This window comes from Salvia splendens, chromosome 4 (assembly GCF_004379255.2).
Source record: "Salvia splendens isolate huo1 chromosome 4, SspV2, whole genome shotgun sequence".
Lineage (NCBI taxonomy): Eukaryota > Viridiplantae > Streptophyta > Magnoliopsida > Lamiales > Lamiaceae > Salvia > Salvia splendens.
In genome coordinates this window covers 7,157,703-7,298,936 of record NC_056035.1, presented here as the reverse complement: position 1 = coordinate 7,298,936, position 141,234 = coordinate 7,157,703, and the positions used below count along the sequence as shown (strand labels likewise).

General features: G+C 37.4%; 17 protein-coding genes across 22 annotated transcripts; 7 read left to right on the top strand and 10 right to left on the bottom strand.

Annotated features, from left to right (window-relative positions):
• Positions 1-626: 626 nt before the first annotated feature.
• LOC121800151 (endoglucanase 8-like) lies at positions 627-2,718 on the bottom strand. The gene is made up of 7 exons (XM_042199739.1): positions 2,545-2,718; positions 2,015-2,425; positions 1,717-1,809; positions 1,490-1,657; positions 1,292-1,403; positions 1,041-1,204; positions 627-956 (listed from the first exon to the last, which is right to left on the bottom strand). The coding sequence occupies exons 2-7, from the start codon at positions 2,366-2,368 to the stop codon at positions 627-629; spliced, it is 1,221 nt and encodes a 406-aa protein (XP_042055673.1). The 5' UTR covers positions 2,369-2,425; positions 2,545-2,718.
• Positions 2,719-6,806: 4,088 nt separating this feature from the next.
• Positions 6,807-9,620, top strand: LOC121800580 (probable pectinesterase/pectinesterase inhibitor 59). The gene is made up of 2 exons (XM_042200127.1): positions 6,807-7,710; positions 8,926-9,620. The coding sequence occupies exons 1-2, from the start codon at positions 6,807-6,809 to the stop codon at positions 9,618-9,620; spliced, it is 1,599 nt and encodes a 532-aa protein (XP_042056061.1).
• Positions 9,621-11,680: 2,060 nt separating this feature from the next.
• On the top strand, positions 11,681-13,020 carry LOC121800578. Its single transcript, XM_042200126.1, has 3 exons — positions 11,681-11,693; positions 11,829-12,671; positions 12,779-13,020. The coding sequence occupies exons 1-3, from the start codon at positions 11,681-11,683 to the stop codon at positions 12,805-12,807; spliced, it is 885 nt and encodes a 294-aa protein (XP_042056060.1). The 3' UTR covers positions 12,808-13,020.
• Positions 13,021-23,809: 10,789 nt separating this feature from the next.
• LOC121797878 (NAC domain-containing protein 7-like) lies at positions 23,810-26,929 on the top strand. Of its 2 annotated transcripts, none has more exons than XM_042196637.1 (4): positions 23,810-24,058; positions 25,429-25,625; positions 25,702-25,973; positions 26,054-26,929. In XM_042196637.1, exons 2-4 carry the CDS (start codon positions 25,466-25,468, stop codon positions 26,582-26,584), a joined length of 963 nt encoding a protein of 320 aa, XP_042052571.1. In that variant the 5' UTR covers positions 23,810-24,058; positions 25,429-25,465; the 3' UTR covers positions 26,585-26,929. The 2 variants fall into 2 exon arrangements, with proteins under 2 accessions (XP_042052571.1, XP_042052569.1); XM_042196635.1 differs by having other exon boundaries at positions 23,933-24,058; positions 25,432-25,625.
• A 4,813-nt stretch (positions 26,930-31,742) lies between these two features.
• Positions 31,743-35,299, bottom strand: LOC121798260 (beta-fructofuranosidase, soluble isoenzyme I-like). The gene is made up of 6 exons (XM_042197172.1): positions 34,901-35,299; positions 34,750-34,758; positions 33,011-33,870; positions 32,407-32,801; positions 32,235-32,322; positions 31,743-32,142 (listed from the first exon to the last, which is right to left on the bottom strand). Exons 1-6 carry the CDS (start codon positions 35,262-35,264, stop codon positions 31,951-31,953), a joined length of 1,908 nt encoding a protein of 635 aa, XP_042053106.1. The 5' UTR covers positions 35,265-35,299; the 3' UTR covers positions 31,743-31,950.
• A 3,168-nt stretch (positions 35,300-38,467) lies between these two features.
• Positions 38,468-40,220, bottom strand: LOC121798261 (ABC transporter E family member 2-like). The gene is made up of 6 exons (XM_042197173.1): positions 40,021-40,220; positions 39,615-39,810; positions 39,350-39,526; positions 38,994-39,263; positions 38,669-38,914; positions 38,468-38,587 (listed from the first exon to the last, which is right to left on the bottom strand). The coding sequence occupies exons 1-6, from the start codon at positions 40,104-40,106 to the stop codon at positions 38,468-38,470; spliced, it is 1,095 nt and encodes a 364-aa protein (XP_042053107.1). The 5' UTR covers positions 40,107-40,220.
• An 8,402-nt stretch (positions 40,221-48,622) lies between these two features.
• On the bottom strand, positions 48,623-49,493 carry LOC121799185. The gene is made up of 2 exons (XM_042198528.1): positions 49,271-49,493; positions 48,623-49,097 (listed from the first exon to the last, which is right to left on the bottom strand). The coding sequence occupies exons 1-2, from the start codon at positions 49,431-49,433 to the stop codon at positions 48,634-48,636; spliced, it is 627 nt and encodes a 208-aa protein (XP_042054462.1). The 5' UTR covers positions 49,434-49,493; the 3' UTR covers positions 48,623-48,633.
• Positions 49,494-57,161: 7,668 nt separating this feature from the next.
• LOC121798819 lies at positions 57,162-58,241 on the bottom strand. The gene is made up of 2 exons (XM_042198022.1): positions 57,956-58,241; positions 57,162-57,781 (listed from the first exon to the last, which is right to left on the bottom strand). The coding sequence occupies exons 1-2, from the start codon at positions 58,116-58,118 to the stop codon at positions 57,318-57,320; spliced, it is 627 nt and encodes a 208-aa protein (XP_042053956.1). The 5' UTR covers positions 58,119-58,241; the 3' UTR covers positions 57,162-57,317.
• A 14,580-nt stretch (positions 58,242-72,821) lies between these two features.
• On the bottom strand, positions 72,822-79,823 carry LOC121798257. Of its 2 annotated transcripts, none has more exons than XM_042197165.1 (12): positions 79,368-79,823; positions 78,382-78,430; positions 77,485-77,865; positions 76,686-77,059; positions 76,421-76,609; positions 76,060-76,251; positions 75,493-75,567; positions 75,350-75,416; positions 74,128-75,187; positions 73,993-74,049; positions 73,549-73,623; positions 72,822-73,394 (listed from the first exon to the last, which is right to left on the bottom strand). In XM_042197165.1, the coding sequence occupies exons 1-12, from the start codon at positions 79,716-79,718 to the stop codon at positions 73,325-73,327; spliced, it is 2,940 nt and encodes a 979-aa protein (XP_042053099.1). In that variant the 5' UTR covers positions 79,719-79,823; the 3' UTR covers positions 72,822-73,324. The 2 variants fall into 2 exon arrangements, with proteins under 2 accessions (XP_042053099.1, XP_042053100.1); XM_042197166.1 differs by having other exon boundaries at positions 77,485-77,859.
• Positions 79,824-81,570: 1,747 nt separating this feature from the next.
• LOC121798255 (ABC transporter B family member 26, chloroplastic-like) lies at positions 81,571-88,154 on the bottom strand. Its single transcript, XM_042197163.1, has 18 exons — positions 87,357-88,154; positions 86,866-86,993; positions 86,612-86,654; positions 86,110-86,154; positions 85,891-86,013; positions 85,713-85,816; positions 85,335-85,389; positions 85,181-85,251; positions 84,737-84,839; positions 84,084-84,294; positions 83,367-83,440; positions 83,170-83,226; positions 82,856-82,930; positions 82,699-82,773; positions 82,343-82,624; positions 82,209-82,273; positions 82,080-82,140; positions 81,571-82,002 (listed from the first exon to the last, which is right to left on the bottom strand). Exons 1-18 carry the CDS (start codon positions 87,798-87,800, stop codon positions 81,922-81,924), a joined length of 2,097 nt encoding a protein of 698 aa, XP_042053097.1. The 5' UTR covers positions 87,801-88,154; the 3' UTR covers positions 81,571-81,921.
• A 124-nt stretch (positions 88,155-88,278) lies between these two features.
• On the top strand, positions 88,279-90,469 carry LOC121798256. The gene is made up of 4 exons (XM_042197164.1): positions 88,279-88,885; positions 89,597-89,749; positions 89,834-90,039; positions 90,135-90,469. The coding sequence occupies exons 1-4, from the start codon at positions 88,391-88,393 to the stop codon at positions 90,340-90,342; spliced, it is 1,062 nt and encodes a 353-aa protein (XP_042053098.1). The 5' UTR covers positions 88,279-88,390; the 3' UTR covers positions 90,343-90,469.
• Positions 90,470-90,818: 349 nt separating this feature from the next.
• LOC121801569 (60S ribosomal protein L27a-2-like) lies at positions 90,819-92,338 on the top strand. Of its 2 annotated transcripts, none has more exons than XM_042201087.1 (2): positions 90,819-91,329; positions 92,108-92,338. In XM_042201087.1, the coding sequence occupies exon 1, from the start codon at positions 90,888-90,890 to the stop codon at positions 91,326-91,328; it is 441 nt and encodes a 146-aa protein (XP_042057021.1). In that variant the 5' UTR covers positions 90,819-90,887; the 3' UTR covers position 91,329; positions 92,108-92,338. The 2 variants fall into 2 exon arrangements, with proteins under 2 accessions (XP_042057021.1, XP_042057023.1); XM_042201089.1 differs by lacking the exon at positions 92,108-92,338 and adding an exon at positions 91,980-92,092.
• An 11,778-nt stretch (positions 92,339-104,116) lies between these two features.
• LOC121801164 (ARM REPEAT PROTEIN INTERACTING WITH ABF2-like) lies at positions 104,117-106,432 on the top strand. The gene has a single exon (XM_042200610.1). It carries the CDS (start codon positions 104,278-104,280, stop codon positions 106,180-106,182), a length of 1,905 nt encoding a protein of 634 aa, XP_042056544.1. The 5' UTR covers positions 104,117-104,277; the 3' UTR covers positions 106,183-106,432.
• Positions 106,433-108,522: 2,090 nt separating this feature from the next.
• Positions 108,523-112,801, bottom strand: LOC121798254 (pre-mRNA-processing factor 17-like). Its single transcript, XM_042197162.1, has 2 exons — positions 110,858-112,801; positions 108,523-108,894 (listed from the first exon to the last, which is right to left on the bottom strand). Exons 1-2 carry the CDS (start codon positions 112,612-112,614, stop codon positions 108,888-108,890), a joined length of 1,764 nt encoding a protein of 587 aa, XP_042053096.1. The 5' UTR covers positions 112,615-112,801; the 3' UTR covers positions 108,523-108,887.
• Positions 112,802-122,454: 9,653 nt separating this feature from the next.
• LOC121797789 lies at positions 122,455-124,656 on the bottom strand. The gene is made up of 4 exons (XM_042196509.1): positions 123,771-124,656; positions 123,501-123,677; positions 123,340-123,431; positions 122,455-123,257 (listed from the first exon to the last, which is right to left on the bottom strand). Exons 1-4 carry the CDS (start codon positions 124,506-124,508, stop codon positions 122,597-122,599), a joined length of 1,668 nt encoding a protein of 555 aa, XP_042052443.1. The 5' UTR covers positions 124,509-124,656; the 3' UTR covers positions 122,455-122,596.
• Positions 124,657-128,866: 4,210 nt separating this feature from the next.
• LOC121798252 (cyclin-T1-3-like) lies at positions 128,867-135,238 on the top strand. 3 transcript variants are annotated; one of them, XM_042197160.1, is made up of 9 exons: positions 128,867-129,076; positions 129,547-129,730; positions 130,691-131,062; positions 131,674-131,755; positions 132,812-132,946; positions 133,164-133,339; positions 133,425-133,576; positions 133,829-134,802; positions 134,878-135,238. In XM_042197160.1, the coding sequence occupies exons 3-8, from the start codon at positions 130,851-130,853 to the stop codon at positions 134,767-134,769; spliced, it is 1,698 nt and encodes a 565-aa protein (XP_042053094.1). In that variant the 5' UTR covers positions 128,867-129,076; positions 129,547-129,730; positions 130,691-130,850; the 3' UTR covers positions 134,770-134,802; positions 134,878-135,238. The 3 variants fall into 3 exon arrangements, with proteins under 3 accessions (XP_042053094.1, XP_042053092.1, XP_042053091.1); XM_042197158.1 differs by having other exon boundaries at positions 128,868-129,076; positions 129,553-129,730; positions 133,829-135,238; XM_042197157.1 differs by having other exon boundaries at positions 128,868-129,076; positions 133,829-135,238.
• Positions 135,239-138,561: 3,323 nt separating this feature from the next.
• On the bottom strand, positions 138,562-140,882 carry LOC121798251 (polygalacturonase-1 non-catalytic subunit beta-like). The gene is made up of 2 exons (XM_042197156.1): positions 140,687-140,882; positions 138,562-140,576 (listed from the first exon to the last, which is right to left on the bottom strand). The coding sequence occupies exons 1-2, from the start codon at positions 140,822-140,824 to the stop codon at positions 138,768-138,770; spliced, it is 1,947 nt and encodes a 648-aa protein (XP_042053090.1). The 5' UTR covers positions 140,825-140,882; the 3' UTR covers positions 138,562-138,767.
• Positions 140,883-141,234: the final 352 nt, after the last annotated feature.

Here is a 141,234-nt window from a genome sequence, read left to right as displayed (position 1 = left end):
TATTTTTCCTTCACTTAATTCACTTAACAAAATTATTCTTAAATCTCGTGCCGAAAAGAAACGCTTCCACTACCGTGAAAAATGGATGGATTACTACTTACAAGTTTCTGCCAGTAAAACTATACTAGTTGCCATGTGGGCTGGACCGGTCCGTCCTAGCTCCGTCTTAGTCCATGTCTGAAGTGCGTCGAACTGGGTTGGTATTTTAATAAATCTGGGTCGAGCCCAACCCAAACTCACTTGGTAAGTAGACTGAAGACAACTATGTATGTGTTGGTTAATTGGGTTGGGTTGGGTTGGGTTGCGTTTTAAACTATTTTTGTATAAGTTAATTAACACAAAAATATTTTGAATCTTTTATATTTCCATGTTACTATGTCTTTTTGCAGCACCACCACTCTTGCATCTATAATGTGCGATATAAAGCAAACACTATAGAGTATTAGTACTTACTCTACTTCTATATCTACTTTCAAATTCTATATTACACTAGAAAAATATAACAAGTGAAACAACATGAATATGTCAAACATCCAATTTTGATGTGGCTCACCTAGCTATTCAAATCTTAGATAATCTGTTATCATGTATCAGTGTTCTTAAAAAAATGGGCATGACGCGATTGGTCAGGGTGAAGAACGCGACTTGAAATAAGCCAATAGTCCGAGAAGTGGTGCATTGATATAAGTGGCGGGCTCGGATTTGGTGGAGTCGAGGCGATCATCAGAAAAGGAGTCGTCCACGTTGGGGCCTCCGACCACTGCCCCTGTGAGCTCATTGGGATTGGCGTCGTCGCTCATGAAATAAGGCGTTCCATCCTTGCAGGCTATGTGGCCTGGATGCTGAGCCACCGAAGGCAGCGAGGACGCCCTGTGGTGTATTCTCCGTGGAAACTTACTGCCGTATCCCACCATGTACGACATGCTCAATGGATTGCTTCCCAGTATATAGTCCACCTATGTATACAAATACAATTCTCACATTCATCACCCATCAGATTTATAGTATTTGGAGGAATACACTTTGTAGTTTGTACGTACCTGCTTTTTTGTGAAACCAACGAGCATCTTTTGAGTGATGATTTTATCGTTGCATCGAATGACATGCTTCGATTTCTTCAGGTAACGAGCATATACTAGTACGAGAAATGAGACCCCGGTTGCATGTTGCAAGTTACAAACTCCTTGTCTTACTAGAAGCCCTCCTGCAACATATATATACATTAGTTTCTTTTTTATTCAAGTATATAGGAGTATATGATATCTCGGAGAGTATATAATACTCCATATACCTGGAGAGAATTGGACGATATTGGTGGGAGAGTCTGGCAGTAGTGAACAGATAAAGGTGTCCGAATAGGAGAGAAAAGGTGTAGAAGTTTCCATGGTGTTATTTAGCACCAACTGCATATATCGAACCGCAAGTTAATATTTCTAAGTCTCGTTGAAGTTACATTTAGTATATGATCTGGGGGAACACTAAAACTTACTTTTGAAATAAGAACACTGATTCCAGCATGTTTTGCATCCCATCCAAATTCTGAGATGCCTGCTTCAATCTGTGGTTTGAAGTTTATGATGTTTTGCATCACATAATTCAAGTAAACTGATTTTTTGCTAGCTTTGTATAGCCATGCTGCCCCCCACAACAATTCATCCTGCAAATATTAATCTTAACTTTTATTTTTCATTTTCTTTAGAGTGATTATATATATACCTGATAGCCACTGTAATCACAATAAAAAGGGCAGGCTCCTCCAGCAATACTGTCGTTGTAAGAGCCTCTATACTTGTCTGCAAACTCAAATACCTGTAGCCACACAAAATATTGGAGTATAAATGAAATATATAGCAAAAATATAACCTATATAACTTGCTCATATTTGTTTGGGTTAATAGCTATTTAAATCATAAAGTTTGGTCAAATTATAGTATTTCCTATGAAGTTTATAAAATCATGAAGTATGAATTTTTCTCCATTGTCCCATTTATACACAAAATGTTGTCGTCTCTACCTCGGAGGCCCTTTTGAGGAGCACTTTAGCGTACAGCTTATCTCCGAAAGCTTTGAAAACCGAAGACGAGGCGGCCAGCGCAGCGGCTATCTCAGCCGATACTTCGGATCCAGGTGCGTTCTGAGTGACCGCATACACCGTACGAGGAGTGTCCATGTCTTCTGGCCTCTCCCAACAGTTGTGATCGGCGTTGGGGTCTCCCAGCTGAGCATAAACCACGCCGGGAGTGGCGGTGGCTTTCAGGAAGTAGTCCGTCGACCACCGCACTGCCTCCACCGCATGCTCCAGCTCTGGGCCCATGGACTTGCCGTATTCGATTACTCCCCACGCCATCATCGTCGTTGAGAATGCCATCGGAAAATTGAACTTCACATTGTCGCCCGCGTCGTAGTACCCACCTGTTAAGTCTACCTGTTCAACTCACAATATTTAAGAAAATAGTGTTTGATAATTTTAATGAAAATTTTAAAAAAAGAATGCGAATTGAATTTGGAAAAATATGAATCGATACGACGTAAAATGACACTTACACCATTATCGAGACCGTCGCCAAGTGCCGAGTCTCTCCTCCATGTTAAACGCTGAGTAGCGGGAAGCTTGCCTGACCTTTGCCCCTCAAAAAACAATATGCTTTTTGCAAGGGCATCCCCATAATCATGCAATATTGCATTTCCGCTACTCAAACCTACTAATACTGTAACCACATATATTATTATTTTTCTCATCGTTGTCAGATTTCTATTCCTTCTCACCAGTATGACTAAACAAGAGACTTCTCTCTTTTGAATAAGAACCCTAGACCTCTCCTATTGTTAATATAATGGTGTTTAGTTTGGGTAAAAGATTGAGGTCAAATATTAATTTGTTTCTTTAAGTGAAATCAACATCAACTTTAACTCTTTAAGTGAAGCTCACACATGCAAAAGTCAATATTTTGCTCTAAACTCGGTATGGTGATCAATTGGTTTCATCTTTCTGATAATTTACCTCAGATCGCTCACATTCACTTGTCATATTAATTACTCCATTACTTTATACAAAATAAAGATTCGGTTGATAAAATATACATAGAATATTCATTGGTGAGCCTTTTCTTTATTAATTAATTAATTAAAGGATTCTCTTTGGCAATTATATAAAGTAGCATCATGGACTTGGAAAAAAGGGGCGATATCAAGTGAATAAAAAGTTAACTTCAAGTTGTGTAGCCACAGAGTTGACTAATAAACTGACATATTTGTTGATATGGGTGTTATAGTTGGGCTTTGAATAGAAATTATGATTACATCTTAATTTAAGAGCTCTTATCACAATTCATACTAATACATTGTATGTGGATGTTTTAGGTTCCTGCTGGGCCGTCGGCGCTGCTGTAGGTGGGCTGGATGGCTGGGCTTAGGCTGCAGTGATGTGGGCTGAGTAAACTATATGGGCTCTACTACTGAGCTAATTGGTAAGTGGACCACTAAACTGCATGGGCTCTACTGGTGGGCTAATGGGCTGTAAGAACTGATATCCCCAAACCCTTTCAAATTCAAATATGATGCGTTGCTACTAAAACAGAGAATTATAAAATTTCCATTAAAAAATATAGAAAATAGTATATCGAAATAGAGGAGCTGAGGATACCCACCATTTATGGTCATTAAAAGATAGAAAATGAAATACAGAGTCCCACAATGATCTTTTTTCTTTATTAGTCACTCCCCTTTTTCTTGGCAGATGAGTTTCATGATAATTATCGGTGTGTTGACAATAAAACAAAAGAAGAAGAAATAAAGTTGAGATTTCCTGAGACACTAATTAAAGTATGATTAGCGTAATTAAAACTCTTAAGCACATGGGGTAACCTGCAAATTTCAATGCTTAGGTGATCAGACATTTGGGTTATCTAATTTAAAGGTGGAATATAGGCTCCTTACTTAACGCTCAGATCTCCCTCATGTGTACTGCTTGACCATCGATTATCAGATGAGGTACGGAATCGCACTTAACTTCTTAATTGCTTTTGTTTAAACGTAATTAATCTTCACAATTATTTTGTCTATATAATTTCACACTTGGCCGCCGCGCGAATATCGTTAAGCAATTCAGCCTTGAAGCGATATAAAGTATATATATAAATTTCTCATGCACAAAAGTGGTACTACTAAATCATTCAAATCGCCAAAGATTTACGTCAGCAACATCATTTTCAACTTAGAAGATTGGGCATCAAGAATGGCTTAGTGTTATAATTAAATCTTATCATTGCAATCACAATTATGCACGAAAGATATTATTGCAGACAGAAGAGTTAGATCTATCTATAAAATATGGTTTTCAAATGACGTTTATGCATAATTTTATTTTACATGAGTTGTCGGTCAGTTCTATAATTCCGACTGGAATTCAGATTCCAATACTATAGTTCAAAATTACTCAGCATTAATTATTAGTACTATAATTTTCCACTAAATATGGCTACAAAAACCTTAACTTTCAAATTTTGAATTAATACTAGTGCAGCAGAGATTTTGGTTTGCCCCTGCAAATATGCAATAAAACTTTGATTTTATGCATCAGCTATGATCTCACAAGGTGTTTAAAATACTAGGTCGAGACAGGAGAATTAAGTTTGCAATAATAGTACACACAGAGACTTTAGAAATAGATTCCCAGCCATTTCCAACAAATTAATGCTCCCTCCAAAATTGTTCCAATCAATTAATGGCTCCTGACACGATGATGAGGCAAAACATTTCTCTCTCCACCTTACCTTGAGAGCATCTCCAATGCTGGCGGACGTCAAATAGCCGTCAAATAGCCTTCACACTGCCACATCATCAGCACTACAATTCTCCTGCCACATCAGCTTGCCACATCAACTGGACATCAAATAGCCATCAAATAGCCTTCACACTACCTATCCACATCACTAATAACAATTATATAATTTAATTTACAATTGTATCAACATACATAATTTAATTTACGAGACAAATACGGAAAATTCGAATAATAATATTAAAATTTAAAAAGTACATTACTTTTAAAAAAAATACAACAATTTAAAAAAATTACAAAAAGTAAAAAGTACATTAATTTAAAAAAGTAAAACAAAATCACTCATCGCCGCCGTCCTCGTCTCCGTCGTCGCCCAACGCTTCTTCACTGCCGTCGCCGCCGCCTCCGTCGCCACCTACGCCGCGGCTATTCCCGCCGGTGTCCCTCCTCATCGCCTCCAGTTCTTCACGCTGGCTCTGGAGCAATACGCGAAGAAAATCCTTCACCTCGGGGTCCACCGCCGCTTGGAAGTCGGCTAAGGTCTTCACCATTTGAGCGCGCGTTTGTTGGCGCGCGAAGAATTTGAGCTCCTCGGTAGACCTGCCGAGGGGGGATGCCGAATGGACATCCTGGGAACTCGGTGTGCCCCCCCTCGCAACCTGCTGCGCCCGCCTTTGCCCAACCGGGCGAGGTCGGCGACCGAACGACCGAGGAGTCGGGACCTCCTGGGCCGTCTCGGGGAGGTCTGACGAACCACCGCTGCTGCCGCTATAATCTCCGGTATAGTTCAGTCTCTGCCTCTTCGGCCAGCCAGCGTCGACGCCTGCCCGGAATTTCTCCGACTCGTTGAGCACAACGTAGCAGTTCCAGTAGGTGAACTCATAGTACTTCTTATCCGGATCGGGGTAGGCTCTTTCCGCAATCCTCCTGCAGTCTTCCTCTGTTTGGCCACTGGTCTGCATGCGGAGGGCGTTGGCGTACAAACCACTGGTCTCCCTGGCTTTGAATGAGAGTTTCAGAAACGTCGTTAATATCAAAACCCAAGTCCGCTAAGGAGAAGGTCTCCGAATACTGTGCATCCGTTGGGGTCGATGTGTGCGAAGAACCGGTGGAAAAATCAAAAGTCGGCCGATAGGCGTTGTCCCCCCCGTGCGTCGCCTGCGACTGTGGAATCATATGTTGCGCCGGTGGCATCATCTGCTGCGCCGGTGGCTGCATGCCGGGTGCCCACCCCGGCATCATCTGCATAGGGGGCTGCATGCCGGGTGCCCACCCCGGAATCATCTGCTGCCACGGGTACACGTTGTAGTACCCGCTCATTGGAGGCCAACCACCTCCCCCAGGAGCCGGGGAAGTATGGGACCCTGCCCCGGGAGTCGGGGGCGTCTGAGACCCTACACCGGGAGCCGGGGGAGTCTGAGACCATCCCCCGGGATTAACTGGAGTACCTTCGTAGTTGTTCTCCATTGCTCGTTATTGATCTTGTACAGAAAGTAAGGTAGAGAGAGAGTACTCGTTAAAACAAGTGGTGCGAATGAAAATGAGGTTCAACGCGCGTATATATTGTGTTTTGCGAAAAAAAAAAAAAAAAATATTTAAATCCGACGCCGGTTTGGCGCCGATCCGGGAGCCACAATGGCGCCCGTGAGGATCGGCGTGGGAACCGGCGTCAGCGCGGGAATCGGCATGGCGACGCCGATTTCGCCCACGCCGGTTCCAATGGTTCGGCGTCAAACCGGCGTGGGCGAAAAATCGGCGCTCCGGTGGTGACGCCGACCATTGGAGATGCTCTGAGTGTAATGGCCGTGATCCATGAAACAAGGATCTCTTCATTTTAAAGACAAATCATTGAAATTTCATTCAAATTCATTATTCAATTGAACTCTCCCATTCCCTCCTTTTCAAACAATTCCAACTGTCACAACATGATTTACTTGTATAAAGTCATCAACCCTCCAACAAACTCAAGATCTTTTTAAGACCTCCCTCAGTCTCCCTTTTCATGCTACCACCCTAATTAATCACCATGGCCTCAAATTCCATGTTATTATCTTCTTTTTTTTTCTTCTTCTTCTTCCCTTTAATAGTATATGCCAGTGATGTTACAAGTAACGGTAGTAGTAACAGCACTGGCATAGCATTGTGGTGCAGCACCACGCCGCACCCAGACCCATGCAACTACTTCATGGGCCGGGACCCGGCCAGGTTCAACCCCAATTCCCGGGAGGATTTCAGGACAATGACAATCATGGCCGCCCTAGAGAGGGCGGCCGACGCCCAGTCCCTGGCAAGCAAGATGCACTGCACGAGTAAGCGAAGGACAATAGTCTACCGCGACTGCAACAATCTAATCGAGAACACAGTCGACCAACTAAACACAACGTTACAGAGCATCCAGACCAACGCTAGCTTCACCGACTTCGACGCGCAGACGTGGCTGAGCACCGCCCTGACCAACATCGAGATCTGCCGCCGGAGCTCCAACGACCTCAACGTGACCAAGTTCAGCTCGCCAATCCTCTCCGGAAACGTCTCCGAGCTCATCAGCAACAGCCTCGCCACCAACAACGCGCTGCTCGACACCAACTCGAGCACGGCCAACCGCGGCGGGTTCCCGGCGTGGGTGACGAGGCGGGAGAGGAAGATGCTGCAGGATTTGCAGCTGGCGACGAGGGCGAACGTGGTCGTGGCTCAGGACGGAACGGGGCAGTTCAAGTCGATCCAGGCGGGGATAAACTACGCGACGTCGAGGCGCGTGGGGAATGGGAGAGTGGTGGTGTATGTGAAGAGGGGGGTTTACAGAGAGAATATTCTGATAAGCAGGACGATGAATAAGGTGATGCTGGTTGGAGATGGCCTCAGATACACCGTCATCACCGGCAGCCGGAGCGTCTCTGCCGGCTTCACTACTTACAGTTCTGCAACCGTCGGTGAGTTTCGTCCTTATTTTTAGCTTTTGTTAATACTACTATTAATCGACCTAATAATTACATTTAACTTTTAAAGTAATTTAAGTTACATGTGCGACTGTGACTATTTTTGTTAAGAGTAGTTCTAAATTAATGATATTATAGTGAATTAGGTTATTTAATTATCTTTAATTCGTGCCTTTCGTACTAAAACAAGTTAAATTGAACTCATGATCATAATTATTAATATTAATTATTATCAACAGTGCAAGTATAAAATATTTTTAGTACAATGAAAGTCTTAATATTCAAGTTCATACTCCAGTATATAAAATATTTGTGCTGCACTAGAGTCATGTGCGATGTTGTTATTTTTCTATCCATATATGTGCAGAGTCTTTGTCTAGATTAATAACAATTCATGTATAAACAGTTGACTTAACAGGGGATTTTATTTTATTCAATGGGATGACATGTAATGTAATGTAATGTGATATATAGCTTCTGCCCCGAAAAATTCTTTTCCCACTTTCTTAATTATCTCAACTGAAAGTATGCATGTTACATTAATTGTGCGCGCATTAGAGTATTAACTATTAAGCGTACAGTTCTCAGAATAAACCAATAGGAATTAATCATCTAAAAAAACTAAATTAATTGACATTTATGAGATTCTGCTTGATCTGAAAACAACTAGTACTATATGAATAAGTTCACTATGCTAATATAATACTCCATGTACACCGCACAAATTTCAATACCACAAAACCCTATACCTTTCTTCTTGTCCAAGGTCATAATACTAACTTCCCTTTGAATCATCATATCTTTGAAGCTACCTAACAAGATGCTCCAACTAAAACGTAGATAGTTTTATAGAAACTTATTTCTTTACGTTGAATTAATACAGTTCTTTACTTCACTTACTACTATCTCATCATTAAAGAAAATTATACTCCCCTGTCACCCATTAATTATATGTCCCACTTTAATCCAACACGAATTTTGAAAAATGTAGAGAAAGTACATTTAAAAAGTTAGTTAATATGAGTTCACTTTTATGCTACAAATTTTATAATTAAATATGAGTAAAGTGAATTAGTGGAATATGAAGTACAACACTGAAATAAGAAAATTAATACTAATAGACATTCCAAAATGGATAATTGGGTAAGGGAGTACTAGTTAACTTGGATAATTGGATTAGTACTGAAAATGTTTGTAAATTTATATTAGGAATCGATGGCATCGGATTCATAGCCCGGGGCATCACCTTCCGCAACACGGCGGGCCCACAGAGAGGGCAGGCGGTGGCGCTCCGGTCGGCCTCGGATCTGTCGGTGTTCTACGCGTGCGGGTTCGAGGGGTATCAGGACACTCTCTTCGTCCACGCGCAGCGCCAATTCTACAAATCGTGCTACATCTACGGCACCATCGATTTCATCTTCGGCAACGCGGCCGTAGTCTTCCAGAATTGCATCATCTACGTGCGAAAGCCGCTGTGGGGCCAGGCGAACGTGGTGACCGCGCAGGGCCGGGGCGACCCGTTCCAGAACACGGGCATATCCATCCACAACTCGCGGATCATGCCCGCGCCCGATCTCAAACCCGTGGTGGGCTCGTTCAAGACCTATCTGGGCCGGCCGTGGCAGCAGTATTCCCGCACCGTCATCATGAAGAGCTTCATCGACGGCTTCGTGGTGCCGGAGGGCTGGTCGAGGTGGGAGGATTCCGATTTCGCACTCTCGACTTTGTATTACGGGGAGTATAAGAATTTCGGGCCGGGCGGGTCCACGAGGAAGCGGGTCAAGTGGCCCGGTTACCATATCATTACGGGTACGAATGTGGCGTCGCGGTTCACGGTTGGGAGCCTCATAGCGGGTCGGGCGTGGTTGCCGTCTACGGGCGTACCGTTTACGGCCGGGTTGTGATTCATTATATATGCACGTGCCTTATCATTGTGGACATTATTTATTTAGTTATTTTTTTAGTGATTTAGTTTTTTACATGTCATACCGTTATGACATTATATTTATTAATCAAAGTTCATTCCATCGGAATTGTTTTCCCTCCATCTTTCTTTTGTTGTACATTATTGCTATTTATTGTATATCTAAATTATATAGATACACCACTGTTTCAATTCCCTATCAGTATTCCAGTAGAAGCAACTTCCATATTGATATTTCATATACTATATGTATAAATCATTTTTTTATTTAAGCTTTTTATTAAATGAAGTTAAGAAAAGACATAAAGCAATGATAAATAAATAAAGATGTACAGTGGAAGCTGTCCACAACAATTCAACTACTCCAATCTGGGCTGGGCTGGGCTGGGCTACACAATCTCGTACTAGGAGTCACTGGATTGTTAATTGGGCTCAGCCCAATTAATTAATAAGGTACGCACCAGAAGAAATTGATATGCAATCCTTTTAATTAGACGTTGACTAAATTACTATAATTAGGTTTCTTGTTCCAATTCCACTAATGATTTATAAACAATATGACTAGTTTAATATAGTTAGTCGTTTGAAACCAAAGACTGTTTCATGTCACTGAGTACACACGAGAATCATATTAATATACTCATAACAAAATACATATGTATATATGTTGGAACATTTTAATATGGTCCAACATAATCGTCTAAAGATTGTATAATATTTATGACTATTTATTGGATGACCCGATTACGTGATCTACTAAGTTAATATAACTTATAGGGTCAAACGATCATCTATAAAAGTATGAGGACTTTTGTGCAGATACTAATTTGGATAACTTTAATTTTGTTATGGGTGAAATTAGAGTTATAATAAAGTTAGGGACTTATTCTCTAATTTGCGGTTATGGTCCCCAACTATTAACGCTATAAATATGTCAATCTCATCCCATTCCGAGAGACAATTCAGAAACTCAAGATTTTCAGATTACAGAGAATCTGTGAAAAGCGTTAATACTTGGAAGGCCAATCACCAATCTCAAGAACAACATGAATTCGAATCCATGTAAGCTTCCGCTTTATGTTTATCGATCGTTTTCAACTTGTATGATTTATGTGTGAATCATTAATTTGATTCCAACAATTGGTATCAGAGCCAATACATGTTGGAACGAATTGATAATTCGTTGATTTATAATTTTTTGTTGGATTCGGTAATTATGTGATTAATTCGGATGAAAATTCGAAACTGTGTTCTATTCATGCGAAATTGTTTGAATCCGTTAAGACTTTTGATGAAATCAAAGTTTATTTATCTGCTGTTCAAAATTTAGTTTTCACTGACTGCCGTCCAATTATTCCGGTGAACGGCGACGTCGCCAAGTCTCCGGCAACGTTGCAACGGTTGACGGCGGTTAGGGTGGTTAAACGGTGCCTTATTTTCATGAAACGGCGCGACGGCCTATTATAAAAACTGATTTTAGTTTCTTAACTTTGGGGACTGCTGCAATTTTAATTTCCGTCAGCAGTAGCCAATTATTTCTTGTCTTGGTCCATAGTTTTATAAAATGTTTGGGCCACTTATAATTTTTTTTTTAAGGGCCGTGATTTAATTTTTATTGGGCCACAAAATTTGTTGCTATTTAATTTTAATTTATTAGTCGTTTGTTTGAACTTGTACAAACAAATTACTTAAAACAATTAATCGCATTTAATTGTTTTGATTATTAAGTAATTAATTAAATAATGACTTAAAGCTTTTGTTGTTTATCATTCTAAATAAATTAATTAAAGCATTAACTCGCCAAAGTGGGCTCTGATGTGTAGATTAATTTTATTTGGAATGTGTATTATTTGTATACTTGAAATACATGCGAATAGTTAATCGGCCCAAAGGAAGATTGTTATTTGGCCGTGTTTCTTGTGTACTTTGTGGTAATAATATGAGATTATCCTTAAGTCATTGTGGACACTAAGTCGGCCCAAAGGAAGTCTTATTGTTTGACAGGAAATGATTATCTATATTTGATTACTACGTATTAAGATGTCACTTGCAAGTTATTATTTTGTCCAAAGATGAAATTTTAATGTTGTGCCGACTTCTTGAAATGGGAATTGTCATTATTTAATTTATTTACTTATTATTTACGTGAGCTAATTATTGTCCTACTTGTTATTTTGTTCTTTGCTAGCTCAAGAATCTGCTATTGGTTTTCTAAATTCCATTCCTGTACTAAAAGGCAATACCTATGCATCGTGGAGAAGCAAGGTATTGATTGGTTTGGGGATTGCAAATTTAGACTATGCACTTCGGACGGAGCAACCCGCCCCTCTTACTGATGAAAGTTCCGATGAGGATAAACGGAATTTTGAGAGGTGGGAACACTCCAATCGCATGAGTCTTATGATTATGCAACATGCCATCCCTGAAAACTTTCGCGGTACTGTCCCGAAAGAAGCAACTGCTAAGGAATTCCTCGAGGCCATTGATATGAATTTCGCAAGCAATGAAAAGGCCGAAACGGCTTCATTGATGCATAAACTTGTGACTATGAGGTATAATGGCCGAGGGGAAATTCGGGAGCACATTATGGAAATGTCAAACACTGCTTCAAAGCTTACGGCACTTAATTTGACGATCAGTGATGATCAACTAGTGCATTTGGTTATGATATCTCTTCCTCATCAATTTGATCACTTCAAAGTTAGTTACAATACTGTGAAGGATAAATGGTCATTGAATGAGTTGATTTCTCATTGTGTTCAAGAGGAAGAGAGGTTGAAGCAAAGTAAGACGGAAAGTGCTCACTTAGCAACAAGCTATAGGGGGAAACGAGGAAAGGACAAGGGAAAGAGGATTCTTTCCGAGTTCGCTAAAGGGAAGAGGATTCTTCCCGATTCCTCCAGAAATGTTGCGGGTCCATCTGCAAAACAGTTTAAGAAGGAAAGATCAGGTTCAGTTTGCTTCTTTTGCAAGAAAGATGGACACAAGAAGAATGATTGTGAAGAATATCACGCTTGGCGCGTGAAGAAGGGTACATTTTTCACTTATGTTTGTTCAGAAGTTAATTTAGCTTCTGTACCTGGACATACTTGGTGGCTAGATTCTGGTGCTACTACTCACATAAGTGTGTCCATGCAGGGTTGCCTCCAGTGCCGAAAGCCGATTGATGCTGAAAGATTCATCTATGTGGGCGATGGCAAACAAGTTGAAGTGGAGGCAATAGGCACATTTAGATTATTACTAAAAACTGGTTGTTATTTGGATTTAGAACAGACTTTTGTTGTACCGTCATTTAGACGGAATTTAATTTCTATTTCTGTATTGGACAAATTCGGTTATACTTGTTCATTTAGAAATGGTAAATTTAGTCTTTATCTACATTCAACTTTGGTTGGCACCGGTTCTCTTTCTTATGGTGATAATCTTTATTTGCTTAATACTATTACTTCATTTAATGAAGCCCTGCATGTGAACTCACAAGGTACAAAGCGTAAATTAATGAGTGAGAATTCTGCCACAATTTGGCACAAACGTTTGGGTCATATCTCCAAACGGAGAATAGAAAGACTTGTGTCAGATGGAATTCTTACCATTCCCAATATGGCAGACTTTCAAGTCTGTGTTGAGTGCATTAAGGGGAAACAAACAAACATTAGGAGATTTGAAGCCAATCGGACTACAGACGTCTTAGAACTTATCCATACAGATATCTGTGGACCGTTCCCTACTGCTTCTTGGAATGGTCAACGATATTTTATTACGTTCATAGACGATTATTCCAGATATGGTTATTTATATCTAATAAGTGAAAAATCTCAAGCACTGGATACGTTCAAGAGTTACAAGGCCGAGGTTGAAAACCAACTTGGCAAAAGAATTAAGAACGTCAGATCTGACCGTGGTGGAGAATACTATGGTAGATATGACGGCTCAGGTGAACAACGTCCAGGACCTTTTGCCAGATTCCTAGAGGAATATGGAATCGTTCCCCAGTACACAATGCCTGGTAGTCCTACCATGAATGGTGTTGCTGAAAGACGAAATAGAACCCTCAAGGATATGGTTAGAAGCATGATTAGTCATTCTACTTTGCCAGAATCCCTTTGGGGAGAGGCACTTAAGACCGCAACATACATCCTAAACCGTGTACCTACTAAAGCAACTGCCGTAACCCCTTATGAATTGTGGACGGGCAAAAGGCCCAGCTTAGGTCATTTACATGTTTGGGGTTGTCCAGCAGAAGCTCGGCCTTATAGGCCAAACGAGCATAAATTGGACTCTAAAACGGTAAGTTGTTACTTTGTAGGTTATCCTGAGCGGTCAAGGGGTTTCAAGTTCTATGATCCCACAACTAGATCATTTTTCGAGACGAATAATGCAAGATTCTTTGAGGAAGTTGAGTTTGGGGGGGAAGATGGTATGAAGAATGTTGTCTTTGAAGAGGAAGTAATTTCACTTCCCTTCATTCCAGAACAAGACGACACTCTCGTAATTCCCGTTCCGCCTCCCGAACAACAACATGAAGAACAACCTCAACCTCCTCAAGAACATCATGAAGTAGTGCCACTTAGGAGATCCACTAGAGTAAGGAGACCTGCAATATCTACGGATGAATATATTGTATATCTCCAAGAGCATGAGGTAGACATTGGAGTGATGGAAGATGACCCAGTCACCTTCCGTCAAGCCATTGAAAGCTCTAATGCTCAAAAGTGGATCGATGCTATGATTGAAGAGATTAAGTCTATGCAAAGCAATGACGTTTGGGATCTTGTCCCATTGCCTGAAGGTGCAAAACCCATTGGTTGCAAGTGGATTTTTAAGACCAAACGGGATTCGCAAGGCAATGTGGAAAGATATAAGGCTCGTCTTGTAGCAAAAGGCTTTACTCAAAAAGAAGGCATCGATTTTACCGAGACTTTCTCTCCAGTTTCAACGAAAGACTCATTCAGAATAATCATGGCACTAGTGGCTCATTTTAATTTGGAGCTACAACAGATGGATGTAAAGACAGCGTTTCTTAATGGCGACATTACAGAAACGATTTATATGGTGCAACCTGAAAACTTTGTGTCTGGTGACCCAAAGAAGATGGTATGCAAACTTAAGAAATCCATCTATGGTCTTAAACAAGCGTCTCGTCAATGGTATGTTAAATTTCATCAAGTTGTCGTCTCATTTGGTTTTGAGACGAATCCTGTTGATGAATGCATATACTATAAGTTCAGTGGGAGCAAATTCATTTTCCTGGTTCTATATGTCGACGATATTCTACTTGCTTGCAATGATGTAGATATATTACATGACACCAAGAAATTTCTTTCAAGAAAATTCGAAATGAAAGACCTTGGTGATGCTTCTTTTGTATTAGGAATCCAAATACATCGGGATCGTTCCCTAGGTGTACTTGGATTATCACAAAAGAGCTACATCGATAAAGTGTTGGCAAGATTTGGCATGAAAGATTGTAAACCAGGAGATACCCCTGTGGCTAAAGGTGATAAATTCAGTTTAAATCAATGCCCCGAAAATGAGCTTGCAAGAAAGGAAATGGAATTACTTCCCTATGCATCGGCTGTGGGAAGTCTTATGTATGCACAAGTATGCACGCGTCCGGATATTGCGTTCATAGTAGGCATGCTAGGTAGATATTTGAGTAATCCCGGTATGGATCATTGGAAAGCAGTCAAACGTGTTTTGCGGTATCTGCAAAGAACAAAGGATTATATGCTCACTTATAGGAAATCGGATCAGCTTGAGATCATTGGGTATTCTGATTCGGATTTCGCGGGATGCCAAGACAGTCGTAGATCCACGTCAGGTTATGTGTTCATGCTAGCCGGAGGGGCTATATCATGGAAAAGTGTTAAACAAACATTGATAGCCACCTCTACAATGGAAGCAGAATTCATAGCTTGCTTTGAGGCATCACAACATGGAGTATGGTTGCGGAACTTTATTCAAGGACTGCAAATTGTGGATAGTATTGAAAGACCACTCAAGTTATATTGTGACAATAAGTCCGCAGTCATGTACTCCAACAACAACAGGAGCTCGTCGAAGTCCAAACACATTGACATCAAGTTCCTTGCTGTTAAGGATAGAATTCAGAGTAGACAATTGCAAATTGAACACTTAGGTTCAACTTCCATGCTTGCGGATCCTTTCACTAAAGGTTTACCGCCTTCGGTCTTTCATGAGCATGTATTTCACATGGGTGTTCGACCTTGTGATGCTTTGGTTTAGTGGGAGTTTATGTTCATATATGTAATGATATTGAATTTCAATTATTAAGTGCACACTTTAGTTACTTTGGTTTTAGTTACTTTGAATTATGCTTTGGTATTTTCTGATCTCACTACAGTTTCAGAGGACCAGTTGAAAATAGACATGCAAAGATCACATAGCATGTAATTTTCATGCTGTACACTCATATTTTGATTTGTGTTGCTTGATGTGTTGATATTTGTGATCACTGATGAGTTTAGTCATGTATACGTGTTGTGACTTAAACTTCTTTGGTTCTATATTAACATGTTTAGTAGACCGGATCGGTAAAGATGATTAATATAAATAGTAAGCGCGCAACTTCAGTAATGAACAATCAATTGGTGACTTTTATGTTGGCCCAAGTGGGAGATTGTTGGAACATTTTAATATGGTCCAACATAATCGTCTAAAGATTGTATAATATTTATGACTATTTATTGGATGACCTGATTACGTGATCTACTAAGTTAATATAACTTATAGGGTCAAACGATCATCTATAAAAGTATGAGGACTTTTGTGCAGATACTAATTTGGATAACTTTAATTTTGTTATGGGTGAAATTAGAGTTATAATAAAGTTAGGGACTTATTCTCTAATTTGCGGTTATGGTCCCCAACTATTAACGCTATAAATATGTCAATCTCATCCCATTCCGAGAGACAATTCAGAAACTCAAGATTTCCAGATTACAGAGAATCTGTGAAAAGCGTTAATACTTGGAAGGCCAATCACCAATCTCAAGAACAACATGAATTCGAATCCATGTAAGCTTCCGCTTTATGTTTATCGATCGTTTTCAACTTGTATGATTTATGTGTGAATCATTAATTTGATTCCAACAATATAAACAAACGTTTGAATGGGACGAAAATTGAAAAATCATATTAATACTCTTTTGTTGCGTTAAAACTCTAATTTGAATTGTCATTTTTCGATCTATATACTACTACTATAATTTATTTAAGACCAATTATTATTGTTTGGAGTGTTACAAAGTATATTGGCGCTTCTTATATTTCGTTAGGGAAATGTCCTTTCTTCCATACTACTTTCATTTGTCAAATATTTTGAATTTTTAAAAGTAAAAAAGTAATACGTGATTTACTATGTATTTGAATGGATGTGTTGTGATGAGTATAGATTTGATGATGGTGGCTGACACTTGCAAATGGCGTTGGCTTGAAATTCACGATGTTTAGGTATGCCATAGTTTTCCCCCACTCTTGTTTAGCCATTTTAGACCCTCATCATTCCACATCTTTTCCTAGTAATTATAGTGTTGGTTTGTCAACCTGCTTAAGTGGCATTAATATCCTTTTTTTTAAAACTTCATTTGCAGGCAGTTAATAGTTTTAGAAGGCGAATTACATACTCATGTCATCAACATACAACACGTACTATTCAGGCTCTTTCTCTAGAGAAAAGGAAAAATGACATGAATAAGTTAATTGAATACGTCATTGTTTAGTGTTCTAGAATGCCATTATAACATTTTAACTGTTTCATCAGTATAATCTGAAATAAGCCTTTAAAAGTAGTCTTATCAATTGCTACTTTTGAAAAACTAGAGCAACGACTCGGATTTATGCAGATTATTTTTGTTGAAGAATCATATTGCTTCCAAAACAATGATTAAAGATATTCTTTATTTGATTAAGGATGTTAATTGGTTCTTCTAAAACTTCACTTGTGCTTCGAAAAAACATCCTCATTTTTGGTATCTTAAGGTAAATGATGCAAATAAAATCATCCCAGACAAGCAAAGTAATTAAGATATTCAGTGCAAGTATTTGTGTCTCTGATTTTGTGCCCTTATAAAATGAGTTTTTTAGTAAATGTCATGTTAAACTCACTGCTACATCGATCTAATATTCAGAAAGTACAGTAAACAAAATCACATCTATATATATCCACTACTTATTAATGGTTGTCCGCTTTGGGCAAAGCCCTCACGGTTTTGCTCTTGGGGTACTCCTCAAAGGCCCCTATACTAATGGAGTTGGAGTAGCCTATTTATATGCTAGCAACTTTTGTCCATTCTCCGATGTGGGATATGGTTTGCTTCACCACAATTCACCACATGATATCGGAATATTAAAATTTGGGATTTTCATCTTAGAATTCATTGTAGTATACCTATTTGAAGCGAAGAGGTGGAGTCACAATAGGGAATGTGATGTTGGTGGAGAGTTTATTAAGACTTGTTTTTATAGTCAAATAGATATATACATAATCTTATATAAAATCATACCAATTATATAATTAGTACATTTTCAATACTAGTACACGTTAATAACACTAAAAACAGTACCCCATATTTATGAAAGCCATTTTTACTTTCTATTCACCATCTTGATATTTTCTTCTTTTCTCAAACAAAATTTTTAAAACAATTATTCTTCATTTATTCTCTAATTTTAGCGTCTCTAACCTTTGAAATTGGATAATTTTGATAAAATTTAAGTAGAGAAAATAAAATTCCTACTCCATAGGATAGGGGCTTAAGCCCCTGACCCTTATAGGATGTGAGTGCCATTGCCTCTTTTGCATGGAAGTCCATTTAGTTCCCTATGGAGTGTAGTAGAAGTAGTAGTGTATGTTTTAAGATAAGCGGAGATTGAGGCACAGTTGGTTCGCGTTTGGGCTCATCCTTCTGGTATTCGGATTTTGAATCCCTTGTCCATTTTATCACTTCATTGTTTTAGATATTCTATAGCATTTTCGATTCTTTTCTACTTTCAACCCCGTTATTGTTTATTTTTCGTGGGGAATGGTGTAATAATCTCAATTGTTTGTAAAAGAAACTTCTTATTGTCGTCAACAAAAATTTGATCTATGCTCCCTGACCCTGATACGTTGAACGCCTCAATTAAACAATCTCAATTAGGAATTACGTGCATATAGATTCACACAAAGCATGCACTAATTTGGAGCTGCGTACACATAATGACTTTTTCCAACCATCCTGGTGACGGTGTTGTCCACGCTCAAGGCCTTCATTTCCCATCTCGATGATAAGGACCAAAAATTCATTTAATTTATTCTTTTATTGAGTTTGTTTATTTTCACACTAAAAACAGTAACTTTACATTTTTAGTACTTTTAGCATTAAAGTATAATTTTGGGTTAAGTATATATAACGTTGTGATATACTTCATCCGTCCCAACTAAGTTGAGTCAAAATTTTTGGACACATAGATTAAAAATTGTGTTGAAAAGTAGATGGGATTAATAAAGTAGGAAAGATAGGGAGAGTAAAATATGTGATGAAATAGAGTAAAAATGATTGGATTTTATTTATTTATTAAAAAAAAGAAAATGTCTTAATTTAGTTTAGATATCAGAAAAGGAATACGAGTCAATTTAATTAGAATCGAGAGAATACGAGTGGTATAGCCTATAGGAGAATATTGGTCTTTAGTTGTTGACTTAGGAAACACCCAAAGCGATAGCGGGTGGGCCAATAGGCAGCCAAAATAAAGGAGGGCCTCCTTGTATGCAGGTCGCAGGAGAACTGGGTTTGGAGTAGGTACACCGTTTTAGCTTACGAGGTAGGTGGTGGGTCCATTCAAATAGGACGGATCCCGCAATCCTATTGGTTGGCGTAAAATCCATCCAATCAGATATTGTCACCTCATCTACTTCTGCCTTGCTCTTTCCCTTCGTCAATGGAAAGCTACCATACTCCTTACTCTTTTATTTTTCTTTTCTAGATTATTTTTATATTTCGATTTACTACATCAGTTGCTCTTATTGTTTTGCGGACGGAGAAGCAATTTCTCTGTATATAAATATTAATGCAAATTAGCACCAAAAAATTCAATTATATTAATGTTATTAACAAACAGGCCCAATATATCTATCTGCTCTAGTACTTTGTTATGCGCTACTATCATATATAGATGAAGATTATATTACCTAATTAACTTTAGATATATTATATTACTTGCAACATTAACAAGTTACTAATATACATACAATAGAGCCAAAAAACAACATATACTAGTATAGTGCTCCTAGAAGTTAGATTATCTTTACACACATCTCACACCTGCAGCAGCTTGTCTTATTATATGGTCCATCCAGTCAATTGGAATAAATGCATGTGAAATTATAATCTTCATGTGAACTAATTTCAGAAAAATAACTAAATTCACTACATTATTATTATTATTATTATTATTATTATTATTCACATTTTTTTGTGTAATTGGTACATCACATTTTTGGAGTTTCAAATAATTTTAATGTTTTATGAATTTGTAAATAGAGACCGACGCCACATGAGTAGCCTGACTTCGAACTCCTCATGACATTTTAGACTTAAGAGCCCCAAAAATCATTTATGCCGTTAGTGGGTAAGCAATCATATGTTGATGGTATTAATTCGCTAAGTTTATTTTACTAAACAAATTTCGAAGTTGTTACATTTAAATTTTAATAAACAAATTGGTAGAGCTTTGAATCGTTTAATGTTGTTCAAAACATAAATTTTTTGACGAGGGCTTGGTAACCGCCTTGACAATAATGCGACAAAAAATATATGTATAAGGAGCTCTCAGTTAAAAATATAATATGAAAACCTGAAAATGGTACGTAAAGTGGGACATAAAAAGTGAATCATTGGATCTTATAAGTCAATTAGCTACAATTTAATTATTAACTTAATATTTATTTTTAAAAAATTAACTTTCTAAAATTATATATATACCCTACAATATAGCTTTGATAATAGTTACAATATACAATCAAAATGTACAAAACTTAAAAACAAATCATAAGTTGTTCAAAATAAAGTGGTATATGGAATGGGAGTCTGAGACACAAAAATTAATTAGACAGTAAATTCCATCCGCAACAAGATTTCCATATCTAATTGCAGTTTATGCATTTGTGTGTTTTTCAATTGAGCTATAAATAAGGTTCATTATTCACAATTTCATTTTTTTTTAAGTATAAATTAAAGAGACGTTAAAAATTGTATTGAAGAAAAAACCTTTTTATAAGCAAATTTGATAAATATATATTGTGAAAATTCAATTTATTTCCAGCTTCATACTTTTATCATGCTCCAATCTTCAATTCTTTTATAAACTTTTATGTCATAAATATATGTTATCCACGGGATCTGTTTTCATAGAGGGATATGTAAATGATAATTAGATAACAGTGGACAGAGCGCACTGATCTGTTAAAGTAAATACAAAACGGTGTTCCTCTTAATTCCATGTGAAAGTTATCAATTACTATATTGCATCTATGATAATATAATGATTTAAATTAGTGAGGATATGATTTTTAATTCGAGTAATTAATTACAAATAAGACAACACATGGAACGCAACGCCATTGGGAACTTAATTGAAGCCGAACAAGCTTAAAATATGTCACGCTGGACCACTAAATTGGTATTACTGATTACTCAACTTACATTTCATTAATTGTTATTTCCACCACAACCACCATATGTCGCTATTTCCTAATTACTACTCCACTTTTCATCGCAGCTCGGCGCGCTTCGCTAATTAAATAATTAAACCGGCTTCTCTAGCGGCTAAATTACGCTCTCTCAATTCTATTTGTGGAGGAAAAAAAAAAGTGTACAAGTTGTGGAAATTAATAGTAGCATTTAGATATAATTTTATCGAATGAAATTTCAATTGCTATAATTTTGTGCGAGTATGTATCGTGAATATTAGTAAATTCTTAAGTGCTTTATTAATTAATTGAGATTTAATTATTATGTAAATTAATGCATGATAAAACGGGGATAATCCAACAGGCTGAAGCTCCGTTATAGTCAGCTTAAGTGAATAATATTGGAACTTGTTTTTAAAATACATAGTGATGAAAAGTACTTGATGATGACAAATAATAATATATGAAAAATATACTTGTATATTTAGACATAACGGGGTACAATGATGACAGTCGGTGGTGGAGCGGGAGGCGTATAGCTCACGAGGAAGAAGCATCTGGTAACTTCAATGATGTCATGCAAATATATGTTCATTATGATGAAAGAGGGAATATCTATACCAAATTTTTATTGCCTTTGGACCATCTATACATTATACTTTCATCTTTCACTTGATGCCTCTGTTTTTTTTATCTTACCTATTTCAGTACCAAATTTGTGTAAAATTATAGTAGTAAGATTTTTCTTGTTTTTTCCTTTTTTTCTTCTTCTAATTGTGGCAATTTATGTGATAATGTGATTAAGATCAAGGACAAAGAAGGTTGCTAGCCGCTTCAGTTGTTATATCTAGCATCCTATGATCAAGAATTGTGCTACAAACACGGTTGGATAGAAATACAATCTTGGTAAAACTTTTGTGACATTGAATTGTGTAAGAAATTAAAAGTGTTGAAAAAGATAAATAATGGATTTTAACCTGAGGGGACGAGATGGGTGGGACAATGATGGTGGTAATAATTGAGAAAGTTAACAAGCTAACAACCCTCAAAATAAATGAAAGATAGGACAAGAATTAATTACAATGATTCACATAACAAACACCAAAGTAATTTGTCACCACACAAAGCATTTATGGGCATAATTATCAAAATTAAAAAATCCCAAAACAAATCAAGTATGCACCGTGCGCATTTGGGTCCCATGTTGCTGGCTCATTAGTGATGAACAAGAATTTGGTAGGGACAAATTTTAACATAGATATCTAGGGTTGATAGGGGTCCATTTTTCCCCATTTCGACACATGGGGTTTTTAATTGCTTTGAGAGTTAATATATTCCATTTTGTAGTCATTAAAAACCCACAAAAAGAAAGACTAGAAAATTAATTACAAGGGACTAATGAATATTTTATTGTCCCTTTTTGGTGTCTTATTGAAGTCTTGGAGTAGACTATTTCCTATTGGTTGGTAGGTTTTAATTTACTGTTGATCCCTTTTTCCACTGAAACGAATTGTCTCATATACTCGAATTCAAAAAAATACGGCTAACAGAAATATTAGTATTAATAATACAAAAGCAACAATTTACTGAGATTAATGAAACCTAACATTAAAAGCTTCTTCCTATCTTCCTGAAGGAACTTCAGAGGGCTTCTAGTTCAAATTTTGAATTACCTTTTTTAAGTTATGTAGTCATAAAAGAAGAAGAGAAAGCACCAAGAAACTTTAATAATTTGAGATTTTATTTATAATGGGTAAAGGATCTTTATTGGTGACGAATTGGAGAATGCCAATACCAGCCAATACTATTGACATCAAGTAGTGTGATTAATTTACCCTGACGTGGTGGGTTTAAGTACTACTCTGCTATATAATAATCATAAAAGTTACTAATTCAAAAAAAACTGGCTATGTTTAAATGAGTACAATTGACAAGTTTCAGTTATAAGGATGACGAGGAGGCCAACACATACACATATTTCATACCAATAAAAAGACAGATAATTAATGCTTTTTTTTTCTTTTTTGCTTTTTGTGGATTGATATAGGAATTCTAATTTAATCATTTAAGAAATGAATGGTTAGTTATAGCGTTAAATGAAATGTGTACTTTCAAGCAGGGAATAAAATAACTGTTCAAAAATTAAAAACAACAAAAGGGAATAAATGTATCACATATAACAAAGTATAGGAGTACATTCAAATAATAAAATCTGTAAAAAAAATGGAAAAGAAATAGAGTTGGAAAAGGAAGGTGTTTAGTAGTAGAAGAAATAGAGAGAGAGAGAGAGGTCCCAATCAGTTGCGGGTGGCCACCTTTTTCTCGTGCCCAAAAATACTTTCCCAGCAATTCAGCTGAGGGACAATCAACATAAATGTTAGCCTTTCATCATTTAGGGCTCCATTCTCGATCGACATACTATATATATAAGTCCCGTTTAGGCTTTCCATTCTTTCCTTGCTCAGCCTGTAGGGTTTTGAAAACATAAACTCTCTTCCTCGGGATCAGACCCGACACCTGAGAGACATTGCGTGCGGTTTAGACCGTGTGACGGAGTCTTGGTCCCGAGAAGAACCACTGCCTTCTTCCTCTTCTTATATTTGTCCGCTGCTCTCTTACAACTTCATTTCCGGCTCCCTTTTTTTTGCACTTCGCCACGCCCCGATTCAACTGCTCTATCCCAGATCCATCCATCACTTGTATTATTTTCCATACTTCTCATCAAGGTTTGGATTTATTCACTTCATCTCTCTCTCTCTCTCATCAAGGTTTGGATTTTGTGGGTGATCAGCCATTAGAGGGTACTTAAAAAATGTGATTTTAGGGTATATTGATGACTATTACTTTAAGCTGATTAAAGGTTAATTTGACAACTTGCTGATTTAGATTTGGCTGATGATTATTATTTCATGTTATTAAGAATGAGGCCGTTGATACGTCGACTGATTCGTGCTTGCAAAAGAATTTGAGGTTTTCGATCTTTTCGATTTTTGAGAAAGTAATATTTCTTGTGGCTTGATCCAAATCATGTTTCACGTTTGTTTCTTGTTTGTCACCTAGTTTCATTTCACTTTTTGTGATGGTTATTTTTGTTACTATGAATAAGGGTGTGCAATGGAAATAGTACTTGATACTGCATATTGATTCTACATGATCTCTTTTAAAATGTACATAATTATAACGGGAGTGATGAGAACTTTGCATGCATCTCACAGGCCTATTTTTATTTTTCTCTATCATAGTGATCCCAGCACTACATAATAGGAGAGTAATATTGATTTAACCATTCTTCTTGGCATTGAGAATTTTTTTTGGTAATGAAAGATGAGATTATTATAGCCTTACAATTTCTAGTTGGAATCCCTCATCATTGACAGCACGCTTAAGAGTCAATATGCACGCTAATTTATTTTGTGATTTTTTTTTCTTTTTTTAGCCTTGAATGTGTATGAAAAAACTTTAGAATTTCATTCCATATGAATTTCAAATGGTGTCACATTTGGATATTCCAAGTTTACAAGACTCTGATTGTGTTGGTCCAAATGGATAAGTACTTAGTACCATTATTAGCATTCTTTGAAGATCATTTATTTTTCGTGAAGATACCTTTTGTTTTTGCCACTACTAATTAAATAAAAGTGGACAGGCATGTAATTGTGTGATGATGTTAAATTTTCCTTTCATTTTTCCATTGATGACTAATTTTGATAGTAAATTCAAAACGGAAGCACTGTGATCTTAGATATGCATGTTTGCTTCTAGCTAGACATGATCAACTATGTAATTCACTTATATATGTTCTTGTTTCTTTACTACCTACACATAAACAACCCAAAATAGATAAAGTAGTGCAACAAAATCTTAGCACATAAAAAATTAGGAAATTATGACACGCGCAAATTATAATATGAACATTAAGCAGACTAGCCACGGTAGGTTTTATTGAGTTCTTCGATGATTAGGCAGGTATTTGATGAACATGATGCGCCGAATTCTTTCCTTTATACAATCAATGAAAAAAGAGACACATACCCCTTTACTTTATAATAATTTGTTGTTAAAAGAAAAGTAGTAGTAATTAATTTCGCTGAAACAGCAGGTGTGAGACGAAGAAACCAATTGACTCAGAGAACATGAATACGTTTTCACACGTTCCTCCGGGCTTCCGTTTCCATCCTACCGACGAAGAACTCGTCGATTATTATCTCCGGAGGAAGATCACTAACAGGAGTATCGACTTGGACGTCATCAAAGATGTTGATCTCTACAAAATTGAGCCCTGGGATCTCCAAGGTAGTACAATATCATCATTCCATTAATTGATACAGTATATACTGAAATCTGACTTAATTATGGTTGATTTTGGTAGAGTTATGCAGAATAGGGACAGAAGAGCAAAACGAATGGTACTTTTTCAGCCACAAAGACAAGAAATATCCAACGGGAACACGCACGAATCGAGCCACAGCAGCCGGGTTCTGGAAAGCAACCGGCCGCGATAAGGCCATTTACTCCAAGCATGACTTGATCGGAATGAGAAAAACCCTAGTTTTCTACAAAGGCCGAGCTCCAAATGGCCAGAAATCAGACTGGATCATGCACGAATATCGCCTCGAAACAGACGAAAACGGGACCCCTCAGGTATGTAGTAGACATTAATTAATTCCTCCATTTTTGCAGTTTTTGTGATGTGTTGAGTAATAAAATTAAAAAAAATGTAGGAAGAAGGATGGGTGGTGTGCAGGGTTTTCAAGAAGAGAATCGCGACGACGCAGAAAATGAGCGAGCACGATTCTCCGGTGTGGTACGAGGATCATGTATCGTTCATGCCGGATATGGAATCTCCGAAACAGCAGCAGTACAATCCGAATCTCGCATACAGCAGCTATCCGTACAAGAAGGAGATGTCATTGCAGTACGGAATCCCGGCCGACCACTTCCTCCAGCTGCCCCTTCTAGAAAGCCCTAAGGTTCTTCAGCCTCCCTCCTCCGGCTTCGGTACCCACCACCAACACCTCGACCAAGGCTACCCCTCAGCATTCAGGAACACCAACGACCAATCTGGGGATCAAGTCACGGATTGGAGGGTTCTCGACAAGTTCGTGGCGTCGCAGCTCAGCCAGGAGGAGGTTTCTAAGGACAATGAGACTTTTACGGCTGCTGAGGAGGCCGGTATGATTGGCGGAGATTTGAGTAAGGCGGAGAATGCAACCACCTCGTCTTCCAGTTGTCAGATTGATCTGTGGAAGTGATCGAGTGGATCAAGTGTGGCGATCGATTATACTGTTTCTTGTAAATAATAAAACTGATAATATGACCTAGCTATTGATCTTGCAATACTACTACTACTAGAGAAGCTAAATTAAAAAAAAGTGGGCCGAAAAAACTTAGTACATATGTTATTCTTGTAAGATAATTTGAAGTGGTCCGAGGAAGCTAGCCTTGGCTGCTGCATGAGTTGAAACGGCAGCGTTTGCCTATTTGTTGTGATCTCATATAACCACACAGATGTTTATGTTGTAATTGTGGTTGCAGAAGATCATTTGTGTAATGCCTCTGTATTCATCGGTAAACATATATATTTCCCTTTTCTATTATTGTAAACACGCCTTATTTTTATTTTTATGTCATTATCCATGAAATTTTAGTGGAACAAACGTGGGAAGAACATTTTTTATGAATATAGATCATTTTAAAAATTAATAGTAGCACCTTTATTTCGTATGTAGGCGATGTTGATCATAAACTAAATTTTTTTGCTGTATTTATGAATATACAAGCACTACTAAACTTCATCAATAAGGAGGAGTCGAAAATCATGAATGTTTAATAGTAAAAGCACGTTAATTTTAATGGGTAATGATACAAAATAATTATGCAGTGCTCAAATGAATGTGAGTGATCTCAACAGAATAATTTCCTTTTGTTTTCTTTGCTTTTGGTGTCCGAAAAGAACGTCACTTAGAAGGGCAGGCTTGTGCAATATTTGGCTTTGTGATCTTGATAGTTGGTATAGGATGGTCCGATACTTTTACAAAAGTTTTCTTATCCTTTACACATAAGTAAACTCTTCTACTTGTAAAAGCTATCGAGTTTAATTGATAGATCGATGATGATGAAGATACAAATGGTCCAATGCCTGTCTACCAACTTTCTGTATATTTATATATATACACACACATTATTAGTGGAATATATGTGAAGTGAATATAATGAGTTGAACGATCAAATATAAGTGACCACAAATGAATCAGATTATAAGGGAAATATCTGTGGTATGAAATGAGTCGAACGATCAAATATAATCGACTACGCATGAGTATAGAAACCTTTTTAAATTTTTATAATATACTATTATTAATTAAACAATGGTATAGTAGTAACATTTAACATCTGCAAGTTGAATCTTCTGCAGCACTTCATTTGCATTTGTGTATATTGCCACGTGTCGGACGCAGAAATTGCAAAAAATAGAGGCATAGTGGTATATTTTAAGAAAAGAAATGTAAATTTCCGGCGCTTTACCTTGTGGAAGCTTCAGAAGGGTAGGGGAGATTAGGCAAAAATGTGTTCAAGGATGTATTTGAAGAGGCATTGCATGTGCATGCTTTAAAACTTGTGAAGTTGTAGAACTAATTGTATATACACACTATGGCAAACTATAGATATTAAGGCTTGGCCAGAAATATATATATGTCCATGCATGTAGAATATATATGTATGCAATGAATGTGTGTGTGCTCGTATACCATTACCAAGATGTGGGAGTCTCCTTTAGCAATTTCCAGTTTGTTGCATTGCGGCATGCAATCAATCCCCTAAGTATGGAGATGGTAGGAAAAATATTGGTGTTTATATGGAGATATGGTGGAGCAGTTGGAGTGTCTTATCAAGAAATGTGGCAGGATTTCTAATTTGAGAAAAGATGGTTTGAAATCCCACTACTCATTTGACTTGAATCTAAGGAATCCTCTAGTCAATGCATTTTCTTACGGTCAAACCAATATACTCTATGTGAGTTATCTAGAGAGAGAGAGAGAGATTTATATATTTATATATGTGTGTGTGTGCAGGTGGAGGAGCAGCATGATGATAGGGTGATTAAGATATTGTGTGCCGCGGAAGTAAACATGATTAAACAGACTTAACTGATCATGTGAAAAGATATAATGTTCCACCACCACTCTCCGCAGCCTGCATTCTAACAATTATTACCCCATTTTACTGTCTACTCTCTTACACTTAGAAGTACTAGGTCGTATCTCCGCTCACTCTAAGAAATATGTTCATCACTAAAAGTGATGTCTCTTTATCTACATATTGCGTTTCCATCTATATACAATTTCTCACTCTATATATACCCTACTCTATAAATGATTTGAGTTATTAATATATACTAAGTCGAAATAATATTCCAAGTGAGAACATTGGAATAAAAAATTTGAATTTCCCAAATCAATAAAGCTATGTACAACCAAAAACTAATTTATTAGAAAAAAAATTAGTTTATTTATGCATTTAATTAAAATATATTGGCGCATATATCATACATGGAACGTGCATAATATTGTGGTCAATATATTAAAGATTTGTGTATAAATATTTTACTCTTTTAGAACCATAAAATATAATTAATGCATATTTAAATTTAAATTTAAAAAACAATAGAGGGATAATTCAAATATAAAAATAAAAAATTAAAAATAAAGTTGAAGGCTAGTCAAAGTCTTTTTAACTTATCCACTACCTATATTTATTATTTTAATATATAATTACTTTATCAATTTACTAATATAACTTTTTTAATTGAATAAAATTTGGTTGTTTATCGTTAAACTTCCCAAATACCGACGCCTGCCGAAAAGGGAGTGTATAATAAAATAGTGCATATATATTTCTTCATGTTTAGTAGTCAGTCTGCCACTAGGGAGACAGCACATTCTTCTGTCCATCATGCTTCCTCGCCTATGTTCTATATTACAGTCAACTCTAAAACAAAAACATAATGATTTCCACAACTATTTTCCTGAATGGATAATTATGTCTGGTATTATTTCTTTTCTCATAATAATACATGGCACCTCCTACTGCATTTTTAATAACTAAAAGTTAAATTTAATGCTTCAAATCGATATACCTTGGATTTTGATATAGTTGTTTTCTTCCTAACTTCAAATAAGTATGGTAATATTCATATACAGCCTAAATCCATCAACGTGTATGATTCATCTATTTTCTTTATTTTAATTCCACGGATTGATCTTGGAAATTTTGATTTTATGGACGATCTTGATTATAGTCCGTGTTTGTATTTTACCAAATTTAATAGTACTATTAAAAACTTAAATATGTATTTAATCTAGTTTAGTCATTTTATAGCTGCCATTTTGAAGTGCTAGTAGTGCTACAACACTATATACCAGATAATCATGCATGTTTAAACTATAATTAATTGCATGCATATTTATATGATGGATTAAAGTAGGCATGTTCATTGATTATCAAAATTGACTTGCAAAAATTAAAATATCTCTACAACATACATATAATTTAAAATTTACTAAAAGAATTAGATTTAGTAGAGAAGAATTATGTTAACACAGTTTGATGTACTTTGAAAAAAATTAAATAAATAAGAACATATTCAAATAGGTTAAAAACACTTTTAAATATCATATCAGGTGTCTGGGTTGTACTAGTATTATGTACCAAACTAGTTTAAAACGTTAAACGTCAGACACGTCATTATAAAATAACACGGAGTTGATTACAACTCTATTTGTATTTTATTATAGGAAATTCAGAGATTTAAAAACAATGACGTCATCGGACGTAATTTAAAAACTCAGAGATCATTATAACTTTGTTATTAGTTCATTATAATGAACTCCAAATTATCTTATAATAGTATTGTTCGGCGTTTAGCGTTTAAGACTGATTAGGTATTGATCAGAGTCCTTATAACTCACAAGTCAGATTCTCAATCTATTACATAAAATCTAAAATATTTTTAAGATTTACAAGCATTTTGATCCTAAAAGGTTAAAAGGTGAAAATTGATTTCATGTGTTGTTACTACATAACACGGTTGCCTTCTTCATGGAGTATTATTCATGCTTTGATACTTTTTTGGTTATTAGATAAAGGTATCTACCGACAAGCTCAGTGACTATTCTTTCGTACTGATATTTTGATTAATTTAATGAGTTGTGAATATTAATGATAATTTATGCAATTACAAAAGTATATATTTGTACTAATAACCTTAATTAAATGCTTTCAGTATGTTGATTAATAGTATTACTAGGAGAACACATGGTCCACTAGGACAAATACAAAATTCCGCCCTTGCTTCCTTAAATTGCGCCATAATATTGTCACAGTTACACCGCAAATCCATGTTTTAATAACAAATGAATATGACTTATGAGTTATGAATTACTATGATGCTTTAGTGAAGGTCTAATAATTTCGTACCTGTCTTTTTTAGACAGCATAACAAATTTTCTTGTTTTATAGTATGTACATGGTTTTGTAAGCATGTTTATAAAATTGTGATTATCACATTAGGTTGAATCAATTGATTATGTATTTTGACTTGAATTGAAAGCGGATGAAGGGTGGAAGAAAATTTTGTGGGAATGCATGCGGTCTACGAGTATTTTTATCTATTACACTCTGAAAGGAATCAGAAACAAAAAAATACAGTACAATATAAAAACAAAAAACAAAGAACCCTCTACCTCCAAGATGAATTACGCTTCCGTTGATGCTCTTGGATTTGCATATCATTTCCAAAATTAAAATGATTTTTCATCTATTTTCAAGAACCGAGCTTAAAAATATTAGTACTAAAATTGCTAAGTGATGAAATGTCAGTGAGCTTTAAAAGACTTTTTTTTTGTTATTAGACCAATGATATCCACTGGGGAACCTAGTGTTCATTGCGGTGCTGCTTTGTTGGCACCTCGAATAGTGTTGACCATTTAGTTAAAGATGGATGAGTCTATTGTCACTCGACCACGTCCCTTGGGTTACCTTCAAAAGACTTTGGTTCGTGATAATATTTGCATTTTACCCCTCAAAAGCTCAGCATTATATATTGCACCCAATTAACAGAATCTGTTCAAGTTCAACTTATTTGGGTGTTTCATTAAGCCTTTTGGAAAAAGAGATCCAAATGGAAAGCTACTCCAGAAATAGCCCAAGCCCAAAGTGAGGTAATTCACTGGAAATCATTATATTAAATATATCAATAAATATTTTCGAAAATTACATGAAAATATTTTTGGCTGATAAATATAAAATCATTACAATTATATAAATAAAATAGGACAACATATAAAATAAACAATAAACCAGCATTTTTTCCATTTTCTGGACAACAAATAAAATATCTACGTTATGCAGTAAAATCGCAAAACTCAAATAGCAATTTTATTTCCAGCGTTGCACAATCAACATAGATCTCTATTACAGCCTTACATAATCTACGTGATACAAAACATCAAAATAAAGAGGGGAAAAACCAATGATTCTGAAAAAATGAAAGCAATCATCTCTGAAAGACGTGAGGCTTTTTGCTGCAGAAGAATTGCATGTGGTATATGCAAATGAATCAGAGGGGAAACTGGCGAATATCGGCAGACCCCATTGTCCACATCTTAAGGGATACAGTGACGCTCGCTCCAGTAGCGTTGTTGAACAAGAAAACTCGCGCTGCGCCATTGATGGCCTTTGTCGGATACACTCTTGAAGTGATCACTCTTCTCCCTCCTTGAGCAAAGCTCTCAACGATCGAGTGGTCCACCTGCACCCACACCATCATCATTTATCACACTAAAACTACAACTAGAATTAGAATAAATAAACAAGTTAGAGTTTCATTCATTTCTCACATACCAATGATCTAATAGTGAACTTTTCTCCATCTACGACTGGAACACTGCTTCCATAAACTGTTTTCACAACATCAGGAGCTTGGGAAGACCTTTATCAAAATCCATTACACTAATTGTCAGTAATTAGTAAGAACTAAGAAATCGAACTAGATGTGAATTGATCAGAAGCTAACCTTAATTCATCAGCACAAAAATGAGACTCTGTCTTGCCATTAGGCCCTTTAGCTACATAGAAGTAGATTGGTGTCGACTCGGTGAGATTGTCATCAGCAAGAACAAGGATTCCGAATGGTCCTAAGACTCCCCTATTGGCAGCACCACCGCTGGTAGTGCAGTCGTATCCCGCGCCAGCTTCAGGGGCTGCCTCAACGGCCCCTTGGTCAAGCTCAAACGACACCTCCACATCTAGCTGAGAGGCAGAATCAATTGCAACCGGCACAATGGAACCCGGTCCAAGCTTCACATCAGCCTCAACACTGTCACCTCGTAAGCTCTCAAGTTCTTCCACTGGCCACTGAAGTAAGTCCGTACCTGTCTTCTGGTCGTACACAACTGTTCTCGGAATAGACTGAACCAAAACAACAATTGATGTCATGTCAGCAAAATTAATGGTCTTGACATATTGCCAAATGCTGTGTCTAGTCAATCATAATAGCAGGATTATTCTCTTTCCCCTGTTTTCTCTGTTTCTGTTATCATGAAAGACTAGACACATTACATGACAATATATATCACTAAATTTTTACTCGAGAGCAAAAAATAGTTAATGATATGTACCTGAACACAAGCCCATCCCTTGATGAGATCAAGTCCTTCAGCATCAGATTCACTAATCCAACCCCACAGAATCCTCCTCTGCTTATCATGGTCGTAGAACGTCTTTGAAGCGTAGAATATGCCGTAATCATATCGGAGGCCAATGCCGACGTCCAGCTCCGGGTTGTCTGGTGTCCACTTGTTGCCGATCGGGTCATATGTCCCAATGGCATAATAGTCGTGCCTATCATCATCCATGCTGGCCTTCATCACATGCTTCACCCCGGCTCCGTTGACCGACGTGTCCAACCCATTAGAGTCGGTCAACGAGACAGGGTAGAAGTCAATGCACTCCCACATACCCGTGCCCACAACTTGGTGCAAGTAGCCATCCAACAGGTCGTATTTGATGAAGTCGGAGGTCTCGTAGACCATGGAGATGCCGGTTTTGTTAACCTTGGAACCGATGGTGATGCGCCACTTGTCGCCGCCGGGGCTGAGCCAGGCGGTGGTGGGGTCCCGGAAGTCCTTGGAGCCGATCCCGGGAGGGGGGAAGAGGACCGGGTTGCTGGGGCTCTTGACCCAGTCGATGAGGAGCGGGTCGGATAGGTTGGCCGGGTAGGCGAGGCACTGGACCTGAACGGCGTCGGTGGTGTCGCCGGTGTAGAGCATGATGATCTGGCCGTCGGGGAGGATGGTGGCGGAGCCGGTCCAGACGCCGTTGACGTCGTACCATTGATCGGGGACCATGGCGTAGGGGAGGTGGAACCAGTGGATTAGATCCTTGGAGACCGCATGGCCCCATGTGATGTTACCCCACACAGCTGATTCTTGATTGTATTGGTAGAACAGGTGATACCATCCCTTGTGGAATAATGGACCTGTCGTATTGCACCAAATCATTGTCGTTTTATATTTTACTTTTTTTTTTTCAATACAAAAAACAACATAACATGATTTGGCCATCTTTCACGTTCATATAAATGTGCAACCATGTGGCTATATATTAACTACTGATTACATGTATGATATATCCATCAACATCGTCGTTTATTGATTTTATTACTACTAAATATAGTAACAAACTAGTAACTCGTACATATTTTTTTATTAATAAACCTCCGTAAGGGAATCGCCAAGGCCAATTAAAGCAAATAAATCTTCTTTGTGGTGAGTAATGAGACTACTCCGAAATTCAAAGTACATGTCAAATTATCGATCTAGCATTTACTCAGGCATATAATAAAAACATAAGTAAATTGAAGAACTTATGTACCAATATAATTAATTAGTTTACATAATTAGTAGGTTAATTGATGAAGATAAATTAGGGGGAAATCAAAAAATTATCAAGGAGATAAAAAACGATGCATATTTTGGAAGTAATTTATACTTTTGGACCATTAGTTGATTTATCTATAATTCCTCTTAAAATGATGACATGATATACAATGAAAATGGGCACATCAAAAAATCATCTCAACAAGGAAGCAATAATGCAAATCATCTCAACAATTATTGCTATAAAACTTTCTAAATCTAAGCATAATTTAATTTTCACAGATGTGGTGGGTAACTTACCCGCCACTCATTTGTCCAAATTCCCACATAAAGTTGAAAATTTTCAAGATACGCCAAAATCACAATGTAAAAGAACCGCAGACTTAAGAAAAGATAATAAACCTAATCTAATTTGTAATGAGCAAATAAAAAAGGCAAAAAGGGGCAATAAAGTAAAAAGGATTTGGTGAAAAGCTCACCATTAGGATCTGCGCAGAAGCCACCAGAGATTCACCAGTAGAAAATAATTGCAATAACAAATCAATAGAAAGAGTCAGATCGATCATGTGGGAAAGCGACGTATAAATTATTAAACCCCAAAATCAACAAATTAAAAAACAGGAAACCGACCATTCATCCAATTCTGTTCCGGTTGAAAGTGGAAAGCCGTTCTCTGCCAGGATAGCATGATGTTGTTCCATGGGAAAGTCAAAGCATTGCTGCTGACTTGCCGGAAAACCTTCTCCGACACGCCTTTCGACACCCCTCGCGAGAGCGGAGGTGCGGTGTGATCTGCGGCGGCGGCGTCGTTGAGTTTGATTTGAGAGGGTGGGGTTTGGTTTGTGGAGAGGAGGAGAATTAATGATATGAGGAGGAAGGATGAGAGGAGAATGGTGGGGAGGAGCTTCTTAGAATGGCGGGGAGGATGAAAGGAGGAGGGGAGGGGGAGGTAGGAGGCGGCGCCTTCCACGTCATAAGGAGAGGCTGTGGCCATGACTTGCCGCCGTCGATGGAGGATTGGAAAATTGTACTGAGAAATGAAATCGGAATGGTTTAAAAGAGTATCAGATTTAAAGCACCACGTTTGGCTGGAATTAGGTGTGTGTGTGTGTGTGCTGAGTTGGAATTTTGTCGGATCGAGATTTTTTTTATTTTTATTTTGTATTTTTAAGCAAACGACATCAAATGTTCAAAAATCAAAACCAGTCATTGTTTTAAAATCTTACTTATATCTTTATAAATTCTAAGTAAAAACGTCCATCTAATAAATTTTCTACTTCTTTGGTGTAGCAACGGGCAAGATTTAAATATGCTCACATAGTCACATGTATATCTATAATTTGCTGTGACGCATAAAATGTGAACGAATTTGTTAGATCTGAAAATTTGTTTAATTTGATGATATCTGTTGTATGTATACAGTATACATAACCAAATTTTGCCACACCTTTTATCACTTTTTTTATTTTTATTTATCAAAAATATCTCTCTCACCTAGAGATATATCAGTGCAGCCAAAATTTATTCTTTTCAAATGGGTAGATCCGGGCCAATCTATGCTCTGCACATCAATGAAATAAAAACAGACTCCTAGGTGAAGTGAACTCCAATTGAGCTATTTTGTAAATCTAGGTTAGGCTCATTCATGTCCAAACCCGAGCCACCTTATATAATTAGAAATTTTGTAATATAATTAAGTAATGAACTAGTGTTAATTAGAAATCAATCAACTCTAACATAAATTAATCGAACTTTCAATAACAAGTCGAGGCGGTTCAAGTTAAAAAATCGACCATGTTCAAATTCAAGGTGATTTGATTTCAATATTAGATCAAACTCAAGAATAGAGTATAATATTTATAGTGTTTCAATTTACATATCCTCATTATCTTAACCTTGACACTAAAATAATACTCCCGCAATCCCACAATAGGAGTCACTCTTATTGTGAGCATGGGTTTTAAGAAATGTAAATAATAGTGAGTTGGAAAAATTAGTGGAATATGAAATCCATTTTTTTATTGGTTTTATAATAAAATATGAATGAAGTGAGTTAGTGGAATGTGGGATCTACTTAACATTTATGATAAAAATGAAGTGTGACTCTTATTGTGGAACGGACTAAAATGGTAAAGTGTGACTTTTATTGTGGAATGAAGAGAGTAATAAATGGTAGTAGTAGTAGTATTATAATGTCCGTTTTATATTTTGTTGTGTTTAGTTATTACTACTCATAATTTTGTATTGAACGAACACATAATATTTACATAAAAAAAAGAAACAACTCACTCAGTCGATTGTGTGCAATGACAGATTTACCATCCTTGAGTGAAGACAGACACCTTTTGAAACCTCCCCCACTTATGAACTTGTAATTGCAAACCATTAACAAGATCGGACACACACCCACAAGAAAAGAGATCCCATATGATCAGTGACAGACAATGGCAAATACATAATGTGTAACGATATTTTATTGGATTCTCTTATTTATGTGATCAAATTATCACATCTGTATACATTTTTGTACAGCTTTTAGGTGCATATATACACCATGCATAATAAATTAATAATTATCGACAATAACTATTGAACCTTATTTCAGATCACATCAGACATGTCACAAATGATTGATATTAAAGTAAAACTTTCTATGTTTGTTTCACCTGCAAAACTCCGAAGATCTCATTAAAAAATTGATGACGAACATGCTCCATGGTCTGTTCGGTTCCTCTCACTTGGCCACTCTAATTTAATGGAGCTGTACCAATTTGATTCCTAATTCTTTATTAAATACTACATAGTATTAAGCTTGAATTCTATTATAAATATAACGCTTTAAATCTTATTTACATCAATAAAAACATTTGTAAATTTGAAATCAGTATTTGGATTCTCTTTGTTGTTAGCATTACCATTCAAATTCAGTTAACTTTTTCCTAACCAACTACTTCGGCTCTTTTCGCCAACTTTCATCCTTTATAGTTTATACTTTGATTTCTTCTCTATTTCAAATTTTTACATGTTGTGATGGTAAGTTAAAACCAATTACATCAAATGGATATTTCAAGATCTTTGATGACTTCTACTATGAGTTTAGCGAATATTACCTAATTAGTACAGATATTCATCTAGGTAAATAGTAAACGCCAATGTTGATGTAGTACGTTACTAGTTACTGCTACACTACTTAATTAAGTAGCTAAAGTAACGATGCTTAAATTCACGCAATAATTTCTTATAAAACCTGCTATATGAATTTAGGAACACTAATGAAAATTGATATTTTTTCATAAGAATTATTGGGACATTGGAACGTGCCATAACCTCCATCCACATGACCCACGACCGAAATCGAGGGCGGCGACAACAATCAACATGCGAGTTATTCATAATTTAATGTATGTCCTTCAATAAAATAATGATGGACCTCAGATTTTGGCCAAATCTTGCATCGTGACATCCCAATAAAAGTTTCTTCACTTTTCCTTCTCTCTTTATATTACTCTATAATTAATTACTATTAGTATTATCATAATATATTCCTGACGGCTCACACCACCTTCAGATTTAATGGTATATATCTCACCAAGATGTAAAAATTATTTTTAAAATATTATATATCATCATATAATACTCCCTCCATCCCATAAAAATATAAACAATTGATATGACATGAGAATTAAAACAAAATTGCAAATAAAAAAAGGAAGAAAATGACAGTTAAAATAGTGTTAGTGGATAGTAGAATCCACATTATTAGTAGTGTTTAACGGTTGCGTAAGTTGTAAATATGTTGATGCATAGGTATAATAAATTGGAATATTTTTTCAAAAATAAAACGCACATATTTTTATAGGATGAAAGGAATATGAAAAGTGTATATATTTTTATGGGACAAATGGAGTATATATAAAGTACTGATTCTGTTTTGGCTTTGAAACTCCTTTGATATGATATTCACTTGATATAATAAATTGATATGACCTACTTGTTTGAACCTAATGCCACTTTAAACTCATGTTGATATGACCTACTTGTGGGTATCAGGGAACTAAAATCTTACTACTTCTTGTGACATCTACGGAATTTTATATATCATATCTTAAAATGATGTTGGATATTTTGTCTTAACATTGAGTTTGATAATAAACCAAAGCATTGGAATGTGGTAACCAGGAAGCATAATGGTGCAAGTTAGTCATCCATATAATAGTGAGGTCCAGAGGACTTATGCTCCCGATCCTCGATCGACTCCAGTTTGTTGATCCTAGGCAGCAAACTTGTTGGGTCCTTACTGAATGTGAAATCCAGGTGCTACATATTTAAAAAAGGGGTTACTGATTAACCATACCATTATGGAGGTTTCTTTTCCAAAATAGATGTGATGTGGCTTACAGATAAGAAGAGGTTCATTCCAGTCATTAGTGATTGAGGCGAATTGGTAACGCAACCAACAGATGGCTTTCCGTCGTACACAATCACCCTATCAGCAAGGTATGTTGCCATGATAAAATCATGCTCTGCAATAAATGCAGTCTTCTTCCGTTGACGTATGAATTTCTTTATGACTTTTGAAACAACGATGCGCTGCTCTGAGTCAAGAAATGCACTTGGTTCATCTATCGCATATATATCAGCTGGCTGTTGCAACCAACACCAAAGTGTAAATAACACCAAAAAGAACAAATAGATAACATAGAATATTCACTAGGGACATCACCTTTCCAAGACAAAGAGTGAGGCAACCCTCTGTAATTCTCCAAAAAGAAAGATTCACAAGCTCTTTATCCATCAACTTTTGAATCGACAGAGGCTCCATCACTTCAGATACAAACCGAGGATCCATGTACGAATCATGGCATATGAAATCCAACATAATTCTCACGGTAAACTCATTTTTAGAAGTCAATCTTTGTGGCTTGTAAGAGACATTCAAGTCAGAAATTTCCACATCAGATCCTTCTACTGAATCAGGCTTCAAAAAGCCAGCCTAACATTTGAAAGGATGGCAGTTTCAGCATAAACAAACAAAATCAACATGTTTTTTAAAGTAAACAAACTATACAACAAATGTACCCGCATCTGTAGGAAGGTTGACTTTCCTGTCCCATTTTCTCCAAGCAGCACAATAATTTGAGAATCAGTGTATTCACCCTCCACCACCTTGAGCATGAAGTTTCCAAGAGTCTTAGTCATGCTTGGATACTTGTGTCTTGCACATGTTTCACTTTCCTCTGGTGGAGTCTCTGCAACCTGCAAGGGCAAGTACATTTTAACATATTGGAATCTCAGTTGCCCAAATACTGACATGACATGTTAGCAGCAATAAAATAGGACTCACGTTCAATGTAAGAGCTTCATCTCTAAACCAGAAACTTTCAGTTGGCACAAATCCAGAGAGGAAAATATTAATCCCTTCTCTGACAGAGAACGGAAGAGTAACGTCCCCATATCTACCAGGTCTCCCATAAAGGCAGCATATGATGTCGGACATATAATCAAGCACACTAAGATCGTACTCTGCCACAATCACATAGCTGGAAACAAAGATTGCAAGTCATAAACCGTGTAAAATTTTCATAATTGGATAGTTAACAGAAAAAATCAACATCACTGACATATCAGGTTGAAGCAAGGATCTGATAAGTTGGGCAGATTTTAATCTTTGTTTAACATCAAGAAAACTTGATGGCTCATCAAACAAATAGATATCTGCATTCTTTAGAGCAGTATGAGCTATTGTAAACCTCTGAAGCTCTCCACCAGATAAATTTTCCAAATAACGGTCCATAATCTGAATCAACTCAAGGTCAGCAGCAAGTTCTTGTTTCATATCTCTTTCATCTACACTAGTAAGAATTTGCCCAACATTGCGTCGACGAGCTCCAGAGCAAGCTTTCCCTTTAGTTCTTTCATGGATTACATTGATGCACTGAGGCTTGACGACCGCCTGAGAATAAATGCATCACAAAGAGATTTGAAAGTTTAATAAACTAGAGAGAAATAAAGACATGTAAAAAACAAATGTTGACGAAAAAATAGAGTAGGACAGATGAATTAAGTTGCAGTAGTCGAGCTATTATTGTATTTGCATTCATTAGCATCAACTGATAAGGCAAAAAAATCCATCATCATTATTATGTCAATAAAAGAAGATTAATGATTTAATAAGTAAGATAATGTACGGATAATTAAAAACTTACAATACTATTTAAGGATAAGCTAAGGATGATTAAAAACTTACTAGTAATATTTAAGGATAAGCTAAGGAAACAGCAGTATAATTTCATATACAAGCTTATGATATGAAAACTCCCTTATATAGGTCGATATATAATTTCATATACAAGCTTATGATATGAAAACTCCCTGCTACCGTAGTTACGAGAGGAAAATAAAATCCCATATAAGGATAAAATGCTAGGTCAATATATAAATTCATACACAAGCTTGTGATCTCTAGACCAAATAGAGTACACCATCCCTCTTTCATAAAATCATAAAATCTTGCTACACTGTTCATGTTCTCCTAAAATAGAGTACACCATCCCTCTTTCGACGACCTCCGTCCCCTACATCCTTTACATCCATCTCCTCAAAGTAATCATCAAAGTCATCTTCATAATCTACTAACGTGTTAAAACAAAGACATGCTGAAAAAGAATAATGTTATATCACCAAATGAATAATGTATCTACATAACAACATGAAGACTTATGTCGTTTACATTATTGCCGTAGAGAGCACACATTACTACCTAATGAATCTATTGAAATGTATCCAACTGGGGTAAATAACATAAATTATAGCACAAATAATGAGCACAACAATTCACAATAATATAGTACAAACATAGCGACTAATGTATGTTGACTAAGCAATAATATATACAACAACCATGAATAATGTAACGACAACTGCTAATAGACAACTACAAACAATGAACATCAATAATGTACACAACCTTGCACAGTAATGAAATACGAACAAGAGAAATGAAGTATGCCTTACCGGTAACAAACGAATCTTTACCTCAAAAATCGATTATTTTCAAGAGAATTCTAGGAACCGACTCGGTAATATAAACATAAAATTGGACCATTCTAATCGGGCATTTGAGATCAAATTTAGCTTTACACTTAGATAATTAATTCTTTTTTAGCTTTATTGTGATCAACTTTAGCTTTACATTTAGATAATTAAGACTTAGTTAATTAATCTTAGCTCTTTTTAGCTTTATTGTGTTCAACTTTAATCCATTATTTCTCACTCAATGGGATCGGATTTGAGAAAATGCATATATTATGGCCATCTACTTCGTACTTAGATCGATGCTGTTATATTTAATTTTACAAAATTAAATGTCTCCTCAAATTTATTATCAGTCAAAGTCCATTGACCAAACATAATTCCAACAAATTTCATAACTATGTTGATGTCGTTTAGAATAATGAAAGACCAATATTTTAAAAACCGGATCGGTAAGGGAACCGGTAAGGTTATCGGTTCACAGTTCAACTGGTCCAACCAGTTGAACCGTGAACTCATAAAAGTTTTTCTTATCAGGAAATAATTTCATAAACATTAACTCTCTTACTAGTTGAACCGTGAACTTATAAAAGTTTTTCTTATTAGGAAATAATTTACTTCCTCCGTCCCAAGGAAAATGACCCCTTCCTTGGGCAGCACGAGATTTTATATAATTTTATTTTGTGATTTAGGTGGAGAGAGTAAAGTAAGAGAGGTAAAATAAAGTAGAGATAAATGGGTTTCTATTTTTAGTAATGAATGACAAACTAAAAAGGAAAGTGAGTCATCTTTAATGGGATAGATGGAGTAATAAACGTTAACTCTCTTTTTTTACTTCAAATTTAAATTTCTTAAAAAGAAAAGAAAACAAAACCGAATTGGAAATCCTAGAGCTCTAGAGTTAAAAATATATACTCAGAGTTAAAAATATATACTCATAGTCAATCTCGAATTGTATGGAGTAGACTCCTACACTAGAGATTGATCCACGTGTTAGATGCACCCGAGAGGGGGTCTAACCAATCTTCCCGACTTTCCTAGCCACGCATGAGACCCAATAGATGAGCATGATTCCTAGGTGACACCCATGATCCATACTGACGGATCCATATCCCTACCTTTCCCAATTTGTGTGAAAATCATCTTTTATTTGCTTTACTTAGTTAATTTTCCTTTATTGCTTATTTGTTCTTTGATTTTAGTTAAGAAAACCAAAAACCCCTTTTATTAGTCTAGATAGTGTTCAAAGTTGCATCATAGTACTCAAACCGGCTTTTAGTCTTCGTGGATCGATAATTTTAGCTTGTCACGTGCTACTTATCTCGTACACTTGTGGGTGACACTTTTGATTGCAAAATTGGCTTGAGTCAGATGGTAATCGAATTCGGGTCCTGGTAAGGGTGCGTCTCTACTCGGACTAGTGTACATGATGAGGACCGTGGGTCATCGAACAGGTTGACCGATTTTCGTGCTCGTAGAAAGTGGCCACCTTACACGACACCCTAAAGAACATATATGGTAATTTCTTAAATAACTCAAGAAAAAATGGTTGTATTTTTTAAATGATTTGGAAAATGACTTGATGATGAGTCGTGCAAAGTTTGTGCTTATGAAATATTTTTAGTGTCTCGGGCCTTTTCAAAGTTAAAACCCGAGGTCACTCAATGGTGGCATGACATAGCTGTTTTTATTAAAATGTTTTGGCAAGTATTCACTGAGTACATCAAGTACTCAGCCATGCATGTGTTTTCTCTATGTGCAGGTTGAGTTGTGACGAGTGCGGTGAGTGTTGAGCATGAAAGTGAAGAAGTAGCAAATAAATATTCTGAATATATTATGTCTTCATACATAATATTATCCTTCCTTCGAATGCTTCCGCTAAATGTTGTTTCTATTGAGTTCAAATATTGATGAGATACTATCCTTTTTGAATTGATTATTGTTGAGATGATACTCTGATTTTATTCGAGATATTCCCATTTATTTCGAGTTATGGTCGAGTTGTGTTGTTTTTTCCTTTCTTCTCCGCTTCTTTAATCCTCCTCTAGTTGCAATCAACCGTGTTTTCTATCCTTAGAAAATGTGAGCGTGACAAAAATACCACTCATATTAAATTAACTTTACACAAGATTATTAGAGCAATAGAAAAAACTCATTTAATCTTTCACACCTCAATCTGAAATCTCAATCAGAAATGTATGATTCCGTTTTAGGAAAAAATCAAATATTTTATTTTTCCATTCTAATTTTGTCTTGTTATATTGATGGTAAGGATCTTGGAGTATAGAATTTTCATATTTTTAAATTTAAAAGTTTGAAATAAAGAAATGATGTTCGCCTTTTTGTTCCCCAAGATATCAAAAGATGTCTGCATTAATCATATTATCCCTTATCAATTGAATGATAAGACAATTAGGATTAATCCAACTTCGCATTCAGTTCAATTGGGTGATGTGATATTCATATTTGTTTGGCAGCTTCCAATTATGAATATATCCATCACTCTTAATACCATGCTTTTGTTTATTTTTTTTTAATTTGATCAAAATCGACTTATTTAGTGGATACTAATATGCACAAATTACTTAACAAATTACTCAACTAAAAGTATCCACAAATAAGTGTGGAATAAAACTAATTTTGTACAGTTTCTCATATGCAACTATGTAGGCTATCATCGTGTTAAATAATTTATAGTATATTCAAAACATACATCCTAAATTGCAACCATTTATGCTTTCAACAAATACAGAAAAGTACTCTTATCAATTAACACCATCACTAAACTCATTAATATTCATCCTTCAAATTATCATTAGTATAACAACAAATAAGCATTTATTTAGAAGAACCTAATAAAACTGACAATAATATAAATTCACGAGGGACAATTTTATATTTTTCTCCTTCCTATTGGATTAACATGGGTGGGGTACAGGATAACCATAAGTCATTTTAGGGGTGAGATCCCTGCTGTGTTTAAAAACACTGCACCAAATGTTGTGCTATGAAACACACCAATTTAGGAATAAAATGGCAGCTTCTCTCCACTTTCTCAATCTTTCAATATTTTATTCTTATTTTTATATTTTTAAATTATGAAGACAATGCATGAGTTGAAAGTATATTACCATGCGTGAATACGGAGTATAATATAGCTAAAAATGTAAGTACTACTAGATTAATTTTTTTTCTTTCGTTCAATTACTGAAGTATTTGTTAAATCGGAAAATATTAAGAGCATCCGCAACGCGTGCCGTTGCGGTGCCTTATTTCGTTCCGGAGGAACGGAACCGCGGCGGCACGCGTTGCAGCCGCCCGTGTCGTCGCCATTCCGTGCCGGTGCCGTGCCGGGTGCCGTTCCCGCGAGACGCGGCACGACACGTTCCGCCACGCGCCGAGGCGACGTGGCGGCCTCCCCATTCGACGCGTGACGCCCACTCGCTGCCCCGCGAGTGGGCGTCGTCACGGTGACGCAATAATTCGATTTTTTTTTAAAAAAATCGAATTTAATAAAAAAAATATTTTTATTTATAAAAATTGTTTTTTATATTTAAAAACAATTTTTACAAATAAATGAATACTAGAAATTCGTATTAGCCCATATATATTTGATGGGCTTGCGAATTTATGAAACCCATTCTTGGTTGTCTCTCTTTTATAGAGACATCCTTGAATGTTTTTTGTTCCACTTTCGATGTGGGACAAACTCATCTTGGTTGTCTCTATTTTATAGAGACATCCTTGAATATTTTATGTTCCACTTTCGATGTGGGACAAACTCATTCTTGATTATCTCTATTTCATAGAGACATCCATGAATGTTTTATGTTCCACTTTCGATGTGGGAAAAACTCATTCTTGGTTGTCTCTCTTATATAGAGAGATCCTTGAATGTTTCATGTTCCACTTTCGATGTGGGACAAACTCATTCTTGGTTATCTCTATTTTATAGAGACATCCTTGAATGTTTTTTGTTTCACTTTCGATGTGGGACAAACTCATCTTGGTTGTCTCTATTTTATAGAGACATCCTTGAATATTTTATGTTCCACTTTCGATGTGGGACAAACACAATCTTGATTATCTCTATTTTATAGAGACATCCTTGAATGTTTTATGTTCCACTTTCGATGTGGGAAAAACTCTTTCTTGGTTGTCTCTCTTTTATAGAGACATCCTTGAATGTTTCATGTTCCACTTTCGATGTGGGACAAACTCATTCTTGGTTATCTCTATTTTATAGAGACAACCTTGAATGTTTTTGTTTCACTTTCGATGTGGGACAAACTCATCTTGGTTGTCTCTATTTTATAGAGACATCCTTGAATGTTTTATGTTCCACTTTCGATGTGGGACAAACTCAATCTTGATTATCTCTATTTTATAGAGACATCCTTGAATGTTTTATGTTCCACTTTCGATGTGGGAAAAACTCTTTCTTGGTTGTCTCTCTTTTATAGAGACATCCTTGAATGTTTCATGTTCCACTTTCGATGTGGGACAAACTCATTCTTGGTTATCTCTATTTTATAGAGACAACCTTGAATGTTTTTTGTTTCACTTTCGATGTGGGACAAACTCATCTTGGTTGTCTCTATTTTATAGAGACATCCTTGAATGTTTTATGTTCCACTTTCGATGTGGGACAAACTTATTCTTGGTTGTCTCTATAAAATTGTATTTTAAATTATGTCAATTTTTATTTTTTTAGGATTTTAATTATGTCTTTTTCTATTTTTTTGAATTTTAAGTTGTAATGTTATTTTAATTTTATTAAGTGTGTTTGTTTTGATTGAATTGAGTTGGAAATAAAAATAAAAAATGAAATTGAATGAATAGTAATTTAAGGAACGGTTAAGGAACGGTTAAGGAACGGAGGGTTGCAGGTTCCGTTCCTTAGTTAAAGAATGGAGTAAAAAAGTACAGTGGGGCCCGCAAATAGTAGTTTAAGGAACGGTTTAGGAACGGTATAGGAACAGCGTTGTGGATGGCCTAATGGTAGGTATCCTTTTTGAAATAAAATATTTAAAATTAATAACTATAATTAATAGTGTTTAAAACTGAATGCCCAAATTAAATGTTAATCAAATTATCAAATACTATAAAATAATTAATAACGAAAGGAAATATGAAGGATAGAAAATGATATGCTACGCACTTTATGTGAACAACTTATGTGAGTACCATCCTCGTTTAACACATTTTTAGCATTGTTTGTTTTATTTATAGTTTGATTATAATACATTTAAAAATGTTATAGGCCACCACCCTCGTTCGACGCATTTTTAGCGCTATTCAATTTATTTTATAAAATTCATAAAAGTTCGATTTGTAGTTTTATTTTTTTATTTGAGAAAACAAAATTTCTAACTTTGACTTTTATAAATTTTATAAGATTAAAAATGCCAATAAAATTTTAAAAAATGTATTAAATCAAACTATAAAGCAAAACGAACAACACTAAAAATGTGTTGAACGGGTGTGGTGCTCACATAAGTTGTCCACATAAGGTGTGTATCATGTCATTTTTTATCCTTCATATTTCCTTTCGTTGTTAATTATTTATAGTATTTGATAATTTGATTAATATTTAATTGAGGAATTCAATTTTAAACGGTATTCATTATAGTTACTATTATTTTTAAATATTTTATTTTAAAAAGGATACCTACAATTAATATTTTCAGATTTTACAAATCTTTCAATAATTGAATGAAATAAAAAAAAATAGATAATACACTTACATTTTTTAGCCAAATTTATTCACTACTCATGCTAATACTTTCAACTCATGCATTCTCTTCATAATTTAAAAATATAAAAATAAGAATAAAATATTAAAAGATTGAGAAAGTGGAGAGAAGCTACCGTTTTATTCCTAAATTTGTGCGTTTCATAGCACAGCATTTGGTGCTGTGTTTTGTTTTTAAACACAGTAGGAGATCTTACCCCGTCATATTTTAACACAATTTTCCTTATCCTCAATTTGCACTTTCTTTTTCATTGATTTTGTTTTCATTGTTCATTGGGGAGTAGAGTGGGAGGATAAAAAATTAAAGCTTTTTAAAATTTATTTTACGACCAATAAGTATAGCATATGTTTAAAGACTCCAAAATGTGATCTTGATGCATTGATATTTAATGATCATGGTCAGATGTTAAAAAAACAACTACGATTATATATTCACTATCATTTAGTCTTCTTCTTTCTTCTTTAATCTTATTATTAGTATTATTTTGTCAACTAGATTATTTATGTAGATTCTCTTATCTTTACATGGAAAGGAATATTATTTTATCATCGTATGTGTAGAATCCTTGTTACCTAGATATAGTAGTACTAGTAAAGTAATTAATCGGTGCGAATCAGCCGTCATGGTTGATGACACACACATCATCAAGCACTGAATTTCCTTCTCAATTTCAATGCCTTGAATTTATTGGTGCCTTAGGGTGGCCACGTCCATTATTAGTTCCAATTTCATTTCAATTGCAGCATGGCCTCTTTCAATAATCCAATCAAACTGTGGTTTCATATCTCTCAAATTTCAGCTGCAGCTACTAATTTCTTAATATTACAAACAACCAATCATAGCTAGCCATGATTCCCAATTTCAATATCATCAATAAATAATTTGTCGTTGCATTAAATTTGAGGACAAAGATTGAGAGAGGCACCCATGTTCCAGGGATTCAAATATCATGACAGTAAGATCCATTCAGTTAGGGAATTTTTTTATATATAATGATGGAAAAGAAAACATCAATAAATAAGATCCATTCAGTTAGGGAATTTTTTTATATATAATGATGGAAAAGAAAACATCAATAAATAATACTACTGCTTCTTCTTATATCCCAAGTGCATACACTCTTTTTTTTTTAATTTGTATCATAACTATAATGAGATAGAACTCATTCTCAACTAATAATATTTTAAATACTTTTTTCCTTTTAGCTCTTTTTTACTTTACCAATCATGTATTAAAACTCGTGCTCAATAGAAATTAATATGATTGTGGGTATTAAAGTAGGGTGGATTAATTGTTTATTTCGATACAAAACCGTATTAATGCAAAAAACACATTTTTACTACTATGAAATAAGAGTATATAGTGTGTGTGAATTAGTAGAATGGTAATGTATTTTGGGTTCAAGTCTAACGTTACAGAGTTGAACAACAAAACTGGACATAAAATTTTCATTAATAGGCAAGAAGATCGGGGATAAGTAAAAATAGGATCCCCTAGACTTGATCATATACTATCTATGTATCATACACCATCAAATTTACATTTTACCATAGCTTTCTAATTCAATATTTCCGGCTATTGCCAGTGGTTGCCGGTGTGAATGAGGCGACTGACGCGGCAACCATTTCCCTGCCCAATCTGATACTGATAAACGAATTGATGAGGAATTTTTCCGCTAACTCTCTGGCCCACGATAATCGGATACGCCGGCGGCTTTGACGAGATCCGTTTGAACTGCCTACCGCCGGAGATCGGGCACCTAGGAGGTAAACCTCCGCCCCCGGTGTACATACCGAAGGCAGATTTCGGCGTCGACGCATGGCTGCTGAAGGAGGTAGGCGGAGACACCTTTTTGGTGGATTTGGGGGCGGAGAGGAAGGCTCTGATCTTCAAGGACGACGACCGATCGTATTCCTCGATGAGATTGGTTAGATCCTCATCGGAGGTTACCGATATCAAAGCGTCCAGATCATCCGCGGGCAATTGGCACCTCAAACTCACCGATGATCCACACATCTCTCCCATCTTCACCAACAACTCTGTAATTTGATTCATATTAGAATTTTCCCCAATAAAACCTAAATCTGAAACACTCATGCTACATGTGCTACACAATCACAATTATAGTTATAGCTTCACCAATTATATTTAACAATTTACTGAAAATTCACCAATTATAAGCATATATACAAATCGTTGATGAATTGCTCACCGGAAAAAGAAATAGAGCTATCAACGGAGAGGACGCGAGTTTGGCCGCCGTGATAACGGAGTTTTCCGTCGGAGTGACGGGGGAGAATCCGTCCGCCATAGCTACATAGAAACTTGATGGATTTGGGAGTGAGATTGTGAGAAGGAAGTGAAGATCCAACCATAGTTGTGGTGTTGTGGGGGATTTCTATGGGTATTGTCTGCTTGTGGGTGGAGGTGATGAGAGACAGGAATGTGAACAAGAAGAAAGGAGGAGTGGCAAACCTATGGAAGCTACCAAATATTGAACACCTATATATAGAGTTTTCTCGCTCCTATTTTTATACGTATCTATTGAATCCGGAGTATTTAAATTTCTATATCTATAATATGAGTGAGAGTGTTATTATTTGTAAGTATGACACAGTTTTTATTTGTTGAATGACAGAATATTGATTAAAAGTTATTCAGAGATTATTGGAAAATAGAGAAATTTCACGATAGATATTCCTACTGTTATTAAGATTTTAAGATGAGTGTATTTTTGAGAACTTTTTGCATTTTCACTTTTTTTAGAATAACGCTGAATGCAAATTGTAAACGCTCTATATCAAACAGGACTTTATCCAAGAATTTCGATATGAAAAATGATTCCACATGGACCACAACAAAATGAATATTATAATGACTTAAAAGACATACTTCCCCACACCTTGTTACGCCTGCTAATTTTTTTATACTACTCCTATTTACTTTTAATAATATGCCTTTTATAAATTGTACACCACCAGCTCTTTCATACCAATTTATTTACATAAAATCAGCATAGCATAGCTATACACCTATCTAAATTTGAAATTTAGTACAATATCCTACAACAATATGTGGAGTATCTAACATTGAAATTTAATACCAATATCCAAAAGTAAATTACCTAAGAAAAGAAAGAAGAGTAAACATAATTTATACTGATGGAGTATATAATATGCATCCTCTATATTATATATACGAGTTATGACACACACCATTTCTGATTAAATTTCCATAGAAGGTCCCAGATGATGAAGACCGAATTGTTTGACAGGAAAATTTGATGGCCCCCATCAACAACTGTTCTTGATAAATTAGATGATTTCGTTTCTTCGCTTTTTTCTTTTTATTTTCCTTTAGAACAAATATGCAATTCACAAGAATAAAATTCGATTTCGAAATAACAAATTGTCAAATTGCATGCCATCTTTTTTATTAATTTATTATACTGTTTGATAACCAATGAGAAATATCCGACTGGCTTTTGGAAAATGACGTCGGATTTAGCACTGGGGTAGTGGGGTGAAATTACACAAAAACGACTATTTAATTAGAATGATTTTAGAAAGAAAATAAATAATTGAATATGGACGAGATTTTGTTTACAACGCTGGACATTTGTCAAATTGCATATGGATCCCAAAAATTGTTTCAGTCTTCTCAATACAGAATATAAGTCAGTAGTTAAATTTTCTTTGACTAAAATTGAAAAGTCTTATTTCATGAATTAATTGACTACAAGTATACAAATTATACTTGCAAATTGTGAATTTTAAGCAACTCTTTTTTTTATATAAAAATACATGAATTTTTTTATTAATAAAAAACTTCATTTACAATATCTTGTAATTTAGAATTAATACAAAATTTATAGGCTAATGACTTAGTTATCAACATCCAGATGTGAAATTCAAATAGTATATTATTAGAAGGTTCTCTACAGTACATGGACTGTGTATACATCTAAATTTCAATTTTAAATAGGAAATATTGAGTTTATGACAAACTGAATTTAAGTGAGAATCATTATGAGTAACATTGAAAAGCAACTATCAAAGCTGTTCCAATAATACATTTTGATTTTACATTAAACTCCGGAGAACGAGTGGTAAGCCAATGAAATTTGGACTATGCCAAATTTAAAAAATCGTACTCCCTTAGTCCTATAAAGATGATTATTTCCTTTAGCGATACTAGATTTTATACAATTTTATTTTACGTGTTAAGTGGAGATAATAAAATAAGAGAAAAAAAATAAATTATAAATAAAAGTGTTTCAATTTTTGTAATGAGTCACCTAAGTTGTGACTAACCAAAAAGAGAAATGGATTATATTCAATGGGACAGAGGAAGTACTAAATAAATTAAAATTTAAAAAAATCTTAATTTTAAAAATTGAATTATCAGTACAAAACTACAATCTTTGAATTTTTTTCAAAATGTAAATAAACAGAAGTTTTAAATGTCGATTGAACTTAACCTTAGACTGAGTAGTGATATAGGGCAAGTGCCCATTAAGCACATAACTAGAGAACAATTCACAGCCACAAATCAAGGGCTAGTATTAATACATGTGATTTTCAAATTTAAATGAGAAATTAGTTCCATCTATCACTAATTTACTTCACAATAACAAGGCGGGGGTATAATGGTCATTGCACAGAAAAAATTAGGTTACGTAAATTTTCTTCATCTATGGCGGAAAGAAGAGAGCAAGAGAAGCCGCTCGCCCCGGCCATCCCCGCCAACTCCAAGCTCAGCCCTTTTCCACCGGAGTTCATATCACACCACCGCCACCGGTGCCTCAAGTGTTTGTGGCTGCTCTGCCGCGCTTCTCCTAATCCTAGCCGTCACAACACTCATTCTCATGCTCACGATCTTCCACGTGAAGCATCCATCGCTCGAGATCATCTCGGTCAAAATCGACGGCCTCAATTCGTTATCCAACAACAACAACCCGAAGCTGGTGGCCGGCGTCTCGATCAAGAACCCCAATGGGCGGTGTCGTTCAGTTCCACGAGGTGGCCACGGAGGTGTACTACGACAGCGCGCTCGTGGGAGAGGGTAGGGCGACGCCAGGGGAGGCGGGGCACGGAGGGTGGATGGTTTGGTGGCTGAGAGATTGGTGGGAGTGTCGAGATTTGAGAGTGATTTTAGGAGAGGGATTTCTACTATTTTTTATTTTAATCTACAATATTTTCGTGTAATGTGACTTATACAACCGGAGGTTCCGGCTGTATACACCAAGTATTCTGTGGTTATAGTAATGTTTCTTTGATTTTTTTGTTATAGTGATGTATTTTGTTAACATTAATGAAGTAAAAACATGGTTATAATGATGTGTTCCACGGTTAGAGTGATGTTTCTGTGATATTTTGCTATAGTGATGTATTTTGTTAACATCAGTGAAGTAAAAACATGGTTATAGTGATGTGTTCCAGGGTTAGAGTGATGTTTCTTTGATTTTTTGCTATAGTGATGTATTTTGTTAACATCAGTGAAGTAAAAACATGGTTATAGTGATGTGTTCCAGGGTTAGAGTGATGTTTCTTTGATTTTTTGCTATAGTGATATATTTTGTTAACATCAGTGAAGTAAAAGCATGGTTATAGTGATGTGTTCCACGGTTAGAGCGATGTTTCTTTGATTTTTTGCTATAGTGATGTATTTTGTTAACATCACTGAAGTAAAAACCATGGTTATAGTGATGTGTTCCAGGGTTAGAGTGATGTTTCTTTAATTTTTTGCTATAGTGATATATTTTGTTAACATCAGTGAAGTAAAAACATGGTTATAGTGATGTGTTTCAAGGTTAGAGTGATGTTTCTGTGATATTTTGTTATAGTGATGTATTTTGTTACATGAGTGAAGTAAAAACATGGTTATAGTGATGTGTTTCAGAGTTATGAATTGGAAGGTATCGAAATCCATTTGCCTTTGCTGAATAATTAAGCTAGTTTTTGCCCGATTCCTCTGAATTTGTCCAATTTTTTTTAGTTTCATCTTCATAATCTTGCGAATCTGCAATTCACAAGTGCTTAACAACGGCTAACTCCAATTTGCCATTTTTTTCGTGCTGACCTCAAATATATGGTTTTTATGCCGATTTTTCTCGATTTTGCGGTATTGTAAAATACTGAAATGCGTATACTTCATTCGTAGATCTGGTTGAGGTGAGTAGAAAATAATCTGAAGCCATTTTATGTTCGAGGTGAGTATTTCTCTGTATTTGTCTGTGTTGTTCATCGCCTTCCCCGTCGCTGCACCCATCGACCTAGGCAGTGCCCGCCCCCATCGACGCCGCCGTTGGCCTGCCGACCAATCCTAAGTTCACTTACGCTCTCTTAAATCGAACCAATCTTCCCGATAATTGAATCGAGACTATGGACATTCTTAAGCAGGAATTGCTGAAGAAACGGCAGAGTCTGGAGCTGGACGTCGGCGGAAAGAAGTTTTTCAAGCGTTCCGAAATCGAGCAGAAGCGACTCCAGCGGCTGCGCGAGGAAGAGAAGCGGGAATCCGAAGCCAAAGCCCTCATCAAGAAGCAGCTGCAGCAAGATCACCAGAGTAAGGATACAAAATCTTCCTCATCAGACCCAAATTCGAACACCGACATCTCCAAATCAAGCCCGAATCCTCTTCGTCCAAATCCCTAGTCGAGGAGCAGAACATCGACAATCTCAATCTGGAAGGAAATGAATCGGGAAGGAAATGAATCGTGTATGAGCTTATGAATTTCATAATGCGATTTCCAAAAATACCCTTGGCCTATTTTACATTATTAAAATAAATAATATTTGTTGTATTTATTTGTGTGGCTAAGATTTATTCTCTAGTTATACACTTAAAATTAGTTATACCTTGATCACTTCTATATATATATCATTCATAATTATTGTATGGTAAATTGAATTATAAATATACCCCTAAGACAATTATTATTTTTTCTATATGTTCACATAAAATATTTCAAACAAAAAAATTGTGACCTAAAAAGTATATATGCGATTTCCTTTATATAATCACATTCACAATGATTGTAATTTGTAATTAACAATTATCCTCTTATAGTACGTAATAGCTTAAGCCGCTCAATTAATTCATCAAATTATAATGATTGATTTTGAAGATTTGAGCATTTAACAATCAATTGATTTTCTTATTTCTTTTTAATAAAATCAAATACTCGGGCAGAAGAAAATGGGGAGTGGGGAGCAGGTAAATTCAATTCATACAAGTAACTCCACAACAAATTAACAACAAGAATTGATCTTTTTTCTAGGTCCATCCATAACAACATTTATTCACATACCAATATAAATATCTATAATGCGACAAATTTTACGCGTATCACAATTGAAAAATCCATAACTTGATGAATTTGCATTTGTACTTCAATTTTGTCCCAATTTGTGTGACATCTGTACACATTTGGGACTATTTAATGAGCATTCCATAATGGCGACTACGGAGCTGGGCGTAGCCGATTCCCGCGGGCACTGGCCGGTCACGCTCGCCGAACAATTGCAGGCGGCGAGCGGCAAATTGCGGATTTGAGCGCATGCCGATTTTCAGGCGCTGGGGCCATTGCAAGCTCCCGATCGGCGAGCGATCGGCCAGCTCAATTTTTTTTTATTATTTTTCGAAACACTATGCATACGCGATCTGTATGTCTATATTTCGATCTCAACTTTGAACCAGAAATCGATCATAAAGAAGAGGCTGAAGACGAAGAGTCGCGTCTCTTCATTTTAAATATTGCAAATTAGTCCTTCAACTTTCGAAAATTACGTTCCTCGGACCCCAGCCAAGGGCACTGCCCCTTGGACCACCCGCTCTACTCGGGGGCGCTGCCCTGAACCCCGTCTAATCATAACGATTCAAATAAGTGTACACTCCGCACTTCCAACTTATTGATGTCTCATTATGATCATATTGATAAATCAAGTTAATCCAATTACACTAAAATATCCAACCAATTTGCACGTCATTTTCATTCGCACCACTTGTTTTATGTTATTGAAGAGTTGTGAGCGCAGAGAACTGCACGTCGTTAGATTTTTTTTGAATTAATGTAATTTTTTTGAATTAATGTACTTTTTAATTTTAATATTATTAGTGAATTTTCTCGTATCTGTGTCGTAAATTTAATTCCGTATTTTGTGTGATTGTTAATTATTTAATTTTATAATTTTGTTTATTGTGGCCAGCCTATGGCTAGGCTATAGCTTGTCCTGATGATATGGCGGAGGAGGAGTTTTAGTGTTGCTGATGTGGCAGGAGGAGTTTGTGGCTAGGCTATGGTTGGGCTATTTCTATTGGAGATGCTCTTAGTGAACATAGAAAGAAGATTTGCTCCCTTGGAACAGTTGTTAAAGCGGTTAGTCGAAAGAAGCCGTATTTAAATTCTCATCTTGGTATACATCGCTTTTAGTGGGTAACATTGGTGTTATAGTCGCTAGGAGCGAAAGAGCGAGTATTTAATTTAATTAAGCGGGAGGCAGACCAATTATAAACTCCATTATTCTTTAAGTGTTTATGCTTCTCCTTAAGAATTGATAATGAGCGTCTGCGATAGACGACGTTGTTGATGAGTGGAGGAGAATGCAGTCTATGGTCGGATGTGGTAATGTAGAGAGCAAGCCGACAGATATCAAATTTAAGTAAAATATCTTTAATAGTACTACAGTACTTATGTCTTTATGTAAGAATAGCAGAATTCTCAATATTATACTATAATGGGACTTTATAGTAATATGAGCAATTTTAGTTAATCGGGCTTAGTTCATAATATTCGGGATCAGTCGATATGGGAACATGCTTTTTCAATTCCGCGATTTAATTTTGGTCAATCAATTTGTATCTAAGTTTTTTGACTAATCCATCGATTTCCAAATAAATAAACAACATGGGTAAGTAGTTTAAGATTAGATGTTTTTTTCGGATTAGAGATAATGGGGAGTAGAGTGGGAGGATAAAAAATTAAAGCTTTTTAAAATTTATTTTACGACCAATAAGTATAGCATATGTTTAAAGACTCCAAAATGTGATCTTGATGCATTGATATTTAATGATCATGGTCAGATGTTAAAAAAACAACTACGATTATATATTCACTATCATTTAGTCTTCTTCTTTCTTCTTTAATCTTATTATTAGTATTATTTTGTCAACTAGATTATTTATGTAGATTCTCTTATCTTTACATGGAAAGGAATATTATTTTATCATCGTATGTGTAGAATCCTTGTTACCTAGATATAGTAGTACTAGTAAAGTAATTAATCGGTGCGAATCAGCCGTCATGGTTGATGACACACACATCATCAAGCACTGAATTTCCTTCTCAATTTCAATGCCTTGAATTTATTGGTGCCTTAGGGTGGCCACGTCCATTATTAGTTCCAATTTCATTTCAATTGCAGCATGGCCTCTTTCAAATAATCCAATCAAACTGTGGTTTCATATCTCTCAAATTTCAGCTGCAGCTACTAATTTCTTAATATTACAAACAACCAATCATAGCTAGCCATGATTCCCAATTTCAATATCATCAATAAATAATTTTGTCGTTGCATTAAATTTGAGGACAAAGATTGAGAGAGGCACCCATGTTCCAGGGATTCAAATATCATGACAGTAAGATCCATTCAGTTAGGGAATTTTTTTATATATAATGATGGAAAAGAAAACATCAATAAATAAGATCCATTCAGTTAGGGAATTTTTTTATATATAATGATGGAAAAGAAAACATCAATAAATAATACTACTGCTTCTTCTTATATCCCAAGTGCATACACTCTTTTTTTTTTAATTTGTATCATAACTATAATGAGATAGAACTCATTCTCAACTAATAATATTTTAAATACTTTTTTCCTTTTAGCTCTTTTTTACTTTACCAATCATGTATTAAAACTCGTGCTCAATAGAAATTAATATGATTGTGGGTATTAAAGTAGGGTGGATTAATTGTTTATTTCGATACAAAACCGTATTAATGCAAAAACACATTTTTACTACTATGAAATAAGAGTATATAGTGTGTGTGAATTAGTAGAATGGTAATGTATTTTGGGTTCAAGTCTAACGTTACAGAGTTGAACAACAAAACTGGACATAAAATTTTCATTAATAGGCAAGAAGATCGGGGATAAGTAAAAATAGGATCCCCTAGACTTGATCATATACTATCTATGTATCATACACCATCAAATTTACATTTTTACCATAGCTTTCTAATTCAATATTTCCGGCTATTGCCAGTGGTTGCCGTTGTGAATGAGGCGACTGACGCGGCAACCATTTCCCTGCCCAATCTGATACTGATAAACGAATTGATGAGGAATTTTTCCGCTAACTCTCTGGCCCACGATAATCGGATACGCCGGCGGCTTTGACGAGATCCGTTTGAACTGCCTACCGCCGGAGATCGGGCACCTAGGAGGTAAACCTCCGCCCCCGGTGTACATACCGAAGGCAGATTTCGGCGTCGACGCATGGCTGCTGAAGGAGGTAGGCGGAGACACCTTTTTGGTGGATTTGGGGGCGGAGAGGAAGGCTCTGATCTTCAAGGACGACGACCGATCGTATTCCTCGATGAGATTGGTTAGATCCTCATCGGAGGTTACCGATATCAAAGCGTCCAGATCATCCGCGGGCAATTGGCACCTCAAACTCACCGATGATCCACACATCTCTCCCATCTTCACCAACAACTCTGTAATTTGATTCATATTAGAATTTTCCCCAAATAAAACCTAAATCTGAAACACTCATGCTACATGTGCTACACAATCACAATTATAGTTATAGCTTCACCAATTATATTTAACAATTTACTGAAAATTCACCAATTATAAGCATATATACAAATCGTTGATGAATTGCTCACCGGAAAAAGAAATAGAGCTATCAACGGAGAGGACGCGAGTTTGGCCGCCGTGATAACGGAGTTTTCCGTCGGAGTGACGGGGGAGAATCCGTCCGCCATAGCTACATAGAAACTTGATGGATTTGGGAGTGAGATTGTGAGAAGGAAGTGAAGATCCAACCATAGTTGTGGTGTTGTGGGGGATTTCTATGGGTATTGTCTGCTTGTGGGTGGAGGTGATGAGAGACAGAATGTGAACAAGAAGAAAGGAGGAGTGGCAAACCTATGGAAGCTACCAAATATTGAACACCTATATATAGAGTTTTCTCGCTCCTATTTTTATACGTATCTTATTGAATCCGGAGTATTTTAATTTTCTAATATCTATAATATGAGTGAGAGTGTTATTATTTGTAGTATGACACAGTTTTTTATTTTGTTGAATGACAAATATTGATTAAAAGTTATTCAGAGATTATTGGAAAATAGAGAAATTTCACGATAGATATTCCTACTGTTATTAAGATTTAAGATGAGTGGTATTTTTGAGAACTTTTTGCATTTTCACTTTTTTTAGAATAACGCTGAATGCAAATTGTAACGCTCTATATCAAACAGGACTTTATCCAAGAATTTCGGATATGAAAAATGATTCCACATGGACCACAACAAAATGAATATTATAATGACTTAAAAGACATACTTCCCCACACCTTGTACGCCTGCTAATTTTTTTATACTACTCTATTTACTTTTAATAATATGCCTTTTATAAATTGTACACCACCAGCTCTTTCATACCAATTTATTTACATAAAATCAAGCATAGCATAGCTAATACACCTATCTAAATTTGAAATTTAGTACAATATCCTACAACAATATGTGGAGTATCTAACATTGAAATTTAATACCAATATCCAAAAGTAAATTACCTAAGAAAAGAAAGAAGAGTAAACATAATTTATACTGATGGAGTATATAAATGCATCCTCTATATTATATATACGAGTTATGACACACACCATTTCTGATAAATTTCCATAGAAGGTCCCAGATGATGAAGACCGAATTGTTTGACAGGAAAATTTGATGGCCCCCATCAACAACTGTCTTGATAAATTAGATGATTTCGTTTCTTCGCTTTTTTCTTTTTATTTTTCCTTTAGAAAAATATGCAATTCACAAGAATAAAATTCGATTTCGAAATAACAAATTGTCAAATTGCATGCCATCTTTTTTATTAATTTATTATACTGTTTGATAACCAATGAGAAATATCCGACTGGCTTTTGGAAAATGACGTCGGATTTAGCACTGGGGTAGTGGGGTGAAATTACACAAAAACGACTATTTAATTAGAATGATTTTAGAAAGAAAATAAATAATTGAATATGGACGAGATTTTGTTTACAACGCTGGACATTTGTCAAATTGCATATGGATCCCAAAAATTGTTTCAGTCTTCTCAATAACAGAATATAAGTCAGTAGTTAAATTTTCTTTGACTAAAATTGAAAAGTCTTATTTTCATGAATTAATTGACTACAAGTATACAAATTATACTTGCAAATTGTGAATTTTAAGCAACTCTTTTTTTTATATAAAAATACATGAATTTTTTTATTAATAAAAAACTTCATTTACAATATCTTGTAATTTAGAATTAATACAAAATTTATAGGCTAATGACTTAGTTATCAACATCCAGATGTGAAATTCAAATAGTATATTATTAGAAGGTTCTCTACAGTACATGGACTGTGTATACATCTAAATTTCAATTTTAAATAGGAAAATATTGAGTTTATGACAACTGAATTTAAGTGAGAATCATTATGAGTAACATTGAAAAGCAACTATCAAAAGCTGTCCAATAATACATTTTGATTTTACATTAAACTCCGGAGAACGAGTGGTAAGCCAATGAAATTTGGACTATGCCAAATTTAAAAAATCGTACTCCCTTAGTCCTATAAAGATGATTATTTCCTTTAGCGATACTAGATTTTATACAATTTTATTTTACGTGTTAAGTGGAGATAATAAAATAAGAGAAAAAAAATAAATTATAAATAAAAGTGTTTCAATTTTTTGTAATGAGTCACCTAAGTTGTGACTAACCAAAAAGAGAAATGGATTATATTCAATGGGACAGAGGAAGTACTAAATAAATTAAAATTTAAAAAAATCTTAATTTTAAAAATTGAATTATCAGTACAAAACTACAATCTTTGAATTTTTTTCAAAATGTAAATAAACAGAAGTTTTAAATGTCGATTGAACTTAACCTTAGACTGAGTAGTGATATAGGGCAAGTGCCCATTAAGCACATAACTAGAGAACAATTCACAGCCACAAAATCAAGGGCTAGTATTAATACATGTGATTTTCAAATTTAAATGAGAAATTAGTTCCATCTATCACTAATTTACTTCACAATAACAAGGCGGGGGTATAATGGTCATTGCACAGAAAAAATTAGGTTACGTAAATTTTCTTCATCTATGGCGGAAAGAAGAGAGCAAGAGAAGCCGCTCGCCCCGGCCATCCCCGCCAACTCCAAGCTCAGCCCTTTTCCACCGGAGTTCATATCACACCACCGCCACCGGTGCCTCAAGTGTTGTGGCTGCTCTGCCGCGCTTCTCCTAATCCTAGCCGTCACAACACTCATTCTCATGCTCACGATCTTCCACGTGAAGCATCCATCGCTCGAGATCATCTCGGTCAAAATCGACGGCCTCAATTCGTTATCCAACAACAACAACCCGAAGCTGGTGGCCGGCGTCTCGATCAAGAACCCCAATGCGGTGTCGTTCAAGTTCCACGAGGTGGCCACGGAGGTGTACTACGACAGCGCGCTCGTGGGAGAGGGTAGGGCGACGCCAGGGGAGGCGGGGCACGGAGGGTGGATGGTTTGGTGGCTGAGAGATTGGTGGGAGTGTCGAGATTTGAGAGTGATTTTAGGAGAGGGATTTCTACTATTTTTTATTTTAATCTACAATATTTTCGTGTAATGTGACTTATACAACCGGAGGTTCCGGCTGTATACACCAAGTATTCTGTGGTTATAGTAATGTTTCTTTGATTTTTTTGTTATAGTGATGTATTTTGTTAACATTAATGAAGTAAAAACATGGTTATAATGATGTGTTCCACGGTTAGAGTGATGTTTCTGTGATATTTTGCTATAGTGATGTATTTTGTTAACATCAGTGAAGTAAAAACATGGTTATAGTGATGTGTTCCAGGGTTAGAGTGATGTTTCTTTGATTTTTTGCTATAGTGATGTATTTTGTTAACATCAGTGAAGTAAAAACATGGTTATAGTGATGTGTTCCAGGGTTAGAGTGATGTTTCTTTGATTTTTTGCTATAGTGATATATTTTGTTAACATCAGTGAAGTAAAAGCATGGTTATAGTGATGTGTTCCACGGTTAGAGCGATGTTTCTTTGATTTTTTGCTATAGTGATGTATTTTGTTAACATCACTGAAGTAAAACCATGGTTATAGTGATGTGTTCCAGGGTTAGAGTGATGTTTCTTTAATTTTTTGCTATAGTGATATATTTTGTTAACATCAGTGAAGTAAAAACATGGTTATAGTGATGTGTTTCAAGGTTAGAGTGATGTTTCTGTGATATTTTGTTATAGTGATGTATTTTGTTACATGAGTGAAGTAAAAACATGGTTATAGTGATGTGTTTCAGAGTTATGAATTGGAAGGTATCGAAATCCATTTGCCTTTGCTGAATAATTAAGCTAGTTTTTGCCCGATTCCTCTGAATTTGTCCAATTTTTTTTTAGTTTCATCTTCATAATCTTGCGAATCTGCAATTCACAAGTGCTTAACAACGGCTAACTCCAATTTGCCATTTTTTTTCGTGCTGACCTCAAATATATGGTTTTTATGCCGATTTTTCTCGATTTTGCGGTATTGTAAAATACTGAAATGCGTATACTTCATTCGTAGATCTGGTTGAGGTGAGTAGAAAATAATCTGAAGCCATTTTATGTTCGAGGTGAGTATTTCTCTGTATTTGTCTGTGTTGTTCATCGCCTTCCCCGTCGCTGCACCCATCGACCTAGGCAGTGCCCGCCCCCATCGACGCCGCCGTTGGCCTGCCGACCAATCCTAAGTTCACTTACGCTCTCTTAAATCGAACCAATCTTCCCGATAATTGAATCGAGACTATGGACATTCTTAAGCAGGAATTGCTGAAGAAACGGCAGAGTCTGGAGCTGGACGTCGGCGGAAAGAAGTTTTTCAAGCGTTCCGAAATCGAGCAGAAGCGACTCCAGCGGCTGCGCGAGGAAGAGAAGCGGGAATCCGAAGCCAAAGCCCTCATCAAGAAGCAGCTGCAGCAAGATCACCAGAGTAAGGATACAAAATCTTCCTCATCAGACCCAAATTCGAACACCGACATCTCCAAATCAAGCCCGAATCCTCTTCGTCCAAATCCCTAGTCGAGGAGCAGAACATCGACAATCTCAATCTGGAAGGAAATGAATCGGGAAGGAAATGAATCGTGTATGAGCTTATGAATTTCATAATGCGATTTCCAAAAATACCCTTGGCCTATTTTACATTATTAAAATAAATAATATTTGTTGTATTTATTTGTGTGGCTAAGATTTATTCTCTAGTTATACACTTAAAATTAGTTATACCTTGATCACTTCTATATATATATCATTCATAATTATTGTATGGTAAATTGAATTATAAATATACCCCTAAGACAATTATTATTTTTTCTATATGTTCACATAAAATATTTCAAACAAAAAAATTGTGACCTAAAAAGTATATATGCGATTTCCTTTATATAATCACATTCACAATGATTGTAATTTGTAATTAACAATTATCCTCTTATAGTACGTAATAGCTTAAGCCGCTCAATTAATTCATCAAATTATAATGATTGATTTTGAAGATTTGAGCATTTAACAATCAATTGATTTTCTTATTTCTTTTTAATAAAATCAAATACTCGGGCAGAAGAAAATGGGGAGTGGGGAGCAGGTAAATTCAATTCATACAAGTAACTCCACAACAAATTAACAACAAGAATTGATCTTTTTTCTAGGTCCATCCATAACAACATTTATTCACATACCAATATAAATATCTATAATGCGACAAATTTTACGCGTATCACAATTGAAAAATCCATAACTTGATGAATTTGCATTTGTACTTCAATTTTGTCCCCATTTTGTGACATCTGTACACGTTAGAGCATCCATAATGGCGACTAGCGGGCCGGCTAGCCGATTCCCGGCACTGGCCGGTCCGCTCGCCGAACAATTGCAGGCGGCGAGCGGCAAATTGGCGAGCGCATGCCGATTTTCAGGCGCTGGCCGCCATTGCAAGCTCCCGATCGGCGAGCGATCGGCCAGCTCAAATTTTTTTTATTATTTTTCGAAACACTATGCATACGCGATCTGTATGTCTATATTTCGATCTCAACTTTGAACCAGAAATCGATCATAAGAAGAGGCTGAAGACGAAGAGTCGCGTCTCTTCATTTTTAAATTATTGCAAATTAGTCCTTCAACTTTCGAAAATTACGTTTCCTCGACCCCAGCCAAGGGCACTGCCCCTTGGACCCCGCTACTCGGGGGCGCTGCCCTGAACCCCGTCTAATCATAACGAATTCAAATAAGTGTACACTCCGCACTTCCAACTTATTTGATGTCTCATTATGATCATATTGATCAATCAAGTTAATCCAATTACACTAAAATATCCAACAATTTGCACGTCATTTTCATTCGCACCACTTGTTTTAATTGAAGAGTTGTGAGCGCAGAGAACTGCACGTCGTTAGATTTTTTTTGAATTAATGTAATTTTTTTGAATTAATGTACTTTTTAATTTTAATATTATTAGTGAATTTTCTCGTATCTGTGTCGTAAATTTAATTCCGTATTTTGTGTGATTGTTAATTATTTAATTTTATAATTTTGTTTATTGTGGCCAGCCTATGGCTAGGCTATAGCTTGTCCTGATGATATGGCAGGAGGAGTTTTTAGTGTTGCTGATGTGGCAGGAGGAGTTTGTGGCTAGGCTATGGTTGGGCTATTTCTATTGGAGATGCTCTTAGTGAACATAGAAAGAAGATTTGCTCCCTTGAAAAGTTGTTAAAGCGGTTAGTCAAAGAAGCCTATTTAAATCTCTCATCTTGGTATAAATCGTTTTCATGGTAACATTCGTGTTAATATCGCTATACGAAAACGATATTTAATTTATTAAGCTGGGAGTGCAGACCAATTATAAACTCCATTATTCTTTAATGTTTATGCTTACTCCTAGAATTTGATAATGAGCTCTTCGATCGACGACGTTGTTGATGAGTGGAGGAGAACAGAATATGGTCGATGTGTAATTTAGAGAGCAAGCGACAATCAAATTTAATAAAAATATCTTTAATATTACTACAACTTTTTCTTTATGTAAGAATACAATTCTAATATTATACTATAATGGAATTTATAGTCAAGTGATGAGCAAAGTTTTAGTTAATCGGGCTTATTCATAATATTCGACTCAGTCATATTGGGAACATGCTATTTTCAATTCTCGATATTTAATTTTGGTCAATCAATTTTATTATCTAAGTTTATTTGGACTAATCCATCGATTTCAAATAAAATTAACATACATGGTAATAGTTTAATAGATGTTCTTTAGAGTGTCAAAATTTATATTAACTATATGGAGACAATGATAAATATGATATGCGGCCTAAGAGTATCGTTAACGTCGCGGGCAGGACCGCACCCGGGTCCCAGCCCGCGCGTTAAACCTCCCCAATTTCCGGCCTGGGACGGTCCTGGTGATGCAGTCGCGTCCCGAGGTCCGGCCTAGCCGGCGTTGGAGGTGAGCTTTTTCCGGTCCCGGGCATCAATTTCTGGTTTCTTTTGCATTTGGAAGATGAAGGAGGGGGAGGGGGAGAGGGAGAGGAAGAGGAAGAGGAAGAAGAGGGCGACGGAGCCTCAATTTCTGATTTTTTTTGCATTTGGAAGAGGAAGAAGAGGGGCGACGGATCCCCAATTTTCTCATATTTTTTGCATTTTTTTTCCATTTTGAAGAAGGATGAAGAGGGGTGAGAGGAAGAGGAAGAGGAAGAAGAGTAATTTTTTTGATGTTCTAATTTAATATTTTAGTTTATAATTTATTATTTTTGAATTAAAAATAAATTTATCATGTTATAATTGTTCAACGTTTTTAATTTTTACAAATAAAATAGGTTGAAGTTGTGAATAGTGCAATTTAATAGTCGTGGTCTGGGATGAGGCTTGAAGGGTTAGAGGAATTGTGACCTGGGACTCAAATTTAGGGGAATGATGACGTGGAGAGGATTTGTGGCCTGAATCCGAGCCAGAGTTAATGATGCACGGAGTATGTGGTTATGATGTTTTTCTACGTTCTCTCTAGATATTTATTTTTTCAATTTACACGCTATGCCATGTATCCAAGAATGATGCGTTCCCTCTAGAAATTTATTACTCCGTACAAATTTTCAAATGTTTTGTTATATATCCAACAATGTTCCCATATTGAAATTTGAATTATACGGGTGTTACAGCACAATAAAGTATATGTACAACCAACTGCCATTATCTAAGTGTTATTTAACATTCTCATATATCTAACTTTAATTATCTTATTGCCCTTAAAACTTTCATATTTCATTTTAATTGAGATTTATTAAAGGTATTTTGATACAATTATAATTTAAACTTAAACACAAACTAATATAGCAACATAAAATTTAAATATTTATTTATCTAAATATATCAAATACCCACTCATATTAGCGGGACAGAGCTAATGTACTATTTTTATGTAAATTCACACTATTTGCCAAATTGCCCTTACACCCTAATAATACTATTTTTATAATTTATTTATTAGTATATTAATATTTTTGTCCCTCCAACTATAATTTCTTGGCTCCTATCCCTGCATATTACTAGTTTATTCACACAAAACTAAATAATTTATGTCAAGTAGGAGTATTAATTAGCATGGTAAAATCCCAATCAAACTTCCAAAACGAGACCTTAGTGATAAAGTTGCGACCAAATTTCCTGCATGGACATAGCTCTTACGTCAAGCAATACTTTTGAAACAAGAGCTGTAAAACAGCTCACATTTTTTAAGAATGGTTGAATTTAAACATTATTATTATTATTATCATTATTATTATTATTATTATTATTATTATTATTATTATTATTATTTTCAATAAAAAACTACCCAATAAAATTAGCAATTTTGAACAAAAAAGAGATATCGATGCCAAGTCCTTTTTCTTTCAAATTATTATTTAAAGTAGTCAATTCTAATTTTCTAATAGTAGGTTATTTGAATTGATAAAATCAACAAAAAGTTGTGTATAATTTGCAAATATTCATTATTAATTATGGTTATTTCTAGAGATTTTGATTTTTCGTTGGGTTAAAAAATATTTTTCTAATTAAAACAATGTTACTTGCTTGCTGACAATTGACTTACTTCCCTGCTAGTCCATTCATTGAAGAAAAACCTAAATTGAAAGTTCGTGTTAGACTTAAAATATACTAAGTATGTCTATTAGACTTAATAATTCAAAACTAGATAAAAAAATCATATTTGAAAATACTTCCTCCGTCCCATAATAAGAGTCATATTTTGTCATTTCCGTCTCATATTTCACTTTTACCATAAATGGTAAGTATGCCTCGTTCCATCAACTTATTTCACGTACATTTTATTATAAAATTAATATATATAAATAAGATCTGCGTTCCACTAACTTATTCGACTCACTTTTTTTTATATTTTTTAAAATTCGTGTCCAAATCAAATACGACACTTATATATTGTAGGACGGATGGAGTATATATTGTGGGACGGATCCGCAAAGGTCCTTTTCTGTCTGTCCATTATGTATTACCTAAATACACAACATTTAGATGAACTTACAATATGTTTACGAGGCTGGTGCTTTTTAGGACAATTCAATTAATATATTCTCTTTCATAAATTTTCTTTTTCAGCCCAATAATCCCAAAACAAAATAATCCAAAACAAATGTTTATCAGTTATCCTCGTGTCAGTTGGGCCCCATGTGAACATGCGAAAACTGGCATGCGGGTCCCACGTGTGGGGCCAACTTATTCGATTTCGTTTTCTGTAATTTCATCTTTGAGAAATTTGGTTAGGGAGGTGACGGCATACATCCTACCTTTATGAATCAGCTTATCCAAATTCATCTCTGATTGAGAATGGATAAATATTTAGGTACCGATGCATGTTCTTGTATCGACAAAAAAATGTTATCCCAAGCATCAGGAATTTTATTGGCAAAATTATATTTTCTCTTTTGCATTAAATCAAATATACCAAGAAAAAAAATACTATTCACTATGAGAAGCGATGTGAGAATCGTGAGTAAGAAATTATACGATAGTAGTAATTCATGTTGAATGCATATTTGTAGAACAATTGCATATTTGTGTCTCTAAACAGAAACAAACAATTATAAATCAGCAGATTGATAAGATCAGATTTGTGGTTGAAATGTAATTCCCCTATTCAAGAAAAATTGAGGTGTCATGGGTCAGCGGACCGATTAATGGAGTTTTCCGACTGCATCTATGGCCGACGGTGGGATGGTCGGCCCCATCCGTGTATAATCATATCATACGCCCCATCCATTGCTAAATACAATTGTTAACTCATCCCCATCACATATCAATGGTTAACTCATCCCTTAATTGCTAACTACAACTAATTTAAGATTTTTATTAGAGATCTAATGATCTATAAATTGCCATTTGTAATTTCATTTTTTTATTTTTTAATACTTAAAATATAATAACAATCAATTTAGAGTTTAAGAACACAATATCAATATAGTCAACGACGGACGCAGGATTTTGATACTGGGGGGTCCAAACCAACGTTAACAATTATTGCGTATTTTTAGTAACAATAACGCCAGAAACGATCACAACATGAACAACACACATAATGTGAGATAAATAATTTGAAAATGAGCAATATAATTTAAAGTACCTACGATGACGGTCAACGCCGAAATAAATGAATAGTACGCCCTCCGTCCCCAAAGAATATGCACTTTGGGGTCGGCATGAGTTTTAATGTAAAATTTGTGAAGTAAGAGAGAGGTAGAGAGAAAAAGTAAATAAAGTATTGGTAGTAGAGAATGGTTCCCACCTCATTAGAGAGAAAAGACTTTCCAAAATTAGAAAGTGCATATTCTTGTGGGACGGACTAAAAAGGAAAGAGTGCATATTCTTGAGGGACGGATGTGGTATAATTTTAAATAAAAAGCATGACATTATAATTAAAATTAGTATTATGATATAATTGCATATAATGTAACAAATAATTATTTTTATCCTTAGATTATAAAAATTACTACTTTGTGATGTTACAATAACAATAGTTATATAAAAAATAAAAAAATAAAATCATATAAAGTTACTAGTGTGAAAAACATGAATGAATTAATTATTAGCTATAGAAAATAAAAATCCCTAAATAATTAATGGATAAATGATTATTTAGCTGAATAGCTTGAGAAAATCCGGAAATTAACAATACTGGATTCGCACCTTCGACGTCCGCGGTGCTAGGCCAACCACTCGACCACCTGGGCTACGGAATAACATAGTAAATGCTTAATGAATAATGGATATATAGGTAATTTGAAAATGGGTGGGGTTCTAAGCGTCCCCCATGCCCCTTGGTAGGTCTGCCTCTGAATATAGTGTATTAAATATATCAACATGAAGACATTAGAATGTTAAAATAATTTTATATTGACATATTATGTAAGATGTATTGATATAAAGTTGTTTTACGAAATTTATGAATATTTATGAAGACTTTATCAAAATTTGATATCGAAACATATGCATGTAGGATCTCGTTGGAATCCATATAAAATTATTTTTTAATTTGATATATGTTGTGCGAAAAAATAATTTAAATCGAGATAGTTATATGCATTTAAAATTTTGAAATATTTTTCAAAAGTTAGTTACAACTTGTTAATTGATATTAATACCATAATTCACATTTTTTGCATGATATTAATACTCCTCGGTGCCGAATGATCTTAACCTTTATAGTTAGTCATTTAAGGATTGATTAGCAATATAACATATTCCATATTCCATTAGGGGGCGTCTGGTAGCCACCACAATTATTAACATGTTTTCATGGTTAATGGGATTTCTTGACTTGGTGGATAGGATAGTAGGTTGTTTGGTTCAGCCCATGTAGGATGTTTGGACTTATTTCCAGCGTTTGGTTCAACAAGAAAGTGAATGAAACAAAATGCCATATGACTAAATTACCCTCTCAGGTCTGGGATCTGATTACCGTCGCACACCCCATCTGACCAACAGATCGAAATCCAATAAACCTCAAATTCGAACTAATACAGCAGTAAGGAAATGCAACTTAGATGCACAAACTAGCTTTTGGTAGATGCACAACAATCTATCCAAAAATGAGTAACAATGGTTTTTGCAGGACGAAATCAATAATGCAACTCAGCCTTATCGAAGACAAATTCGCAAAATTGGCACAAATGCAGAACGAATGCAACATCACAACCAGACTAAATCCATATTCAAAACATAAACCAACAGATCGCCCTTCCAAAAACTGCAATTCGACAGTGCAAATTACTAAGCTACAGATGTAGAAACTAATTGGTTCAAATCGGACCCAATTCAAACATCAACACCAAATACATCTTCACTGTATAAACAAACAGATCGAACAACAAAACACTACAAATAGACATACCCGGACGAAGGTAATACGACGGAACCGGAAATGAAATGAGTTGGAGACCGGCGAAGTCGCGACGACGGAATTTGAGCTGCCAACGGTAACCAAAATGAGAGGAAGAACCGACTTCGGAGGGCAAATTGGTACAATTGTGCAGTTTTCAGCCTAATCGACGGACGCCCAAATCTAATACCAGCTCCTCACCTTAATAGAGTTGACACAGATTCACTGATAGTAGTCTATGTAAGGCTGAAACACCCGGCAGATGATTCCCGGGTCGGCCGTTTGGTGTTCGGCGTACCAAACGGTGGAATAGGCGTGTTGGAATTAGGGTTTCACTCCATTTCAAGGCTACCAGACAAGCCCTTAGTGTCATTCATTCTCTTAATAAAAAAACAAATAGAGCAGGTGCGACATTGATTTCCCATTTGTAATATCGTTTCTGCTGATTGTGCATATTGATGAAGTTTATTTCCCTTCTAAAAGAGTAATTAAATTAACTAATGCATACGTGGTGCTCTAAAAGTTAATATTGGTTGTTCTACCATTGTTTTTTTAAAAATAAGTATTAAACTCATATCAAGTTATATAATTTGAATATTGTACGATTATTATTCATTTTTGTTTGTTGTTTCATTTTCCAAGAGTGAATTTGCATTTACAATTTTTATATGCAAAGTTTGGGTTTTACCTTTTCTGGGTATTCATTATAGAATCAGTGGAATATTAATTGCGTTAGTAAGTATCTAGAGTCAATAAACTTTTGACTTTTATTTGTATTGCCCAATATTTTATGCATCATATACTCAATCAACCGAGACACATAGTAGTATAAGTTTGCAGAATCTAAATCTGGTAAAAGTTGTGGAAGTGAAATGAACCAAAAAAAACAGGTACCAAAATGGCTGAATCAGCACAACACATGTGATGACTCATCTTTCATCAACAATCATACATTCGGTTGCATGTGACTTTGTACCAACTTATTAGACCATCCGCAATAGCGAATTGCGGATGTCCGCTATTGCGAATTGCGGATGTCCGCTATTGCGACGAACGAGACGGACACGGACGTCGGGGCCGACGAGAGTCATCCGCGGGTGAGCCCGGACGTCCGTCGTGACGTCCGCTATTGCGGTGACAAGACGGACGTCCAGGAGGCGTCCCAATTTCCATTTTTTTTAAACTCTATACGGCTCGTTGAACTTCATTTCATTCGCACCACTTGTATTAACGAGTTTCTCTCTCTACTTTCATTTTTTTTGAAATAAAAAGGTTGCATTTTCTCCGTATTCGTGTCGAAATTTTAATTCTGTAAATTGCATATTTGTGAAATTGTGAATTTTGATTATTGTTCTTGTCCGCCGGGATATCCTTCGGGATGTCCACTATTGTGCAGTGGGATGTCCTTATGACGTGGCAGAAGGTATTTTTGGGATGTTCGCCGCCTTGTCTGTCGGGACATCCGTCCCTATTGCAGATGCTCTTAGCATGCATTTTTGTGCGACTAATTTTCCAAGCAAATGCACGTATTCTTATTATTTTTTTATTTCACCAAAGACAATTTATGATCTTTTACTTTCACCCAAGCCAGATAATGACATATAGATATGTACATGAACCAGACTATATAGATATGTATATGAATCACACGAGTTTGGAGATTTATGATTATCTGTATTTTAGACATAATATATGTTTCCTACTCTAAATATGATTTGTTTCCTTAAAATATACTACTCCGTATTTCCTTAGGATATGTTTCCTATTTTGATTAGGATTAGGGTTCTTTATACTGCTTTTATATATACTATTGAAATCAGTATCCAAAAATTATACTATTGAATTTCTAGCTTGATGAGTATGGCTCGAGGGAGAGAAATCAAGATGAGAATTAACGAGAAGAGCGATGTAAAGAAGTTCGATGGGTCTGATTTTATCTTTTGGAAGATGCAAATTGAGGATTACCTATACGACAAAGATTTGTATCAACCCCTAAAATCTAAACCTGAAAAGATGGAACAAGAAGAGTGAGAGTTGCTGGATAGAAAAGCGATGAGCGCGATTCGTTTGTCATTGTCCAGGGATGTGGCGTATCACACTATTACATCAAGATCAACGAAGGAGGTCATGAAGACCTTGGAAGAGATGTATCTGAAACTATTTACAACAAATAAGGTACATCTGATAAGGCGATTGTTTAATTTGAGAATGTTAGAGAGAACACCCATTCAACACTGCCTGAACGAGTTCAACATGATTAATGTGCAACTGAACATGGTTGATGTCAAATTCGATGACGAGATTCGTGCCCTGATTTTACTATCATCTCTTCCAGACAGTTGGGTCTGTGCAATGGCAGGAGTAAGCGCCAAAGAGTCAAAACTAACTTTTGATAGAGTAAGGGATCTGATGATTGACGAAGAAATTTGCCAAAGAGAATCGAGATCTTTTGTCTCAAGGCCAACAATAAATACAGAACAAATTGGTAGATCAAAGAGAGTAAGATGCGGAAAAGGAAAGAAGGTCAAAATACAAAAAGAAAGGGATCAATCCAAGTAAGATAAGGATATGTTTTAAGTGCCGGAACGTTTAGGATTTAGGATTACGCTCCCAAGACATAATATGACATTCAGATATGTGTATGGATCAGTCATCATTATAGTGCAACTTGCAAGTTGTCTAAACTACATCTGCACTTAACAGAGCTCTTAGGATTCAGGTTTCGTTAGGTTACAATTTAGAGAAATACTATAAATTTAGTATTTCAATTGTTATATACTTACTTCCTTTCCAAGATTCAAGAAACTTTTTCGCATTGCTCCACTGTGTACTCATATTGTAACGTTCAGGAATTTTGACAGTAAACAAAAAATTGACCAACAGAAATTGAGTTAAGGATCAGTACATCATGTGACGCATGAAGAATTGGCTAATTGAATCCACGCTTTATATAAGTGAGCATAAGAAATTATATTGCTAGAGTAGACAAGTTTGAAGTCAATTTTTGTAGAGAAAACCGATGTAAGAATGTGTCGAAAAGGTATTGTGCAGTCGAGATTAAACAGAACTGGTGAAATTCTTCTACATACAAAGTGAAGAATACATGAGAAGTTTGATTACATGAGAAGGGGAATAAGGCAGCAGCTAATACTAGAGCTTAAAAAGGTTGAACCTGCAACAAAACCATGAACATGGACTTGGAAGCTGTGTAGCTGAGTTTATGGACAATCAAGACCAGCATGTAATCCAATTATAATAGAAATTGATACTAGACAACAGGCAATTGTACCATAACACCATTTGAAACATGCGTTTATGTCCAGAAAATGCTGAATGGTGGCTTTACAGCATCAAGCCGCCATCGCCACATAGCAACCCCTGGGACGTATCTTGACGTCTTCTGAGATAGTAATCAGTTCCCACCCAATCAAAGGTTGTGAGCTGATATCTTTGCTTCTCCACGTTGTTCCTGTGTGTGACTTCATGTCATCATTCATGGCGGCAGGATATGGCATGGCATGGCATGGAAATAAGTCAGGCTTCACCCAGTCTCAATCCTACTATCGTCGACGGTGCACAGGGGATCTGGATCTGGATCTTGATGGCGACGGTGATGGTGATCTTTTGCCCCTGAAATTGCAAATCATTATGTTCATAACAATGCAAGAGTAAATGTCACTGCTGCAAACAACACTTTTCACCTGATCTGCAGACTGCTGAGTCGTTGGATGGACAAGACTCATAAATAATTACAGAATACAACTAAAACGGATTAGAGTGGTACCTGGTACTCTCAATAGAAGAGTAGGGAGAATTCCTGCGCTTAGAATGCTTGCTATGGGGTGACCGCGAAACTTGTCTAGAAGGAAACATTACATACTAAGCCAGTGAGAATAGAACATACGATTTACTTATCTAATTTCTTTCTCAAGACAGACTCCAGTCATAGATCTAAACAAAGCTCATGCCTTCACATAACCAAAATCTCTTTTTAGGCTAGAGATTGTAACAGCAGCAAGAGATGTTAACAATTTGTCAGAAATAAAATCAAGTCAATATGCTGAGAAGAGGTTATAATGAGGGACGGAGACAGGCCAATAAAAATTTAAGGAAAATAAAAGTATGTACCCTGAAAGGATTAAAATATATCCCAACATAAAAATCAGGAAATATAAATGGTATAATGTACATGAAGACTGGTTAGAGGAAACTTTTGGGGTAGAGGTACCTTTTTCTTGTCCTGGTGGGCAATGGAGATTTATGTCTTCTCAAGTGATGTGATTTCCTGGCCACCAAATTATATTATATATACATCACAACAAAGTATGTGGAGATTATTAACAAGATCTCTCAGAAAAAACACCTTCTAGAATCATCCGAAGACTCGTCACTCGACTCATTTGCACGACTATCCAAGGAGTTATCCTTGGTCCCTCTATCCCTGGCACCAACTGAAGATGACCGGCGCCGTTTATGTCTACTGGGTTCAGTACCACTTTTATGTCTAGATCGTTCTTTTCTCTCATCCCCTGTTCTCTCTTTCCTTTTCCCATCATCATCCTTTTTACTACTACTTCTTTTATCTCTGTGTGCCTCAATTGTCCCTTCCTTGTTATCGGAAGAAGATGGTCGCTTTCTTGGTTCATTGCTAATTGCTTTTTCATCAGTCTTACCTTTCTCCTTCACTTTATCTTTGAAATTATCATGATGGTCATTCCTAGCAGCTCTTGCTCGCCTTTCTTCATGTCTTCTATGTTCTTCATCTCCCTTCTTATCCAGTCTACCCTTAGAACTTTCTGAATTTTTTTGCTCTTTCTTCATTGAGCTTCTTTTGTTTTCAAGCTCATCATTTTTATCAGATCCACTCCGGGTATTTTGGGTCCGGGAATCATTGTTCATCCACCTTTGGGCTTCAAAATTCCCATCTGGTCTTTCATCTCTCTCAACGGCCTTTTCAGTCAAATAGTTGTTCGAGTTAGAAGTATCATAACCATGCTGGTACTCACTTTCTACAGTGCCAGACAATCTCTTACAGGAATGCAGACTATTAGCTGATGCATATTCTTTAGCAGCCATATTATCATTTGGCAGAATTTCAGCAGCACTAGCTGGAACATTTCTTTGTTCCTGGGAACCACTGTTCTCAATGACAGGATTAGCGTCCAAAAGCTTGCTCTGTTGCATGGAGCCATCCTTTAAATTTGGCTTTCCTGGATTCTGTATCTCATCTTCCTCATCCGAGGCATAATTACCTAGCCCCAGTATATCTCCAGCAGTACCAGAGGTAGATCTTTCACTACCATCCTCAGTGTCGCTTCCCTTGGCCTTGGTTGGGATCAGAATCTTGGCGGAGGCCTTGGGTGTTGAAACTGATGGAGCAGAAGGCAAGAAGTGGTGGTTTGACAAGTCACCATCTCGATTAACTACACAAATGAAAAGGACATAAGAAACGTTGTCATGCAAATAGAAAATATGAAAAAGCATAGAGTTATTTTTCTAAAACTATCCTATTGAAAATAATGTAAAAAAACATGGCATATGGAATTAATTTAATATGGAAAGACTGTCCACTTATAGTCAGCCACCTTCAACTGAGGGACCATCTTCTTTCAGAACTTTGGTAGCTATTTCATCAAACAGGTCGTCAGTAACCTGCCATATAGCATTTGGTCAAAACATGCTTCTTCTAAGCCAAAATGAACTTTAATAGTAATGGACCATCTGGAACCTTCAGAAGAACATCAGTGAGAACACGCTTTATCTCCTGGTTAATAGCTGCAGTTCTAGCAACTTCAACCTCATCCTACAAAGAGGAAGAAGTATTACATCAATCTGGAACTCATATTATGCTTTTTGATACCAAGACCAGGTACAATGAATGATACTCCCTTTGTCCCACTCAAAGTGACACATTTCTAAAAATGGAAACACCACTCTCTCTACTTCTGTCTCCTATTTTATTTTCTCTTGACCTAACACACTAAACAACACTGCATAAAATCCCTTGCTGAAAAATGCTTCGCTTTGAACGGCACGGAGGGAGTAATATATTGATACTCAAGCTATTAAAAACTTAAAAATCACATAGTGGGATTAGTAGTGACTGGGACATAGCAAAGTGGAAGGGTAAGCGTCTGGGACATAGCAAAGACTTTAAAACAAATTTTCATTGATATATAGACACCAGTGTAAAGTGCAATTTAAAACTGAAAGAAGAGGTAGAACATAGATATAATGGAATATATGGCCATCCATCAACCAGAGAACTCTGAGTCAACATGTAGAGAGGGGATACCTCATCTTCATCTTCTGTTGATGAATCGTTGCTTTTGTTGTCTGATTGATCTTCCTTCCTAGAAGGCTTATCGTTATCATCGTCATCCATGGATTGTGAATCCTCCTTGGGGAAATTAAGGGCAGAACTTGAACTTGTGATAACAGCCTTGTTCTTAATGATTTCTTCCCTAAGCCAGTTAGGTACGGATGCCTACAATACAAAACAAATGTCTCTAAGTGACTGGACTAGTTGTTAAACTCAAGCTGACAACATGTTAATCAGGAATGAGAAAAATTATATTGTTATTTATAATTTGTTATGACTATCTAATCTAATTTCATAGAAGGTTATATTTCCTAACACGTGTAGTGATACTCACCTTTTTAGGACGGTCAGCTGAACCAAAAGCATCTCCTGAAAATGTTGTGGGATGAGGTGCTACTCCTGCACCAACCCCAAAAACACCACTACCTACCATTGGAACAATAGGCTGGAAACCAGGACCAGGAGGAAATACTGGGGCAGTATGTCCAGATACTGCAGAAGGCATAGCTATTGGATGATCAACCTGAAAGAAGCTAAATGACATTAATAAGTGTAGTGAGGATAAGAATTTACAAGAATATGCAGGCTCAATGTAAAACCTGTGACCCTAATGGCATTGCCGGAGGTGGCGGAGGATAAGCAGCCCCAGGTGCAGTATGGGGAGGCCATGCATAGTTTGAAGACATAGCCACAGTAGGATCCCCACCTCTAACAGAAACGCTGGAAGAGTGAGCATAGTTGGGTTGGACATGTGTCTCAGGATCACGATTGTAATGCGGTGCAAAATTCAGTGGTTGATCGCTCATGTCAGTTACAGACTCAGTTGGCTGGCTATTAAGTACATGATGAGGTTCCTCCATCCATCTGCCAGTTGTGGGCGGCATATGATGAAAATGATGAGGCGGAAAAGAGGCAACTGGAGTATATGAAGAGCTATTGAGCTTTTCGTATCTATCTCCAGCCTCCACATTACCTGCGATAAAGAAAACAAGTCAGGAACGTTTAATAGACCTTGTACCTTCGAGAACAATTTGACTACAGTAAATGTCTGGTTTCAATTTGAGATTTATAAAGCCATTACCCTGATAGTTCTGTTGCTGTCCTAGTGTTTTATCCACTTGATAGTGGATAATACTACTAGCAATTTCATTTCTTTACCTAAGCATTCAAGTAGGACTAAAACGTCTTTCCTAATGAATGGCTATTATCACTGTTTAGGAGTAGCAAACCCTTCCCAACTTAAGCTGTTTAGTTGTTGCTTTCCACTACCTCGTACATGTCTAAGATTTGAAAGTGCAATGGTATACTTCACATGCTTGTTCGAAATGTATAAAGCAAGGAGAATCAATAGCTTAGCACAGATTCACAGCAGTACTGATATACTAATTAAGTTTTTACCTGCAACAGAAGAATAACTAGAAGGTACCTCCTGCTGATGGACTAGTGGACTTATAGGTGATTTTTCTTGTGGAGGGAAAGGTGGAACTGAATCTCCAGCTGTGCCTCCATCTCTAGCAGGAAATGGAGCATGTACATCCACACCTGTCCTGTTTGACGACCCCATTGCAACTGGGAATTGATGATAGTTTGATGCTGGAGCTACCGGCACATGCCCATCAAGAAATTGTTGAGGATATTTCTCATGGAAATGATTTTGCTCTTCTGGTCTTCCACCTGGTCCAAAATGTGATGGAGTGTGTTGATTGTCAGAGGCAGATTTAGCAGCAGCCCATGCCTTAGCTCTAGCTGCCCAGTCTTCTTCGTTGTTATTAGCTGCAGCTTTAGATGCGATTTAAATTAGCAGACTCACAAAGAAAGATGCTAATCAAACATTTCAGCTGACCAGAACTCCTAACTCCAAGCAGGATAAGAGGTGAACGGGAAAAAAACTGTGTAATAAAATTGATATTTTCCCCAACATTTGAATTGGATTGCATCTAAGATATAAAAGCTTGAGAATGAGTTTTCCAGAAGAGTAAATTCAAAAGTGAGTGGTAAACATTAGCTGATTCCAATAGTACAAAACTAACATAAGTTCTTAGAATTATGCTCCACTTTAGCCATATTTGAAATCAGAATATTAACTAGGTACTCATGTGTTTTATTGGTCGTGATCGAGTTTCAGCTTTATAGTTAGGTCATATAATAATTCAGAAAGAACCCTGCAACTGCAATTGTACAAATTTGCTTTGAAGAAAGTTTCGTGCAAGATCAAAAAGAAACACTTATAGATCTTAGCGTAAAGCATAAATGAACTAAAAATTCCAAGCAAAAAATAGCTTCTCCTGGACTAACTTGGGTATTGCCAATTTTGATGATGACTCCAACCGCCACTTCCCCAGTCCTACAATAATAACCACGCACACGTTAAAAATCACATATTTGGCCCGAGAATGTTCATCAAGATAAATCATAAATAAGCTAGAAAATGAAAAGGATGAGCAGGAAATCACCTGCTGTAAACAAAAGTGACAATGGGCACTTTATCACTCTATAAATATTTAAAAAAATTGGAAATGTCCCATTAAAGGTTACAGCAGTTAATTTCAGCGCATTAATACAAAATATTAAACAGCTGAGATGGTAGTCTTTTCTGTTCGTACAACTTTAACACAACATAATTGCACTAACTAACCACTGAACAAAATCCTTTCAGATAATCAAAATTTTACATTACAATGACCTCCAAATGGATTATTAGAATATTTGATATCACCACTATATCATCATTTCATTACCATTAAAAAGCAACCAAGTTCATGGATGTTCTCATTTATGTTCTTTACAACTCAGAAAAATAATCGGTTTATTAGCAGACGTAGCATCAGTTATAGGATTGAAATTACATGATCTCAACCAATAAGCAATTTTCTAAGATGAATCAGAGTCATCATACATCCTTATAATTTCAGAACTGTGGTTATGAGGCTCCTTTCATATGCTTCCAAAAAATTTTGCATTTAGCCACTATACGATAAAAATGAAAGCAGAAACGATTTTAGTGGACAAAGGTAAACAAATAAAATAACAATGACATATTACTCTCATCTCCATACGAGACCCGTTCAATTGTAACAAAAAATCATATGGAAAGTACATAAAGGCTAAAGCAAAGCTGCTAGCACAACTATTCAGTATCCTCAAAGCCAATTCATGGAATTCAAACGCACTGTAAAACCTAGTTCAATCATTAAACAAATCCGGAGACAACACGCTAGACACTTCTATAGAAAAAATAGTCAAATCATTTGTTCCAAAATCAAATCGAATACGAAAGATACCTGAGGGTAGGACTGAGAACCGTGAGGCGGTCTAGGCGGAAGCGGGGGCGGAGGCGGAGGCGGGTAGTGAGGGTGGGCATGGTAATGCGGAGGCTGATGCGTCTGATAAGGATGCTGAGCGTATTGAGGATGGTCAGACGACTGAGGCGGCGGCGGCGGCCACTGTGGAGGAGGAGGGGAAGGGGAGTGTTGTGTTTGGGGATGGTATTGAAATTGGGTAGGGGGATAGGGCCACGGATGATTGGATTGGGGCGGAGGGAGTGGTGGTCTTTGGAACGGATCCGCCGCGGGCGGTGGCGGAGGGGGTGGCGGAGGATGCCTCATGTAGCCGTGGGGCTGCTGGTAGTCCATGTCCAATTTTTGACGCGAGTATGATTTGGGTTTTAAGGGTTTTATCTTTGTAACTGGATTTGTCACTTCGATTCACAGAATAGTCGACCCCAATTTGGCAGAAAATGAGGGAAACAGTATTACGACAATTTTCTAATTTCATTTATTTGCTTTTGAGGGAATGGTCAATTTTTTTATTGCAGTATAATTTCATTTCATTTCTATTGGCTCCCGGGCAGGTTGCCCAAGTTTGAATTTTTTTTATTTTTTTATTTTTTCAATTTTTGTGCTAATTTTATTGGAACAAATTTTGGAGAAGATGAAGTGTAGAGAGAGAAATATGAAAATAATTAAAATTCAAATTTTCAATAAATATATTTACTTGTAATTGTCAAAAAAATTTAATTAATTTATATTTTTTCCAATTATTATAGTCTGATAATTTTTATTTTCATTGAATTAAAATATACCATAATTGAAAAAATAATTATATTTGTGGCTTGGACTTGTCCACTATTAGGGTGGACAAGTTTTTTTTTTGCTTGGCCTTGACCTTGGTCTTAACCATTGTGGACACTCTTACATGTGTTTATATCATCTATTCTATAGTACTATAGAATATTCCCTCTGTCCACGAAAAATAAAGCATATTTGTCATTTTTGGTTGTCAATGAAAAATAAAGCACATTTAAAAAAGAAAAGTTTTCAACAATTTCTCTCTTATTTTTTTCCTTCTCTCTTGCTAATAATATGGACCCCACATTCCACTAACACTACTTCTCTCTTACTTTTTTTCTCTTTTCTCTTACTAATAATATGGACTTCACATTCCACTAACACTACTTCTCTCTTAGGTCATGTTTGGTTGACGAGAAAGTAAAGTTGGCAAGAAAAATGATTTCTAGGAAAATGAATCCCAGGAATATGATTCCTAATAGCTTTACTTTCGTGTCTTTGGAAATATCAAAATTTTAAATTTTATATTTGATTTAAATATCAAACTAAAAATATACTAATTATTCTTTTATTTAAAAAAAAGAATAATAATATAAATTTTTTAATAAATTATTGATTACAAATAATAATAATTATATTATTATATTTATTATTACGATGTATGGTTTAAATATGGATTATTTATCATAATATATAATAATCATAATAAATATTATTATTATATTTAAAAATATTATAATTGAATAAATTTTATAATTCAAAAGTTCCCTACAACTTTATTGATTAATTATTAATTTATAAAATAATAATAATTATTTATTATTATTATTATTATATGATTTATATTATATAATCATATTTTAATTGTTTAATAAATTATTAATTATAATAGTAATAACAATTATATATAAAAATTATAATAATATAGTTATAATTATGATAATTTGAATTATAGTTATTTATTATACTGAATGAGTATGATTTATAATTTTAAATTATTTTGAAAACATTGTAATTAATAATAATAATAATAATAATAAATAATAATAACTATACTATATTGCATTAAATATGTAAGAATCCTAAAACTGGAAAAAAATACCTAAGAAAAGTTAGGATTTAGAATCCTGAAAAGTTGTACTAATTTTCCTTGTTCTCGGATTCTGATTACTTTCCCAATTTGATTAAAAAACCAAAACAAAAACAGAAATTTAAAATTTAAGGAATCAGATTACTTTTCCAGATAGAGTCCCGACAATCAAACATGGTAGTACTTTTTTCCTTTCTCTCTTACTTTAATAATTCCACCTTAAAACATGTGTCATTCACAATGTGTCCTATTTTTCATGGACGTGAGAGAGTATGTAATTTCTAATTACTACTCAAAACTCTTCACCCTCAAATAAAAAATTACCGATGAAACACGACAAATTCAATATTGTTTAAAATCTTGAAATGATCAACCAGTCAACCCCCTCTGATGGAAACAGAGGCCAAATATGAATAGATGAAAAACATCATAATTTCCTTTCATATCAATGGAAGGAGGTCGAGCAAAAAAGAATACACTTTCTTTGTATCTCAAACCCCATTTATAAAGATCTGAGGTGGTCAAGGTTTCCTCTTCAGTTAGCCAATGGCGCTGCCAGATGTGATCAATATTTCCTCTTCAGTCAGCCAGCAACGGCAGGTATGGTTGTATGTGCTCGAGTTTTGTCGTCCTACTCTGTTCTCGTATAAGATCTATAGGAGTATCTGCTCTACAAGTTCAGGCAACTGCATCTGCCTGTCTTCTTATCAATCGTGCGTACAAACCATCTTTCATTAGGAGATCCGTGTGGTCGCCCATCTGAATATTCGAAGAACAGAAGTACTCAGACTAACTGCAAAGAATGGCCTGTCTCAAATAGCGTTAAAACATCGTACCTCAACAATTTTACCACTATCCATTACAATTATCCTGCCTGCGTTTTGGATTGTCGATAATCTGCAAAAAAGGTTCATCAGAATAGGGGAAACTGCAGGAAATCCACTTGCAAAGGTGTGCAAACTCACCTGTGTGCGATCACAAAAACTGTCCTCTTATTTTGCATCTCGGTTTTTGCAGTGCGAAGAACACCCTGTTGGCAATGCCAAAATCAGCAAAGCAAGATTGTGGATTATGCATATGTATGTCTAAGTTTGTCTACCTTAACATTGTGTTCACTTTCTGCATCTAGAGCACTTGTAGCTTCATCCATAATCAGAATGTTCGGATCTCTAAGGATGGCCCTAGCAATCGCAATACGCTGCTTCTGTCCTCCGCTGAGCAAATCATCATCAACTAGGGTTTGGTAGCCATTCGGAAGGGCTAGTATAAAATCATGAGCAAAAGCCTGCTTGGCAGCCAATTCCACATCCTGCTGAGTAACAGCTCGAGGGCATCCATACTTTATATTTGAACTTACATCCATGCGGAAGAGTCGGGGCTCCTATATATTTACAATATATATAACTAAATAATTCTGCTTGCTTTAAATTTTTAGTAGAATACAAGGTGCTGTACCTGTCCCACATATCCGACCCTTTCTCTTAACCACTTAACATTCAGGGATTTCATCGGGTGGCCATCAATCAATATCTGAAGTTGGAAATAAGAACGATGATGAAACGTGCATAACATAAAAAACAGTACATGGATGAGAAAGACTAAAATGTTTTACCTCCCCATTTGTCGGTTCATATAGACGGAGCAAAAGGTTCACTACGGTGCTCTTCCCACTACCACTCAGGCCAACCTGAAAACTTTGAAGCATTATACAGCATCCGGGCTCAAAATTCATTATTTTGATGTAAAGGACGGATATTGATTGAGAAAATAATCCAAATGACAGTTCGGTAATGCCATTGTGATGTCGCTTGATACAAACTGAAATAGAACTGTACTAAACATGCTAAAAATGAGAAAAAATACATCCAAAAAGTTACTGTACATCACACACCTTAACACAAATGAAACAATAAGAAACAAACTTACAATGGCAACTACTTCCCCAGGATGAACTGTCAAGTTGAAGTTCTGCAGTATAGACAACTGTGGAAAAAGAATAACAAGATATTAGCAGCATGTAGAGTTTTCGGGGCAAATGGGGCGTGCTACTGCAAAGCATTATATGTCATAGTTTGGATTTTAGAATTTATAACAATATATAAGGTCAATGATGCGAAGCTTACTGAAGGCCTGGAAGGATAGTGGAAGGACACATCCACAAACTCAATCCGTCCTATCAACTTTTGTAGCCTTAAGCCTGTATATATTAGAGCAAAAATCCAAGTAAATGCTATTGACCTAGATATCTGACATGAAAACAATAGAGAATGTGTAGTTTGTGAGACATCTAAAGGAGTTCTTACGAGTGATATCTTTCTCTATCTTAAAGGTTAAAGTTAGGAGCAGGTGACACTAATGTTCATGTTTTCGAGTAGGGGTGTAAACTGAGAATCTCACCAACAACTTCTGAAAGTAACACAAATCCTCCAAGAACATTGATTTTTCTGTTTTTGAGACATCCCAGGTATTATGCATTACATTAGCACAAAGCCAACCAAAGTCCAAACATTGATTTTATAAGATTAATATAAGTTTGTGCGGCGTGATAAAAATATATCGATGGACTTAATCCTCAAGTCACCATCTATTAAGAAACTATGCACTCTATGCATCTGATCCACTATTCATTGATTAAGAAATGCCTAGATCCTCATTCAAACTACTAAATGTTGAGCTCTGCATTATCATTACACTTCTGCACAGTCAGTGTGTAGTGCCAATTCAAACGAAACAGTGCCTAAAAAGTAAAACCAAAATAAAATTCTAAAACTAAATGGAAATTTTTTATGGAGTGGGGGATATGGTAGTTGAATACTCATGTGATAAGAGAAAGTACATGCCTTTTGCAGTAAACTGATCGCAGGGTGAAAGATCTATCAGGTGAAAAACTTTTTCACTTGCTCCAATAGACTGCATCAAATTTGATAAATTATCCCCGACCCACCATGTGGAATAGATTAGCCATTCACTGTATAAAATGAACTTTGTCAGTTGCTCCGCTGTAATTTGACCACTCAGAATGGACATTCCCCCTATCACCACAGCAATGACCTGCAACACGACACAGGAAAACTTACGTCAAATTTACTAGCCCAAATGATATCTACTATGATGATCCAAATAATATTCATATCAAATACAATTGACTAACTCAAATGCTACATCAGAACCTTATTACTTTATAATCATAAAGATATACCGTATATCTTATAGGAGAGAAACCCACAAGCTACAACAATAAAATGGAAACTTCAAAAGGAGTTAAGAAAAGATAAACCAATAAAACTTCATTCATCAAAGATATTTTCAAGAGTCGGCCCAAAGTCAGAAAGGGACTTGAGATACACGATACATAAACTAAGAAGTGGTGGAAAAAGATGTATGGAAGTTCATGATGAATATAGAAAAGGAAACGTTCAGACTTTAATTGAGATTGAACACTGAGCCAAAATGCTGAAAATTACATTTATATTATCTGTGAAATTGTCTAAACCTGAGTTGCATGGTATAGAGTGTTGAAGCCGAAGTTCCAGAACCCGTAAGCTGCACTCTGTCGCAAGTTTATGCCAGCTAATTTCTCCAGCCAACTTTCGTACCTAGTCACCAAGATAATGAAAGATTGGGGAACTTATTAATTTCAAAGCAGATATTATTGCATTGCATTACATTACATAATGTGTAGATAACCAAAAGAAAAAAAATGAATCCAGAATAACTAATTTACCAACTGTTATTAGTCCTTCATTCACAATCACATAAACACCCTTTTTTATTTACCCCCCTTTTAAATTTACCCCATTTACTACAATTGTGACTGTTGACATTGGACAGAAAATGATGACACTGATTAAGACTCCCAACAAAATTTGACTTAGTTAAAAATAGGATTACAAAGATGAATTCGAGAATGAAGAAAATCTATAATAAAGAAATTTACCTTCCAAGTTCTTGTTGCTCGGTCCCATATACCCGAACAGTTCTCATCAAAGAGAATGTCTCTTGGGCAACCTATATCATTCCAAAGAAATTCATATACCATGAGAACTTTAGTGCATGGCTGTGGACCAAGAAAAGAAATATTTGTGTTTTACATTATTGGATGAAGCAGTAAACTCTTGAGTTAACTTGGCCGATTGCTTTTGGTACCTATACAAGAAAGAGAACAATTTAAATCATATGGAAGTAAAAGATATGAAAACCTGGACTCCTAAATAAAAGAGTAACTTTTGTCAAGAGTTAAAATCCTATGATCTGAAGAAACCAGCTACAAATCCGGCCATATCTCAGACCCATCCCAGTATCAAGAAAATTCCATAACTTACTACTGCATCTAGGAGAATATAGCTGAAGGCTAGAACTTGTTACCAGAGCAAATTTATTATAAGTTGACGAGAAATATAACTATATCCCAAGAGAATTTAGATAAAAGTATCTGATGTACATAATAAAAGAATGCAGAAGATACTTACTGGCCATATATCAGCATAATAGTTGAGAGGGAGATGCAGATGCCCAATACACATAGTCCAAGTGGCAACGACAAAACCAATAAGTAGATCAAAGCACCTGAACCCTACAGAGGGTAGTAATGAGATCCTCAGATTAAAGACTAACTGTACTACGCGTTTCTATGTAAAACAGACAAACCTGAAGAACATTGCGCAGTATCAGATTCAAGTCATTTCCTATCACACGTGATACTTGTTGGCAATCCGAACCAAGCCTACTTGTCAAATCACCAACTGTTTCAGAGTCAAAAAAAGATATGTCCTACAAAGGATATATTCAAAAAATCAAATGATGATGTCAACATGCAAATTAGGTTTAATGCTGTGTAACTGAATTTATTTAAAGCTAAATATGGACCTGCAGAAGTAGAGTTGAGTATAGTCTTTCCCTCACTCGTTTGACCTGGACAACATAAATTATACTATGTAATCAATATAACTAGATTAGAACGAGGACATTGACAAATTGAGGAACTAAAAATCTTAGTGGATTAATAGAAGAGGTGCATGTCCATTCTTTACATTTGGTTTCCATCAACAATTTGGAAAGTTTCCTCTTGCTTAGTACTCCCTCCGTTCCATAGTAGTGGAGTCATTTTGCCATTTTGGTAAATTCCATAGTAGTGGAGTCATTTCCCTTTTTAGTAAAAGTTAACACATTTCTTCTCACTTACTTTACTCTCTCTTACTTTATTCTCTTTTCATCTCTCTACTTTCTTAATCTCCGTGACGAAAAGAAATGCCCCCACTACTATGGAATGGAGGGAGTAATACATTAATACAACATTCATAAAAAAAGCAACAAAGTTTCCTGTAGAATAGAAGTTGTAGAAAGATAAAATACAGTTGAGGGAACTCACAAGGATCATATTAGCAATGCCGAACATGCAACCACGCACACCACTACAAGCATAAGCCAGAAACGGAGGTATTAGTAGTGTAGATATCAGTCCAGAAAAGAGTGCAGCACCTTTTGTTACAGAAGATATATAATTATGTTTTGTTGTGGAGTTTATACAATTGCCCTATATGCTATGAAGAAAAAAAGACATTTAACAAGGTGAGAGCAAGTATCTAATGAAGAAGGGAGCTTATGGCCGTAAAAGATCTTAACCTGCATATTGCTGCAGTGATGCACAGCATAACTAAGAGGCGCAGATTTCGGTGGAACAGGGCAATGGTGCTACTTTGCGCAGAAAATATCGACGCAGTCAGATAATGTGGGATCGATATCTCTGAAAGCTGAGCCAAAACAACGGAATTCAGCAATGATAAAACTTCTGCAAATTAGACACAATGTTGAAGGTAATGGAAGAACACAACAGGTGTAACTTGGCACGTATACAATTCGTATAGAAAACAAGTAAATTTCAAAACCTTAACGATTATAGCATATTCTTATATCAACTACACAAATAAGCAAAGGGGAAACTTGCCACTCTTAACTGTTTAATACCATCTCCACTCAAGCAACAGAGAACACTGCATAAGCAACTCATTCGAGCACCAAAACAACGAACAAGTTCAACTAGATTTCAAGGCCTAAGGCAGACACTTAGCAAAACCAGTCGATCATTGAAAACATAATAAATAGATTGCACATACTGCTGTGATGACGAGTGTAACAAAAGCGGTAAATATAACCCATCGATCCTCCGCAATCAAGTCCCACATTTTCTTTAGTGCCCGAAAAACAGTCACGGGTTTCGCCACCATTACATCTCCAATATCCTCGGTCGGAAGCCTCCACCAATCCCCACCGGGAAAGATTTCCCGCGCAAACTTGACCCATTTCTTCAGCTTCTCAGTCAATTCAATTTTCTCACTGGCGGTGGAAGGAACCCCATCATCTTTGGCTATTGGGTACCCGTTTACAGAAGCTGATTTCACAGTAGAAATGTGGTGGAATCTTCTACTAGAGGCGAAGTGCTTAAATTGAGGTTTTTCTTGATTGAGATTTTGATTTAAGGAATGAATTTTGGTTGAAAACTTTCTGCGTTGGACGGGGAACGGATGGAGGAGTTGGGAGTTGCATAGAGCGAAAGCCATGACTGAATTTCAATCAGAAATTAGAAGTGGGGAAAATAGTCCTCCAATAAAAAGATGATTTCTTGTAAATTAAAGATGAATTTGTGTGGACGCGGTGACACCGCACCACACAATGCCGGCAGTACAGACAAAAGTCAAGGAAAAGAATGAAATCAGGCAATGCCTCTGTTAAAGATGAGTACACGCTGAGAATTAGTACATATCAGTATTGTTGTAGGAATTAAATCAAATTAAATCGTGATGAAGCTGAAATTGTATAGGGCGGGGAATGTGATCATTTATTGCTATATGTAGACTTGAAATTACCAGAAAGTTTTAACCTTTAACCTTTAACCTTTAACCTTTAACCATAGACATAGTGAATCTCCGTGTGTGAGCCGCCACCACACGGCATCTAATGCGCCACGCCTTTCTTTCTCGTTCCGGACATTATTACCCCTGCGACACTAGCGCTGCCAACCCAAAACCACGAGCCCTTTTCCGTCATTGGGTCTGAAATATCTCCTCCATATTTTTCCAACAGAAATTTTCTCCCATCAGAAAGCAACACAGATAAATCTCAAAACTTCCTTCCTCTCCACGCTGCTGGCATGGCCGTAGTGCTCGGAAACGTCTCTCCATTCCTGGACCTCTCCACTTCGCCGCCGCGGACCGCGCTCCCCGATCGCCGGCCCAGGCCACTCCCCTCCGACGCAGTATTGAACCTCTTCAGGAAGGATCTCCACCAGAACCCCAATTTCCACGCGGCGTTTGAATCGGTGTTCGATCACAGAGAAAAGCACGTGAACAAGCGGAAATCGAACCAATCCAAGGTGAATGAGGTGGAATACGAGAATTCGAGCGACGACGAGAACGGCAACAGCAACGGCTTAGGGGACGAGCTCGAAGACGACGGCGGTTTCGACTGGGAGAAGGAGATGAGGAGGAGGGTTAAGGAGATCGAAGAAATGAGAGAGTTGGAGAAAAAGGCCGAGGAGCTGCAGTACCAAGTTGATCAGGAGTATTGCGAGGGCGATAGTAATGGCGAACCGGATGAGGAGACTGAAGAGCAGAAGCGGATGAGAGTGAAGAAGGAACTTGAAAAGGTTCGATCGATTCTTTTTCTGAGTATGCGTTATCCTTTGTTTCAATTTTTCATAAAACCTTGCTGCACCAGATAATACAGGATGATTTACTTGCCAATTCTTTCTTTGAGGATACTCCATGTAGTTTCTTCTTCAGATTTCAATACTGGAACTTTCATCCTACTGGTTTCATTAGATTAGGGCATAGAACGGATGACTATATATGATATATTAACTTGGTGTGACATGGCTATTGTTGGAATGAAGAATTTAGAGTCCTTTTGTTTGACTTGAAAGTCACTTGTGAATAAACTATGTTATTAATGGAAGGGTCTTGTATGAATAGTAGTAGTATTCTATTTGTTGTACAATCTAAATTGTTTAGTACTTACTATAGATGGAAAAGTCTTGGATGAATAATAGTAGCAGTAGCAGTAGTAGTTGTATTCTATTTGTTGTACAATTAATTGTTTATTATCTAAAGGGAGCAATGGATGAGAATGAAGTTGCATAATCAGCTCATAGTTATCATCTATCTGTATACTATTATTATAGCATAATCAGCTCATAGTTATGAAGGAGTATATTATTATTACCTTAGTCAATCTCTTCTCTTCTCTTCTCTTCTCTAAATAGAGCAGCTAAATACTAGTGCACGTTACCTTAGTAAAATGTACTGTATTTGCCTTAATGTTACAATATCTTTCAATTGGGTGTATATTACTATTAAAGGTAGCAAGGGAGCAAGCAGAACGAAGGAAAACAGCTCAGTTAATGTTCGATTTGGGTCAGAAGGCATACGGAAGGGGTATGTATGGGCGCGCCATCGAGTTTCTTGAAGGTGCCCTCACAATCATCCCTCGACCTACTCTGTTTGGCGGTGAGGTTGGTAATGCTCTCTATATAGCATCCATCTTCAGATTTTCCACCACATTTCATAAACTAACTTACCTTGGTTCTCGTCATCAGATACAGATATGGTTAGCTATGGCTTACGAGGCTAATAACCGCCACGCAGACTGCATTGACCTGTACCAGCAATTGGAAAAGAGGCATCCCAGTGTCAGCATCCGACGCCAGGCTGCAGAGTTGCGCTACATACTGCAAGCGCCTAAGCTCAAGATATCACAGGAGGAGATGGTAACAATCCCACTCATAGGCTCTACTTACGATAGGTAAGCCTTTTTATTCATGAAAAAATCACTTGAAATATTCTCAGATTATCTGATATACATGAGCCTGTGATTGCATTTGACTGCATTATTATCAGTTATGCGGCAACTTGGAGTGATAAAAACAAAGACAGGGATGAAAGGATGAGTGGTTCCACGAGTAATCAGCTTCCATCAGACAAGGACTATTTGGGGGATTTCATGGTGTGGAAACCGCCCGTCGGCCTGGAGAAGAACAGTGCTTTCTGGGTTTCTTTAACTTTGTGGATAGGTCTTGTTGGCGCCGCTCTTCTTCTGCAAAGATGAAGCCTTATATATTTTGTACAGATGCCATTCTTGTATTACTGTTTCACTGTATCTGCATGTATACGTGATTTGTTACTCTTAAGTTTGTAATATAGTGAAATTTATGCTTTTATGTTACGTTTGATCATATACGTGTACTCCCTTCAGCTTTCAATATTTTGTTTTGTTTGACTATACTTCATTATTAATTTATCATCATTATTTGTTATGGACCAAAACTTAATGTTAGGGCTAGCCTAGAACCTTACATACTTTATTGTAAGACGGGAAAATATACTATACTAATTTTGTTCTTTAATCGACAATATATATATTTATGTCACATGAAGTGCTAATAGACGATCTTTTTTTGACTAAATTATTCAAGGTACAATATGAAATATAGGGCCCAAGGCTAAAAGCCCATATATTTAGAAGCCCTAACTTGGCCAGTAGCCCAAAATTCCAACCCTAAACCACTTAAATCTCCATTTCTGCTGCCGCATCCTCATTCGTAGAATACAAAGTCCATCTTTCTGCTTCTCCTCGCACAGAATCAGTGATCGATGACGACCAGCTCGAGGAAAAACAGGAAGAAGCGCGGCCACGTGAGCGCGGGGCACGGCCGCATCGGGAAGCATCGCAAGCACCCTGGAGGTCGCGGAAACGCCGGCGGGATGCACCACCACCGCATCCTATTCGACAAGTACCATCCGGGGTATTTTGGGAAAGTCGGGATGCGCTATTTCCACAAACTGCGCAACCAGTTCCACTGCCCCATCGTCAACGTTGACAAGCTCGTCTCTCTGATCCCTCAGGAAATCAGAGACAAGGCCTCCAAGGACAACGTGCCGTTGATCGACGTCACGCAATTCGGTTATTTCAAGGTTCTCGGCAAGGGGATGTTTCCGGATAATCTCCCTGTGGTCGTCAAGGCCAAGCTCATCTCCAAAACGGCGGAGAAGAAGATTAAGGAAGCCGGCGGCGCGGTGCTTCTCACTGCTTAAGGTTACTCGTTCTATTTCTGTTTTATTGTTTCACTTTTAGAATATTCGAATTTCAGTCGTTTATGATCGAGTTTTGGAATTTTAGGGTTTTTGTTGTTAGATTTGTTTCCGTAATGTTCTTCTTTAGTTTAATGCTCCGGATCTGATTTACTTTCCTATTACTTATTTGATTGATAGATTTGAAATTGTAGAATCAAAAATAGCATAACAGATCTAGAATTATTAGTTACTAGAATGAATCAATCCAAACGAAACGATCTTGAATGGTAAATGAACAATTCATGGGATCTTTATTTCTCAACGTCGATAGTTTTAGCTCCTCCCCATGTACTGATTCTTTCAGTAAATGCAGAGAAATGTGATTCCAAACAATGAAATTTGGAAACATTTTGTATGTATGTAATGGTGCACTTACTGTAAATTACAAGTACATACCTCTTTCTCCCAATAAAAACGAGAGTCAGCGTTTGCACAATTGTTGCGATCACCATTCCAAGCCATATTCCCTGAAAATGCATACTCTTATTTACTCTATTTACCAAATGCCAACTCGAAAATTGGTTTCTTATTGAAATTGTGACCAACCTCAACACCCTTGTCAAGTGCGAATATGTAGTAGCATCCAATATTAATGTATGTATGCAACCACAGATTGCCATCCAGCTCCAATAGCCACACCTGCAGATTCAAAACCGTCATGTTTACATTCTTCTTCAAAATCTTGAATCATGTTAAACCCACCTGAAAGAGCAGGTTGAATGTTGTTGGCTAAAATGCAGAATGAAAGGCAAACAGGAGGCCGACGAAGAAGGCTGAAACCACCACCACTACAACAGAAAACTTGGCCATTCTTGGATGCGCAGCCCCCAGTTCATTAGACACTCTTACACTGCTCATACACCATCGTATACAATTATAATTAAATTGACAACAATGTTACAATGTAAAAAGGAACTTGTGCTGTTTTGTATGTGTGTTATTGTAATGAACGAATGAATACCTTATTGCTACATTGAGTCCCAAGGCTACCATCACTGCCCACCCCAATATGTTTGTGCTGCAAAACCATAAGCTTTGGCCATTAAATTTGTGTGCATATGATTAAGTGGTATTTAATTATCACTCCATTTTATCTTACATTAGGTCATTTCTGTATTTGAAATTTTGAACACAGAGAAAATATAAACTAATAAAAAGTCTAAATTGTAGTATTCTACATAACTTAATAGTATTATTTTGCATAGACAAAAACCAATAAAAAAATCATGCCTTTTCTTTTATAAAAATAAATTAGGGGTATTATTACCATATGGAGAGGGCATCCACGGCAATTTCTGGATTCTTCAAGTATCCGGCAAACAGCACCAACGCCATGAAATACCATGTTTCCAAGCTGCCAGTAAGTAAAATTAGAATAAGACATTAAATCAAATTTGTAATTAATGCACTAAAAATAAATTATAAAGCTTACTTTTAAACTTTTAATTGTAACTAGGTTCATTGCAAGAGTATGTACCAAAATAGCACACTACATAAAGAGCTAAGTTAATCAAATAAAGGCATGAGGGCCTTATTATCACGAAATGTTGTGTTTGGGGACATTATTAATAAACAGCAAAATGAAGAACTAAATCACAAAGAAGAAATGAAAATAAATCACCCACATGCAATTCCATAATGGGTTGCAATAATTTGCACCACAAATGCATTAGCAATGTATGTGCGTACTAATTAGACTTTTACAGAGCCTCAAAATCTAAAATAGCATAATTATTCATCCATGTAAATGATGGGTACATATATCTTATTTATATACAAGAATATTGCAATGATATAATTGCAACTTCACATAGTCACAGTCTCACAGACCAAGAGAATTAGTAGAACAACCAACCCAGGTAAATTAAGTAAATTACACGCGGGTGCAATTACATGTTATTATGTTTTTTTATTAGAACACGTGTTAATATGTTTTCATTTTAGATTATTTGATAACTTGTTGTATAAGTTAATACTACAACTGTATGTCAAGAGTTTTCACGTAATCTACTTTGTATTCTCTTAACTTGGAATTTCTGCAGCTAAATAAAACAAGAGTCAGTAAGCAACCAATTACTGTCTGTGAATTTCACTAGATATTTAATGCGTGATTGGGTAGTACATATGTTTGCAGCTCACATGATCAATAAATAAAACAAATACTAAAACGGATGAGATATCTTATTCAATTAAGATGTTTGGTATGCAATATATAATTTTAAAAAAAAACAAAATTCTTCACCAATGCACACTTGCACAGTAGTCTTGCTCAGTGGCGGACACAGGATTTTGACGTTGGAGGTCCAATTTTAGAATATTTTTTAAATGTCGGTGTTGCCAAAAATTTCGACATTATAAAGATGTGAAGGATATGAGTAATGAAATAAAAATAATTAAATGATAATGAAAACTAGAGATATTTGTGCATTTATTATTATTAATTATGAATAATTTTTTAAATAAGTTAGTCACAAAGTTGGACAAACATAAATTTTGGGGTGTGATATATTGATAACTCATCTCTAAATTGTTAACTACAACTAAATGATAGCCATTAAATTTTTAAAGGCCAGGATCATTCAACCTTGAGTATCAATATCACGTACAAAAAATATCAATTAAGGTATTAATGTGAATTAACAACAAATTAGCTATAACTAACTTTTGAAAAATATCCCAAAACTTTAAATGCATATAACTATCTCGATTTAAATTATTTTTCGGCATAACATGTATCAAATTAAAGATAATTTTATAAGGATTCCAACGAAATCCAACATGCATATGTTTCGATGTCAAAATTTGATAAAATTTTCGTAAATATTCATAAATTTCGTTAACATCTTTATATCAATACACACCACATAATATGTCAATACAATGCTTGTACAATATCAATATGAAATTGTATTGACATTGTCATGTCTTTGTGTTGACGTATTTCATACACTGTATTGACATTGTGTTTCTAAACCCTAAATTTAATAATCGATATTATCTTTTTAATCTTAAAAAATGAAAATCGAAATTACACATGGCATATTGTAGACCACAAGATTTCTAAAATCTTATTTTCTTAAATTAATTGTAGTTAGCAATTAAATAATGAGTTAGCAATTGATCACTCCCCTATAAACTTTTTTTTTTGTGCCTAGTAGCTATAAGAAAAATATCAAAATGACAAATAAAATATAAAAATCCAAAGTGGGCTCAAAGGGAACTCAGGTAGGGAAACTGCTAAGCCTAGTGATTATATGTAGTATAAGTTAGTGAAATTATTGGGGGTTCCGTGGGATCCCAAAACTCCTCGGTAGTCTTGCTTTTTTTTTTGGATTAATCGTCAATAAAATGAGTCTCATTCAATTTTTAGTAAATCTTTTTGTCTCAAATGATATCAATCTCATTTTTATTAACAATACATTAACAAGAGCTTCACTTCATGAACATGAAAACTACAAAAAGATGTTCACATGAATGGCCACACAGAGCCATCGAGCCCAACTCTTAGGCCTATGGTCTTGACAGAAGGTGATCAACTAGTAGATAGTACACTTTATCATTATACTGGAGTATGATTTATTGATGTAGTAAAAACCAGATATAGGGTCGGTGTGAGATCGAACATTCATGGACTGAGCTAGCATATAGCTAGAAGGGGCAAATGCCCCTCCTCCAATTTCCTCACATATATATAAAATTTATTTACTATAAAACTTATTTATTTAAAATTTTCACTAATTTCCCCTCATGAAACTCTTAAATTTTGTCTGTGTACATTTTTGCGCCTCTCAGTATAAATTCACGGCTCCGTCTCTAAGAGCATTGAAGTCTGAGTATTGGAGTTGTGGCGCATGTTGCTCTCGACAACGGCGAATCCAGAAAATGATAATCGTGGGGTCAGACAAAGCAGTAAATCAAATATAATAATTATTTATAAAAAATAATTTATTATTTAAAAAGCTTTATCTTATACCGTAGTGTGTGATGGTTGACTTCTATGGGGAGTAATGTTTTAAAACAATTCAAAATTATTATATTAAAAATAACTGTGAATATCTCTCTCGTTGTTTATTGCGGGATATTTGATCTCTACGAGTATCCATATTCTGAAAATGATTCAAATTTTTTCATGAGAGATAGGAGTAATTACAATTTTATGTTATCAACATTGAAATTGGAGAAATAATTTTTTGGATTAAGACATGCCACATATTCAAGTAAGTATGTGTTAGATCCAGAGAAACGATTCCCCATTCCTTATTCGACATTAGCACTAGAAGCATCGATAGAAACTCGAGATATTTTTTTTTAAAAAAATTGTTCTTAAGGAAAAGACCAACAAAATAATTAAAAAATACTTAATAATTATTATATCTACTTAAAGTATAGCAAAATATAATAATTATTGATCAATTCATTACTGTTGTAAAAAAAGAAAAAATAGATTACACATACCTCAATTATCAGAAACTCTCAGAAATATTCGGTGACGCACAAAACCTTTTGGCATTCATTGCCAAATTAACTCTGGTACAAACTATCAGGCGTTTTACAAGTTGGAAGTTGGGGTAATTAAATTAGTGAGAGGCAGGCCCATTTTGTTAAGTTCAAGAGTATTAATTAAACTGTTTCTATTATCTTCTCCGCAGAAGTGGGGTCCGCAATTGAGGGAGGGTATTATCCGGCGATTCTCCGGGGACGGCGTGGGGTCGGCCGACCCGAGTTTAGACTTTACTTGCATGCATTCCTTCCTCATTGAGTTAAAAGATCAAGAATTACAAGTGCAATGGGCCTGACTGATAATCTTAGTGCAATACATCTTGCACACTTTCTTTTCATTCACAAATAAACGGGTCTCAACTGAACGACCACGACGTTTAAAAAACAAATGCCTAGCCCAGTCCATATAACCTCTATTCATTTTAATAAATCCCACAATATCAACAGTTTATCCTAAACTCCTTTTCTTTGACCATCTAACCCTACTCATAATCTTTTATTTAATGCTTACAAAGTTAGATTCGTATAATTCAATCCAAATCTTGCTTATTACATCAGACAAGCAATATTTTATATGTCATTCACCTCGTGTATTCAATCCAAATCTTGCTTATTACATCAGACAAGCAATATTTTATATGTCATTCAGAGCACCCGCAACGCGGGCCGTGGGCGTTCCGCGTTTCGTTCCTCCGGAACGAAACCGTAGCGGAACGCGTTGCGGCGCTACGTTTCGTCACGGTTCCATGCCCATGCCGTCCCGGGTGCCGTCGGCACGAGACGCGGCACGGTCTGTGCCGCCACGCGCTTCGGCGACGTGGCTCTCCCCGCGACGTGCGTGACGCCCACTCGCTGCCCCGCGAGTGGGCGTCGTCACGGTGACGCAATAATTCGATTTTTTTTAAAAAAAATCAAATTAAAAAAAAATACTTTTATTTATAAAAATTGTTTTTATAATTAAAAACAATTTTTACAAATAAATGAATACAAAAAATTCGTAATATCCCATATATATTTGATGGACTTGCGAATTTATGAATCCATTCTTGGTTGTTTCTCTTTTATAGAGACAACCTTGAATGTTTTATGTTCCACTTTCGATGTGGGACAAACTCATTCTTGGTTGTTTCTCTTTTATAGATACAACCTTGAATGTTTTATGTTCCACTTTCGATGTGGGACAAACTCATTCTTGGTTGTTTCTCTTTAATAAATACAACCTTGAATGTTTTATGTTCCACTTTCGATGTGGGATAAAATCATTTTTGGTTGTTTCTCTTTTATAGAGACATCCTTGAATGTTTTATGTCTCTCTTTCGATGTGGGACAAACTCATTCTTGGTTATTTCTCTTTTATAGAGACAACCTTGAATGTTTTATGTTCCACTTTCGATGTGGGATAAAATCATCCTTGGTTGTTTCTCTTTTATAGAGACATCTGATGCGTAGCATATTTCTTATACTTTTCTCCCTAAACTACACACTTTTATGTTAATTATAACTCATCAAGTGGTATTTGTATTGAAGTTTAGGAGGTTTGGAAGCTGGAAGTTCGCCGGGGGAACTTGGTAAAGCATGCAGAGATCAGAAATTTCGCCCGGTCGGGCGATTATGAGCTTCAAAACGCCCGGTCGGGCGATACGCGTAAAAGCATGAGGAGAGTCCAGAAAGTTTGCCCGGTCGGGCGATTCTTGTCTCTAATTTCGCCCGGTCGGGCGTTTGTTTCTTTTAACTGCACTATTGCAGTTTTGTGCGGCGGTTTTCTTTTCCCAATGAGAAGGCTGCAAAAAGGAGGGAAGTGACGTGAAGGGGGCATTAATTAGGAAGGGAGTGAGGAAAATAAAAAGAGAGGTGGCAAGGGATTGGACGTTTTTTTTGGCAGGAGAGAAAGAGAGGAAGAAGAGAGGAGGAAGGTCCGGCCTACTCTCCGACGATCCGACTCCAAATCCCAACTCCACTCATCAAGAGCTTGAATCCTACGGTTTTTATTGCAAATTCATCATGTTCTTAGGCTAAGCTCTCTATGTTGCTCCAAGTTGTAATCTAGGATTTGTAAAGATGTTCTACACCTTTGAAATCATATGTTTGTGTCCATCAATGTGCTTAATATTTATTCACTATGTTTTTGGCTAATAACGCAGTGATGTTAATTCCTTTGCTATTGTCTCTTTAACATAGTTTAGGAGTGTTTGATTGTTGGTTGCTATTGAATTAGAATTGTTCAGAGGATAATTTAATAGTGGATTAGGTAAGTTCGCATAGTAGATGATCTTTCATTCCCGCTCTTCCGCAGGAATTTAATATCATTGAAAATTAATTCATGGAACAAGTGTTCAGCTGACCGTGAATTATATGTCGCAAACATGTTCAGTGCACGCGATTAGGTTGATGTTTTAATCTCTTCGTATGTTTCATTGTTAAAGGTGTAGAATAATACAAGCCTCGTGAGCAACTTGGAGTGACATCTTTCTCCATTTTCGTACCTTAGTTTGTAAATTTAGTTTATTAATTTTGTCAATTCTTGTTAAATAACCTACGCCTCCCTGTGGTTCGACACTCGAAGTACTACAGTCGACTCTGTACTCTTGCAGATAGATTGTAATATTAGAGCTAATTAATTAAACTTGTGTGTTAATAATCCATTAATATAAAAGCTTGAAAATTACGCATCAAGTTTTGGCGCCGTTGCCGGGGAGGCAACTGGTTATTTAATTAGGATTCTTTTTGTTTTCATTTTTGTATAGTTTTCTAACATTTTATTTTTTGTTTCATAGTTGTAGCTAGAAGGCTAAGTCGAGCCAACGACTTTAAACAAAGGCGCTAGTTGGGAGGCAACCCAATGAGTTTTTAGTTTTCTTTATTTTCTCTTAATAAATCGAGGGTTTTGTTCGCTCAATTCTTTCCTTCGATGTATTTTTATGAATTGAGTATTTTGTTTTCTTTTTGTTGTTTTAATTTTTCTTTTTGTAGGAGCAACGTGGAGAAAGGATTCACATTCGAGCTTATGAGGAAGCACACCTACAAAGGAAAATACACCCGCCCTCCCACCCGAATGCACTATGGATATCATGCCAAGTTTGGGGGAGTATTCTTTCCCTTTACTTTTTATGTTATTCCTTGCTTGCATTGAGGACAATGAAGCATTCAAGTTTGGGGGGGTTGTTTGAAGTTGACTGATTTTTTATGCATGATGCATGTTTATTGGGTGTATTATATGCTAAAGTGTTTTGAATCATGTAATTGACGGGTGCATGCTAGATCTTCGGCTTTCTGGTTGGGAAATCTTGCTTGATTTTACTTGATCTTTGAAGCTTAGGATGGATGGAATTTGTGCATGATTTATTTGAAAGAGCATGTTGTGATTATAATCGATTTCTTGAGTTGAGGAGAGTATGAAAATTACATGTCTTGTGGATATTATCTTGGATTGATTTGCTTTATCGAGTGAACCGCTTGTATTCATTTGTGTCAATGATTTGGGAGGATAAGGCACTAGGATGAACTCCATGGCCAAATGATCACATGCCTAGTCCTATACATGATCCCCTAGAAGCCACTTTGAGCTTAATTTCCTATCATTTGTGTAAACACTTAGCCAATCACTTAGCTACTTAAATAAGCCTCATTTTAGCCTCATCAATAGACCTTGCTACTATTTGGGTGCTAAAAACATGTTTGAGCTTTGTTGGTTGAGTTTTGAGTGTTGGGTGGTGAATTGTAAAGAATATACATTTTTAGACTTGATGTAATGCATAGATGAAAAGAATGAAGTTCTTAGAAAAAAAAAGAAGAAGAAAAAGACGACCTCCAAATTTGCAAAAGTCGAGGTCTTATCTAAAAAAAAAAGAAAAAGTTTGATGAAATAAAGTTAGAGCTTCTATATTTGTATAAGATGTAATCTAGTCTAGAATGATCTCAAGTCGGGGGAGTGAAAGTTTGGTTGTAATTTGTAAATCTTGTTGTTTGATCCTTGGAAGGAAGTTGTAGGAGGAAAGAATTTGGCACTCAAATGTGTAGCCTTTGAGCTCACTATCCATATTTATCTTACCTCATCCCTAGCCCCATTACAACCTTGAATTAAGACCTTGGACCTTATTGTTGATACTTGTGGATGCTTTGTAAATAACTTGGTAGAGTTAATGAAGTTTGATTTGAAATCCGCGAGTCTATGTGGTAAGTAATGCTTGACGAGACAATAACGATGGTTTGAGTTGTATGATCTTATGCTTGGACTTACTTTGAAATGCACCTTGACTTGAAGTTCTAGGGGGATGAGTGATCGTTCTTGAGAGTGGGAAATCTCGATTGGAAATGTTGGGGGTTTAGATTTTGTCATTCACGTCCCTACATGATTCTTTGTGTTGAAAACTCTTTGTGGGTTAGACTTGTGTTGAGTTATTGTGCTTAAAATAAACCTTGCTCGAGGGCGAGCAAGAGGTCAAGTTTGGGGGTATTTGATGCGTAGCATATTTCTTATACTTTTCTCCCTAAACTACACACTTTTATGTTAATTATAACTCATCAAGTGGTATTTGTATTGAAGTTTAGGAGGTTTGGAAGCTGGAAGTTCGCCGGGTGAACTTGGTAAAGCATGCAGAGATCAGAAATTTCGCTCGGTCGGGCGATTATGAGCTTCAAAACGCCCGGTCGGGCGATACGCTTAAAAGCATGAGGAGAGTCCAGAAAGTTCGCCCGGTCGGGCGATTCTTGTCTCTAATTTCGCCCGGTCGGGCGTTTGTTTCTTTTAACTACACTATTGCAGTTTTGTGCGGCGGTTTTCTTTTCCCAATGAGAAGGCTGCAAAAAGGAGGGAAGTGACGTGAAGGGGGCATTAATTAGGAAGGGAGTGAGGAAAATAAAAAGAGAGGTGGCAAGGGATTGGACGTTTTTTTTGGCAGGAGAGAAAGAGAGGAAGAAGAGAGGAGGAAGGTCCGGCCTACTCTCCGACGATCCGACTCCAAATCCCAACTCCACTCATCAAGAGCTTGAATCCTACGGTTTTTATTGCAAATTCATCATGTTCTTAGGCTAAGCTCTCTATGTTGCTCCAAGTTGTAATCTAGGATTTGTAAAGATGTTCTACACCTTTGAAATCATATGTTTGTGTCCATCAATGTGCTTAATATTTATTCACTATGTTTTTGGCTAATAACGCAGTGATGTTAATTCCTTTGCTATTGTCTCTTTAACATAGTTTAGGAGTGTTTGATTGTTGGTTGCTATTGAATTAGAATTGTTCAGAGGATAATTTAATAGTGGATTAGGTAAGTTCGCATAGTAGATGATCTTTCATTCCCGCGCTTCCGCAGGAATTTAATATCATTGAAAATTAATTCATGGAACAAGTGTTCAGCTGACCGTGAATTATACGTCGCAAACATGTTCAGTGCACGCGATTAGGTTGATGTTTTAATCCCTTCGTATGTTTCATTGTTAAAGGTGTAGAATAATACAAGCCTCGTGAGCAACTTGGAGTGACATCTTTCTCCATTTTCGTACCTTAGTTTGTAAATTTAGTTTATTAATTTTGTCAATTCTTGTTAAATAACCTACGCCTCCCTGTGGTTCGACACTCGAAGTACTACAGTCGACTCTGTACTCTTGCAGATAGATTGTAATATTAGAGCTAATTAATTAAACTTGTGTTTTAATAATCCATTAATATAAAAGCTTGAAAATTACACATCAACATCCTTGAATGATTTTGTCCCACATCGAAAGTGAAACATAAAACATTTAAGGATGTCTCTATAAAATTGTATTTTAAATTTGTCATTTTTTTTAGGATTTTAATTATGTCTTTTTTTATTTTTTTGAATTTTAAGTTGTATTTATATTTTATGTTGTAATGTTATTTTAATTTTAATGAAGTGTGTTTGTTTTAATTGAATTGGATTGGAAATAAAAATAAAAAATGAAATTGAATGAATAGTAATTTAAGGAACGGTTAAGGAACGAATAAGAAACGGAGGGTTGCAGGTTCCATTCCTTAGTTAAGGAATGGAGTAAAAAAGTACAGTGGGGCCCTCAAATAGTGGTTTAAGGAACGAGATAGGAACGGTATAGGAACAGCGTTGTGGATGGCCTCACCTCGTGTGAGCAGGGAGTATATGTTTAGTTTTGTATATTTATTTTGATTTTAATATCTCAAAAATTGTAATCAACTTTGTTAAATTATAGAATAAAAATATAAAAAAAAGTTTGATTTATTCTTTTTATTTATTTAAGTAAAAAAAATTAATTTTAATTTTTATGTTATTTGTAAATTAGTACTAATAATTATTATTAAGATATTAAAATAAAATAATATGTAAGCAAAAAGATGATGTTATCATATAGTACTACTTTTTTTTTGGTTAAACACCTCCATATCCTGATGGAGGGTTAGATGAATCTTCAACGGCTCAACCCGTGCATTTAATACATAAGTGGTACCGTACTACATATTGTGCCCAAGAGTGGCAACAACAATTATAAGAGCATCCACAATAGCGCCTAGCGCACCGCCTAGCCGAGTGCCGGCGCTAGGTGGTGCGCTAGGCGAACTATTGCAGCCGCCTAGCCGATTTCGCGGAAAAAAACCGCCTAGCGCTCGGCGGTTCCGCGGCGCTAGGCGGTGCGCTAGGCGATCCGCTAGGCGCTATTGCAGCGTCCGGATCGCCTAGCGCACCGCCTAAAGCGAATTTTTAATTTTTTTTTGTTTCCGAAACACTATATATACGCGACTTGCCCGTCATTTTCATTCGCACCACTTGTATTAACGAGTACTCTCTCCAAGCACATGCCGACATGCGCCAAACGGAAGCTCATATTCGACTCCAAAAGGATTTAATTGAAGAGTTATGGGCGCGGAGGACTGCACGACGTTAGTTTTTTTTTAATTATGTAATTTTTTTAATTAATGTACTTTTTAAATTTTATTAATATTAGTGAATTTTCTCATTTTTGTGGCGTAAATTTAATTCTGTATATTGTGTGATTGTTAATTATTTCATTTTGTATATATTTGTTAATAGTGATGTGGATAGTATTATTAATGTTTCCCGTATATGTCTCGTAAATTAAATTCCGTATATTGTGTGATTGTTAATTATGTCATTTTATATAATTCTTATTAGTGATGTGGCTATTGATGTGGCTGGGCTATTTATGATGTGGCTAGGCTATGGCTGGGCTATTTAGGGCGTCCACTATGGCACGGACGCCCGACCGCCGCGCCGCCCCCCTTCTCGCACAGCCGCCCCACCGCCGCGGCGCCCGCATCCGCCCCGTTTCCACACTATAGGGCGCCGCGGCCATCGCCCCACCCATTCTTCCTCCATTCACCCCAGCCGCGGGCTCGCCCCGAACGCGGCTATCCCGCGTCCGCCACCCCCACCGCCGCGGCGTGTTGTCCGCCCACCTTCCCCACTATAGCCGCCCCGCTTCCGCCCCAAACGCGGCTATAGCCGCGTCCACATTATAGTGGACGCTCTTATGATGTGGCAGGAGGATTTTTAGTGCTGATGATGTGGCAGTGGCTAGGCTATGGCTGGGCTATTCCTATTGTGGATGACCTAAATGATTATAGTCAATACTTATCGGAAGATATTAACCGAAAGTGGGTATCATAAGCACTTCTCGGATAGATTGAAGTATTTAACCATAACATATTTCTGATAGTCGTTGGAATAGAGAAATCAATCAATTGGAGAATAAGAAATCAATAGATGAAGTTATAGCAAGAATAGTGAAGGAAATCTTAACGATTATGGAAAATAAAATCAAGAAGATGCTTGTAGAATTAGAATATGAGTCTATAAAAGGTTGTGATATCATTGAGCGAACTCATTCAAGTCTAATGTACAGTTTAGATAAAGTTTTTTAATTCTTTTATTTTATTTTCTGTATCTTACTTTTCATCAATAATTAATTATAAATTTCTGAAATTCTAATCAAATAAATATAAATCCTGTGTATGATTTCCTAAGCTAAACCCCTTTTAATAGTATTAAATAACATTATTTAAGTTTTCCTTAACCAATATAATATGCGTACGGATTCAACAGACATAATCCGACCAGGATTACGGATTTACGCAGATTCTCTATGAAGAAAATGAATTAATAATTGAGCAGAAACTAATTTCACCTACAGAAAATGATAATAACAATAAAATACTATATTCCCAGATGTAAAAAAGAAACCAAATTAGGGAGGTACAAGTACAACTGTGTTACGCACAAACATGCGAAGCACAAAAAAGAAAAGAAAAAAACTTTTTAAATTCCATTTCCCCAAACCTTCTCATTCCGAATTCTCAGACCAATCAAGAGAGAGAGTTGAGTTTGGACACAGTCAATGAGTTGGCGAAACCGCACAAAAGTTCCCTAAAATCTTTGAGAGAGCCTTCAACCTCGATTGACTGATAATGGCGGCGAAACCCACATCGGCGGCGGCGACGCTGTCAGCCATCTCCCAAAAGCTCCAGCCCCAAAAGCAGACCGCAATCGAGCAGCAAGAGAAGCGAATCGAGGAGGTTTTATCCTACCCGATCCTCTTATCCGACCAAATCAGCGGCGCCGTCAAGGAAACCGAAATCTTCAAATTCGAGTGCTCCGAGGTCGGCAAGCAGGTCGACCGCCTCTGCCAGATGCTCCGCACCGCCGTCCGCCTCGCCACCTCCACCGCCCCCGGCGCAACCTTCTACGTCCGCCCCGTCCGCCGCATCGCCACCGAGGTCACCAAAAATCTCGAGAAATCCCTAACCCTCGTCAAAAAATGCCGCCGCCGTAACCCCCTCCGCCGCGTCGTCACCATCGTCTCCTCCGCCGAATTCAGGAAGCTCCACAACCTCCTCGACTCCTCCGTTGCTGACATGAAATGGGTCCTCAGCGTCTACGAGGCCGGCGGCGGAGGTATCGTCCTCACTTTACCCCCAATTGCTAGCAACGATCCTATGATTTCTTGGGTTTGGTCTTTTGTTTCTTCCTTGTATATGGGCCAATTGCCGGATAAAATCGAAGCTGCCAATGAATTGGCTTCGTTAGCCAAAGATAATGACAGGAACAAGCAGATTATAGTCGAAGAAGGCGGTATTCCGCCATTGTTGAAGCTGTTAAAGGATAGCTCTTCGCCGGAGGGGCAAGCTGCTGCTGCTTCCGCTCTCTATAATTTAGCTACTGATGTATCAAGGGTTCGAGCAATCATCGATGAATCTGGTGTTCCAACTATTGTGCAAGTTTTAGGCGATTCGCCTATGAAGGTTCAGATTAGGGTTGCAAATGTGGTTGCTAGAATGGCAGAGCACTGCCCTTTGGCTCAAGAGGATTTCGCAAGGGAGAATGCCATTAGGCCTCTTGTCACATTGATGTCGCATGATTTGTTGATGGAGGATTCGAAGCTCAAATCCGGGTTGCAAAGCATCCATTCCATTGTTCAGATCAACAAAGAGATGGAGAGCAAGAGTTTGTATAAGCCGGGACTAGGCACTTCTAAGTCTATGCATTACTCAGAGGGAAGTGGCAAGGGAGGTAACAGGAAGGATAGAGAGAACGAGAAGCCGGAGGTGAAACACAAGCTCAAAGTCAGTTGTGCTGAAGCATTGTGGATGTTGGCTAAAGGGAATGTGCCGAATAGCAAGAGAATCACAGAGACCAAGGGGTTGCTTTGTTTAGCTAAGCTGGTTGAAACCGAAGAAGGGGAGTTGCAGTTAAACTGTTTGATGACCATAATGGAGATAACAAACGCAGCTGAATCCAATGCTGACCTCAGAAGGGCGACTTTCAAGACAAATTCCCCCGCTTCCAAGGCTGTGGTGGATCAGCTCCTTAGAGTGATCAAAGATTCAGATGACTCCCAGCTGCGCATAGCAGCTATAACAGCCATAGGGTGTTTGGCAAGAGCATTCCCTGCACGAGAGACTAGGATAGTTGGCCCCTTAGTGGAGCAGCTTGGTCACAGAAATCAGGATGTGGCGATAGAAGCTGCTATTGCACTTGGGAAATTTACCTGTCCTGATAATTTTCTGTGTGTGGAGCATTCGAAGACTGTTATTGAGTTTAGGGGTGTTCCTCCTCTGATGAGATTGTTGAAGGGAAATGAGAGGGCGCAGCTTCACGGATTGATCCTGGTGTGCTACCTTGCTATCCACGCAGGGAAGAGCGATGATTTGGAACGAGCAGGAGTGGTGAACGCATTTGAAGGGGTGGACCGTGCTTTTGTTGCTCAGCACCCTGAACTCAAAGAGCTCATAACTCAGGCACTCTACCATCTTAGTGTCTTCCATCAATCTCACTCTGGTATGCTTGCTCAGAGGCCGTTCCTAGCGCCATAGGTCGCCATACGGATAGCTTGCTTGTTTGTTACAACGCCTCTCGTCTTCACAGGAGGTGAAGTATAAAACTACAGAGGCATGTCCTGTTAGCTTCTACTATATCTTTGTTGGTTATTGTCAATTTCTAGCTGCTGTTGACATTATAGAGTGAATTGTTTTGGGATGATGTGTGAAAATTTATCATATTTTTTGTACAGGGAATCATTCCTTTTATGAAAATGAATTGGCTATAGTTTTTGTGCGATTAAAACTTAAGCATAATATGCTCAGATTCCTCAATTGATCATTGATTATAAATTACAATGTTAAATTACAACATCCTTTAATACTTTCATACTATAATTACATCGAGCTACATATCTAGTTTACTTTGAGAGACAAGATGAAGATAATGCAATCTAAAGATTGCCATTTGTCAGCAAGAAAGCATGGCTCTTATTGAGCTTTGCTATGGCCGTTCCTCGTCATCCATTTTCTAGCCAACAAATCAGATTGCTTCAATCCTTCTCTGAGTGAGTAGAATAGGACTGTATTATACATAGCATGCATATATCCCTCCCTCTGCAGCTCTTGCATACCAGCAAGCCTATCCAAAGTAAGAATTTACCATTAGTGAGCAATAGAAGAATTCATCAATCTACAAGAGCAACTATGAGCTCTATTATCTTAACCACTTCATTTTTAGGCCAAGTTTAGTAACAAAAACAATACTAGTTTATCTAAAATTATCAATATACTGTAGATCATTCATATCCAAACCCAAAAAAAAACTCTTAAGTCTCTAACTCACTAACAGATAATTATGCCACAGGGTGCTCAGGTTCTCTACAAAAAAAAGTCTAGATAAATTGTTTTTTTAAACTTCAAACGGGGATGTGCAATATATACAACACTGATAAACTGAAAAACTAAACAGGACCGTAATACAAATCATGGTCTGTTATATATGTGTGTACAGTTACAATTGTAGAACTGAGAAGAAGGTCTAAGTGGTCCAGAGCCAACCCCTTATATTAAGGGCAAAACAGTTCATGCAGACACGGAAGATGAAGAAAAGGTGGAAAACATCATACCGCTTCTTGTACACTTTGTTCTACCCCTTCACCTTGATGATGAAGACAAACCACTAGTTGGTATTGAGCCAAGTGAAAGCCTTGTTTAGCCACTCAACTGCCTCTTTAGTCATATTCATTAAGGAAACGCTTTTATTGTAGAACAAGGCCACTAGGTAACAGTAGTTAAGAAGCGTCATAATCTACTTAAATGAAATAACTCAATTAGCACTCAATCATTACTTGGATCACAAAATATACATTCAGAATAGCATTCTTCTGTTAAAATTTGCGTCAAGTGTTTTAGTCTGAGCACATCCTTTCGAAACTAAAAAGATTTCAGTCCCAAGACAAAAAGGAGGCTTTGTCCACTTACATTCATATACTCAAGAAACTAAAATATAAGTTAAAGAGAAGTCTAAATATAGAATAAAAATCTTACTTCATGGTTTTATAGCACGCCTCACTTGACTAGAACGCATACTGAGGTCCGGCCCCTAAGACAAGGAGTCAAGATAATTTTTTATCACTAGTCCATCTTCCAAAGTGAACAGTATCTGTAACTCCCAAATGAATGATACAGTTCTCGAGTGTTTTAAGTGCATGAAAGTAGTACATATGCATCCATATACAGCACATATCTTTACACTGATGATTGACTAAACAGTCGGGATATGTTTTTCTCTTCTTGGTTACATCTGAAGACGTAACCATATCCTTTATGTTTAATGCCTAGAGTTCAGCATGTAAGCTTAACTATACTTACGAAATCCTTATCAAATTTATTCTGAAAAATTTGATTAGAAAGGACACCGAGCAAGCAACTCATAGGCTGCTAAAAGAATGCAGATTGTAAGTTATAACATGTAAATCATTCTTCAGTATCATATAAACTTGGTATTTTCCATAAATATGAGACAAAATTATTAGGATAAAAAAGAAGAAATACTTGAGCTGATAAAGCATCAAGCGTTAGTAGTCCAACGGTTAGGATAATTGCCTTCCAAGCAACTCCCGGCAAACGCAATGATTGTTTTCTTAAATTTACTGTTTTAATATATTTTGAGTTTCATAGCCATTTTATAATAATCAAACAGAAATTATGTCCTAATATGTTGTGCGGTTCGGCTTCAGTAAAATTTTACATTTTTAGTTGTTTGCGGCCACTGTTTCTGTGTGGCAATATTCTGTGTCGTTCTCACTTGTGAATATTGAGTCTTGTGACAAGTGAGATAGAGAGCATAATTCGTTGCGTATCAGAATAGAATCTTGAATGCGCAAGCTATTGTTTAGTTACTTGAAAATAGTACTCCAACTTAAAGAGTATCAGAGTATAATCTTGAATGTAAGCGCTATTGCTTGGTTACTTGACAATACAACTTAAAGAGTTGGCTTATCGCACCTAGAACTAACTTGTGCGATAGTAAGGTCGTATACATGACGAAAACAAGATATTACATCTCAATGTTCTGGACAACTGGAAAAGGCATAAATAAATTACATGAGTGTCTCTCTTGTAGGAGGATCCATTGGGTAGTACTACAACACATTGCTTTTGGCAGCTTCTTTGTGGAACTTGTCTTTGTAGCCCTCCCTCCTACCATCTGCTTCTGGGGATATCGATCAACCAACCCAATCTCTCTCACATGCAATTTAATCCCTGGAAAATAATAACCATCAAGTCAGAATTAATTGAGCAATTGAAGAAAACACGTTGGCTTGCTATGCTAGGTTGTTCAGAAAAAGATGGATAGATAAACAAACATGTCACAGCAACTGTGCCAGTGGCAGATGCGTTTATCAAATGAATCACACTACTTTGTTCTAATGAAGAGATCTAATCTAGTATACCAACAACTCCAGAAAGATAAATTTATAGTCCTTTTACAGGTAAAAACTATAGTATCTGGCAAAAATGCAACTCGATTTTCACACAGAATAGAAGAATAATGTAATTTGGAAGGTGTGCATCAAAATAGACATTTACAAAAATATTCATATCAGGCAGAGCTCACATATATGTGATTTTAATTAGGGAGAAAGCTTGGCCTGTAAAGGGGAAGGTCTGTAATGATATTAGAAAACCACAGAGCACATTGCACGATTGCAGTGACAAGAAAAGATATGAATGAAGAATAATCTATAAAGCTCCAACAGAGGTAGACAAGCAAGCCATCACATACGCAAATAGCTCCAGGATTCCAGGGTTGGAGAAAATAAATTTAAGACAATAGCATAAATCTAAAAACAGACTTCTGGTGTAATAGCATGTGCCCCTGTTGCATTCACTGCACAAGGCAGATTGAGTGAAGGCCTATACCCAGATGCCAATACAGCCACTAATAATTGTAATCACAGTCTGGCTCTATTCGGCATAATCCGTTGCTAACTTCTAGATCAACCACTGATAAAGTGTGCTAAAAAAATACATATAGGTGTTCGTAATCACTTTCAAGCTTCCTGATAAACAAATGACTAGGTTTCTCAGCCAACAAACTCTATCATACCAAGAATTGGGGACCAATTAATGACAATTTTGCTTAAGATCACAATGTAGTCTGGTTCATTACATGAAATTGGCTTGCAGAGTACAGATGTATATTTACAAAGATCAAGATGTCATGCATATCTTAACATTTGCTTCTTAAATGAAGCACTATCATCCTTCACCAATTATAACATACGGACTCACAGAGTATAACAAAGTTTGAATAATGCACTCAGTAAACTCAAACTGTATTTGGTAAGACTAAGGGGGTGTTAGGGCTAAGCTTATAAGTTCCTTAAAACAAACTATGAACAGTAAAATTAAGCTCCTCAAAAAATAAGTTCGACAATTCATCTTATTTTTTCATAATCTTATAAACAACATTCAATTTACAAAATAACCCTAATATATTTTTTTCTCACCAACATATATACCCTTTCAATTTCCTATATCTTTGATTTTCTCTCTCTAATTATGAGTTCCTCTCTCCAGCTTATAAGCTCAACTATCCAAAGTATAAGCTCAACTATCCAAAGTATTCGATACTTACAAGCTCTCGAGGCCTTTCAACTTATAAGCTCTCTAAAATAAGCTTAGCCAAAACCCCTCGAAGGCAGGTAGATAGATCAAACCACAACAATAAGACAAGAAGATTTCTCCAATAGAGATCCTCGATCAGATTGAGAACAAATTTCAAATCATGTTTAGAAACTAATGTCAATTCAGTAGTAGAATAGTAAGCTTATTGTTCCACGTTGGGTACCGTTGTTGTTTAACAGTTAACACAACTAATAATTGATTGTGCATTGAAGAAGTATAGTATTGTCAGTTAATACTATAAGAGCAAGAAAATACACAAATGGGTAAGCAGAATTGTTAAGAAATAATTGAACCTCGGGTCACTCTGCCACTTAAAGGGATCACTACTCTTATAGTACAAGTTAGCAAACAATTAAGATGACTCGACTCTCTGTACTAAACTGTAACTAAAGTGATACGCAAGACATCAATGTGTTGCAATAGTTGCTAGAAAGCTAATAGGTTTTGTACTAAGCTCTGATTTAAACCTTAAAACGTGCATATTTATTTATTAAAGACATAAATAACATGTTGAACCAGAAATGAGTATTCATACCAGTATTTGATCAATCCATCCCAGCCACAGGTAGCAACTTTACTTTGTTCCAGCGGATGCCATGCAGCACCAATACAAACTCCATCGTGGCATTTGAGAGTTCTAAATACTTTGCAACTCTTCCAATCCCAAAACCAGCATCTACCCTCACCATCTCCAGACATGACAAACCGTCCATCAGGTGAAAAGTTAACCTGACAAGCATACCCAGCCACAATATGCCCAGCAAATCTCTTCTTCTTATTGAGTTGGAATCTCTCCCGTGTACTGTATATAAGTATCTGGTTATCCAAACTCTGGCAGGCCAGCCAATTGGAATTCGGATGCAAAGAAATCGAGGGCATTGAATGCATATGGGGTTCACTGATATACTTGATCACCACAGGGATCCCAAACTCCCATACACGCAGGGACTTATCATCACTTGAAGTAACGAACCTCCTATTGTTATCCACAAAAGTAATTGTATTCACTGCCCCTAGATGCTGATCATACTCCTGTGTGATCTGCCCGCTGTTTATATCCCACTGAACAATCTTCTTATCACTCATTCCTGCAAGCAAAACATTCTGCTTATCCTCATCTGGGTTAAGCCTCACTACATATGGAATTTTGCCAGTTGAAAAGGTCGATATCACTTGCCCCGTCTCAGTATCCCAATACTTGATATTCTTATCATAACCAGCACTCAAAAACTTGGACCCATCATTATTAAACCATATATCTCGCACAGCCTTGCCATGCCCCATGTAGGTTCTCATACATTTACCGGAATTGAAAACGTCCCAAATTTTGACCTTTGTGTCCATCCCAGCAGACAATATCAAGTGACCATGATTGGGGAAGAACCTAATAGCTGAAACCCCCTTGGTATGTCCACTCCAAGTATGCACTAATCTCTTGGGTATATAACAATGATTGTTACTCGCTTTGGCATCCTTAGGAGGCGCAATCCACGACCGCCCTTGATAATCTTTGTCCTCTTTCCCATGGAAAGTAGATTTGTCGACATGTGCTTCTCCTTTCTCCCTCTCACCTCCCTCCTTCTCTCCCTTCTTCTTGGCGTGCTCTTCAGCATACTTCTTCTGCTCCTCGGTCAACTCACCCTGCACCCAATCCCTTTTCCCCGCCCACGGACTCTTCCTGTTCCTCATCAACCAGGTATCCGTTGAAGGATTCTCCAGCTCCGTAGAATCCACCTCACCGCTCTCCTCATTCTCTTTCAGCATCTCCTTCTTCTTCTCCAATTTCCTCTTCTTCTGCTCGTGCTGCGGAATATTATACACCGAAATCCCGTCGTTGGTCTTAAACCCTTCCACATCACCAACGTAATTGTTCTCCGATGGATCTGCCGCGTAGCCGAACTTGTAGAAAGTATTGTACTGCTCATCAAACACAAACGGTTCGATATTCGCATTCTCCACAAACCCTAGCTTGTGATTGCGGAGGCCCTGCGCTAGGCCATCCTTGGCGTACGGATGAGAGGGGCCGACGATTGGAGCCCATAGCTGGTCGTAGGTGGGGTTGAAGGAGACGAGGTGCTGGGTCGGGTCGATTGGCTTCTGCGCATGAAACTGGGCCTTCCCGGCTACGGTAAGTGAGAGCATTGTATCGTCAACTTTAGGGGCGGCGGATTTGGCCGGGATTGCCCGCACCGGGGAAGAATCGGGAGATGGATCGGGTTCAGATGCCGGAGCGTGAGGCGATAAAGTGTCGTCTTCCATGTCGGTATCTTTGTATGATTGCAGTAGATCCATTGGGGTTAAGTGAAATCAGAGAGAAATAGTGAGGGAAGATGTAGAAATAGGGGTTTGTGAAACAAGCTGGGAAGAAAGAAGACGAAAATCGATGCGGCAGATTAGTGAATAAAATTCGGGGAAGTCGAGAAGATGCAATCGAAAAAAGAAACTGGGGAAAATAATTGATGACGGCTAGTTTTACAATTTCTAGGGTTTAAATACACCTTCGTTAAAAGAGAAGTTATATTAATTATTACTCCGTATAAAAAAAGCTCAGAACGTCCCCAATAAAAAGGACTTCCCAATGGACTAGCACTAGGATTTCCTAAAAACACATTCTGTCATGTACGTTACTGGGACTTCTCACCCCACTGCCACATACATCACTAGGACATCTCACTATACAATAGTGGACAAGCACTAGAACATCCCGGCGGATAAGCACAATAATAAAAATTCACAAATTTACAAATTCACAAATACGCAATAAAATTTGGCACGAAAATAAAAAATAACAATTTAAACAAAGTTTACCGCTAGTCTTATAGTTTGCCGCTAGCCGAACGGGGTCTCGCTGCCCCCTTGCCTGGGATCCAGGGGCGGAGTGCCCCCGGCCCGACGGTATGATATGTTTATGTTTAGGCCTTCATTTTTTACGATCAGTGTGCATGATATGAGGTGCAAATGAAATGAAGTGCAACGAGCCGAATATATAGAGTTGAAATTTTAAGAAAAAAGTAAAAAAAAAATGCTCTCGTCCGACGAGGACCCACAATAGCGGATGAGCGGACAGACGAGACGACAGTCGACCGAGAAATCCGACGGACGAGAGGTAGTCCTTCGCGCGCTCGTCCGCCCCAATAGTGGACATTTCGGACGGACGACCCGCTCGTCGGTCGGACGTCCGCCGGGACGTCCGCTATTGTGGATGCTCTTAGGTAATCTTAGTTTGATTTTGGGTGATTATATAATGGATGTTCGGTTTGCAAGAGTGTATCCTGAGATTAAATATGTAGTGTGTTTGGTTCATGAGATTTAATATCACATTTCAATCTTAGATAGATAATCATGGAATAATTAGATATAACTAACCCCTATAACTAAAATAATCTCACAACTATATCTAGATTGTATCTTGGTACTATTTTATCTAGAAAACCGAACATCACCATAATGTATACAACTAATTTACAATTGAAAAATAAATTCAAGTTAACATAATTATACAAAATATTTTATTCTAAATATGATACTCCATCCGTCCTCTGAAAATACAAATTTGTGAAAGACATAACTTTTAATGCAAAATTGAGAAATAAGAGAAAAATAGAAAGAAAATTGCATTAGTTAAAATTGGGTCTTACCTCATTAGAGATAAAGAAATTTCCTTGAATAAAAAATTTAATACTTTTAGGGGATAAATTAAAAAGAAAGAGTTTATATTTTTAAGAGATAAGAGTTTAACATCATTTTTGGCCTATGTATGAGTCATTGCCAACATGACATTTGGGTCAGCGACTAAATTACCCTAAAATGGGATAATACAATTCTCATATACAAAATTTACAATATAATTGATTCATGTTGGTAAAAAAAATTAGAGTTAGCATAAATAGATTACTCCTATAAAATATTTCATTTAGTTTGAACATGATACATTCTGTCATTTGCCATTTGAACACATCAACTTTTGTCAATCTGTTATTAGAGCATCTCCAATGACGGACGTCCGGTCGGACATCCGCGACGGGCGACCCGGACATCCGCCATTTTAACAAAGCAACTCGGATACGGATGTCCCGTATGGATATCGGATGTCCTCAGATATCCGGGCGACGGGCGGGCGGACGTCCTCCATTGTGGCGTGGGTCGGACGTCCGGGTCGGACGTCCGAGTTTTTTTTTAACTCTATATATACGGCTCGTTGAACTTCATTTCATTCGCAATTTTCCCGTATTCCGTGTCAAAATTATAATTCCGTTACGTAATTAAATAATTGTGATTTTTTTATTGCGGGAAGTCCTAGTGGGAAGGGCAGATTGTGCAGGGGGAAACCTAGTGACGTGGCAGTGGGATGGGAAGTCCTAGTGACGTGGCAGGAGGTGTTTTTGGGAAGTCCTAGTGGATGTCCGAGTGGGACATCCGTGTATTGGAGATGCCCTTAGAGTCATCGAGTTAAATGGCAAAATCTCCGATATAACACCTTTCTCAATTTTTTGTTATTATAGTCTATCCATTCAAAAAAAATAGTTTCATTTGTGGACAACACGATTTTAACGAAAAAAATTGGTAAAGTGATCAGAGAGAAAGAGAAAAATAGGTAAAGTAAGAGATATGTAGAAAGTGTGGGTAAAGAATTATGTAATGGAACTTTTCATTTTAAAAAATGAGACTATTTTTTATGGATATCAAAAAATGGTAAAATGAGACTATTTTTTGTGGACAGATGAAGTATATATTTGTTTAAAAAATAAATACTAGAATATGGATAAAGTTGGCTGTGTATTATTCTATTTGCGAATGAACAAACTGAATTTTTAAATTTGAGTAAGAACTGGCCTGAAAGTCAATATATTAAGACTATTATGCCGGTTTGTATTTTATTTTATTTTTGAAATATGTATTGAGTTATTTACAAATAGGGCTGGAAACGGTCGGTTTAGTTAAAAACCAAATTGAACAGTCGATTAACCGACTCTAAAAAATTAACGATTTTAATAACTGGAACTAAAATCAATTAAGGTTTGGTTCGATTCAAACAACAAGATGAAAAATTATGGAATAAGAGGAATTAAAGAAATAAAAGAAAACTACTAAATAATTTTTATTATTTAATTGGTTTCGTCACGGGAACCGGAATCGAAACCCGAATAGGTCGGTTATCAGTTCCCCAATAACGGAGTTTCTCAGTTCGGCCAGGTAATTGAATAACTGAGAACCATTTATCCAGCCTTAATTAAGGATAACGTCTCTTGCCTCAAAAGTTGGGAACTTGTGAACGAAATCCAAGAAGAAAATAAAAGGATAAATATGAGAAAAATTAATCGCAGTTAGAGAAGACACCTAAAATCGTTTCAATTCGTGTATAAATTCATAACCTTAATTTCGTGAATTGAAAATTGAGAGGGTGAGGTTATGTTAACCGCTCTTTTGCCATATATACGTTGATAGAACCGATGTCATTTCAGCGAAATTTGTCAACTCCATGTAAGAGCATCCACTAGGGGTGTGCATTCGGGTTTCGGTTCAGTTTTTTGCCAAAACTGAACCAAAATCGAAAAACCGAATTTAGTTCAAAATCCAAACCGAATCGAACCCGAAAAACCGAAAACCCGAAACCGAAAAACTGAAAACCGAACTTAAAAAACCGAAAAACCCGAACAAAACCGAAAAACCCGAAAAAAAACCCGAAAAACCTGAAAAAAATAAATATATGTGTATTTTATTTTATTTTATATATACTAATAGAATATTTATATATAATATTAAATTAATAATACATATAATATATATTATATAGTAGAATATATTAAAAGAATATATATTATATATAATATAATATATTAAATTAATAGAATATATATATAATTCGATTTTTCGGTTTTTCGGTTTTTTTTTCTTCGCCCGAACCGAACAGAACCGAAAAACCGAATTTTTTTTATTTTTAAAATCGAACCAAACCGAAAAACCGAAAAAACCGAACCGAATTTCAAAATTTCGGTTTGGTTCGGTTCGGATATTCGGTTTCCGGTTTTTTTGCTCACCCCTAGCTTCCACAATGGCTTTCGTCCAGCAATAGCTCAGCCATAGCCCAGCCACAAACTCCTCCTGCCACATCATCAGCACTAAAAATCCTTATGTCACATCATCATGACAAGCAAATAGCCCAGCAATAGCCTAGTAATAATTGCCTAGCCACATCACTCAAAATTATATAAGCTGAATAATTGACAATCACACAAAATACGGAATTAAATTGACGACACAGATACGGGAAAATCCAATAATTTTATTTAAATTAAAAAAAAGTACATTTAAAAAAATTACATAATAAAAAAAAACTAACGCCGTGCAGTCCTCCGCCCACAACTCTTCAATTAAATCCTTTTGGAGTCGAATATGAGCATTCGTTTGGCGCATGTCGGCATGTGCTTGGAGGAGGCCGACTTCATCATGCAGGACCCCACTTCGTACGTTAGGGGCGGCCATGTCGTGGTTTGGACCGGCTTCATTATCGTCGTTGGCCCAACTAGTCAGTTGTACACCTTCATCTTCGACAATCATGTTGTGCATGATAATACAGACGTACATTATATCAGCAATGCAGTCGATATGCCACAAACGCGTTGGACCCCTAATTGCCGCCCATCGAGACTGGAGCACACCAAATGCGCGCTCCACGTCCTTGCGCGCCGACTCCTGCCGTTCCGCAAAGTAGGTCTTCCTCTCATCTGATGCGCATCTGATCGTCTTCACAAAGACAGGCCACCTAGGGTATATCCCATCCGCCAAGTAGTAGCCCATATCATTCTGGTTGCCGTTGGCGACAAAACTAATGGTCGGACCGACACCCTGGCACTGCTCGTTGAAAAGGGGCGACGAGTTGAGGACGTTGTTCGACCCTGCTATCCCAAAATACGCATGCCAAATCCACAGCCGGTAGTCAGCTACGGCCTCGAGGATCATCGTGAGATTCTTTCCCTTGTAGCCGGTCGTGTAGAACCCCTTCCAGGCATCGGGACAGTTCTTCCACTCCCAATGCATACAATCTATGCTGCCTAACATACCCGGGAACTCATGCTTCTCCCCGTGCATCTGCATGACTGCATCAGATCCTGACAGTCTTCGGGGGTAGGGCTTCGAAGGTACCGATCACGGAAAATTTCAATCACGCCCTGACAGAAATATTTCATACATTCAAGGGCAGTCGTCTCACCGATGTGGAGGTACTCGTCCCACATGTCTGTCGCGCCTCCGTAGGCCAACTGTCTGATTGCCGCAATGCACTTTTGAATAGATGTGTGGCCGGGTATGCCAGCCGCATCGTGCCTGAAGCGGAAATACAGATATCGATGCTCCAAGGCATTAACAATACGCATAAACAGGGCTCTGCTCATCCTAAAACGGCGCCTGAAAAGGTTGGCTTTGAACCGCGGCTCCTGTGCGAAGTAGTCTTCGTATAGGCGCTGATGTGCAGCTACGTGATCACGTTCAATCACTGTTCGGCGGTGGCCAACTGGTCGTGGTCGAGGTAGAGGTACCACCGGCTGCAAGGCCCTCTGCATCAGCCTATCAATCTCACGGTTCGTATAGGCCTCTAACGCTTCGTTCATTCAACGTTCGTACTCCTCAGCATCCCCAACACTACCACCAACGTTGCTCATTTTCCGTTGTTGATCTTGTACAGAAATTAAGATAGAGAGAGTACTCATTAAAATAAGTGGTGCGAATGAAAATGACGTGCAAAGCGCGTATATATAGTGTTTCGAAAATTAAAAAAAAATAAAAATAAAAAAATCGCTCGCCGGTCTGAAGCCCACAATGGCGGCAAGCGGATCGGCGTGCGCTCGCTGATTTTTTGCCGAAATGGCGCTCGCCGGTTACAATGGTTCGGCGAGCACCGGTGATCGGCTAGCCGGTCCGCTCGCCGCCATTGTGGATGCTCCAATGGATTGTATCATCAATGGTGATTATCTTTTAGAGCATCCACAATGGCTTTCGCCCAGCCACAAACTCCTCCTGCCACATCATAAGCACTAAAAATCCTCATGCCACATCATCAGGACAAGAAAATAGCCCAGCAATAGCCTAGCCACATCAATTCTAATTATACAAAACAAATAATTGACAATCACACAAATTACGGAATTAAATTTACGACACAGATACGGAAAAATTCAATAATATTATTTAAATTAAAAATACATTAATTTAGGAAAAAATGACGTAGTCAAATGTCCATTGATAGAATGTAGACTAAAGTTTCATTTTGGTTGTTAACATATTGCGATTTTATGATTTTGGTCCAAAACATTATCTTTTGAATTATTCGGTTCCTCACAAATTAAATCGGGTCACATTTAGTCCGAATTTGACGGAACTGTTAAAATTAAACGGATTTTAATTACATTTTGACCAGATTAAGTTAATAATTATGTTTTATTAATGTCTAATATCTAATTAACCCAAACCTAAAAAATTACAATTTTTTACTAAATAATAATTATTACAAAAATAAATTAAACATAAAATGATTTAACTAAACTATATCAAATGAACCAACGCCTCATAATTACTACACTCAATTGCGTCCAGCTCCTCGAGCACAAGCTGCTCAAGGAGTCCGTCGTGATCCTGCAGATGCTGGAGAGCGAGATTTCCAACAAGGATTGTGAAATTGAGCGGTTTAGGAAGAAGATCGAGTGCCTGGGGTGGAGAATGAGCGGATGAGGAACGAGAACGAGTTTCTGCACATGAAATTGACCAACCAAAAGCAGAATTACGAAGAGAACTTCAAATACATGCAGGGCGAATTGTGCAATATTAAACGGGCGGTCGCCGAGCACGAGGAAACACCTTCTTCTTCTTCTTCTTCTTCTTCTTGTCCGTCGAAGCTCGCCATGTCACCAATAACTACCACAAATCCAATTTCACGACCAAGGTCTTGTGAAAATGCATCACGCAGAGTAACATTGCCTCGAATTTATTCGATACCGTCGCGAGCGTGAAGAAGGACGACCTTGGAGGCGCAGCTGAGAACGCCGAGCGGCCACGAAGTTCCCGCTTCGATTCCGATGAGATTTCCGAAGCGTTGATCGTGATTCGATCCCGCGCGTTCCGAAGCCACCGCCGCTGCCGTCGTCATATCATTCTTCATCCGCCTCTCTTTCTGATTCAGCTGACCGCGCATTGGAGGAAATTTCCAACATTCCGACTCTGCCACTGCCTCTGGCGAAATCCAAGGTGGCTGCGCCTCCTCCTCCGGCAAAATCTAAGGTGACTGCGCCTCCTCCTCCTCCACCACCACCTCCGAAGGGGGTAAATCGAAGGCGGCGTTGGCGAAGGTCAGGAGAGTTCTAGAGGTTGTTGAGTTTTACCACTCGCTGATGCGGAGGGATTCGAGCTTTAGACGAGATTATGGCGCCTCCTCCGATGGACGCGATTGAGTGTAGGAATTGTGAGGCGTCGGTTCATTTGATATAATTTTAGGTTTGGGTTAATTAGATATTAGACATTAATATAACATATTTATTAACTTAATCCAGTCAAAATGTAATTAAAATTCGATGACTGTTAAATTTTAACAGTTTCGTCAAATTTGGACCAAAATGACCCGTTTTTATTTGTGAGGTACCGAATAATTCAAAAAAATAATATTTTGGACCAAAATCGTAAAATCGCAATATGTTAGACTAAAATTGGCCTTTAGTCTAGAATGTAAATACCATGAAATCTAATGAAACATAGTATTGTGTCAAGGCCTTAAGAGCATGAATACGCAAGGGGCCGAGCCGCAAATCGCGAGTCCCGGCCCGTCCCACGCGTTACACGGAAGAGCGGCACAGCGTGGGCCGGTCCGGGGCCGCGTTCCCGGCCTGGTGACCGTCCCGCGGCCCGGCCTGGGCGCGCGATGGAGAGGGAGGAAGAAGGGGTCGGGCCGCTACTATTCACGGATTTGCAGATTTTTGGAAGAGGAAGAAGAGGGAGGGGGAGAGGAAGAAGAAGGAGAAAGATGAAGAAGATGGAGAGGGAGAGGGGCCCGAATCCTATGTGCATTTTTAATTTTTTTAATTTTTTTTGCACTTTTTAAAATTTTCTAATCTTTTTATAATTTTAATTTATAATTTATTATTTTGTATTAAAAATGAATTTGTCGTGTTATAATTACTCAACGTATTCTATTTTACGAGTAAAATAAGTTGGAGTTGTGAATAGTGTCATTTATTAGTTGCGGCCCGGGTTGGGGCCTGCAGGGTTAGAGTAGTTGTGGCCTGGGCCGCAACTGTAGAGGAATGATGACGTGGAAGGGGACTTGGGGACGGAAATGGGGACGGGGTTATTGATGCCCTAAGAGCATGAATAATGCTTGGGGTCGGGCAGCAAATCGCGAGTCCCGGCCTGTCCCGCGCGTTGGAGGAGGAGGCGGCACGGCCTGGGCCGGTCCCCGTGCCGTGATCCCGGCCTGGTGCCCGTCCAGCGGCCCGGCCTGGGACGGCGTTATTCGGGGGACGGGCCGCCTCCGCGAATCCCGGCCCAGTGTTACACGCTCTCGGGCCGGGCCGCAAGTCCAATTTATTTAAATTTTTTTGATTTTGTGTCTATAAATACGAGCATTTCATTTGTGCATTAATCTTACGTGTATTCAATTTCAATCTATATTATACCATTTATTTCGACGTAAATGGATTGGTTCAACAACGATGAACGTGAGATGGAGGAGTTCGTTAACTCGAACAATTGGTACATACCGGGGTCGCAACGATCGCAGCCACAGCCTAGTCCGGGAGTCGGTAGCAACGTTGATGTAACATCGCTGGTCAACACCGATGAATTCGAGATCAACGAGATGGAGCCCGCTCAAGAGCGTGGCAAGGAGAAGGTCGGCGAGGAGGATGGGCCGAAGAAGTACGGTCCGCAAGAAACAATATGGCTTGCGAGGAACTACATCGACGTCGCCGAGGATCCTATCATCGGCAACCAGCAGACCAGCAAGGCTTTCTGGGAGCGGATTGCTCAGAAGTATAACGCTGGTCGTCCTAAAGGGTCGATCGAGCGTAGCTACGTGAAGCTGCGCAAGCATTGGGGCCGAGTCCAGGGGGATATGAGCAAGTGGAACGGAAAGTGGGCCAACGTAGTCCGGATGTGGCCGAGCGGGCACAGCGAGGCGGACCTCGTCGAGAAGGCGAAGGAGGCGTTCTTCGCTGACGGGAGGAAGGCATTCAAGTACTTCGACGTTTGGAAGCTCGTCGAGAAGAGCCCGAAGTACACGAGCGGTGCCGAGCCGAAGGCAACTGGTGCGGCGAAGAGAACCAAAGTTTCCGCCTCCGGAAACTACTCTTCGAGCGATGGAGGTCCGGCGATCGACCTCAACGTGACGGACGACGACGTCTTCGGCTCCTCTCCTAGCATTCAGAGCCGCCCGATGGGAACAAAAGCGGCAAAGAGGAAAGCAAAGGGGTAGGCAACTGCGAGCAACTCCGACATGGTGCCACCGCCAATCAATCCGTCTCTGGATAAGATGTCCGACACTTTGTCGGAGATGAATATTACATGGCGGATGAGCCAGCTGACGGAGTTGACAGCGAAGGATACGTCGAAGATGTCGGACGACGAGCTCGAGTTGCACCGTGAGATGATCGCCTACCTTCACGCCCAAATGAAGAAGTAGTAGTCTTGGCCCGGGTTTGTAGTATTTTAAATTTGCTTCGTCTAGTAATGTAATGTTAATTTTCTAATGAATAATGCATTTTCACGGTTTCAATTGTTGAACGAATTGCGTTTACGAGTTAAATATGTTGGAGTTGTGAATAGTGTCATTTATTAGTTGCGGCCCGAGTTGTGGCCTGCAGGGTTAGAGGAGTTGAGGCCTGAGCCGCAACTGTAGAGGAATGATGATGTGGAGGGGACTTGGGGCCGGAAATGGGGACGGGGTTATTCATGCCCTAAGTGGCTGAAAATCAACTCCCAAAAAAAAAAAGGGCTGAAGGAGCCCAAGTCTGAGAAGAATGATTGTAATTTCCACTTCTTTTGCTTAACTGATTGTTCCCGAGTTCTGGTTTAATGCAAGTTTTTGTTTACTCTGCTTTGGAATGATGCTGCTGATCAAGCGTATTATTTATAGGAGGGAAAACAGAGATGTAACCATATAGAGAGAGTAGTTTATAATCTGATCTTACATACTAATAAGAAGAGATTTGAGGGACTTTCTGAGCCTCTGTTTTGCACAACTAATAAATCAATCAAAATGATGCCTGATATTATATCTAATTCGAACTCGAAATCAGGGATTCTTCATCCTAATCCTGAGCTTTCTTGCTATGATTGAAGCTCTAGGGTGCACTGGCCTTTTGTTTGGGTCACTCTGCTCCACTTCCACCCAGTTTATCACTTTCAATATAAGAGATTGAGGAACTTTCTGACTCTCTGTTTCTTTGGCTTTTCGGCCTCCTTTCTCCAATGCTTTCTCCAAGAATTCCATGAACCAGTTACCCGCTTCATTCTCGATCTGCTTTCCAAGTCTGATGGAGCTGGACATGCTGCAAGAAGATGCCGGTTTCTTGTTTTCGTCGTTCTCGCAGGCTGAAGCTGCTTCGGAGGCCTTTTTCTCCTTGTGGTTCAGGGTTGACGACCTTAAATGCTTCCCCAATACTGACTTGTTTGAAGAAGCTGGTTGTTCAGGACATGCTGAGATGGATTTGGGAAGAGCGGCCCTTCTTTTGGATGCGACCGACTCTGAGCTTGGTGGATGCTCCATGGAGTTGAGTGCTATCTCATTCAAAACTGCCGTGTCTTCTTGTCTTGATTCGGTAGAAGCTGTTGCTGCTTGAATGGATGTCATCTCTGCCACTACTTGCAGAATTTGGGTGTGGAAGTCCAGGAATTGTTCGAAGCAGGCGGCAGGGGACTCTGCCTTTGCCTTTTTAGTCAAGTTTGAAAATATTCTACAAGAAGCCATGGAATCATCAAGGCTCATTTCATTCATTATAAAGCAATCAAGTGCGTAAGAGAATTAGTAGTGCTTACTTGAGAGAGCGAACGAGATTCTCGGTTGCTGAGGCGTCTCGTAGCGCTTGAAGAGCAGTCTTCTGCGCCGTCTCTCGCTGCTGCACGGCCTCCTGATGTCATTAACCAACGAGTTAGCAAATTAGCACACACTATTTTGAAGATTGAAGAGATTCTTTTACCTTTCCAAGAATGCTGAGCTTTCCAGGAAGATTCATGTGAATACTTGTGTTGATGGAATTAGAATCATCATTGGAAGAAATTTGAGACATCTTGGGCTTCAAATCGGTGGCGGGAGAAGGTGGAATGGGGATCCCATTACCCCTCAACGATGGAGGTGGAGTGGAACTCTTCTTCTCCTGCAAAAATGAGAAATAGCATCAGCAACAATGACTTGGACTTCTTCTTGTTTGGGCCCAAAAAACCCCCCGTGTGAGCAAAGATGTACCTACAGCTATGGTGAAGGGGGTCCTGGAAATCCGCTGCTCTCTATCGCAAACACTCTTGCTTCGAGAGAACTTGGAGGGCGTGATGACGCAGCTCTTCCGCATCATCGGCGACTCCATCATCTTCGAAAGGAGCCCGCCGCCGGCCGAGGATCTGACGGCGCTCCCATCCCTCATCGCCCGCCCTCTAATCGCCGGCGACATGGGGAATTTCACCGCACTCGGCGGCCTCTCCTTCAGCGGCGTACACTGATCAAAATCAAGCGGCACCGGCTTCAAAGTCCGCGGCGATTCGTCGCTGCCGCTGGACCCTGTCTCCCACGAAGCCCTTTTGGGGACGGAGAATTTGGCGGCGGCGCTCCTCTCGCCCTTGTCCCTGAGCCCCATGAGCGGCTCCGGCGTCCCGATGAGAGGATGCCGGCCGGGGAGGGGCTTCGCACCCCTGACCACGGGGACCGGGGAGCCCGGGTCGAGGCGGTCGACGTAGATGAACTGGCCCAGCTGCATCTTGTTGCTCATGACGAGATCGCCTTGGTCGAAGGGGAGGCTGACGTAGATGGAGTGCGAGGAGTCGGAGACCTTGATGTAGAAGCCGTGCTTGGGGAGCAGATTCTTCTCGTCGAGATCGGCGGGGACGATGTCGGTGACCTGGACGAGGGAGCTGCGGTGCTCGCTCGTCGCCTTCAGGCCAGTGGCCATTCCGTCCAAGAGCTTCAAGAGAATCCCCGGTGCCAAGGCCGCCATTGTCTGATTTCTTGAAAAGAGGATTGAATTGATGAATCCAAGAAATGGGAATTGGGGTTTTCTATTTTGTTTTAGCTGCGGAACGGTGGTGGATTGCGTGGGTCAAGTAAATGGGGAGCGGTGATTAGAGGTGAGGCTCAACGGTCGGCAACAAATTTAAAATCTCTGAATTTGGAACGTTGCGGAAGAGTGCAACGGTCATGTTTTGAGGTGGGTCTGCTATGCTTTCTAACTATAGACTATAGCCTTCTAGTCTCAGCCAGCATTTTATATTTTTCATTGAATAAATAAGAATAATTAGTCGTAAACGTTCATAAATAAGTATTAAGGTAATAATACTCCTTAATAATATGCACTCTTTCCTTTTTAGTTCATTCCATAAGAATATGCATTTTGAAAGTCTTTTTTTTTCTAAGATCATCTTCAATAAGGAGAGGTAAATGAAAAAGGTATATTATTTATTTAACTTCTCATAAAGTGAAATATATCATTCTAAAAAATAACACATTCCAAATGAAGAAGGTACATAAAAAGGTAAATTACTAAAATAATAGTAAAAAATGCATTAAAAAATATATAGTGTGATACCTTCTCAAATACCAAGGAGAATGTTTTTTCATGAAAAGAAGACAAATATGATCATTATGAGATTTTACCTCTCAATTGATGGAGAGGTAAATATACCTCTTCAAAATGAGAAAATGTATAATACCTTCTCAAATACCTCTCCCCTGAGAATGATTTTTCATGAAAAAAAGTAAATATGATAATTATATAATTTTACCCCTCCATTTGCCTCTTGGAGATGCTCTAAGGCCATCCACAATAGAAATAGCCCAGCAATAGCCTAGCTACTGCCACATCATCAGCACTAAAAATCCTCCTGCCACATCATCAAAACAAGCAAATAGCCCAGCAATAGCCCAGCCATAGCCTAGCCACATACTATCCACATCACTATTAACAAATATATACAAAATGAAATAATTAGCAATCACACAATATACGGAATTAAATTTACGACACAAAAACAATAAAATTCACTAATATTAATAAAATTTAAAAAGTACATTAATTAAAAAAATTACATAATTAAAAAAAACTAACGGCGGGCAATCCTCCGCGCCCATAACTCTTCAATTAAATCCTTTTGGAGTCAAATATGAGCCGTCGTTTGGCGCATGTCGGCATGTGCTTGTAGGAGGCCGGCTTCATCGTGAGGTACCCCACTCCGTACGTTGGGGGCGGCCACGCCGTGGCTTGGACCGGCTTCATTATCATCGTTGACCCAATTGGTCAGTTCGCCACCTTCATATTCGACAATCATGTTGTGCATGATAATACAGACGTACATTATATCAGCAATGCATTGGACATTCCACAAACGCGTTGGACCCTTAATTGCCGCCCATCGAGACTGGAGCACACCAAATGCGCGCTCCACGTCCTTGCGCGCCGACTCCTGTCGTGCCGCAAAGTAGGCCTTCTTCTCATCTCTTGGGCATCGGATCATCTTCACAAAGACGGGCCACCTAGGGTATATCCCATCCGCCAAGTAGTAGCCCATATCATGTTGGTTGCCGTTAGCGACAAAACTGATGGCCGGACCGACGCCCTGACACTGCTCGTTGAAAAGTGGCGACGAGTTGAAGACGTTGAGGTCGTTGTTCGAACCAGCTATCCCAAAATACGCGTGCCAAATCCAAAGCCGGTAATCAGCTACGACCTCAAGGATCATCGTGGGATTCTTTCCCTTGTAGCCGGACGTGTAGAACCCCTTCCAGGCTGCGGGACAGTTCTTCCACTCCCAATGCATACAATCTATGCTGCCTAACATACCCGGGAACCCATGCTGACTCCCGTGCATCCGCAACAGATCTTGGCAGTCTTCGGGGGTAAGCGTTCGGAGATACTGATCATCGAATACTTCTATCACTCCAAGACAGAAATTCGTCAGACATTGCAGGGCAGTCGTCTCACCGATGTGGAGATACTCGTCCCACATGTCTGCCGCGCCTCCGTAGGCCAACTGCCGGATTGCCGCAGTGCACTTTTGAATAGGTGTGTGGCCGGGTCTGCCAGCCCTCATCGTGCCTGAAGCGGAAATACAGATATCGAGACTCCAATGCGTTGACAATACGCATAAACAGGTCCCTGCTCATCCTAAAACGACGCCTAAAAAGGTTGGCGTTGAACCGAGGCTCCTGTGCGAAGTAGTCTTCGTATAGGCGCTGATGTGCAGCTACGTGATCCCGATCAATCACACTGCGGCGGTGGACCACTGGGGGAGGTCAAGGTATCGCCGGCTGCAAGGCCCTTTCCATCCATTGGTTTATCGCTTTGGTCGTATAGGCGTCCAATGCTTCGGCCATTCGACGTTCGTACTCCTCAGCATCCCCTCCGCTACCACCACTACCACCACCAGCGTTACTCATTTCGCGTTGTTGCTCTTGTACAGAAATTAAGATAGAGAGAGTACTCATTAAAACAAGTGGTGCGAATGAAAATGACGAGCAAAGCGCGTATATATAGTGTTTCGGAAAAAAAAAAATTTTAATTTCGCGCTAGGCGGTGCGCTGGGCGATCCGGGCGCTGCAATAGCGCCGAGCGGATCGCCCAGCGCTGCGCGGTTTCTCTCTCCATTCGCCCGCTGGGCGACTGCAATAGACCGCCCAGCGAACCGCCCAGCGCCGGCGCTCGGCTGGGCGGTCGGCTGGGCGGCATTGTGGATGGTCTAATGAGGTGATTTTACAACTAATAATGTTTTAATTATTTTTTTTCTCTACATATCTCTTACTTTATCAATTTTACATTAAAATATGTGTCGAACCCAAAATGCATATTCTTCGGGGACGGAGGGAGTATATATTTTTTCCCCAATATTTCCTGTTGAATTCAATTGTTTTTGGACTTAAAGATTTGGTAAAATTTTGAACAGATAATTTCGCCTCATCGTGATATTTCGTTTAGAATCGTCAATTATCGAATTGCCCACAAAATCGTTTGAAGATGAAGCATATAAAATGCATACATCGTTCTTATGTGGGTACAAGATTGTTAATAAGTTATAAAAAGACATTAATCCATGATCTCACTTATATTGATTATTATTTGATTTAGCAAAGTATTACTACTACGCAGTAGTCTATACTTAGTAGTGTTAAATTATAGTTCTTCATTATTTCATAAAAGATAATTATATTTATAGATGAAATGTGTTTTAAATTAAAATTGGTAAAATAAGATAAATTTATAATGGGAAATTGGGATAAGTTTACTTTAAGAATATGTTTTAATATGAAATTGAGTGCTTAGATTTGGAATTCGGAGGATCCATTTCGAAATTCACTATTTGACCTGATTAAATATTTGGATTGGAAATTAAGTTTTACACTTAATACTAATCTGCGACACACTGAAAAATGCATCCCTATTGCCCCTTTTTTAACCCCTTTTTTTTCGTTGGTTTTCCTTTTCCATTTTTTTTTATTTTTTTAGGTTACATGATTAATGTATTGTCACCCATAAATAGAAATTGTCCATTACGGGCACGTAACTAAAACTATCAGCAACTCTGGCTCTTATCTATCTCTTTTTCTTTATTGTCACTCATAAATAGAAATTGTCCATTACGGGCTCGTAACTAAAACTATCAGCAACTTTGGCTCTTATCTATCTATTTTTCTTCATTATTTATGAGTGTACACTTTTTTTTACTCCATTTCCTAGTAAAGAGACATAATCTATAGTCCTCCAATCTCTTCGTAAACCATAGTAGTAACACGCATGAGAAACAAACATTTGGTAGACCAAGACATATGATTAATACATATAATCGCGCTTTATAACTAGCACACAAGACTAGTGTGTAACATAGTAAAAATGGCTTAAAAAGTGATAGTAAAGGTCTAAGGAGTGCATTATATTGCTAACTTTTAAAATTATTAACTCTGCTAACTCATTAATGCAGTGTATTAAAATTGTCAACACAGTGACATTAACAGTATATTGAAATGTCAACTAAATTATGTCATCGTGTTAACATTTTTAATACACTGCATTGATGAGTTAATAAAATTATCAAATTAAAAAGTTAGTAATTGATCGCATCCCACAAATCTAAAACACAATTATTTATCATCTAGTACTAAGTTAAATATTAAAATTTGATGATCAGAAAAATAATTTGACTTTATTATAAACAATTCTTTCCATTCGTCGTAACATCATTCAGCCACTGTTAAGGGCACGTTTGAAGTGATTACAATTCAATTTTGCCCATTTTGGCCGACCCAAATTCGTCATTTTCAAAGTGATATGGAATCGGAGGGGGTTGCCTGGCGCAGAAAACCATAATAATAGAAGCCCAACTTTCCAATTATGCCCCTTCTTTGCCATTACGCTATCATCTGCCCCTCCACAAAATTGCAGAGCAAATATCGGGTGCTAGGGTTTCCATTCCACGGTTGAAGCCGTCGATTGCCTCTACCTCTCAGCTCCGGCGACGCTGGATTTCGATAAATTCGCATCTCACCAAGACCTTCACCGAGTGGAGTCGCAACCTCAAGGTAATTACTCTTGGCTTTCCATACGAAATCAAATCGCTGGGAGAGGGGCTGCCGACTTTTTACTTCTGCGTGATTAATGTATCCCATTTTGCTTTCTGCCTGCACTTGAAAGGCGCGTCACTTATGCGAGATTAATGCAGTTAGGGCTTGACCCCTTTAACATTTTTTTATTGAGTTGGGTGCTTCTGTATTGGGGAGGAGTCCAAGTTCGAGATGTGGGTTTATGTTGTGCAAATGCAATAGCCAGGTTATCTTTAATAGATTTATGTTGTTGGGTGTGTGGGTGTAGTTGGGTGGTGGCATAATTGGGTTTGTGGGTGCGTTTTATGTGCAAATGCAGAGGCCGTAAGAGGGTGTTTTGTTTCAGATTGGTTCTTTTATATTTAAGCGTTTTTTGGTCCATTAAAATTGATTGTTTGGAAACCTGAATCCTTCATATCAGCTGACAATTGTTTTGGCTGGGTTTCAAGGTGCAGCTTCTGTCTGCTTGGCCAGATATTGCCCTGTGTGGCTGTTGTGTTGCATTCGCAAAAGAGGTACATATAGCTACGGCTACACCCGTCGGATCGGTGGAGAAGGGATACAAACCAACCACCGGTGGCAGCCCAAATTTCATCTGCTGCGGAAACCCTGTTTTCAAATTTGGTGTTTGAGGTGAGCAAAAGTGTGAAAGTGCTGCTAAATCGGAATAATAGCGGGAAGGATTCTATTGGAATAAAATTATTTTGACAAGGTTAAAGTTTAAACTGGCCATATTGTTATGCTATCCGGTTTTCAATCTTCGGTACCAAATGCCAAAAGCATGCTATCAACAGTTTTAACTTTTCCACCAAACAAACTGTTATGTTATTCTATCATGCTGAATCATGTCACTGTGTTTTCATCACTATCTGAATGCCTCCTATTGTATCACTGCTAGCAAACACGGCCTAAGAATTGTTTCATCTGATGTAGTTTTGATATATTATTGTTCCTCTTACTTGAAACATATTTTCTGCTTGTTCCAATTCTTGTGGATTAATAGCTAGTTAGATGTATGATGATATTGCATGGTGCCTAAGCTGTGGAATCTAAGATGAATTTCAGTCACTTTTGCTATGCCTTTGCCAAACGAGATTCTCCTGGACAAAGTAATCTTCGCATATGGAATCAGTCACATGAGATACAATTTTCAGCAAACTATATAAAAACTGTTCATGTGGGAACTGTTTTCAGTTGTACTGCCTATACAGTAGCTATTGGGTTAAATATAATCTACTTAACTCTTAATATTGCCTGCACTATTAAGTTCAACTGTGTCAAGTCGTTGTTAAAAACCGTGCTTCACCAATTTGCAGTTATTGATCTAAATTTAAAATTGCAACTTTGGAATCCAATTTCTGGTATTTGTTCGTGTAGAACTTTTGGAAGCCATTGATCTAAATTTTAAATTCGCTTTGTTATATGAATTGGCATCTAGAGCAGACTTCTCTCTTCAAAATCTTTAACTTTTGAATGTGCGGTTGATTTTTCTAAGTGTCAGATTTTGGTGCCCTTATAATGCCTTATGATGATCTTTGTTATTTGGCTCCATGGTATATCTATTTGCATTCTTTTTCTAACTGAGACTGACAGGTGCATGCTCACTCTACTTCGATGCTGCTATCGTGTTAGTCTGCTGGGTGAAAGTTGATGAATGAGGGCTCCAATGCAGAGCTTGTTATATTAGAATAAGAGGAGTCTATATTTCTTGAAGCATTTTGGTTGGAGAAAGGAACTACATTTGGCTAGTCAGATGGCTGGTGAGCCATCCTCCTTTGCATCTGATGGAAATTTTAAGGTTACTCAGGTGAAAACAGAAGAATCTGGTGAGCAATGGTATTTTTCAAGGAAGGAACTTGAAGAGAATTCTCCATCTAGACAGAATGGCCTTGATTTGAAGAAAGAGAATTACCTGCGCAAATCATATTGCACATTTTTACAAGATTTAGGCATGCGGCTCAAAGTGTAAGTGTCTCCGGATACTTTTGTAGTTTCATAATGTTACTTATATTTATGAGGATTCAAAACTGAAAGTTCCTTGTGCCCGTGGGTGCCTGACTGTCTGTAGATTTTTTTTTATTATGATAGCTGCTGTTGCTCCAGTTATGATTGGTTTCTCCTTTTGTTTTTAATTTTAAAGAGCATTAGAATGCATGTCCATGTTTCATTGTTAGGTTAGTAAGCTGTGAATAATTGTGGGGTTCAATTAACACTCATTGATATTGTTGTGTGAAATGCTCCATCCCATTAATTGTAAATGAGTCTAATTGTTGTGAATTTTGTGTTACTTAGTGATTGAATAGATGACAGATGTTTAGCTTTTCTTCCAGTGTTCATCACTTTGGTCCTCTTAAGTCTTAAGAAATTTCCGGTCAGGATTTTTTTGGCTTCTTGTGATCTTCTTATAACTCATTTGCGTGCATCCTCATAAAAGAAACATGAATCGATATGGTAATAGATCTGTGTACTGATAGTCCATCCTGCTTGTGTTATTCGATGGCATTCTAGTTCTGCAATCAAATACCATGCTACCTTTGCAATTTTCTCAGTGCACTGCTTGACCTTACATGATGCAGGCCTCAGGTGACAATTGCTACTGCAATTATATTTTGTCACCGTTTCTTCCTTCGTCAGTCCCACGCAAAAAATGATAGAAGGGTGAGTTTTTTTTTTCATTTTCAATTATATTCTTTATAAATTATAATGATGAAAGTTTCATGCAAAAGACTCATGTTGAGTTGTTGAACACTAATATATGGTTTTGTGGAACTGAATGCTATCTTGCTGATCGAATATCTAAATATGGCATTCTTTTTTTCAGTAAAGAATTACTGAGTTTCAGTGCTATAATACCTAGTGGGTGACATATACACTCTTATTGTAAGTTTGGAACTGGGGCCCATCTGTCCTCGACATAGAGCATAATTCATTTTCTTATTTGTTGTATCTTGTAAATATTTGACCCTGACATAACATCTGGGAATTACCAGAACTTACCAGCAATGCAACTGTTTTAGTCAATTTGTTTCTAAGTTGGTACAGGTAAACATGTATTGCAAAATTGTCAAGCAAATGCCAAGGCCTATTCAAATGCTAAAACGTATAAGGAAAAGTTAGTATCTATTACTCCCTCCGTCCCATTAGAAATGAAACATTTGTTTTTCAACACGGGATTTCATGTAGTGGTGTTTTGCGAGTTAATGAGGAGATAATAAAGTACAAGAGATGAAAAAGTAGAGATGATGTTGTTTCCATTTTAGGAAACGTTTCATTTTTAATGGGACAACCCACAACGAAAAACGTTTCGTTATAATGGCACAGAGGGAGTATTATTCTTCAATTTGGGAGTATTTCCTTACAATTAATGTTCATAGGACAGCAATCGTGATTTCTATACTTGGACACTGTACCATAATATAATTATAGGCTAATCCACTTGCTGTGTGTCTCTAGTATGTTTTCTTGTGGGCATGAGTTGTTAGTTGTTTATAACTAGTTTTCAATGAGCTTATACTGTTTCAACATCTGTTTATGATAACTATAGAATATTAATGATAATAAAAGGCACACAAAAATAAAGTTTAAACAAGTCTTGCATGCAGACCCGGGTGCTGAAAATATTAAATCTTTTGTTGTCTGTACTAAAACTATTTTGTGCTGGATTTATATGTATATATTGATTTTGAAAGCTGATGTATCTACATGTTTTTGCAGACCATTGCCACAGTATGCATGTTTTTAGCGGGTAAGGTTGAAGAAACTCCTCGTCCTCTAAAAGATGTAATTCTGGTGTCATATGAGATTACTCACAAAAAAGATCCTGCTGCTGTGCAAAGGATCAAGCAGAAGGTGCTGAATATTACTCTCTTGTTGGCTTGATACCAGCCTTGATTCTTTCACGTTTGATTTGCCATTTCATACTTTCCACATGTTTATTTATGTCCGTAAGGTTATAATTCCTAAAATCTGGATGGACACGCACACATGTATATATGACAATACTACGAAGGAAATTTTGAAATTTCTTTTATGTATCCGTTATTTGATAATGGGTCATTTAGCACAGGAGGTGTATGAGCAACAAAAGGAACTTACTCTATTGGGAGAAAGGGTTGTTCTTGGAACACTTGGTTATGATCTCAACGTACACCATCCTTATAAACCCCTTGTTGAGGCAATTAAAAAATTCAAGGTGGCACAAAATGCACTAGCGCAAGTTGCATGGAACTTTGTAAATGATGGGTATGATGCACTCGTATAGTTATAAATTAGCATTATCCTTGGCCATCCTACCTGTTTCTCCTTTTGACCCGAGAGTGGCATGCAGGCTTCGGACATCTCTGTGCCTGCAGTTTAAGCCGCACCACATTGCAGCAGGTGCCATTTTCCTTGCTGCCAAGTTTCTCAAAGTAAAGCTTCCATCTGATGGTGAGAAGGTTTGGTGGCAGGAGTTTGATGTCACCCCACGCCAATTAGAGGGTTGGAACCTACCTGCCTTTGATTGCATGTACAGATTGAACTCATAATGCTAAATAGAACAAACGTCATGCTAGTTTTGAAAAGATGGTTTATCTAGTTTTGCTTGCTTTTCTTACCTATATATTTCCGGCCTAAATGGAGAAAAAGGGGGAGGGTCAAGGATGATTCAACTATTGCATTGAGTTTATATATCTGTAATTTTTGTTTATCATAAATAATATTTCCCTTTTAATTGGAGTTTTTTCCTTGTAGAGGTTAGCAACCAGATGCTGGAGTTGTATGAACAAAACAGAGTGCCACCATCACAGGCTAGTGAAGCAGAGGGAAGTGCTGGAGACAGTCAACGACCTCCATCTAAAGCTCTAGCCAATGAAGAACATGGTACTGGTTATAATTCCTTCCATGGTGGAGCTACTTCAAAGATGTCTTTGAAGGCAGCACCATCAAGGCCAGGCTCAGATGGTCATCATAATCGAAGTGGACCTCCTGGAGTTAATCAAGCAAGGTATAATGAACATGGAAGTTCTGAAAATAATAGTATTTCAGACCATCAGGGAGAAGATGAAATTCATGAGCGGGAGGCCATGACACAGCAAGGGAACTCAGGGGATACTGAGAATAAAGGGCATGGAGATGAAGATCAGGAAAGGGATGCGGTTGAACCGAAGGATAAATATCATGGACAAAATGTGTCTAACATTGATGATTCAGCTGTCCAGTTCCCTCAAGGTTCTACTCAAAAGCTGGACAAGGAGAAGCTTAGAGCTACCTTCTTTGAAAGAAGGAAAGCTCAAGGGGATGTAACTCATAAAATAGATCCCCTGGATGAGCTTGAGAGGGAACTGGAAGACGTGGAAGTACCAGGCAACAGCGACAAGACTAAGTGCGAAAGAAAGCAGAGCTGGCCCAAGCCTTCAAGGCCAGAGCATGAGAACGCTCAGAGCACAAAATACAGCAATGAGGCTGGAGACACAGATTTACCACAAATGAAAGGTCAATCCTCACATGAAGATGATTTTGATACTGTTGAAGAAGGGGAAGTTGAACCATCTGATGAGGCTGACCGGGAATATCAATCACCTAGGTCAATCCGCAAGAGGAAGCCTGGTAGCCCCCTGGATAGGAATGGTTTGGGGAGGCATGAGTATTCAGAAAGAGACCACAAACGGCATTTGCAGGAAAACCATGTATGAGAAGAACCGCATAATTGTTTATGCATGTTTGAGGTGCGGTGGCTGAATTCTTCTCCATATAGTTACTCAAGGCATAAAATAGAAGAAATTTATTGACGGCTTGAACAGGCAAGCCTACTTAGATGAAGATGATGGCGCCTGAATATTCTTATAGGTGGTTGTTTGACCAGCTCTTGCATTTGGATTTCCTTTTTCTGCTCGTATCCCAAATTATATGTTGAGGAACCACTAAACCAGGTAAGATGATCAAATAAGTACATTTGTCATAACTCGTGTGGACAGAGAAATAGAGAAGTTTTGCTGCATTTCTTGTTAACTAGTGGACATCTTAAAATTCAAAACTCAGTGGACTTATCTTGCTATATGAGCTGCAGTTAGTAATGTTTGAAATTGGATTCTGCTGTTCTGTTTATGCACTTTATAGTAGTACTTGTTTGCTGGTGAAAGATGGGATATGTGGGGGTGTATACATTTTATGGCTGAGGATCTTCAACCTGTGATTCATCTCATCCTTACTTCGATTGCAATAACTATTGATTATCGTAGGAACTATGTTTATGTGTTGGGTTTATTTGTACTTTCAAATTTATGATAATTACTAAACACATTCACTGTTGGGCAATTTTTGTTGATAGGGACACTATATTCTCTCAACGTAGAGCTAATTTTTGTTGATGTAGATAAGTTAGCATTTCTTCCTCTATATCTTTATTTTAGGTTCATTTTTACCAACAAAAATAACAATTTCTTGGAAACTTGGTGGAATTACATATGTGACAAAAACGAATAGAAAACACAAAGTTGGTAACAGTCTACTAATTTTATGCCGGCATTGCTCTCACTACATAATAGTAGTAAATTGTGTATTTTTATTTCTTTTTAAGCTTGGGAGTGATCTATGCAATAGAGAAGCTTGACAAAACAAGTTATAGATTTTTCAGTGTCTAAAACCACATGTAGCATATGGAAATTGCAAAAAATTGTTGGCATCATCAGAAGGCTTATTCCATCTTTACAGTAACATAACACATCATGTTATCACCAATTAATTCTCACGTGACTTTAATATCAAATTTATTTATACTAATGTTGCATTTCAGCATGCTGATCTTGTGACACAATTAATGTAGGATATATTTTTTTATTTTTTAAGTCCCGAGTTATATTCATTGCAACTGATTGAAAGGAGTTGTAGAGTTATACAACAGCAATTAATGACAACAACATAGGCGAGTATTTGTTAGTACTAGTACTAAATTTAATCATTGATAGATTACACAGCATCCATCAATTGGACATATAGCCCTTTAAAACCTAAGTTTTATTTATTTATTTTTTATTTTTAAGTTAGTGGTAGTCCAGATCGTGATATATTTAAAAATTTATACTACTATTACAAAGAAAACAAGAAAAAATGCTACTGATGTCGATATTTTATTTGTATCCTTGAAATCATTTGATTTTTTTCTGAAGCAGGAATTCCATCATATATGTCCACCATGTGTAAACAACATTCTTTTAAATTTGAGGTAACAATTCCCAGCTTTTACAGTGTACAAAATTATGCCAATCAATTCCTAAAGCCTGCATTCAACACACAAATAAGGGAAGGACTTTACTTCTTTTTGTCACATCAAATTTCCAATAGAATTAAAATAGTAATAATATTAGTGCATTTAAATTATGGTTTCATTTGTCATAATTGTAGAAAATGAGACAAAGATAAATTCGATTCTTTAGGTAATGATGTTGGATCATTTTATTTGGACCAAATTAAGTGGCTGCCAGTTGTTTCTCCAATTAAGTTGATGCATAAAGGGTTATACAAGAATAAAATAATGAAGGTTTTAGTCAGATAAATAAAAGGGTTAAACTAAATAAAATTTGGAATAGAGTATTGTGAATAAAATTGAAATAAAAAAGGAGATGAATTTGTAGGGGAATTGAGTCACAAGAAAATACAAGGACATGGACATATGGTGATGGCCCCGTGACTCAATCTCAAAACTTTTCCAATTAGAAGTGAGATAAATTATTACAAGACTACAAGTAAGTTTCACATGTGAATCAAAACATTATCGGATTTTTGTGATCCAACAATACAACACCACAAAATAATAAGCTATTGATGTTGCTCTATCACCCTTTTTTCAGAATCTTATATATCCTGTTTTCTAACGCGGCTTTTCTATGTATTGACGCAATAAAACATACTCCCTCAGTCCACAAAAAAATAGGGTACTTTCATTTTTTGCACTGGTTTAGAAAAAATGATAATAAATAGTTAAAAGGGAGAGAAAGTAAAGTACAAGAGAGAATAATATAGAGAAGACTTCTCTACATTATTCTCTCTTGTACTTTACTTTATCTCCCTTTTAACTATTTATTATCATTTATTCGAAACAAGTGCAGAAAATGAAAGTGCCCTATTTTTCGTGGACGAATGGAGTATTCATCATACTAACAAAAAGGAAATTCAAGTTAATAAAGAATTCAATGAAGATAAGTAGTAATTTGTTTGTGCATTTCCGTGTAAAATAAAGTGACTTGTGAAGTGATATTGAAGATCGAAACAGATAAAAAAGTGTTGCTTTAGGTCTTTTGTGATTTGATGTAAATTTAAATTAATTAAGTAGATATATATCCGAAGTCGTCAATGTCTCAATGAATTGAATTTGCATTATATAAATTTACTCATCCTAATTTAGTACTCATTATTACTATTCATGATATTTATGTATATACACATTAAGAAAACATAACTTATTGACATTTTACAAGAAAACATAAAAATAAAAAGCATCGTGGCCAATAAAGCTCGAGCCGATTTGATAATTTTCAATAAAGTTAAAACCAGTTTTACTACTTTCATTAAAGTTTATGTCATTTTTATAAATGATTCCAAAGTTTGGCCACAAATCACATTTAACAATAGATAAGTAGATGTTCGATTTAAATGAAAGTTTCAAAAGAAGTAAAAAAAGCCATATATCCAAATGTGATGGATAATGCATAATGCCCATCCCACCATAGTCAGTCAGTCATCAGCATCGAACAGTATTATTTCCTTATTTATTTGTTCACTTTTTGCAAGAAGATAAAACAGTAGATGTGTTCTCGAAGATGGAAAATATATAGTATTTATATACACAAGCTATAGTTTTTTCATGGAGAAACAAAAAATATAGTCATAAGTTACAAAAATAAAGTGGCCAAAAAACAGCTGGAAAATGGCTTTATCTCACATTCAACAAGCAAAGAAGGTGTGACTATAATAAATAAATAAATAAATAAATAAATAAATATACATAGTGGTTCATGTGGACCACAATATTTTTGCCACATAAATTCTACATACATAAATATAAATACATAGTAGGAGTACATAATAAGAATATGATTAAGACTAAGAGCAAACATCTCCTTTCACTCCCAACTGCCTCAGCATTCAATCCTTTTGACATTGTTTCATCTTATTGATTTCTCCATTCCCATTTCAAATTTGTCAGTTCTTCACCAAATCTCCTTTTGAGTAGATAAAAACACTGGTTTGATTTTTTTAAATTTCCCTTTTTGTGCTTACTCTTACTCGAGCCCCTGTATAAATTAATTAGATAAGCTTCTAAATGAGACACTTCCAAGTTTGACCAATTACCGACGACATCTTTGTCTAACAAAATCCAAAACCAATGAAGCATTTAAATTCCCAATCAATCTCTTAATCGCGGCTGAGAAAATAAATACAAAAGTTTGCTACATTATACTAGTATGTTAAAATTATACAAATAAAAGTACGAAAGGGAAGGAGGGCGTAGCCCATTTATATAACTGATGATCAACATGGAACATTGAATTGAGCAACCATTAGTGATTCTAGAGTTGAAAATAAATAAATAACTTAGGCTTAATATAGAATGAGAGTTGAATTATAATAAGGTCGAACCAGTGGTTCACCCGTTTCCGTAACACGACTGGTCCGACTCTAACCCGTACCCGAATCAATCCGCAATGGCCCATGTCAAATCGTTCTCGAATATCCAGTGGCACACCTCTATTTTCCCGGGGGCTGACCCCAGCGAGATGAACGCTCCATGGCCCGGGCTCCACGAGGACGTGTCGACGTGGCAGATGGCGACGCCGTGGTTGATTCTCGACTCGGATTTCGGATCCAGGATATCCGCTTCGTAGACCCGGACTTTTGGGACGGAGTGGCAATAGTAAAGCATGTAGGGAAACAAGCTCTGGTGACACGACACTGATTTCGTCACTTTTCCTCCGTTGATCCCTTTGACTTTTCCTATCTTTATCTCCCCATTATACCCCCCCGTGCTCTCCGTTGTCCGCGCCGCCACGTTCCGCCCCAGCACTGACGTGGCGAAGTCGATCATGTCCTCGATCGAGGCCACACAGCGCTTCGTCTCTCCAGGGCTGGGTGCCCGCTCGCACTCGGCCAGCGAATCCGACAGCATTTTGGTCATGCTGCCCGAGTCGTCGACCGCGTGGAAGATCCTCCTAAGGTCTGCCAGCTTGGAGGTAGAGAAGGGCAATTTGGAGACAATGACGCGGGGCAAAAAGGACCTTTTGGGCATTTTATCGCGGATGTCTGGCATAGGCATGATGGTACCAGTCTTCAACATGGACTCTCTGAAGAACTTCCCTGGCTCAACCACCCACTTATTTACCTTTTTGCCACTGGAAACTAATGAGCCCACCACAGTAGAGCTCTCATTAGTGTACCTAGAAAATTTGGTGCCCTGCTTCGAGTAGTCTTTGAAGGTGGTGTTGACGCCGTAACCCTTGAAATCGGCCTCCGCGCCGGTGGAGTCTTTGCCGTAGCCGGTGAATTTATCGGTGCCCTCATTGAATGACTGGCCGTAGTTGACGAAACCGATTTTGGCGGCGTTGGAGGCCTTGCCGTAGGAATCGAAGGTGTCGTCGCCGACGTTGGATTCATCTCTGTAATTTTGGAATGTTTCAGTGGCGGCATTGCCCTGAGTGCCGTAGTTCTTGAAGTGATTCTCGGGGACATTGGTGTTGGTGCCGTAGTTGGTGAAGGTGTCGTTGGCGCCGTTGCCCTTCTCGCCGTAGTTGGTGAAGGTGGACCCCATCACATTGGATTCGTTGCCGTAGCTCGTGAATTCGTTCTCGGCGCCGTTGCCGTTCTTGCCGTAGCTCGTGAATTTCTGGTCGCCGGCATTGGCGTTTTCGGTGTAGGTTGTGAAGGATTGAACGCGGCCGTTGCCGCTGTCGGAGTAGGAGGTGAAGACGAGGTTGGGCACATTGACTTGGTCGTTGTAGTTGCTGAATTCGCCCTTGCCGCCGGTCGCCGCCGTGCCGTAGGTGTTGAAGCTCTGGTCCACCACGTTCGCGTCCGTGCCATAGCCGGTGAATTTATCGCGGTGGCCGGTGGAGTCGCGGCTGTAGCGGCGGAACGTGTCGACGACGACATTCTCGTTCTCAGAGTAGCTCCGGAAGTCGTCGGTTCCGCCGACGCGATCTGTGCCGTAGTTGGTGAAGTTCTTGCCGACGTAGGCGGCGAAGTTGGCATTGTCGCTGTGCTTCTCCAGGCTCGGGGACAAATCGGGGAAGCAGAGGAGGTTGGCTTTTGAGCAGAACTCCGGGAGCTGCGTCGACAGCGAGCTCTGATCGGCGGCGAGCTTCGAGAAGGCGGCGTATTCGGCGGCGCTCAGCGGCGATGCTTTGTCGAACAGGAACTCCGGCTTCGGCAGGTCATTGGAGATCTGCTTCTTCCAGTACCGCATTGCGTAACCCTTGGGCGTGAATGGGTTTTCTCCGGCGGCTGCTACCTGCATTCACAAAACAACAAGAAATTAAAGGACCACAAGTGTTTGATAAAATGCTTGAACCATAAAGAGGATAAGGCTAAGAGATATTTGTTAGGGGATGGAGGGCTTACATTGAGAGAAGAGATGGAGTAGAGGGCGAGGAGGAAGAGGGGGAGGAGAGGCGGAGCGGCAGCGGAGCGCATTGTTCTAGTGAGAGAAAGAAGAGTGAGAATGTTGGTGATGGGTTGGTTGATAGTTGGAGGCAACATTTTTTTATACTAGAGTGTGATGGAGGAGAAATGGAAGGTGGGGTTGAGTTGTGTACCATTTTCGTTTTTGAATACTGTTAATGCTATGCGTCGCTGCTAATATATTTATCCGTATTTTTGGTCAATATGCACCACCCACATAATATTGACATGACTCAATATTATTGTTAGTTTAAGATTAAATTATGAGATTATTTTAGTTGGAGTATAAGACCAATATTAATTATCATAAGACTATCTATCTGAAGTAATTTATGAAAGTATTTTAGTTGAAGGAATGTAACTATGACTAATTATTATAAAACTATCCATCTAAAATTAAGTTGTGAGATTATTTTAGTTGGAGTAAGATGACCATGACTAATTATTACATAATTATCCATTTAAGATTAAGTTGTTGAATTATTTTA

Bases quoted from the DNA above. Each gene is read 5' to 3' on its own strand.
- LOC121798261 (XM_042197173.1), bottom strand. From the start codon at position 40,106: ATGAAACAAGAACTTGCTGCTGACCTTGAGTTGATTCAGATTATGGAC. The intron at 39,811-40,020 runs GTTTACAATAGC...CTTTGTTTCCAG, and splicing joins TCTGGTGGAGAGCTTCAGAG to CTATGTGATTGTGGCAGAGT. The intron at 38,588-38,668 runs GTAAGCCACATC...TTAAATATGTAG, and splicing joins GAATGAACCTCTTCTTATCT to CACCTGGATTTCACATTCAG.
- LOC121798260 (XM_042197172.1), bottom strand. From the start codon at position 35,264: ATGGCCACAGCCTCTCCTTATGACGTGGAAGGCGCCGCCTCCTACCTC. The intron at 32,802-33,010 runs GTACATATCATT...GTTTTGGTTCAG, and splicing joins AGGGATGGGCTTGTGTTCAG to TCTATTCCGAGAACAGTTGT. The intron at 32,323-32,406 runs GTTAGCTTCTGA...ATTTTGATAAAG, and splicing joins TTTTGTGCTGATGAATTAAG to GTCTTCCCAAGCTCCTGATG.
- LOC121800580 (XM_042200127.1), top strand. From the start codon at position 6,807: ATGGCCTCAAATTCCATGTTATTATCTTCTTTTTTTTTCTTCTTCTTC. The intron at 7,711-8,925 runs GTGAGTTTCGTC...AATTTATATTAG, and splicing joins TTACAGTTCTGCAACCGTCG to GAATCGATGGCATCGGATTC.
- LOC121800578 (XM_042200126.1), top strand. The intron at 12,672-12,778 runs GTACATTTTTCA...GTGTCCATGCAG, and splicing joins CGCTTGGCGCGTGAAGAAGG to GGTTGCCTCCAGTGCCGAAA.
- LOC121800151 (XM_042199739.1), bottom strand. From the start codon at position 2,368: ATGGCATTCTCAACGACGATGATGGCGTGGGGAGTAATCGAATACGGC. The intron at 1,404-1,489 runs GTAAGTTTTAGT...CGATATATGCAG, and splicing joins TCAGTGTTCTTATTTCAAAA to TTGGTGCTAAATAACACCAT. The intron at 1,205-1,291 runs GTATATGGAGTA...TATATGTTGCAG, and splicing joins TATCGTCCAATTCTCTCCAG to GAGGGCTTCTAGTAAGACAA.
- LOC121798255 (XM_042197163.1), bottom strand. From the start codon at position 87,800: ATGGCTTTCGCTCTATGCAACTCCCAACTCCTCCATCCGTTCCCCGTC. The intron at 86,655-86,865 runs GTTAAGATCTTT...TTATGCTTGTAG, and splicing joins ATCACTGCAGCAATATGCAG to TGGTGTGCGTGGTTGCATGT. The intron at 82,274-82,342 runs GTAGACAAACTT...CATTGCCAACAG, and splicing joins AAAGTGAACACAATGTTAAG to GGTGTTCTTCGCACTGCAAA.
- LOC121797789 (XM_042196509.1), bottom strand. From the start codon at position 124,508: ATGGCGGCCTTGGCACCGGGGATTCTCTTGAAGCTCTTGGACGGAATG. The intron at 123,678-123,770 runs GTAGGTACATCT...TCATTTTTGCAG, and splicing joins GGACCCCCTTCACCATAGCT to GAGAAGAAGAGTTCCACTCC. The intron at 123,432-123,500 runs GTAAAAGAATCT...TAATGACATCAG, and splicing joins AGCTCAGCATTCTTGGAAAG to GAGGCCGTGCAGCAGCGAGA.
- LOC121798256 (XM_042197164.1), top strand. From the start codon at position 88,391: ATGGCCGTAGTGCTCGGAAACGTCTCTCCATTCCTGGACCTCTCCACT. The intron at 88,886-89,596 runs GTTCGATCGATT...TTACTATTAAAG, and splicing joins TGAAGAAGGAACTTGAAAAG to GTAGCAAGGGAGCAAGCAGA. The intron at 89,750-89,833 runs GTTGGTAATGCT...TCTCGTCATCAG, and splicing joins CTACTCTGTTTGGCGGTGAG to ATACAGATATGGTTAGCTAT.
- LOC121798251 (XM_042197156.1), bottom strand. From the start codon at position 140,824: ATGTTGCCTCCAACTATCAACCAACCCATCACCAACATTCTCACTCTT. The intron at 140,577-140,686 runs GTAAGCCCTCCA...TTGTGAATGCAG, and splicing joins ACTCCATCTCTTCTCTCAAT to GTAGCAGCCGCCGGAGAAAA.
- LOC121798252 (XM_042197160.1), top strand. From the start codon at position 130,851: ATGGCTGGTGAGCCATCCTCCTTTGCATCTGATGGAAATTTTAAGGTT. The intron at 133,340-133,424 runs GTATGATGCACT...AGTGGCATGCAG, and splicing joins TGGAACTTTGTAAATGATGG to GCTTCGGACATCTCTGTGCC. The intron at 133,577-133,828 runs GTTGGAACCTAC...TTTTCCTTGTAG, and splicing joins CACCCCACGCCAATTAGAGG to AGGTTAGCAACCAGATGCTG.
- LOC121801164 (XM_042200610.1), top strand. From the start codon at position 104,278: ATGGCGGCGAAACCCACATCGGCGGCGGCGACGCTGTCAGCCATCTCC.
- LOC121798257 (XM_042197165.1), bottom strand. From the start codon at position 79,718: ATGGACTACCAGCAGCCCCACGGCTACATGAGGCATCCTCCGCCACCC. The intron at 76,252-76,420 runs GTGAGTATCACT...TTTGTATTGTAG, and splicing joins CAGCTGACCGTCCTAAAAAG to GCATCCGTACCTAACTGGCT. The intron at 75,188-75,349 runs GTGGCTGACTAT...TCATTTGTGTAG, and splicing joins AGATGGTCCCTCAGTTGAAG to TTAATCGAGATGGTGACTTG.
- LOC121798819 (XM_042198022.1), bottom strand. From the start codon at position 58,118: ATGGTTGGATCTTCACTTCCTTCTCACAATCTCACTCCCAAATCCATC. The intron at 57,782-57,955 runs GTGAGCAATTCA...ATCAAATTACAG, and splicing joins TAGCTCTATTTCTTTTTCCG to AGTTGTTGGTGAAGATGGGA.
- LOC121801569 (XM_042201087.1), top strand. From the start codon at position 90,888: ATGACGACCAGCTCGAGGAAAAACAGGAAGAAGCGCGGCCACGTGAGC.
- LOC121798254 (XM_042197162.1), bottom strand. From the start codon at position 112,614: ATGGATCTACTGCAATCATACAAAGATACCGACATGGAAGACGACACT.
- LOC121797878 (XM_042196637.1), top strand. From the start codon at position 25,466: ATGAATACGTTTTCACACGTTCCTCCGGGCTTCCGTTTCCATCCTACC. The intron at 25,626-25,701 runs GTAGTACAATAT...TGATTTTGGTAG, and splicing joins TGAGCCCTGGGATCTCCAAG to AGTTATGCAGAATAGGGACA. The intron at 25,974-26,053 runs GTATGTAGTAGA...AAAAAAATGTAG, and splicing joins ACGAAAACGGGACCCCTCAG to GAAGAAGGATGGGTGGTGTG.
- LOC121799185 (XM_042198528.1), bottom strand. From the start codon at position 49,433: ATGGTTGGATCTTCACTTCCTTCTCACAATCTCACTCCCAAATCCATC. The intron at 49,098-49,270 runs GTGAGCAATTCA...ATCAAATTACAG, and splicing joins TAGCTCTATTTCTTTTTCCG to AGTTGTTGGTGAAGATGGGA.